Genomic DNA, 121,896 nt, shown 5'->3' with positions numbered 1-121,896 from the left:
GGAGTATGGAGCCTACATGTCACAGTCAGCTTTCTCCTTTCATCAAGCCCTCAAATATTTAACATGTCGGTCGTAGACAGGACACACAAGACCTCTTCGCCTCTCACAACAGTCAGCTAGTGTCCTCAAAGAGCAGAATGAACCAATTCACTCTAACAGAATACATCAGGGGCTTTTGAAGCATTGACCACCTCTTTGACTAAAACATTTGGCTTTCTAGTGTTACATTCTTAAAATACATCCATCGATTTAATTTGACGATTAACCGCAATTAACCTCATGCAGAATAAAAGTATTTTTTAAAGTGTTTGCATGATATATGTCTGTGTACTGGACATATTCATTTTGTATTTATAACACACACACACACACACACAATTTGAATTATTGGTAATACCTCTAAATATTTCTTAAATATAGACTCTGTTTTTGTGTTTATAAATAGAAAATGAATATGCACAGTACACAGATATATAGTGTTGGGTGTAACTAGTTACTGTAATTAAATTACTTTTCCCTTGAAAATGTAAAGTAAGGGATTACTTTTATTTTTTCTGTAATTTAATTAGTTACTTCTGATGTAATTAAACTAAATACTGTGTGTAAAATATGTGTGCGCAATAGTGGAATTGACATCTAAATTCAAAGTCTAACTTTAAAATCCGTGCTTCAATGTATAATTCTCACATTTGTAATACTTTGGTCAGTTAATAATACCACTTAATGTAGTTTTAATATTATTTATTTGAATGAATTAAAAGAGCCGTTTCATGTCTATCCTTGAATCACTTAACTAATCAAGGTTGATGTAGGACATAGAAAGTAATTAGTAATAAGTAATTCAATACTTTTTGGAGAGAGTATTTTGTACAGTATTCTAATTACACCATTGAATATGTAATTAGTAACTAGTAATTCATTACTTTTTCAGAGTAACTTACCCAACACTGGATATATATTATGTTAACACAAACTTGTATTCTGGATGCGATTAATCGTTTGACAGCCCTAACTGAAATACTTTGAAAAATGTTATTCGGGTGATAACAACAGGCCATAAATATTTCTTACTGGCCATGAAACATAATTTTGCATTATAATATATATTTGATAAGCTGTTCTTCCTTGCCTATTTTTTGATAAACTTGCTGTATCAAATAGGAAAGGAGTCCCTCAAAATGCTTTTTTGGTCACCGTAGCTTAAGAAAAAATAAGCAACTGCGTGACACTTCGATGTTAGAAAAAAGTTTATTACAGTACAAAGCAAACTGTATTTTTACATTATAAATAGTACAACAGTCCATGTTTACAAGTGATATGTAATAGTGTTGAAACTGAAAGAACAAAAGCTGACTTACTGAAGTGAGAAAGCAACCCCTCTGAGCAGTTTTACACTGGCCAACTGAAAACTGTCAGTTTACTTACTGAACATAAACAGTACCCACAATGCATTTTACCCAGTTACATTTCCAGCAGCAGGATAAAGTCACAATGATGAAATTCTGACGTTGAAGATTTTGACAGCGTGGTCAGCACCAGCACTGGCTAGCTGGACCCAATCGTGGTCTTGGCTCCAGTCCTCAGCCCGTCCCCGCCTCGGCCTCCAGCGTAGCCTATTTACCACCAGAGTGTGACTCTGACTGTAATTTGATGGAGAGTCAAGGAAAAACAAGCATGGATAACTGTTCATTCAAGTCAACAACAAAGAATACGTTTTAAATTCCATTTCAAGCATGGCTTTGTTCTGCCTCTCTCATGGTAAGATTTGCCTGCTGTCATACATACCAATACCATACATGCCAAATAACAAAAAATAAAATAAAGATAATAAAGTCAGTCATACAAGTTTGGAATGACATGAGGGTGAATAAATGATGACAGAACTATCACTTTAAGACCTCACTACAACCATGGCAAACATTCTGAGGTGACTGAACTTCAGGGAATGAAACACCTATAAGAGCGCCTACACAGATGGTTTATCAATTACACCTACAGAAAGACAGAGTTCACCCAGTCTGGACCGAATCCACTGTGGGGAGAGTGCGAGAGAGAGCTCAGTGCAAGCAGAACACACAACAGGGCCCGGCCTCGTACTGACACCTCATTCTCTCTCTTCACGGATCAATGCGGTGGCTGCCCACGGGATCTCTGTATCAACCTGAAGCGTCTCCCGAGCAGCGTGGGCCAGCAAAGAAACACGCCGCTTTTTTTGTTGTCAATTACGCCAGCACCACTGCTCTCTGGGAGCAGCTAGGACCGTCTTGTTTAACTTGGGAATTTGTCATTTTCAGAGGCGGTTTGAGAAGAGAACTTGGGTTGTTGTTGGCAGTGTGTATAACTATCTTAGCTATTTATAAAATAACTCTGTTGTGAACTCGGTTAACTATTTGATATCGGAAGGCCCATATTGAAGCTGTACACTTAGCAATCACATTTTCTGCACAGGAAATTTACAGAATAGGGATAATTGGCCCAAAAAAACCACTTCATTCCAAACTTGTATGACTTTCTTCTGTGAAACACAAAAAAAGCTATTTGGAGAAATGTCTCAGTGGTTTTGTGTCCATACTATGGAAATCAATGGGGGCCAATGTTGTCCCATTGCCAACGTTCATATAGGTTGGGAATGACATGACATGAATCAGTTCAAGACTTGCAGACAAACCCATGCCCTGTAAAAAAGGATACGATCTGTCTGTTTCTCCACATTTGCTCCAATCTGCTCCAGAAGCCAGATCCTCCATTGGCCTCCATTTATACAGCAAAATCTTTCCATTCTCTAGACCTACAGCCAACAAATAACTGCACAAACAAACACAAGACACATCACTAATCAAATATTCATGGCCATGTCATCACCTTCAGCATTCTGGGTAAGAGTTGTACCTCTGGTCTGAACAGAGATGTGGACAGATTGACATGGCAGTCGCTGAATCTCCAACATCCAACACAGAGGAGCACGGATTCACACCTGCATCATCACGATCACCAACACAGTCTTCAGAATCACGATGACCCCAAACGATCACCTACAAACACGCCAACAAAACACTCATGTTTGATCTGAGGGGGAAAGGGGATTGACGGTTAAACTGAAGATACCTTTTTGTCTCGGCTCGATGTTGCGAAGTACTTGCTGTCTGAGCTCCAGTCACATGACCAAATGATGCGTGTGTGAACCGCTGTGTCCTTACTGGTGTTTGCATATAGTGAAAAACTGGGTTCTGAAACAAAAAAAAAACAGAAATTTGTCAAACGAAAAACATTTTATTACACTAAAACTGTGAAATACACGTGAGGACAAAAATGCTTTTTGTTTCTTTATATAGACCGTTTTATCAGACGTGCGCGTGATTGACCCCCAGTTAACTTCTGGTTTGTGATTGTCTAATAATATAACTATTTATATTTTATTTAATTTATGTTAATATTAATTTGTATTATTATTTTACTGTATAATAATTGTATTACAAAAACGATTTATTGAATTTTGTTGTATAATAATTGTATTAAAAGTGCAGTGAACTAGGACCACAATTTTAACCCGAGCTTTTGTTATATAAGAGGGAATCGTATTCAAGCGAACATCCTGTAAGTGTCAGAATGAAAACGCCCTTGTTACTGAAATAACAACTGTTATTGACACGAGGATCAGCGAACGGCAGGTCCTGGAATGCACCTATCATAGATAGGTTGAACACCGCCTCCACAGAAGAATATCAACGCCTACTTCTCGAGCCCCGCCCACTGGTTCACGCATGACAGTACTGAACACGAGCTGCACGGAACCAGATAGAGCGAGTGTAAGCATCATGCCGTTAAAGATCGCATAATATTGTGCAGTGCCTGGTTGTGGAAGAACACAGTCGCTGCATAACCTTCCTTAGGATTCCCACAGTAGGAATGAGTGGTTGAAATTCATTTTTAAAGACGTTCCAGCTCACGTGGGGTCTTGCTTCATTTCAACGCGGATTCCTTGAACAAGTCTTTGCAGAGAGACTAAAATTAAAAAGCATTGCTGTGCCGTCAATATTGGATCCGATAGGAATGGCGCAGCAATCTTATGTGAGTAAAACATTCTTGTACTATGCGTCACTATTGCTTTGTGAGAGATCGCTTGATATGCCCTGATAGTATTACCTGGGGACCTCTAGTCATTTGTAATAATTGTAATCGGCATCTCTGTGATTTGGCGGGCTCATATATCAGTTTTCAAGGTTTCATCCACCTTCATCTGCGAATAATGCAGGCTGTTTTGAAGTGTTTTGATATTATTTCTGGTGCTGGGTCATATCCATATCTGCCAACACTGTCGTTTTGGCCGGGAGTCTACCGTTTGTTTATTTATCATGAAAACTATAACATTTGAGACCCGCGATCGCAGTGATCTTCTGTCTGATTCACGGGTCTTAAATGCTGACATGTACGGTCATATATCACTAAACACAATACAACTATAGGCTATACAAACTATAAGCAAAGCCTTGCCATCACATCCAGGAAATAAGTCTGTAAATTTGAGTAAAATCAAGTTACGTAACGTTACGTGTCTAACCAAATTCAAAGAAGGCTCCAACTAAGTCAACTACGCAAACTGCTATCCAATCATAGCAGTGGGCGTTTACTTCCAAGTCTTCTGTGCGGCCCGCCCTTAAAAACCGAGCGTTTCTCCAGCCGGCCTCAAAACCAGGGTAGAAAATAGCCTATTAATTATTGATTTTGATGTTTTCGAATGTAAAACCCACGCGAACGTCATAAGTAGACATCAGACAAGAGTATAAAACAATAAAAACGGCCAGTTCACTGCACCTTTAAATAAACAATTTGTTGAATGGGTCCTGAGGTTTGGTCGCATTTAAACAAACCGTATAGTACATTGACATCTAGCGGTTGAGCTTGGTATCGCAGTCTAACTTCAAAATATTGGAGAGACAAATTTAGCCAAGTAACGGTTCTTCTCAGTTTCTTTTGATTGCTATCAGAATTAATACAGGCTCTCTGTTGTTTGTTAATGTGTAGCGGAAGTTAAGGGCAGTCCACGGACGCGCGCATGCTCAATAAAGTTTTTTTATATTGTTAAGATGAAACCGTCTATAGACAGGTATTAGTTACATCATAAAACATGATTTGCTACTTTCCAGTTGCATTTATTATTAAAGGGAAAGCCCATATTACATCCAGAGATATTCGATTCAATTCAAGATGAGTCATTGATATTTTTAGTTCATTTTCCTGGAAGAGAAATACTGTATGTTTCCCAGTTACAAACCCCCACTGCCAAACCGGGTCATCACACCCCGGTGACGGCACCTCAGCCAAAACCCTCTCCGTACATGTGTCACATCCCAACACAAGCGTGACTTCACTAATTAAAGCTCAACTGGTCAAACTCATTAACCAGAAACACAAATAGAGAGAGAGAGCGAGCGAGGCAGACTGAGAGATGGCATAGACGGGTGGCGGGAAAAGCTACACCGCTCAACCGTTGTGCTAGGCTGTTCTCTGATCCGTTCTGACACTGGCTAAACCTTTCACATCTGCACCATATAGACTGTGAGTAATACCGCTATCAACCAGAACAGACTGCGGTGTGAAAAACAGACGCTCCTCTGGTTACTTGATGTCAACAGTAATTTAGCGGTTTGTGCAGGTGGAGACGGTGAGGGCGAATCTCAGGTGACCTTCTGCAATCCCCCAACTCATAAACAAAGTGTTGACAAACAATAGAGGAATGAAGGAAAACATTGTGTATGAGCAAAGAGGTGTGTACTGAAAAAGAAACAAACGGCAGAATACACGGCTGCTTTAAATCCGCAGTCAATAGAGATCGCTCTGTGAGGGGTGAAAAATGAAGGCTGGGTGTTGAACCGACGAGGACAGATGGGGAGTCTGCTAACCTGAATCTGGGCCAGGGTTTTCCCGTTTCCACAGCGACCAGGTGCGGTCTCGAGAAACAGCGAGCAGAAGGCGTCCGATGGGTGAGAAAGCCATCTGAGTGACGGTCAGACTGTGACAGGACAGCGACTGGAGCGGTTTCCAGGAGGTGGAGCTCCACAGCAGGATGACAGCGTGCTCTGCTTTAGAAGCCTGCGACAGAACACACACGAACCGTCACACACGATATTTACCACACAGTCTTTTTTAACAGAATCTGTTTTTTACTACAGTAAAGTGAGACGCTCGCATTTCCATACAAACATAAAATAGAAGCTAAAAGAGTGTAAGATAAAAGTGTTATATTCTACAGTATTGTACAGTATTATATTTTTTCTCTCAGAAATAAGTTTTCTATTGGCATTTGGTTTCATGTGACCATTTCCGTGCTCTCTCTAACCCTTAAATTTAAACAGGTGGTTTTTGCAACTGTACCTTTAAGACTTTTTATATATATACATGGTTGGTTATGACCTGTATGCAAGTTTTCACATGCAGTTGTACATCAAGTCAGAAGTTACTTAACACTGAACTGCCACTGATGTGTTGTGTTGGGTCTAAACTAAGAGCTTTTATTGTAAAGAAATGATGTAGATGAATAACAGAACATGCAAGTTTTCACAATCTGGATGTGTGACAGTCTTTTGCTGCGAATGTGAATGTATATTGGCATACAGCAGTAAATTATAACTATATTAAAAACATATCAATGTGCATTAAATGTATAATCAGTATTAGTACAAAAGAGTGTTATTGGATTTTAACCTAGAATTGGTGGTGGAGGAGATTCCCCTTCGATGTAAAGCGCTTTGAGTACCCAGAAAAGCGCTATATAAATGAATATAATACATTTTAGGAACTTTTTCAACACTAAAGATGAACATTAAATGCATGTTTATAAACTGTTCCCTAACTTTGATCTCCACTATAAGTCAAGCAAAAGGTGGTCAACTTGTTCTGAACCCTGACCATAGAGATTGCGCCCTACATACTGAGTACTTCACTAGTAGTGTCAAAGGATAAAGCTCATGTCCACAGCAAAATCACATGAGCCTGCGATAGCCTACTGAATAAACTTCACCATCTCCACCCGAGCGTGAACAATGGCAGATGACACACAGAATGTGCTTTCATTCAGAAGGGCTTTGTGTGCGATCAGCGTGGGTTTGGCAGAACCACAGGGACAGACCAGGACATGAACCAATGATCTCCCTTCACTGTCTCACAATATGTGTGTCGCAGTGACTTGAGGACACTGTGCCTGCTTACCAACTGGAGTTATAAGAGATCCATGCGTTTTTGATAAGACTGGAGGCTTATTACATGATTAGTCAAAAAGAAAAAAATAGTAGACTCTTGTATGTCTCCGCTAGCAGTTAGTTTACTATATTTTGATTTTAATTAACAAAATCATTTTATTAGTTTTACTTTACTAAACCTAAAACAAACTTCTGTTAACTGGAATCTAAGAAAATAGAGGCCTCAACATCATTTGAAAGAATTAGAAAAACTAAATTAGAAAAAAAAGAAATTTGCCTTAGCAATAAACTGAAATAAGTTTGATGCACATAAATTATTAACTCAAACTAAATAAAAGAATATACTATAAAAAAAAGAATTAAACCTACATAAGAATATTTAAAATAAACAAATAAATAATAAACTGACAACAGCAAAAATAACTAAATAAATAACTTAATAAATAAAACAAAGCAATGAACTAAATTGCTATAAACTAAAAATATAAACAAAGACAGCAAACATTACTAAATTAAATAAAACAAAAAATATGAACATAAAGAAAGCAAACATCACTAAATTAATATATAAATAACTTAAAGCAAATAACCAAATTGCTAAAAAAAAAAAAAACTTGCTACTTATGATGAAAACTAAAAATGTAGACAAAGACAGCAAACATTACTAAATTAATAAATAAAACAAACATTACTAAATTAATAAATAAAACAAATAAAAATAAATTGCTAACAAAACAATTTACATGAACACTAAAAATATAAAAATAAAAGCTAATTCAATATATGAATACAACTAAAATTAAAACTATAATATGCAGACTGCATGAATCTGGCAAATGTAAAACTTAAAAAAGGGTGAAAACACAGAGTAGCAACTAATATGTTCAGTATATTTGTACAGTTGAAATTAGTGCAGTTTCACGCATACATGGTCTTGGTGTGTCCTGTAATGACATTCTGTGGCAACATTTGTGTGACACTAATGACCATCTGGTCACCCGTGTGACTGTACCTTACACGCAGAGGCCACCACGGTCCTCGAAGAATCCGACGCCAGACAAAACATCTCAAAGCCGTGTCCGTACCTGCGGAGACACGGTGAAGAGACGTATGTTAATGAGGGTTCTGTCAATGCCTCTCCAGAAATAAAGGCTGAGCAGCGTGACAGGTTCTGAAAGACGGTGGGGCGGTGATTCAAACGTCACAGATTCATTGTGTGTCAGGACTGCCATACGCTCCCTCTCTCCCTCTCCTGTGCTTATGGGAATGGAAGAAAGCCGTGTGCTCTGGCAGCCATTAGCAGATCTGCTTAGTAATTTCCAGCGCTGGATGAATGGCTCAGGAAGCTGGGCTGTCAGATATTTCAGCTGCGTGTGGAAATTATTCTAGTGTACCTAGTGCTGCATGTGTACTTGCTCATGAGTGAGAGAGGAAAAAATATAATTCAGCACATCACTTAATTATAAATTCATTAAGAAAAATGACTACATGATATCAGAATCATAGTTTCATTAGCCTTTTTTGAAACGCCACTCTTATTATTTCTACAACCAGTGCAAAATGCCACTAAGAGGCCAATTTTGTAATATACTGCCTACAGTTTCTGCAAATGTCAAAGTCATATGTCATTTTGGTTTGCTGGGCAGCTTGGGAACCTCGAGCCAGAAACACACTCTTATGTAAGTATGCAAACACGGACATAAATTCTTGGCCAACATGTGCGCTGTTGTGTTACAGTGATGGCACAGTCAAAAAAATCAGTGCTCAAGGGGGCGATTGAGTTACCTTCGCATGTCTATGCCAATAAACCTGATGCATTATGTAAGTGATAGTGTACATCTGGCCAGGTGTTATCACAAAATAAACCCAAACAGAAGAATCAGGACAGGGTTTATTTTGCGATAACAACTAGCTGGATGTACACTATCCCGCATATTACATGGCTTCGTGCCACAAATGATTGAACACAAAAAATTATTGTTAATTATTGGACAAAATATTCATTGAAATATTTAAATATACCAAACGTGTCCTATGGTTTGACATAGCAAAAATTTCGATAACAAACTGTTATATTATATTATTATGCTATAATAGTATATTCTTTTATATTATTCATATTTATAATCGAAAATAACAACGAAGATAAATATCCTTTCTGCTAGTTTTACTTAAACTTATGCAACTTGGTTTATTATTTTGTAAATGCAATTTCATATCTCAATATGAATTATGCATATTATTATCCAATTTCTTTGTATTTATTAATTAATTTATTAAGTAAATTATTCGTAAAGTCAAAATAACTAGCAGTACTTGGATGACCCTGTGTTATACGTTTTGAGCAGTGGTAAACTGAGAATATCAGTTTTCACGACTGGCCAATCAGAATCAAGTATTCCAATGTGCTGTGTAGTAACAGGGATAGACACACTTTGCAATATCACAACTTAGAACATACATTTCTGCAAATGTCTGCTATATAGGGATGGGCGATATTATATCGTTTGCAATATACCGGTAGAAATTCTCCCCACGATAGGAATTAGTCTTCCCGCGACATAAACGATAAATCCTGGTTGATGACGTATTTCTTTGTGAGACCCATAATTCACAGCTCATATGCGGAGCGAAAACGGGCATAGCGGAGGGCGGACGTGAAGCTGAGAAAGAGTTTTCAGAGTGCACTAAAAGAGGAGCTCTGTAGATGCATCCGAGTTAATGTTTAGTTTCACTTTTGTTTTATTTCATTCGTTTGTCAAGTATTTGTTGATAGTCATAATACATTAAAACACCACAACATTTAGTTTGGCTAAAAGTCTTTATTTAAACATTCGTTAGATGTTTTGAGCGCATGCGCATTGCACAAATTGTTTAATATGATTTCTTGCCTGTTATATACAGGATGCATGAACGGAGCGTCCCGTGCGCAACTCGCACTCACATATGCTTTCATAGCGACACACAGCGCGCACCGCACTGCGTCATTTGTATCATTATCGCAACAAATACCAGAAAATATCGTGATAGAGTTGTAGGGCCATATCGCCCATCCCTACTGCTATAGTGCCCCTTGTGGCAACACTGAAAACACAATAGTACTTATGCTATGAATTGCGGCACGACACGTTACGGAACGCAACGGTGTATTAAATTTTGCTTTTGTGGCTAGAAGGGTTTTCATACACTATGTTTCAGGCCTCTCAAATGTATTAAGTTAAAAAGAGTAAACGGCAGAACTGTTCATTAAAACGTCGTCTTCTGTTTAGCGTCACAGCTCGCAGAATGAATGTGTCTTGTCATAAGCTCTAAATACCTATTATTCTGCATTATTTATGCCACACACGCCGGTTAAGTAATAATGTGGCACAGCATTAGTGCCTGATACACAACAGCCAATGAGAGCAGACAAACTCAAATGAGAATTGATGGGACACTCACAGCTTCTGTACCTCTGGCCACAGCGTGTTCTGCAAGAGATCGTCCTCTGTCGGGGGCTCTGGTGAGAACACAGTCACAAAATACACACATTATTAAGAGAAATGAGCAGATGCCTACATCCTTGTTTCTCAACGTGCATCTTTTACTCCAAGCCGTCTGGTACAACGGTAGCTTTATCTACAATTTTCAACGTCCGTTAGCTTGACAACGTGCTGTAAATCAAATTGAGCTCTTTTCGTGAAAGTCCGCTATAATAATGTCGTCTTTAGATTCACACACAGTTATGCAACACATGCACCAATTGAAACAGAATGGAGACTTCAATTTCTCTCCTTATTCCTCATTCCTGGTTTGTGGTTTTAATTATTCCCCTCTTTGCTCCTCCAAGAGAAAGCGAGGCGAAGGCAGTGGTATTATTCTATTAACATCTCGGCATCTGCCTCATAGCCCACAGTCGTCAATATTTTAACTTTGCAATTATATAAGCTTTCTTTATAATTATGATTCCAGATTAAGGAGCTTTTTCAATCACATTGACAACGTTAGCCACTGTTTGCCTAAAGCAAGAGAGGCATAAACCCCCCCGCTTCAACACACTGCCCCTCCGCCCTTCCCCCTGCGCTGTAATAACATTTGTCTCTGGTATCACTGATTCATGCCCCAGATACATGTAGAAACCAGAGAGCATTGTCTTTTCCAGGAGTAACTCAGAAACTGTAAACTTCTATTCAGGAGATTTTCAAGGTGACATTTGTATCAGAACAGACCTGTAGCCCACTACCAAAGAGATACTGGTGTAAGTCACTGCAAAAATAAGCAAAACGGGTCTTTAAACAACACAAATACCTGTGAGTTTGAGTGGCTTAAAGTAGGACTCTTTGTACTGGTCGGAAACGCTACTGAAACCGTCAGCGTCCTTTGGAGGGCACTTAGATGTAAGGTCACCTTGAAAGACAGCTTTGTTGGACAGGCCAAGAGCAGGTGTGCTGGCTCCTTCCGGCAGGTCGACTGTTTCCTGGACATCCGGGGAACAAAGAAAGCATAAAACATTACTACACGTCTGTTAAAGGGGTCATATTGCGCGAACACGTGTTTTTCTGTGTCTTTGGTGTGTTATAAGTTGCCCATGCATGTATTAGACAGGTAAAATTGCAAAAATTAAAGTGTATGAACAAAAGATGCCTTCTATCTAAAAGCGAATGCTCACCCAGACCTGCCTGAAACGCCTCGTGTAACCACACCCCCACAAATCTACATCAGTTGGTGGTATGATTTGACTAAGAGCGCCCAAATGTATACGCAAGTAAGGTAGGCGTACCTGTCAGCACAATTGCTTTGGAACCTGATGTTCCAAATATGGTAAGAGGCGTCACATTTTCGTTACATGCTTGCAGTATTTGACCAATCACTACGCACTGGTTAACTGGCCAATCATAGCACACCTCGCTTTTCAGAGCGATGAGCTTTGTAAAAGATCTGCGCGTTTCAGAGAGGCGGGGCAAAGAGGAGATACAAACATGCACGGTATGTGGAAAATACAGCGTTTTTGAACCTTAAATCGTGAAATCTGAAACAAAAGATAATATTCGTTTTAGCCGTGTCATATGACCTCTTTAAGACAACATCAATCCAACTTGAGTTTTACCAATGACATCATGTTTTGAACTTTTCTATGCTTATGTGTATAATCATGATGAATAAGATAATGGAAAACTGTGAGACTATGAGATAATAAAATCTCCCCGAGCAGGAGTAATTAAAGCAGGTTTTATTTTACATGGTTAATTAAAGTTTGAAGATTCCAATTACTTACACTGGAGCCCAGCAGTTTCTCCAGAGAGGTGCAGGATATGCTGGCAAAGTTCTCCACGAAATTTCGCGGAGCCCTGAACACACGCAGGACCTTCTCGTCGGCACCAGACACGAACTGAAAACGCCCGACCATGGTCAGACACTGCACGTCGTAGCCGTGAATCTGGGGCCTGGAGATCTCGTGCCAGGTCACCTGCAGAAGAGTGAAAAGTCTTTCATCATTTATTCACCCTCATTTCTTTTCTACTTTCCTATCCCCCCCCAAAAAGGATATTCTTAGCTTCGTATACTGTGGTAGGCTAACTGAGACCAGTTTTACTGCACCTATGCATTGTTGTAATTTTGTTGCACACATTGCTTCTATTGTTTTCCCCTACTTTGTAAGTCGCTTTGGATAAAAGAGTCTGCTTAATGACTAAATGTAAATTTCATTCCAAACCTGTATGACTTTCTTTCTTCTGCAGAACACAAAAGAAGATATTTTGAAGAATGTTGGTAACCAAACAACACTGGACCCCATTGACTTCCATTGTATGGACACCAGACATTTCTCAAAATATCTAATTTTGTGTTTCACAGAAGAAAGACTCATACGTGTGTTTTGAATTAGAGAATTTTTATTTTTGGATGAATTATCCCTTTAATTGACTTACATATAAACAGAAGTCGATACAAATATAAGTCTAAAATGAACCTGTGAGCATTCTTTTCTCTTCCAGGGTGTGAGGAATCTGGTGGTCTGGTCTGATCCGACAGTGATGATAAACTCTCCTTCAGGGTCCCAGCTCAAGTCCTGCACTGCGTTAAAGTGACCAGAAACCACGACTGCAGGCCTCCACTCCCCCTGCGCAACACAAAAGTCCACATTCCTTTCACACGCATTTAGCATAAATCATAATGTGTGCTGTGCCTGTCTCATTAGGGACACCATGGTGTGTATTAACTGAGTTTGATCACTCAGGTGTGACAGACGGCTGTTTAGAGTCTGACCTGGCTGTTGTCATGGTGCCAGAGGTGCAGTGCTCCGTGGAAGGCATGAGCCAGAATCATAGAGCCGTCTGGACTCATCTGGCAGCCGTTGAAGCCCAAAGTGTTTCCTCCAACTTCACCAACACGAACCTTTATTGGAGAGGATGACAGAAATAAAAGGAGAGACAAATTAATATTCAGATTAAAAATGACCCGTATATAAGCCTGTAAAGGAAAAAAACTCCAGTCTTTAAAGAGTAAATATTTTGAGAATTTTAAGGTCCTACTTTGGTTTATGGAGTGTCCAACAACAAGTTTACGTACATACACGGTGTAAAAACGCTTTCATTTTCTAATAATAGGCAGTTATTATTACTTTACTTCTTGACTGACTCTTAAATGATTCGTTCGGCAATTCATCTGTCTAATCCCCTCCTTTCTGTCAGCCCACTCTTATCTGATTGGTCAGATGGTCTAGTCTGCTGTGATTGGTCTACCGCGTGCAGTGTCACAAATGGAACATAGGCGGGCATTACACAGAGTGACGCAAATCTGACCCGGAACTGAAATTAGAACGACAGACGACTAGTTTGCGTGATTCAGAGTCGACTCCCTTTTTTCCCAAGCCAATAACTTTGTTATTCCTTCACTTTTGGCTTAAAACTTGGCAGACTGTTTACATTTACACACAGCAACATTACACACTGCATGAAATGTCATTATAAGGACATTGTAATAGTTACTCTGTAATAGTTTAAATATTGTAACCAAGTAAGCTTCCTGGATATCTATAAACAGTGACTTAAAGGTCCAGTGTATGAAATTTAGCGACATCTAGCGGTGAGGTTGCGAATTGCAACCAACTACTCACTCCACCCTTTCCCCCGGCCTTTCGAAGCACTACGGTGGCTGACAAAGGACAAAGATGTTGTCACGTTTTCACTTCTTTGCAAGAGGAGATAACGTATTTAGGAAACGTGTTCTGTAGAGCAGTTTGTCCGTTTAGGTCAACTGTAGAAACAACATGATGAACTCCATGTAAGGAGACCCGCGGTGTATAGAAATAGCTCATTCTAAGGTAATAAAAACATAACGCTTCATTATGTAAGGTCTTTATACACCTCTGAAGACTGATTTCTGTTGTAGATCCTCCAAAAAATAACACATTGGACCTTTAAAGCTGAATTTCTGTTGATTTGGTAGACGCTTATCTAAAACAATTCCTCTGGAAGCACATGCATTATGTGACTTGCTTAAACAACAGCTTGATTTGTTGGTCTCAACTTTTTGAAAAGTTATCAAAAAGTAAAAAATAAACCAAAAAGTAAAACCAAAAATACTATAGTTAAACCATGGTGACCAAAAATGAACAATGATTTTGCCAGGTTTACCATAGTTCAACCATGGTATTTGTAAAAAAAAACTTGAAAAAACAAAATCATGGTTACAACACATTTACTATAGTAAAACCTTTTTAGATTTCAAAAGAGAAGGTTCGAACCACCACCAGAGACAAGCAAAGTCACTTGGCGAAGATAAGGAAAGTACAAACTAAACTCTACCAAAAGACGACGAATTTGGTGTGGCCGTGAAACAGATCATAGCTGTTTAGGTGTGTTCTGAATGGAAAAAGTTTGGGAACCCCTATTCTAAACGGTCAGTCCCTGAAAACAAGTTTCCCTGTTGTACACTTGACAAAATCTTTATGATTATTTGATTATCTGCTACACAAAGAATGCTGTTATGTTGAGGCAGCTACTTTGCTGTTAATTATCCTAAATGAATCCTCCAGGATAGATTAAATCCCATCCCGAACAGCAACGCTGTACAAAACAAAAAACCTGGGAACCAAACTCCACACACTCGATCACTTTCTAGACAGCGAGTGTTTGATACGAGGTCTTTATGAAAAGTGGCCTCTGATAAACCTGCTGGTCAAGAGGGCCGCTAATTATCAGCCATGAATCCTCGCAATCTGTGTTGAGAGTCTACAGCTGCGCTCCATCATAGTTAAGTAACGGTCTAATGTGCACCCAAGACAGCAATTAATCAAGCAGACAGCGAAAAAGTAGGAGTTATGCAAAGCGGAGGCTATTAAAAGCGAAATAAATCGTGTTTGCTTCCTTCAGATGCATTAATGCCATGTTGAATGTAATCGCAGCGCGCGCATTAAATCAAATACGAGAGAAGCCACGAGACAAAATAGTTACATCAAGAATGAATCAGTTTAAACTCCCCTGACTGAGCTATGAATACCAAAGCGCTGTAATCATTTTCTCAGTAAACTGTAAGGTAAAAAAGGCGGCTTGGCCTCTGTCTGGCCCGTGTCTAACACGTTTAATGTGGTTGGAGTATCTCGCCGTAATGGGGGAAGCGAGTCGTGCAGCGGAGCAAACGGCAACATTGTATAAAACAAGATAATTAGTCATGATTATGCCATCAGCGATAACCTGACTCTGATTTTATTTATGGTAGTGTGCAAAACGCTCTAGTGTCAACATGAGCATTGCCAAAAAACACACACAGAGTAAAATAAAGGACAAAATGAATCTAAATACACATTTGGCTATGAAAAAGGGATATGTTAAAAGCCACTGTGCACACAAAAATGTCACAATGGTGCTTCCTTTTGACCTCCAGCAGATGCTGTTTGATTTAGTCTTGTTAAAGGTATAGTTTACACAAAAATCTTCATTCAATAATTTATTCACCCTAAAGTCATTCCAAACCTGTATGACTTACTTTCTTCTGCAGAACACAAAAGAAGATATTTTGAAGAATGTTGATAACCAAACAACATTGACCCCCTTTGACTTCCCATGTATGGGCACAAATTCGCTCAAACAAAATATCTTCTTTGTGTTCAAAGTAAAATACAGGTATAAACAGCATGTGGGAGAATAAATGTCAGAATTGTTATTTTTGGATGAACTATCCCTTTAAGAGCAGAAGTGATTTGTCTCATTCAGTGATGTCAGCGCTCAATGATTCACAGTCTCTTTTCGTGGCCAGCAGAGCAGGTTTCAGATATTACCAGATCAGGTGGTCGGCTTACGCTCTCCATCAGAATGACAACACTACGCAAACAAATCAGTCATCTAACTCAACCACAAGCATGTTTTACGAAGTTTCAGGTCAGTGTGGACAGACCCATGTTAGATTCCAAACCACATCCACACACCGCAACATAATAAAGGCTATCAATGTTTTTACACTCGCATGTTTGCCAATAGAGACATTTGAGTTGCCCTTCAGTGGCGTATCCTAAGGATCGGGTAAAGCGGAACTAATGGCAGCGATAAAGACGGGCCCTCCCTTTTTGAATGGCACGGACCTCTGAGACATTCTTGTATGAGCGATGCAACATTAAGCGAATTGATTTTGAACTCCGTCCACATGGCTACTCATATATCGTGGCCAGCTCTCTTGGGTATATTGTGCAATCAGTCTTGTTTCTGAACACCAATATGGATCTATGGCATGATGTGTGTAAGAACACTAACCGCAGAGTTTTGGATGGGACTTGACGCATTTGTTTATGCTATGACGGTATAAGTAAAAAAAGTACATGAGTGATTTTTGTAGCTGGGTAACCGATGCAACAGATGTTGACATTCTGAAATTTTATTTAATTAATTAAAATATATATATATATACTGTATATATTTCTATAGCGTTTTTACAATTTTGCATTATTGCAATTGCACAGCAGCTTTACATACATATTAGGCCTGTTCAATTAATTGTGATTAATCGTAATTGTCAGTTTTGGCTTCCAACGATTAATCGTAATTAAACCTGCTTCAAACGATTACAAAAACTAAATAACCAAGGAGAATCTATTCTGGTGTGGCTTTCCATTTTTCAAGGTCCACCTGTTTTACATTCGTCTTTTCTTTTTACAGTTAAATTCAAGTTAAAAAGACAAGTTATTTATTTTTATGACTTTCAGATATCAGCGAGTAATCATGTTAATCGTGATCTCAATTTTGGCCAAAATAATCATGATTATGACTTTTGTCATGATCGAGCAGTCCTAATAGATACAGATAGTAAAAAAGAAGTAGAGAGATGTCATTTTGAAAAATATAAAACACAGAATTTGTGACATTATTGCAACTGCAAAAAAATCATACTGTTCTGCTTGTAACGATACTTTCATGAGCTGTGTATTATGAGTACTAACTGTAAAAATGTATGTCTATAAGATTATAATCAGTTTCCATGTAGAAAGATGACTCGATTGAAGACAAATACATCAAACTTAAACCTTTTCGGCTGTCAGACGATTAATCGTGATTAATCGCTACCGGAATAAACGTTTGTGTTTACATAATATATGTCTGTGTACTGTGCATATTAATTTTGTATTTATAAACAAATAAGCCTACATGTGTGTGTGTATACTGTATATATATATATATATATTTATTTAAGGAATATTTACATGTATTTATTCATATATACCAATCATTTAAATTGTATATAAATGTTTATTATATTTTTCTTAAATATATTCATGTATGTGTATGTGTTTATAAATACAAAATTAATATGCAAAGTACACAGGCATATATAATGAAGACACAAACTTTTATTCTTGATGCGATTAATCGCCATCAATCGTTTGACAGCCCTATCAAAAATCATTTCATGCAAAGGCTCGTAGTTACACCAGTACTTTGAATTTTAGTAAATCACACTCAAAAAACGAGTGTAGACAACTTAATTGAGATCTGTCTGTGGAACAACAAATACAGATAGAAGTACACCCCAAACTCAGTGTATACATGAACTACACCCATTGCGCCCTCAAAAACTATATTGTAAGCCACTCTGGATAAAAGCATTTGCTAAATGACCACTTAGTCTATCTTGAACTTTATCTTCCAAGATAAAAGCAGTCATTACCGGAGCAAATAATGCTCATGCTTTTCTCTGCATGGTTCGGAAGCTCCATTTTCTTCCCTCCACAGACTGTAATGATAGATTCCCATGTCTGAATTCTTAGTGATGCATAAGGTCATGAGGTCTAGAGGTTAAAGATCTGGTCTGGCAACCTTTCCCCGCTGTTCTATGAGGAGAAATAAACCATTAGCACAACAGTAATGGCCTTAAGATCACATGGCTCGAGAACGGTCCCTCGAGTCGCACCATACTGCTAACTGGCAACATGACTTATTAGCAGGGTGTACTTTACCCAGCGGTTTGCCTGGCCACAACATTGCAAGTCAGCTTTCTGCTAAATTTCACCAATTAGTATAATCATTATGGAGGAGTCTTTCCCTTTTTATAAACCTGTTAATTAACCAGTGATATTGGTCATTTGCTGCTTAGTGGGACACTAGCAGTCAATCCATGAGCACTCTGTAGCAAAGCCCGGTTGTAAAAAGCAAGTTTTGGCATTACGCTACAACCTTAGAAATTAGCATTTGTTTAAACACTTAAGCAGTTTTATTAGAAGTGCAGAATAGGGGGCGGTTCACACAGTACGCATTTTTCCATTTTCCATTCCACTGTGCTACTTTTCCATTGTTTTTCTTAGTAAACACGCGCTCGACTGACGCGTGTGATTGAGTCTCGCGCATGAGCACCATGGTTGAAACACTTTAAAATTTTACACGCAGCGCAGCTCAACAATGTCAGTTCCACAGCAGTGGACCAATCAGAAAACCCTTAAGGCAGGGCAAGCGCTGCAAGCTTTCGTTTACAGTGGCACGATGGCATGGCAACTTATGTTTTCGAAATTGCGTCTCGAGACCAGGCATGCCGCACATGTCCTGAAAAGTGTAGCCAAAGCCATTTGATCGCCCTCTTGTGGCTGGCTGCAGTATAGGTCACAAACACCGCCCTCTCTATGCAAACGAGCAGGAATCACGGCAAAGTAAAAATTCAAATTGCACTTCAAATATATTTTTGCCAAATGTGGTTTCTGTCATTTTAGTTAGTTCTTATCATGTGATGTATGTTCAAGTGTTTGCTTTTTAAATCAATTTGGTTTTAGTTAGTTATAAGATGTTATGAAAAGGGGTGTGGTAACATGATTTCTTTGTTAACGATTGAGTCATCCGGGAATATGGGCGGGACCTTGATACCCAACCATCTTTTTTACGGTTTATGCTCAAGACCCTTGCGTTCTGTGCTGTGCTTTTAAAAACCATTCCTGAGCCGCGCGCAGGGGCGCAAAAATGGGGTATGCAGTATATGCGGTGCATAGGGGCGCCGCACAAGTGGGGGCGCCATTGTGCCAAAATATTATTTAACGTTTTTTAAATAAAACGTTATAAAAAAATATAACGAAAAAGTCATTATCTAAAACGTTTTAGTTTCACTTTTGTCTAGCATTTTAAACGAGTTCAATAAATTATTTATTTAATCAAGTTATTATGTCAACCAATCACTCTTTCCCAGTCAAATGACCAAATGGATCAAGCAAAGAAACTTCCCAAAGCGCAGAACATGGAAATGAAAAGTAAATTGACAAGTAAAAACAAGTTATTTAACGTTGCCTGAGAGGTAGTTCATATTATAATACAATATCAGGTCACCTCTAGACCTACATCTTTGGCGCTTATAAAATAAATCTATGTTTGTGAAGGAGCTTTATAATTACATTCGGGAGAGTCTGAGACGGTTGTTAAAGCTGTTAAGTCTCCCACTATCACGCACTATCGGGTTCTTCATTAATCGTCTGACGCGTTTTCTCCATATGACGACGCGAGCTGTGCAGTTTGAACGTCAGGTCCGTGTCCTTCACATAACGCGAGCAGTTGCGTCTTCTGCAAACAGCGCGCAGCACACAGCACCGGAGATATTGCGTGTGGACACTGAAACAGCGCAATGATTGACAGGATGACAGAGACAAGAGCGCAAAAGAACGTTTGTTAATAAAAAATAATTTGAGCGTTCAATGTAAGTGAGTTTGTCTTTGTTTTACTTTAATGATGTTTTCATAAAATGTGAACCACAAACTAAAAATGCTTAAAGCAAGGGGAAAATCCAAAGATTTTTTATTTATTTGCGTTATAATATCTGTTATCCATCTTATTTCGTTTTTTTCAATAATATTTTAATTATAAATGCACAGTAAAGGTATGTTTAACGTAGGCTAATTTTATTGTAGCGTTTTTATTAAATATTAATGAACCACAAACTAAGCATTCGTTTTAAAGTAGGCCTAAGTGGGAAAAGAACAAAAAAAATACAACGCGAGTATATCATGTCATACGTCTTATTCGTCTTATTCTGATAATAATAAATAATGTTAATAATACTTTTTGTTGAAGGAAAGGGAATAATCTAAATGTATAACTTTAAAGATCAAAATAAGTTTATTTCCTCACCAGCACATCTCTAATGGGCTACAACTCGATTGTTACTTATATTTGGGATATTTAAAGAAGTTTTATTGTTTAAAACTTGACAAGTTTTTTTGTTAAAAAAATTTTTTTTTAAATTGTCAAAATTCTAGACTACATAAGTGAAACTCACTTTTCAAAGAATACAATAAATAGCCTTATTTGAAGTCTTATTTAGTTATTATAAGCAAAAGATCAATTTAAAAACTGTTTAGCCTGTTATCCGATTAATCAAAAAAACAATCGTCCAATTATACTGTTATTAAAATAATCGTTAGTTTCTGCCCTAATTTATTGTGTATGTCTGAACATAAACTTTATGTACTTTTACTACTTTTTGCTCCTTTGTTTCATTATTTTTCAGATTGTTATTTATCTTTTCAGAATTGTGTATCTGTTACATTGTGAAGCAGTTGGAAAAGTGTTTCTGTAAAAGGAAACCTTTATGCTTCTGTTATAGATGCAAATCTGATTGTCACCTTCACATGATGTAAAATATAATGACTCCAAAGGTAATATACAACTTGTCTGCAGATTTTTTATTTGTTGTGTGTTTTCTATATTGGGGTGGCCGATGGGGGGCGCCAATACTGATCTCGCATACCCCTCAGAAAATGTGCAGTTGCGCACCTGGCCGCGCGTCTTGCATTTTTAGATCATCTTTTAAGTCGGCGTATAATGTATGCTCTTAAATTGCACTTAAGCTGCAAGTGAAAATGAGGGATCAGAACGCAGAAATCAGAAGTGCGTGATAACAGAAATTCGTTTTCCTTTGTAGGGCGGGAACGTGTCAGTTCAAAGGCTCTCATCCACATCTGATAAGCCGGTTCACACCTACCTCATATCGTATGCCCTTTACGGCTCAACACAGAAGACACATGCAGCGTGGAGAATACAGCCTCTCCCGCTATAATCGTGCACAATACGACCTGGAACGTACCCTTTACCTCTCACCGCCGCACTTCACGACCTTTCATTTTTAATTGGACGTGCTAAAGCACGACAAAACATGCGAGACATCGGCGGCAAGTGTCAGAATCAGGAGGCTTTATGCAGAACAGTGATCTGAGCCCTGAGATCAAAGTTAGTGCTTCTTATTAATCAAGCAGCAAGTCATGCCTGTTATGTGCTGCTGGAACGCCAATCAAAATGTTCTATTATGGCTGAAATAAAATAAAAAAAACATCATCCCGCATTTGAGGTTATCTGAGGCAGAGCCATTCCATTTCCGAGAGGAACTCGCCAATCGTTCACAGTCCCTCCGTGGAAGAGAACAAGCTTATCTGTGAAATTCTGCATATGGGTTAAATTTTATGGAGTTGGCAGGGAATGAGCAGATATTGACCCAGAGAGTGGAATGTAGCTTGTGCTGGATGTGCAGAGCACTTCCTGTCTCCGCTGCGGGTTCTAGAAGTCCATGACTTGCAAACAGAGCTTAAGAAGATGGAGAGACAGAGTACAAAAGATGGCCATGGCCTTGGGACGGGGTTTATGGGTTACCCACAATGCATTCGACTTGACCTTCTGAATGCAGTGTGATGAATAAAAAGCGTAATAACTGTCTCACTACTGATTCTCTTTCTTTTTCTTGATTTTCTTGATAAGATTTGGCTTATCAAGTACACAAAATGAGTTTTAAAAAGCTGAACGGTCATTTTTATTTTCAATGAGAGGTGGATGCCACTCGATAAATAAGCTAAGCAATGTAAGAAAGTCATGTGTAGCCATGTGACGGTATACACTTTTCACATCACGATAAATCCTGGGACTTTAATCACAATATAGACCACTTCACAAGATGTAAACACTGGTCCAGAAGCACTTCTGGTTTGTTTCATTCATTTAATCGCATTTTTTTCTTTAATCTTACACATATAATAAAACCTTAAGGATCAAGTGTGTATTTTTTTTGATGATCTATTGACAGCAATATAATATACATAATTATGTCTTCAGAGGTGAATAAAGACCTTACATAACGAAGCGTAATGTTTTTACTACCTTACAATGAGCTATTTCTATCAACATACACTGGTGGTCTCCAGTGGTTGTATTTTATTAAAACGTTTGTGTAATGGTAAAGAACTGAAACATGACGTTTTTTCTGGACCAGGGTTGTTTGTCCATATTGTATTATCACAATATTACGTAGCATTTTATTGTCAGAAATATTCAATGTTGTCAATAGCAACACTTTCATTTGCAATTGCAACACTGTATATATACTATTTTCTGGTGCATTGTTCCAGACAGCGTTCCGTTCCACATACTACTTCAATGAAAGACTGTAGCGCACAGTATATACAGTGCATGATATTCAAAAAATGAGTTAGTTGACTGACCTGCTCCACCCAGACACCAGAATCCTCCTCTGGCCCCCATAAGATCATCGTCTTGTCCATAGACGCAGACAGCAGTTTCAGAGGCTGTTCCACTATGTCGCCTGCAGGGGGAGATGTGACAACATAAAAAGCATGGTCAAAAAATAACTGCAAAACTCATCAAAGTTATACATTAGTAAATACAATAACTCATTGCTCATGACTCACAGCACAACAGCAACAACTGAGAATGAATCATGCAGGAATACCTTTGATATGTGGAGGTTGCCAGTGAATTCCATAAACCCAATTTTCATGACCAGCTAACACCGTTTCAAGAGTCATGGCAAACACTAGAGGCAGAAATGAACAAAGAACAACATTTGATACAAAAGTTGTTAGAAGACACCAAGTTGCAAAAGATTAGCAGATGGTTTGATTTCACAGGGTCATTGTTAAAATGTTAATAGTAAACATGCGCAAAGCTAAGTTTATTAGCCAAATTAAGATGAACTAACATGTGCCACTTCACTTGGCGACCTCACTCAAAAACAAAGTAGATGAAATTTATTAGTGCAGGACATGGATATAAAGTTAAAGAAAGATCAAATAATGGACTCCACAGTAATCAGCATCTTCAATCATTATTCCTCAGACTATTTAATTACACTGGCAGCCGACCTCACCATCTCCAGACACTTCAAAGACGTTCTCCTTCATTTTGATGACAGTGTCGGTCTGTTGCTCTGGTTCAGCAGCAGTCTTGGCAAACAGCCTCCACACTCTGATCAGACAGTCCTGAGAACAGCTGGCAAGCAGGAGCTCACCATCTAAACATGAATAAAATGACAGTATGTGAGCCTTTCCTGCTTCAACAGTTCCTTTTAGTTGAGTTATAAACAAACAGATGAGCAGAATCAAGCTGGATAGCAGCTCGTCTGGGTGGTGCGTTTTATAAGTGCTGTTAATGTATCATCTTTTAATAGTAACTTCAGCTCGCAAAAAACACATTCACTTCATATTTCATACACAAAAAAGCAATAATTCTGTAATGACTGTTATTCTTGATTGATGATTCTTATTTAATTCTCATTACTGTAATACAGTAATGAAATTAATATTTTCTCATGATTTTTGTAAATGACAATCTGGACAAAATGAAGACAGTAAAACATTTACAACCATGAAATACAATTACCCCACAATTTAAATGAAATGTTTTTACTCTATGATAATACGGGTCAGTCTCCCGAAACCACTGAAACATCATGGCAGGAAAGATTGTAATAATAAAACATATTCTGTAACACAAAAAAATATCATAATAAACATAACTGTGTTCTCTACCTTGCACAAAGCATAAATTTAACATACTGTAGAACATATTATACTTCATTATTATGCATGATTAATAAAAACTTGCTCAGGCATCATGGCTTCGCTTTTTTTTTTAGCAAAACATGCTATGGGATTGACAGTTTTAAATTGTTACGGTAATGAGCATTTTTTAAGGCTTTTTTGTAAAAAAAAAATCTAAATTGTGTCAGTAAAAGTTTTGAAACATATGCTTTTAAACATGTCATACCTTGTTTTTAATTAATTAAAAGGAAATGTGTTGATGTGAGGGTTTTTAAGAAAATCACGTTTGAGTCGACATCTCGAAACCAAGATTATGAGAATCACCCAAAATGAGTTCATAGGTCCTACCTTTAACCGCCCATTCCACACCTCGAACCCAATCCTCATGACCTGTCAGCGTCAGAACCATCTGAAACTAAACACAACATGCCAGACATTTGATTTTAACTAGGTCATTCAAGAAAAGGTAAGTAGTGGTTGTCAGTGAAAAATGTGCCACCACAACAATGGAAAATCCTGTTTTAAGGAAGACAAAGAGACAAAAGAGCACATTCTAATGTCTAAGTGATATTCAGTTCCCTGAATATGCCCTGGGACAAGTGAACCATATTTCCTTAAATTTTGATCCTGAGATATGATGCCTTTATAATTAGATTATTTTAATGGTCAGTCTGATCGCTTAAAAAAGCAACAAAACCCTCTGCATTACAATAATTGAGAGTAAAAAGTGCATTACAGTTAATCAACAACCTTACCTGTTCACTGTTCTGCACATACAGTTGGACTTTGCTATCATCGCCCCCACAGGCGAGTACTGGAACTGCGGGAAGAAAAGATATAATTATCCTCCTGTGCCCCACAAGGACACATGTCTAAATCTGATAAGTAACTAACTCTTTAAACAGCATCAAGAAGCAAAATACAGCTACAGCCCAGCAGTGAATAAAAAGAAACAGGCAGTATAACATCGCCGCAGGACATATTTAAAGCACAGAATGGATGTGATATGGATGGACAATGCAGCAAATCAACACAGAAAAGCGGGCACAGCTTACCCCTGCTGCCTGGCAACAGCGCCAAGGAGACATCCATCACAAACCCGCTCCCAAAAGATATGGTCTGCAGGCATTCAGCTAATGAAGAGAGCAGAAACTCCAGACATGAGACCCAACCTGCCAGCTCATGATGAATTCTGATAAGAATAATAACTTATTCTTTTAAAGGAGGTTATTACCAAACAATCTAACTGTATTACAGCAATTACCCAGAAAACCTGTAGGTGAATATCTTGAGCTAAATTAAAATATAATGATATGCCTAAAATATTTGGGCCAAAAGAAAATCTGCTTCTTCTTCTCGGCAGACAGCTCATTAGATAAATGTCATTTGAATGGTGGAGAAATGATGCAATTCATAATCATCGCATGACCTAAGGAAATGATGCCAAAATATTTTAATACTCGAAACTACAAGCTTAACCAGACTAGAACTTTATGCCCTAAACACAATTACATACTTCATTGACAGTATATGCGATTTCACACACCACAAACACTCCTGTAAAACAAATGAAATTATTTTTGCAATTTAGTAAGCACTGATCAAATTGATTGTCTGACTTTCATACATCTTCCCCACACAGGTTTGTAATGTAGGCCTACTAAAGCTACAGTTTCATATTTTCAGTAATTGATCACTTTTCATGTCAGACGGTGTCACTTCCTTCTTCCTGTATTAACAATTATTAACTGGGGGACCATGGATACCTACTAACACTTAAGTTTAGTTTTAGTATTATGTATACGATGAAGTATAGACGGATTCAAAGCAACAACATAAAAAAAACGTTACTGCTCATGTGCACTTAATTTCCGTTACACGTCTGCAAAGAGTAAAGTCCCTGACTCCCAGCAGATTATCTCTGATAACAAGCAAAGAAATAACAGGCAACTGACGTAAGGTAGTACAGTTGTTTACTGTTTATTTAATACAATTATTATACAATAAAATATTCATATAAAATTCTAAACCTTCTACAACTGCTGCACAGAAGAATTCTAGTCTGACAATTACAATTCTTAAAAAGAATATTTTTACAGAGTGATTTGTAAAATTAATAACCTTAATGTTTTATAGACTATCTATTTCTATTGTCTCTTAAATTGATTCTTATTTATAGACCTTAAACGCTACTATGTAATCATTTACAGTAACCAACCAGCAGATGTCAGGCTTGGAGTACAGATTCCCCCATTCCTCTTTAAACATGCAGTTAATTTACGTTTTTAAAGTAGTAGTTCACGTCAAAATAAGTAAATATTGACTTTCCATAATAAAAATCAAGGACTTATTTTGAAGTGAACTACTCCTTTAAGTCTACACTTTTTTAAGGATGTTTTAAATACCTTTATCATAGATGCATGTCCAGAGTTTAACAGTGGAGTCAGATGATACTGAGGCCAGCAGTATATGTGAGGATAGAGACACAGCATCCACTGCACACACGGGCCCTGAGTGTCCTGAACACACTGCAAGTGCATTGAACTGGGACAGAAGACAGACAAACTGAAGTCAACAACCAGCCACATCTTTAGAGGCATACCTGGGCAATTGTTATTGCTATTATGGAAACTAAAATTATTTCACATTTATTTTGATTATCTTACGTTTCTGACAACAGATCAAAAACTCAGAGGAACCAAATCTAACATCTGTTGTTGCACAAACTATTTTGTAAAGTGTTTATATTCATCATTTGTAAACACGTACATTTCCATCTTGCTTCTCCCAAACAATAAGATTATTATCTGACCCGCCAGACACCAACTGTGTTTCTGGACCTAGAGAAATAGACAGTTCAGGTTTAGTATGTGTGTACTGGGTAGGCTAAATAAAAATAAAGAGCAAGTGTAAATAAACTTAAAACTATAAAAGACTGAATCATAAACTGGTCTCACCCAGGATCCTGGATGAGCATCACCTTCACAAATATTTTAACTACTGTTTATTCCTGATGGTTAAAATTGAAGACTTACTGCAGTCATGTTTATAAACCCACTGGACAGCATTGACCCTTCCTGTGTGTTTGTTCAGGACCTCGACAATCTTAATTTCCTGATGACAATTAATGCAAAACAACAAGAACATTATCTGTTTATTTAAATAGTTGGTCAGACACTAAGTATTTACTAAGAAACTACTTAGTGTGCCTATTCAACACATGGGCTTGAATTTATAGGAAACTTTAAGAAACGTAACTATGAAGCATCCGCAGCAGTTACATCATTATTACCACATCAGAGAGAATAACTGTACAGTCAGTACCTGTGGATTATAAATCACAACTGAATTACATGTCCCAAATGCGATAAGACCTCCTCTTCCCCATGACACAACATTAGGAGTGGGATTGGCACAACAAGATACATGACATGTGTCCATAACAGGCGCTTCCATCGTCAATGCCGCTGCGTGTTACAGTTAAATCGCACCCTTGAAATATTTTCTACACTACAGTAGTTCCGGAGAAAGTTGTTAAGACATAAATTTGTAAACATGAGTTTGAAACGATGAATTTGGTTTACTAACAATTGGTATACAACTATAAGAAAATCATGCACATCATCAAACCACGGATTGCGCCTCTTTAATTGAACCGGATGTGAATTGAGAAAAGACTTTTTCGTGTGTAACGTTATTTGTGGTCCGACTTAAAGCGCCAGTGTTTGGATCCTGTCACGGCATATTGCTCACACATACATTTTTTTCTCGCATAAACGTTGTTTGTAAGCGGTAACGTTAGGTATTATGGAAGACAGAAAAGCTCCTTCAGTAATTGACCGATATTTCACTCGCTGGTACAGAACAGGTGATGTGCAACATTATGTTGTCAGTTCATATTGACGTTAACTTACTCTGTGGATGAAGGTCATTTTCAGATATATTTGGGACACAGCATTTATGTGTGTATATTTTTTAATAAGCATTCTGAATAATGACATTTAACAACTCGTGACTGTGTAATGTTATTTGTACATGTAGATTTAAAAGGAAAAGCACGCGAGGATCACTGCATTCTCCAGCACTCCAACAGGTAAAACGCGTGCCTTAACTCTCCATACACCCAAGTTATATTAATATGTAATCCCTGTACTTTATCATCTCACATTTACAGTAGTTTCAGAACGAATATGGACGTTGAATTAATGATGCATTAAATCTCGCATATCGTAAATGTTTAATGTGAATGTTTGTCCTGGAAGAATTTGCGTCATCACACTAGCCGAGTCTCACCCGATCCTTCAGAACGGACGAAAAATCAAAAACATCAACTATCAGATCAGTGATGGGTGCAGCCGTCTGAAGAACAAAGTTTCTGGAAAGTCAAAGAGAGTGTGTATCTGTTGCCAATGCATATTATTTATTTTCATACAGAAAGATTGTTTTGGTCAAATATATATTGTATTTTTTTCCATAATTGTTTGGCATGTGTGCTGCGTAATTTACTTTGCAGGGTGGTCAGTTCCTCACAGAGTTTGCCCCTCTATGTAGAATAACATGTACAGATGAGGAGGAGTATACCATATTCAGGCGAGTCATATTGGCTTCTGTAAAGTATTTAACCACAGACTGATTTAATATCACTTACGACTTTTATATTTGCTCAATGATACACTTGTAATGAGGTCAGTTCTCCCATATCTCCACAGCTGTATCAGAGGACGCCTCTTAGAAGTAAATGAAGCCATTCTCAACAGGCCAGAACTGTTACTGGAAAAGGTGACCTCCTGTTTCTGTTTTCATCAAAACATGTGGTGAAAATATTTACCCTATTAGCCCTAAGACGAAATGTTTTTACTGTTTTTTCAGCCTTCCACAGAGGGGTACATTGCCGTTATATTGCCAAAATTTGAAGAAAGTAAGAGCATCACGGAAGGCCTTTTGACCAGAGCACAATATGAGGAGGTTCTTTCTAAAAGAACAAACCAACAAGAGCCTTCCTGAGTTCAGCTGGCACTGTAAAAGTTCCTTTGAGGAACCGCTGCTTCAAAAAGGCAAAAGCAAGTGACATCACGGTTGTGTGGCTCTTCAGAACCAAGTTTTCAAAAAAACAAGACTTGAATCTTAAATTTCACTTGATTGCACTGCCAGCGAGCTCTGAGACCCATCTGCATTCTGTTAAATGCTTCTGAAATGTATTCATTAGATACTTGAACAAGCCACTGTCTTGTGTTTATTTTGAGGAATAGGTCTGTATGTTCACGCACATTATTATTTTCCATGTGGTTGCTAATAAAAACTTTTTTTCCAACACTGTTTATCAGAATTTTTTTTATTTTTCAATAAATGCTAAATATAAGGAACAGCTCTATTCTGGGTGTATCACAACTCAATTTAATGTTCCTGTATTCCCACCCCAAATTTCCCTTGTTTGTGTAAATGTATTAATAAATCACACAGTCATTCATATTTTAAGAAAAATAACGTATATTTAGATTTTTTGTGATTTAACAATCATTCAATGGTCATCGATGGTCCACTACTAATAGAACTCATAGCTGCACAATCATATCTAAAGCTTATGGCTGATCAACTGTAGTGTAAACCAGAGAATCATTTTAGCAAAGTATCACTTAGAATTGGTGTGAGTGAATGGAGTCTCAATTCAGAAGTCTTGTAATCTACCATAACAAAAAGTTTCCCCTCCTTACAGTCAAACCAACTGATTCATATACCGCCATTCAAAACTTTTAGGTTAATGTACCACAGCTCTGTATACATTGTTAGATTTGAAGTAAAAATACAAATCACAGTGACCTACAAGGCAGACCATATTACAAAGCTGTCACTCCTACAAAAAATACACGAACAGGAAATGATTCTTTGATCATTACATCCTTCAGATATGCCCCTGAAACTAATGTTCCTCACCTTTAAAGCAGAACACGGAACAGTGTGACACTATATATCCAAAGTCACTGAAATGGGCCTTCCAGCTTTGAACAGATGCCTTATGGCAAGTCCAGTGTAGGAAGATGATAAAAACTGGATATATTTGGCATCAACTTTTGCATGAGGCAGTTATGTTAAATACAGTGTTATGCATTAAAATACGTTCTCGTGTACTATTAAGGTCTAATATTTTGGGGTGTTAAACCGTAGCTTGTTTACCAGCCATTACACTTGAAACAGTTGCATAATGACTTAAACACATGCAATAGAGGGTTTATCTTCAATATGTTTTGGTCTCTGGAATGAGGCTGATAATGCTAATGCTATGGTACACCACAAAGCAAACAGGGCAGGAGCACGAAGCATGGCACGTTGTGAGCGAGCGCATCGACGTGCGCGTGATGGGCAGGACAGCCTTTGGTTTATGCTCTTTGGAACAGCTATTTGCTCTCCAGGAACGTAAGATTGGCCATGTGCTGCTCCAGGGATTTCAGCCCGAAGCCGTTGGAGCCTTTGCCGTTCAGAGTCTCCTCGCTGACGGGTGTGTTCAGCTGTTTGTCCCTCCAGTGCTGCGGGGAACCCAGACCACTGCCATCTGATTTAAACTAGAATTAAGTGAGGAGATCAATGTTGGGTGTGTTGATTTTACCAACAAGCAAGACACTTTAGATCTCAACATATGATTGGTTTTAATACCCACCTTCCTGAGGATCTTTTTACAGGTGGGTAGTAAGAAGACCACCACTGTCAGGATGCCTTTGGTGTTCTGTATGCATGAGTCAACCTGAAAGACAACAAAGATGCATTATTAGCTGAGCAAACTACCCAAATACGTCTTAACGTATTTCTAATCTGTAGATTTCTGACAACTGATTTGTGAAACATACTGCTTTACATATAATTGGTTGTGTGAAATAATGCACTTGGAAACCACGAGAAGTTTCAGGAGACATGCAGAGACGATCAGATTGAGCCTGTTTATCCAGGGATCGTTTTCATCGTTCCACAGCAGAGCCGCTATAAACCTATTTAAAACCGCCTTCGGCTGTGACCTTTGCTTTATCAAAACAGAGAGATGACCCTTGACAGCATCCCATTTTATCAGTTTAAATGGTGTTGGGGAAAAGAGAAAGGTCAGTGTTTTGGAAGGACAAACAGATTAGGTGTAGAGCACTGCATTTATCATCTAATCTCAAGTGGCGGCGACGTATACAGTCTTTTTTCAGTTCACATATAGTCAATGAATCCTTCAATTTATTAAGATAAATTAACATTTTATCTATAATCATTTATTATACATAACCATTTTACAAGACGTCAAAAGCACTTCCTGTTTCCGTTTTAGAACATTTACAGATTTGAGAACTTTTACAAATGAAACTGAATGTTAAATGAACATATTTTAAATGTAATTATATATGTGAAATAAAATAAAAACAGAAACAGGAAGTGCTTCTGGACCAATAGTTTACGTCTAGCACAATGGTCTACAGTATATCATCACTGTTTCTACATATCTACATACCAAATAAATTAATTATTATAAATTATACAAATATACAGTTTGGCAGTTTTCACAACGTCATGACTGACCAATCAGAATCAAGTAGCTCCAAGAGCCATGTAATAACGTGCAATACATACTGTACAATAAAAATGTTATAAGACAAACAGTTCAAACCAACAGATTTCCCAAGTCTATCCTGCACGCAGCTGTCACTATGACAGAGCTTTTCAACTCCAGTCCTGGAGGGCCACTGTCCTACAGAGTTTATCTTCAACTCTAATCAGGTGTGATTTATTAAAGCTGGAACTAAACTGTTCCGGACAAACGGCCCTCAGGAACAGAGCTGAATGGTCCTGCACGAGGCCTCTTGATCTGCATTACCTTCTGAAAGATGGCGCTCTTCCCCTGGACTGGGGTCTTGGCACAGATCTGCAGTTGTTGACATGAGGCTGCCAGCTTCTCTGTCTCAGATATAATGAGCATTTTGTCTTCATCCAACAGCTATAACACAGACACAACATGTGGCCGTAACGATCAGAAAACTTGAGCGACGAACACAAACCTCAAGTGCATCTGAAAACCACTTACAGACATCATTTTACCAAAAGACAGACAAAAAGAAATTGAAAGGAAAATAGAAAAACTGTCATTATTTACTTAACCTCATATATGACTTTCTGTGGAATACAACAGAGGCATTTCACATTATTTCTATAGAGTTACAATAAATGGGTACTAAAGCTTTGAAGTTACTACTATATTATTTCAGAACACCATACTGTATACGTACTATTTGCAGTATACAGACTATTTTTATAATTTTTAATATCATGTTCTAGTATCCTTTTTGAAACTTGAAAGCCCCAGCATTTATTTAATGCACAGCAAAACATGGGTTATGTGGCACAGAATAAAGCCCTAAATCCAAAACTGCATTACAGGTTTGTTATGGAAATGCATTGTGGGTCATTCTTGTTGGATCAAGCTCAATGATTATGGACCGTGACCGGAGCAAGAGTTCTTACGCTGATAGCAATGTCTCTATGGTGCAGATAAGATGGATGGCAGTTCGGTCTTAATTTGCAGACATGCAGTGAAACTCTAGGACAGGATGGGAGTGTTACCTGTTTGGAGAAGGAGCGCAGGATGGAGCAAAGCTTGAGACCCTGATCTGATAACACCTGGAAAACAATCCAAATCATCAGGCCAGACTGTAGCAGACTGAATATTACACAACGTAGATCAACTTATTTAAAGTGTTTAATTAGGATAAGGGTACAGTAATAATGTTTTGAAACAACAAAATAATATACAGCCGTCAAAATAAAGAGACCATTTCAAAGACCATTTTCAGTTTTTCTGAATTTACTATTTATAGGTATGTGTTTAGGTAAAATTGTTATTTTTGTTTTATTCTGTGAACTACTAACAATATTTGTCACAAATTTCAAAATAAAAATATTGTTTCTGTTTGCTTTTATTTGCAGAAAATGAAAAATGGAGAAACAGAAAAGATGCTCTGTATTTTTAAGACATCAAATACTGCAAAGAAAACAAGTTCATATTCACTTTTAAGCAATACAACAGTAATATTGTATGTGATAACCTTGATTTTTATCACAGTCTTCATGTGTCTTGTCATGCTGTCAGTCTTTCACATTGCTATTGGATGACTTTATGTCACTTCTGAGGTTTGACACTGGACTGGAATGGTCTCTTAATTCGTATAAATTATGATAAATAAAAAAAGCATTAAAATATTATCGCCAATTCACATCTTACATAAATTGTACACACATACATTGTGGAGCTGTGAATATAAAAGCCTGATTAAAAATCCACAAACAATTATTCATACAGACAGTGTTGCTAATATACTGTATATACAAAATATATGATATACAATTATATTATATACAATTTAGTTTGTATGAATTATTATTGCTATATCTTTATTTATTGTCTGTCTGCTTAGAAACGTGTTTTCTATACAGCTGCTTTAAAACCATTGTAAAGTTGAACTTATAGAAATAAACTTGAATTGAATAGTACGGCTGATAAATCTGATTATTTATTCATCAGACACCACACAAATAAAATGCTGGGTTGTTTCATCCATGGTTGGGTCGAATATGGACATCTAGGATTATTTAAACTAACGGTTGGGTTTGTTCATAGTTTCCCAACAGTGGGCTTAAAGTGATAGCTCACCCAAAAATCTAAATTCTGTCGTCATCTACTCATCCTCTTGTCATTTTAAACCTGTATGACTTTCTTTCTTCTGCCGAACACTAAAAAATATATTTTGAAGAATGTTGGTAACCGAACATTGCCGGCACCAGTTCACTTCTATTGTATGGACACAAAACCAATGCCGTGCCGGTTACCAACATTCTTCAAAATATCTTCTTTGGTGTTCTGCGGAAGGAAGGAAGTCATACAGGTTTGCAATGACAAGAGGGTGAGTAAATGACAGAATTTTCCCTTTTGGATGAACTATCACTTTAAACAACCCATCATTTTTTTAAAGTGCAGTGGCACATCAACACCAAAACAGATCTTTTGGCTTAGTTAATGACAACAAAATATTTATTCACTATCCATTAATTACGATTAACACTGTACATATGACCATAAACGATGTTAGATAAAAGCCGACAGACATAACCTGGTCTTACAGAGAGACCTTCTCAGTGTTATCAGTGTAAAGCCTTTAACCGTGACATTAAGCCGGTGGGCTTGTTCTGTCAGATAAGAGGCTGTTAAGAGGAAGCTGGTGTGTTAGGGGGCTAAATCAAAGACAGACTGCCCAATCAGCATTTCTTGTCCATTCACATCCCCTCTGAATCCCAATAACTCACAGACAAATGACAGCTGGTGCGTTGAAGATACATTGATCCATCTTTTTCCAGGTACTTCATTGCTCTTAATGAGCCCGAGAACAGTCAATTAAATAACCCATGAAAGAATGTACACAGCGTACCTCAGCTTGGTGGAATAGATCCAGTGTTGTTTTGAGCAGACCTTCCCCTCTGAATCGCAGATGCAAGACGGATAGATGGTGGGGAAAAAGCAAACAGCCGTGAGTTAATGAAACATCCTCTCAAAGATCCATAATATTGATTATATGGTTTGATGGAGAGTCCAGATTACAACGAAATGGCTTTCCTTTCCTGAACAGACATTCTTCATAAAGCTAAACCTGACAGTCTTTTCCAGCTCTCTGTACTTAATTTCCTGTGTGATATAGTGTAACTGATAACCAGTATGATAATGTGATAGATGGTCTATGATGTTTATGAAAAGGTCTGCTGCGGGTACCTGGTGAAGAGATACATCGAATACGCCATGCTGGATATGATTTGGCACAGCCGAACTATTTCGTGGTCCTGTTCGTCCCAGCGTTCCACTTCGGAGTCCAGATCAGAGGTATGCAGACACAGTTCTAGCCCTAGTTTAGCGATGGTGGTTTGCTCCTGAATAGATCAAATCATATTCCTTCTGAAACCTCGTATCTCCATATTTCGTCATTTTTATTTTTGTCATAAATCATTATTATCAGTTACCCTTTATGTTTGTCACTGTGTTTTTTAAATATCTAACCAATAAAACAATTAAAAAGTGCTTTCCAACTTTGACAACGCATTATTTAATCATTAGAAAGCACAGTGTTTTTTCCATTTCCTGAAAAACTGTGAATTTGGACATCTAAGGTTTTGGACGATATATTCAGGCACAATATTCATATATTACAAAATGTGTGATGACAAAAACGAAACAATAATGAATAAGAAAAGACCATGATGCATCATTTACAATAATAAAGTTTATGAAAGGGACAAATAATGATTATCTACCTCAGCATCCAGTTTAGCAGCCTTGATGGTTTTCAGGTTTGCAGAGTGTTTCTAGAAAGGAATGAGACAGTAAATATAGTGAAAGGCGTGATGTGGTAATAAATAAATCATAAGAACATTGTGAGATACTCACCCCTGGTCTCGGTAGTGACAGATATGTTTTTTTATCACCTAAAATGAGAAAAACATGGTGTAATTGCTTCGCTCGTGCGAGCTACAAAACATTATGACAAAATTCCCATTTGCAACATCGTAATTTAAAAAGAGGCCCTGTAAAACACAAAGCTTGCTTAATATGTACTTCCAGCTTGCAAATGGCTTTGGGTAATGATGTGGATCAACAGACACAAAGGCTTGATCTTGGGGGATGACAGTTTGTTGTGGGAAACATCTCCTTTGGCACAGATGATGACTGGAAGTCTCTCATCTAGAACAAAAACATCTCCCCGGGCAACATTTTTCTGTCATGTTACTCGTGCGTTATTTCAAGCTCGGTGACAAATATCCTCGCTTCAGCATGCTGCTGTGAGAAAACCGGTTTTACTTCTGAAGTCGGGCATCCTTGAGCAGCGTGTCCAAATACAGAGCGAAAGTATTTTCACAGAGTCGTACTCTCAGTGGAACTTGCCCTTAACCTTCCCTGCAGAGATTTCTCCAGCCTCTCTTCGAACATCATACGTGAGAGATGTGGATGCAGTGTAAATGTCAAAGCAGCTCATGTTTAGCGGCTGGTGAAGATAGCAATCTGGCCATGAGGAAAGAGACCTTTAAAAACAGTTTTCGTCGCCCTGCCCAAGCGCTTTTTGTGCACCTGAAAAGAACTGTTGCTTATAGAATGAAACCAGCCGTGAAATCGGCATTAACATATTGCGTGTACTGCGGGAACTATTGGAAAGGTGGAGCTCATGAAAGACAGAGATGGATCACATCTCGGGCTACTTGAGTGGCTAAATAAATACATTTGTTCGAATAATGCTAGTTCAGTCATTTAAAGGGATAGTTCGCCCAAAAATGAAAATTCTGTCATCATTTACTCACCCTCAGGTTGTTCCAAGCCTGTATAAATTTCTTAGTTCTGCTAAACACAAAGGAAGATATTTGGAAGAATGTCAGTAACCAAACAGATCTCATCCCCCATTTACTGCCTGAAAATGGAGGTGAGCAAATGATGACAGAATTTTCCTTTTTGGGTGAACTATCCCTTTAAGAACGAGGCATCAGTTGACTGTCATTCTTCGCTTCGTGTCGCGCTACTCGCACAATGTTATGACGGCAGAAAGTGACATACCTCTTCGCCCCTCAAACACATCATTGATCTCCTTAAGTAGAATGGCCATGTCGCACAGCTGGGACTCCCAAGCCTCGCAAAACACGTCCAGATTCTCTTTGGCTATCTTGCTGGTGGGATGCAGAGCCAAAGTCTGTGCCGCTGAGATGATCTGAAAGGGCAAACCCAAACTTCATAAAACACTATGTTGCACCTCACCCCCACTTTTTCCTAAACACTCTTTCCTATCAATAATTCTTGACTCCTGTACAACAGCTGAATATCAATATTCATCACCGGTTTCTCCCAAGTGTACCAAAGTAGACATAGCATCTAACTCTGTGGACAACTGCATAATCCTGATTTACAGCTTACTGTGGGGAAGTTTATAAAACAAACAGAGCGGAGCAGAGATCGTGTCCGCTGACGGTGTGGATTCAGATGCTAATTACCTGCAGCTTTTGGAATTACTGATAAAGTAACTCATTATCATGCACCCCCCTGGAGCTGTCGCTCTCCTGCTGTGCTCTTATTGGCTGCCTGAACTTTAGGCCTCATGACTATTGGCTGATGAGGCGAGGTCACCCTCTCTCAGAATAGAAGCTAAATTGTATTCACTATACCACTGGAATAACAATTAATGGCACATTTTGGCTCAATCTGTATACTGTAACTGTGTTTATTCACGCCTGCTGTGTTTGTCCTTGTGTATTTAGAGCTGCAGTGTCAACAACATGATTTGTTAATTAAAAGTGACCTTTAAAAAACAAACACAGCGGACTGAGATGAAAACAATCTTCCGTATTTTCATTAAGAAACCAATGTGCAACGTTTTAGCACATTATATATAGTGCATATCTGCACAGATAAATGTGTAAATCGATGCGGTTGACATGACTGACAGGCGAAAGTGGCCTGTCTGCGTACCTGTGGGCCAATGACACGAAAAGTTTCCTCGGCGTGAATGCAGGTGATCTCCAACGGCTCACTCCCCGAAATGTGGCAGAGTAAACGACACGTCTGAAACCAGAATAAATGACAGCGCATACTAAATATAACATGCTGCATGGTGCATCCTGTCATTGAAGAAAAAGAGTGTCATCTGTTTCAAATATTTGAATATAAAAATACACAGTTTCACTATATTTCAAAACGATATGTAATTCTTACCAAAATGTAAATGACTCGTGTATTGTAAATTATTTTATATGTAAGTGTGCATCTCTATTCAATGTATTTCAAAATATAAAAAAACATATACAGCCACGGAAAAAAAATAAGAGACCATTACAAAATTATTTTCAGTTTTTATGAATTTACTATTTATAGGTGTGTTTAGGTAAAATAATCATTTTTGTTTAATTCTGTGAACTCCTAAAAAAATTTCTCTCAAATTTCAAATTTAAAAAATGGCTTCTATTTGCATTTATTTGCAGAAAATGAAAACTGGAGATTAGAAACAGGTCAAAATAAAACAAGTTCATATTCACTGTTAAGCAATACAACAGTAATATTTGTAATTTATGTATATATAATATATGTATTTAGGAAAAGTAAAAAAATATGTAATAACCTCGAATTTTATCACAGTTTTCATGTGTCTTGTCACGCTGACAGTCTTTCACATGGCTGTTTTATGACTTTATGTCACTCCTGATGTTTGATTTTGTTGACATTCAACAGACACTGGACTGGAATGGCCACAATACATCTAGAAATGCTGATTAAATGAAAATGTATCTCTTAATTTTTCCAAGGCTGTATATACATTTAAAAAGTAATAGATTTTTTTTAAGGAAGACAGAAAAAGGAAAAAGGGGAGGAGGTATTAATGTGTAATAATTGCATGTTGACCCCTCGAGCCGCTCACCTCTAGCAGTTGTTCTTTGTGTTCGGTCAGTGTGCCGGCATAATCAGCCACGGCCTCCAGGTTTCCATCCCCGCCTGAGGCCTTCAGAGCCTGTAGCACCAGATGATCTGAATGAAGCTTCAGCAAGTCAGAGGCTCTTCTCACTGCCACCTTATGAAGCTAAAGACACACGAATGAGACCGAAGCGTCAAGCTCATGACAGACGAAAAAAAGATGTAAAGTGACGTTTTGGAAAAGTACAATAATGCTGAAAGGATGGGCTTGTGTGTTCTCAAATTGGTCTTAACTACATAACAAGCAAAACAAACCTGTTTTTATTACATTTATGTAATTTACTCACCCTCAGCCATACATTGTACTTTTAGGTTTCTTTTGGGTCTTTTTGAAACAAGAAATCCTCCATATCCATTCATTGTAACTGTGTGAAAAACCACTGCAATTTTCTAATCGAAATCTTCCTTCCGAAGTCATATGGGTTTGGAATCGCATAATGTGTGTTCGTGAGAATAATTCAAACGGATGATGCTACAGATGCAACAGGAACTACAACGTTACAGGAAACACTGAGGACTCAAAAAAAAAACTTCTTTTGTCTTTGATTTATGATTAAATCCCTGTGTGTAGCCTATCACAAGAATCTCACCTCTCGTCTGAGATCACTGACGCTCTGACAAGTCTTCAAAATAGAGAGCTCCATCTCTTCCGTGGCCTCACTGGCTTTAAGCGATTGCTGCTGGAGAGAAAAAGAAAGAGAGAGAGAGAAAGAGAGAGAGAGAGAGAAAAAGAGAGACAGAGATATTTATTTTTAACAAAGACTTTATTTTTATATACACAATTTCTCAACACTTACACATCACTCAAAAAAAAAAAAAAAAACCAAAAAATCTAAAAAAGTTGGAATAATAAAGTTTGTCCTCAATCACAGAGCACAGAGCCTCTCTTTGACACCATGTCTTCAAACATTAATAAACAATTAATTGACTTATAATATAGGAAATATAACAGCTGACATTCCCTCTGTCGTGACTTTGTATATTATAAAAAGTTGCATTGAGAATTCCTCATTAAAACAGCTAAACAAATTTTCCAAAACAGAAAATAAATCTTTAAGTCTATCACACTGTGCAAAAGTGTGGAAAATGGATTCCCTCTGACCACAAAATGGACACTCTTGACCCACATCTGGGTTCAACACAGAAATAAAAGCGTTAACTGCAATAATACCGTGTAAAATCCTCCACTGTAAATCTCCATTCTTTTTGGTTAATGGTGGATTATAAAAAGATCTCCACTGTGGTTTTACATCTTCATCAACATTTAAAAAGGAACGCCATGGTGTATCAACTTTATCATGCAAATTGTTTTTGTTGAAATTTTTGACACAAGCTTTGTACATTTTCTTCCCATTTACCTCTTTCAATTCAAAATTTAGCAAATTTTCTGACTCCATAAAAAAACAGTATGCTCGTCTATTTTTGGAGATAACAAAATCTTTGGAAAATCATCTTTCTCATCACAAAAATTTCTTCAGCACAGTACTTTTTTACCATTTCAATCTCCTCCATTGTAAGAATAGACTTTACAACTTGTAAAACTTTAACCATAACACGTATTGATCTAAAACCCAACAAGGCTGACAAATTTTCTACTTCTGTAAAATTTGGACCTGTTACGTCAACTAGATTCCCAAGCGTTATTACCTTAGTTTTGATAAAAAGCTCAGAAATTGTAACCTCACCATTAGCTAGATTTAATCTAGCACCATTGACCAAAGGCTCTTGAAGAAGCCAATATAAGGATGTTTTGTTGCTTTCTCTTTCTACCTTAAAAGCATACCAAACTTTGAAAAGATTTTGATAAAACATAGGCAATTTTTTAACATTAACATTTGTTGGATCCATTAAAAATAATGTTTTGTCCAGATTCAGTCCACCAGAAGACTTTAAAATGGCAGAAGCCACTGGTCTCCAATTCACAGTTTCAGGTCCAGTTAAAAAACGTTGTAAAAACTGCATTCGAAAATTAGCAGTTCTGCTTTGCAGATTTATGAGTGCTTGGCCACCTTCCTCCTTTGGTAAGTATAAAATACCGTGGGCTATCCAGCGCATTTTATCCCAAAAAATTGTCTACAAACAATGTTTGAATTTTTGCAAGCAGGTATGATGGTGGATCTATGCAGTTTAGATGATGCCATAAAGAGGATGCAACAAGATTGTTAATCACCAGGACACGACCTCTGTAAGATAACGATGGTTTAATCCATTTCCACTTTTCTAGTCGGCCTTTCAGTTTCTCGTAAATCCCCTCCCAATTTTTTGATTGGAAAGTATCATTACCCAGGTATACTCCTAGATACTTGAAGCCCCCTTTTGTCCATGATAATCCATCAGGAAGACTTGGGATACCAACTGTCCATTTTCCCATCAGCAGAGCTTCGCTTTTTGACCAGTTTACTTTTGCAGCTGAAATTAGTTCAAAGTCTTTTAAAGTTTTCCACAAAGTGTCCACATCAGTTTGCCTGTTAATAAAAACAACCACATCATCAGCATACGCTGACAAATTAATATTAACTTCACAGTTTTTCAAAGACACCCCTTCTAAAATTGTTCTTAACCTATGTAAAAGTGGTTCTATTGACAAAGTATACAATATTCCAGACAAAGAACAACCTTGTCGCACACCACGCTCTACCTTAAAAGGAGTACATAAACCACCATTAACCTTCAATAAACTCTAAATGTCACTATATAAAACTTCAATATATTTTATAAAATCCGATTTAAAACCAAAGGCATCAAGTGTTTCCCATAAATAATCATGTTCAATTCGGTCAAAGGCCTTCTCTTGATCAATGGAAATCCAACCAAAATTAAAATTGCTCAACTCCGAGTACTCCATTAAATCTCTAACTAAAAAAATATTATCAGAAATTGATCTGCCAGGCACACAATAGCATTGATCAGAGTGAACAATTTCTTCCAAGACTTTTCCTAAATGAACTGCTAATGCTTTAGATAAAATTTTATAATCTGAGCATAACAACGACACAGGACTCCAGTTTTTAATATCACCTAAATCTCCTTTCTTAGGTAAGAGGGTAAAACTGCTCTACGGCTACTCTGCGGTAGTAGCCCTCCGGCTAGACTATCGCTGAGAACTGCCTGCAGATCCTCTCCAATTAAATGCTCTGGAGAGCTTCATGCAGTTCTGTTATATTGATGCCTTTGCACAGATTCTCATTGTTTTTTTCGGAGATCTTCGGCAAACCTTAAAAAAAACTGGTTTTAACACCTGATTGTGCTTGTACTCACAACTATACAGATGCTTATAAAAATCAATTGCTCTTTTCCGGATTTCAAAAGGATCTGTTAACACAGTTCCATTCTCTGAGCGCAAATTTGGAATATGACGTTTCCGGCCATTCTTTTTTTCCAGGCCAAAGAAAAACTTGGACGGAACATCCTAGAACATGTGTTCTTCACTCTGAAATCGAGATCTGATCAATGCTCCTTGTGCTTTTTTCCTATATAGATCTGATAAGGCAGTTCTCTTTGAATAAAGAAAATCAATTTTGTCTTGATTCCCAGTTGTCTGTATTAACTCTTGTATCTTTAAAATGTCTTTTTCCAACTTTTTAATTGTGTCAGTTAAATCTTTTGTGACATTCCGAGTGTATTGTTGACATAATTGTTGTATTTTTACTTTTCCAATATCCCACCATTCTTGTAAATAAGCATACTGGTCTTTGCCGTCTTTAAATTGTTTCCAAAAAAATTCAAAAACTTCTTTAAAATGCAAATCATTTAACAAAGCTGTGTTAAAATGCCAGTATGCACTCTGAGACTTTACAGAACTTAACGTTAAAACACATATCACCAAACTATTATCAGAGAAACCCACTGGAACAATGGAACTGTTTTTAAAAGAGCTAAAGTGGTGTTTAAAACAATAAAACCTGTCCAACCTTGCTTAGTGATAACGAATTATCATGTTGATGTAACCAAGTGTACTGTTTTACATTGTCATTAAAGTTTCTCCACACATCACATAACTCATTTGATTCTATCATTTGTATTAGCTTCCTCCTGGATACCATATGTGGTTCCACGTGATTCCTATCTATATTTTCCTCTGTACAGTTAAAATCACCCCCCAAAATTAAAAAACATCACCATCGCATTTTCCTATTTCCGTATTTACATATTCTAAAAAAAAACATTCTGTCTATTTGCAAGGTTGGAACATAAACACACACAAAAAAACCCTGATTTTCAAAATCAGCTTTGACCTTTAAGAACCTCCCTTTTATGATCTCTTCTACTGTAAACGAAGACGGGCTAAAAGTCTTATTAAACAAAATTGCAACTCCTCCACTTAAAGTGGTGTTGTGGCTTAAGAAGGAGAGGCCGTCATGCTCTTTAGCCCAATCAATGGCATTGTTCTCATCACTGTGTGTTTCTTGTACGAAAAAAACATAAATGTTATTCAATTTCAATGCTTCATTTATCTCTGCTCTTTTCCTGTGGTCTCTGGCTCCATTCACATTTAAGGTTGCAATGCGAATGTTGGTCATTTTTTGAAAGGAGGAAGAGACCGCAGCACAAAGAAAAAAGCACTCTAAAAAGATTAAACTAAGCCACATCTTCTCCATTATTTAAACGATTTTGAATTTTTGTCACTATTTTCCTTAGTCTAAAGACCTCTTGATCACTGAAGCATCCCTCAGTCATCGAGACTTTTATGCTTTCAACAAGTTGCCTGAGGTTTGGAAAGTACTTGCTCACTTTTACACCTCTTACATTTTTTGTCACTTTTAAGAAATTCTGAATTTCAGCTGCCCCATAATTACCATATGTCCCACTTGCTTGAGAACAACCTGAAATGCTTGAGTCAGAGTAATCACTCTCACTACCATCATCAACTTCACCATTACTTTCCTCTTGTTTTCCTTCTACTTTTTTTACTTGTTTTGAAACAACACTCTTCCTGGTCTTTTTCCTTTTTAAGGGTGCTTTAAAAACAACCTTATCCATGCCCATTGAAGAATTGTCATCCCTGTGCAAACCTTCAACTACTGACTCCATGTCAGAAACCTGACTCATTTTAGCCTGCGTATCGATTGCTTCTTCGCTTTCACCACTACCAACTTTATCCAACTTTATCCACATTCTCAAATTCGATTTCATTCATTTCACTTGATATCGCATCACATTTTAACAACTTTAGATCGTTTGATTTTATCCTTTCATTTACAGTCGTTGTACCCCGATCACTAGTGCTAGGGGTTGCATCATCATTTGTTTAATTTACAACACCACCACCTTCATCATTTTCAGTTTCTGCTGTAGCTTCTTTGTCATTACTTTTTTCTGTAATGTTACGGTCTCTGTGCACAGGACACTTGCTAATCAAATGTCCTGATTTTCCACACCCAAAACACTTCAAAATATCCGTGGTAACAAACACGGTATAGTCAAAACCTTCAACTCTGAGCTTCATATTTAGATCTAGCTCAGTTCTATTACTGTCCAAAATCATAAAAGTAAATCTCCTGAAAGACACCACATGTTTGATCAAATCCGATTTACTTCCTATTATGATGTTTTTCACAGGAGCGAGTTCCTTAATCAATTACTTTTTTTGCGGGGGTGGAGAGGGGGATGCCTTTCTCTACCACCTCGTTGGCTTTTGAAAGTGAAGTGAAAGTGACCTATTAGTCAGATATGGTGACCCATACCTGAAATGTGACCTCTGCATTTAACCCATCCAGAGAGTAGTGAACACACGCACAGCAAGTGGTGAACACACGTACACCCGGAGCAGTGGGCAGCTATCACTGCAGCGCCCGGGGAGCAAGTAGGGGTAAGGTGCCTTGCTCAAGGGCACCTCAGTCGTTACCCGCCGGCCCTGAGAATCGAACCGGCAACCTTCTGGTCACGAGTCCGACTCTCTAACCATTAGGCCACGACTGCACCTTTTTCCACGCTACTTAAAAAAAGAAACACAATCATGTCCTATCACCTCTCCTACTGCTAAAGTGCATTCCTCAACACTCCCCGCACACGTCACTTTGACTCCATGACGCCGCGTGAGTGAATCAAAGCCGCTATCACGCTGTGCCGCCATTACCCCAGCAACCCGCCGAAAAAAAAACTCTACACTTAAGGGACTAAACACCGAAGATAAATCTCAAGATAAAAAGAAAGAAAAGTCGTTATTTGCCACAGCGGGCACACAACAAACACGCACTCACCAGCCGCTCACCTCACTCACTCGACAAACGCATGCGCAGAGAGAGAGAGAGAAAGAGGCAGAGAGAGAAAGAGAGAGTGTGTTGAAGCCTGAAGATGGACTTTGTAAGACATAACAGTCTTTTTCCGCAGTTGTCTCAACAGAAGACAGGCAGACTGGTAGGTGGGATTTCTTTCTGATAGGATTCTGATAGGGTGTCGACACAAACACAGCGTGGACAGAAACGTGCAGGGTTAGAAGCACTCTCAACGCCTGCACTTTACACCGAGACATCACACTGTGTCTTACACAAATTGTTGGACAGGTAAAGAGATACAAGATACCTCAAAATCAACATCGTGTCGTCACAGAAAACACACAAATCCACAAAATATTAAACACTTAGGGACTGATTTACAGCTAAAAACAAATGGCAAAAAGGAAACACGTCAACCACTCCTTTGCTACAGTATGAGCAATGTTTAACTCATCCTGGTTATCTAGAGTCTTTATTGCAGTTCAAACATACCTGACAAAACACACAAACTGATCAAATGTACCCTGGATGCACTTTAAGTCGGGAGGATAAAAGCGACCTGTAAATTCACAAAATTAAAAAAGTAGAAAATAATAATAGCATGGAGTGCTATGCATTTGTGATTCGGTCGGTCACATTTTATATTCTTAGCATATTCCCAGACTTGTATTTTAGCATTTAAACGTTCCATTATAAAAAAAACTTTTAAGAACCATTCTGAAGATCACCTTCAACTGTTATTCATTCATGTCAATGACCATCAACTGTCAAAAGCTTCTTTTAAAACCAATGAAATGTACATGTTTTGTGTTTGTCTTGTCTATTTATCTTTTGAGATAAAGAACCAGGAATAAATAAACACCTACACCTGTCATTTTTTAGTGCATTTTTTTAGCATTGCGATGCTGTGAGATTCAGGAATGCAAAGATCCTTCACACACTGAAGAACAAAGATGTGAAGGACACAGATATACAGTATAAGAGAACTGAAAAGTTACTCATCAAGTTGTCATTCTGTAGGAAATGAATCATCCAGGACAGCAGTCGACTAGATGGTAGCGACATGCTTGAGTTAGATGAATTGCAAAGGGACACAATGTCTCAAAGTGCATTTTTAAGGGTCCACAGTGTCATTTTTTGGAGGATCTATTGACAGAAATGCAATATAATATACATAACTATGTCTTCAGAGGTGCATAAAGACCTTACATAATGAAGCGTTATGTTTTTATTACCTTACAATGAGCTATTTCTATCTACATACACTGCGGGTCCCCTTACATGGAATTCACCATGTTGTTTCTACAGTAGCCCTAAACTGATAAACTGCGCTACAGAACACATAAATACGTTATCTCCTTCGGCAAAAAGCGAAAACGTGACAACACGTTTGTACTGTGTCAGCTACTGTAGTGCTTCGAAAGGGAGGGGTGTGGTGAGCCATTGGTTGCAGTTCGCAACCTCACCACTAGATGCCGCTAAAATCTCCACGTTGATCCTTTAAAAGCTGAACTACTTCAAAATTGACTCGTCATCTTTAAAACACACAATAACAAGACTGTCAACACTACCAATAAACTCAAGGTTTTTCATCATTCAAAATGAGCCTATTTAGGAAAAAAATATTTTACTAGATTTTTGTCTTTTGATCAAGTTGTATTATTTACATTATTCTTTCAGATATTTAGAATAAATACTGTTAAACCTGTTTTGTTAAATGTTCTTTTTTTATTTGTATAATTTAGGTTAGATATGCACCAATTCTCCACCGATACCAATAGCCAATTCTTCAGAGTTATATCTGCCGATATTGATATAGATTCTGAACACTAAATTAATATTTCTTAACTTTCTGAATGTTATTAATTCATATAATGACTATTAATATTAAACATAAAATCGGTGCTGTTTCTAAACATTTTCTATATACAGAGCACAAATGCATTTTCCTGTCATCTTGTGATTGACAGGATATATCGGCCCTGATCATCAGCTGTTTTTAAACTATCACCCAATAGTGTGGAAAATTGCTTTTATCAGTACCCATTATTGTCCGATATATTGCTGCATCTCTAATTTAGATTAACTGAGATTTATTAATTAAATAAATCTCATTGAGAGTGTGTGTTTTAACACAGCTACACTGGGAAACACTTTTCCAGATAAACCGTAAGTAATGTGATCCAAGACTAGTCGGCACAGACTCAATATGTCAGCTAGCAGCAGCACAAGTCAACCCGTCAGCTAGTCATCCCAACACCTGTCTGGACGTGTGTGTCTACCTACCGCCTGTCTCCATGTGTTGATGAGCTGTCTGGTCTCACGTCGTGTGGCCTGGCAGAGCTGAATGATCGTCTCTCTCTGCTCATGACTGGTGTAGGCAGAATCTGTAAAGTCTTCGGTCTTGTCCACCAGAGCCTCCAGCTGAGCCAGCAGAGCCTCACACGACACGCAGAACAGAGAGTCCCGGAGACCTTCTACTTTAACCTAAAACACACATACACAGAGATGATGCTGAGAAAAGATCATGTATTTAAACATATACATAAATAAGCAAAGACCAAGTGACTAAGTGATCTAGATGTTGCATACTGTATGTGTTGCTTTACTGGCGGTACAGTCACGCAATACTTTCAGTCGAAGTTTGACTTTCTAAGAGAAACTTTATCCATTGAGACATTTGTCTGAGAGTCCCAGTCCTACGTCTGCACCTTAAAGTCTTTTATCCCGGCGTTGATGCTGACAGGAGGTATTTTGGCCTCCCCACTGCTCCTCGCGTCAGTCACGATCTCGATGACTTGCTCCAGGGCCAGACGCATACGCTGGAAGACTGCCTCTTTGTTCATCCGTGCCGAATCGCAGTCTGGGTGTCTCAGACAAGTCTGAGAGGCAGATAGGGAGAAAAATTAGCCTCAGAATGACAACAGGGGAACAACAGATGGTAATACGGTGGTGCTTTGGTACAGCATGTTCATACGCTACGGCATTTATATCCTACCAGGGTTTATTATGTACAATGTATGTCTGAAAATAAGTAGTGTAGTGAGGTACAAAAACACAGCATGGTACTTTTTCATAAGTGACTGATCAAGAAATACTTTGGCCTTGAAGCATTCACAAGATTCATGTCTTATATAAATGTTGCTGTTCCTTATGAAAGTACAGACAGCAACCATTTGTGTGGGTTACTCAAATCAAGGCCTTGTTTAACGAAGATTTTACCAGCAGGAACTAAATCTTATTAAAAAATACGTAATATGCAAACTAAAACTAAACTAAAAGCAAAACGGTGTTTACAAAAATGAACCATGGGTTTGTTAGAGGGACAACAGATTGACTATGATATTTGTACAAAAAATATGGTTATACAAATTATTAATTAACCAAAAACTAATCACACAATGGCTAGTTCTCCATGTGAAATGCTAATTTAGAAATTCTTGTCATTTTCTTTTTAATTAAATCAATTAAAGTAATGATTTTATAAATATAATATACCTTAATATGAACAGATAGGAAATGAATGCAAATAAATGCTTTTTCACTAATGTGTATCATACTTCTGGACCCCACAGTATCTAAAGCCATTGTGTTAACTCAAATCTAACTTCCTTATCTCTTAAAACTCATCTTTGATCAACAAAATAGTTTTTTTAATAATTTTTCCTGTGAAAATATTTGCACATTTGCTTCATTTAGTATACGCTTATAGTTTATGAATCTCCTCCATTCATTCACGCCAGTTCAGACGAAGTTCTAGAACCAGTAAAGAGGAATGTCTTTTGCAAAGTTTTCCGTCAGACCATTTTCCCGGTTGCATTCACACCGGCATTAGGGCCCCTGAGCTGACATAAGCCAGTCAACAGCATGGCATTTAAAAGCAAAAAAAACTTAGAATTTTGTTGTCTTTGGAGGGTTTAGCAGGTAATATATGACCCTGGACTACAAAACCAGTCTTAAAGTCCCAGTGAAACTAAAAATTATAATTCTTATTTTATCATGAAATATTGCTGCGTTTATAGTAAATAGCTTATCAATGTGGGTCATTTTCTTTTTAAAATTAATGTACCCTCATAATCTTCAGTTAAAATCTGAAAATGCACTTCCGCCCTGAAATGACTATCCATCTCAAATGACGTTAATTAGACGGCTTGGCCGGAGCATCCGTTAACTCCTCCCCTTCAACTGTCAGTCTGCTGCCAGTTTCATTTCAAAATCAATGCAACAGCTGTTTTACACATCCAATCAATTCGCGGTGAAAAACGCTACCCATGGCCACTAATCTTCTACTTTGAAATTCCTTTTCACTCGGAAATGTGTCAGAATACGGAAGTAAAAACGATCGCAACTTCCGGTTCACAGGGACTTTAAGTAGCACGGGTATGGGCTTGTTAAGCCTGATGTCATGCACCACCATATATGAAAGGTCATATACTGTTTCCGGGTCCAAACACTCAATAAGATGCTATAGGCAAACAACAAAAAATGCTAATACAGTATACGCTCATGGCTCATGAGCATTGAAACAAACCGGTTCTCTTTCTTCTAAGCAACGGCATGCTACAGCGCCTCTGATATGGCTGCTTGATTATGACAAAAATCATAATCACGATTATTTTGGCCAATATTGAGTTTACGATCATTTAACACGATTACTTACTGACCTTTGAAACAACATAGGAAAAAAAAGAAGAAAATATTATTTTAAACTGAATTCAACTGAAAAATAATAGTAAAGAAATAGCACAGCTGAATCGCTGTAAAGGAAAGGGTGCGCTGTGGATTTATACCACAAGAGAGGATTCTTGCAAAATGGAATGCGGCACAATAATCGTTTTACCTCGATTATTTTGTTTTTGTAATTGTTGAAGGGCAAAATCTACGATTACGATTCATTTTCGATTAATTGCAAAGCCCTAGCCTGCAGTGGTTACTTGTCTTGAAACTGTCTTTGGTAAACTTCAGTTTTAAGGAGAAAATAGCAACGGTGTTGACAAATTAACATGAATGATAATAACATCTCTCAGTCAGCAGATGGTACTCTCTTCCACAATCTGCTCTCACCTTAGAGGCCGTGAGGAGCATCATGGTGCATTTCTCCAGAACGGCACGTGCTGCGGCCATTCGTGATCTTTTCTTCTCATCCTTCAGATCCTGTGTGCAAGAGACCAACAGACACGCATAAGAAACATCTAATGCATCGAGTTTGTTTAAAAGTCAAAAACGTTCCTCTTTTATTGAACCTTAATACTTTACAGAGAAACAGAGAAAACATAAATTGCTTGCAACTAACATTAGCCCAAACTTGCGTTGTTATTGCAAGATATGTGATTTCCACAAAGTGCTTGTGAATCAAATCCCACCGAAGTGATAATTTAAGTCAGAAAGAAGGCACTATGTGTGCTCAACAAGAAGAAAAGTGCACTTGCCATGAATCTTAACCAATTGAAGCAGTCTGTCAGGGGATTCAGTGAACTCTGAATTCATTCTACGTGTTCATGTTCCAAGGTCTTGCTGAGCATGAAGGGTAAACGTGGTCCTTGCAAAAGATAGCGCTAACATAATGCTTTTCACCGACACTGACAGAAGCTGGAATATAACTCAATAGAGCCGCCTTGACTCAACGCGCCGAGAGGCATAATGACAGAGAGAATGTGAGGAACCTGATCTCTCTCACCCTGGCCGCGAGCCACGGCTTACAAAAGGAGATGTGATTATCTGTTATTATGCTCTTCTGAATAAAACTGAAAGATGCAGGCCGCAGATTGGCAGGAAAGCTCTGCAGAAAGACGAACGTGATGTGTTTGTGAAACATTATCAAACACATGCAGAAGCTTCCTGTTTGAAATAAGTGAGCCTTTCCTATCATTCATATTCATATTCCTCTATCCCAATTATAACTGTGTCCGGGACGAGGCTTTTGATGGAGAAACTTACAGCAATGTTCTGCTGAGAAATCCAGCTTAAACCAGCACATTTACATTTATGCATCTGACAGATGCTTTCATTCAAAGTGACATAAAATGTATTCTTGCTTTTATTTTATCACTATAAGCATTCCAGGAGAGTCAAACCCATAACCTTGGTGTTGCAAGCACCATGTTTCACCAGTTACAGGGTACTTATAGACTGGTGCAGGGATGACGTATTTTTGTAGGCCAACCCAGAAGTCGACCGAAAGCCTATGCATTTATCCAGTAGACTTTTGGAAGATCGCAAAAATTAAGGTCTGTGATTACCAAAGGTAAATGATATAACTTGCACGTCTTTTCTATCAAGATCATATTTACAAACTAACACAACATTTGCTATTTTTTAAAGCCTAAGTACAATTGTCGGAAGCAAAACACTAACATGAGGCTATAGACAGACTACACTGCCATCGTTCGATATCAACGTCACCACCACCAAGCTTCCTGAAACTTTCAAACTTTATTAAAAACGTGTTCTCTGGTTAGTAAATACTCCGTAAATGAATCTCCATTCACGTTTTTGGAGATTTGTGTCCATTTTGCATTATTTGTGAGATTTCCATGTGTAATGATGTTTAACGTCCCCTCCAAAGTATGTAGTCGCTTTTATCAACTAGTTAGCAACTGCCATTTTTAAGACACAAAGCTTTAAAAATCACAAGCGCCTTCACTGGTGTGTTTTATGTCATAGAATATAAAACGTGAAAATATTTAAATACCTTATTTTAGGCATTTAACCAAAACCCCATTCAAAAAACTTGATTCTGGGTTTTACATACAAAAATAAGTAATTGCTGTGGTACTCTATAGGCATAGTAGGTCAAGCATTCTTCCAATTTGATACATCGGCATTGGTATTTCAAAAATTTGACAGCATTTGTGAATATTTCACAATAATATAACAACGTATTGCATTTCTCTAATATAATACACATTTTTAATTCCAACTCGTATAATCAGCACAACAGAAAAAATGATTTATAGAATTAGTGGTTGACATACATGGGTTGCCGATGCAGATATTGAGAATGCAACTTGGCCGATATGATGCTGATATAACACAAATGTAATATAGATCAGAGACAAAGAGCTTTGCCAAACTAAAGGAACATTTATTGTGCGTTACCAAGTCCAACACTTAAAGGGATATTACACCCAAAATTGAAAATTCTGTCATCATTTACTCCCCCTCAAACCTGTATAAATTCCTGTGTTCTGTTGAAAAAAAAAAGACTGACATTTCTGGGACATCATTGACTACCACAGTAGGAAAAATTACAATGGTAGTCAAAAGCGCCCCCGAACTGTTTGCTTTCCTACATTTTTCAAAGTATCTTCTTTTGTGTTCAACGGAACAAAAAAATTACAATCATTTTTCCTACTTTGACAGTAAATGGGGGATGAGATCTGTTTGGTTACTGACATTCTTCCAAATATCTTTCTTTGTGTTCATCAGAACAAAGAAGTTTATACAGATTTGGAACAACTTGAGGTTGAGTAAATGAAGAATTTTCAGTATCAGTATCCCTTTAATACTAACTGGATTATTCAGCCCTTTTTTAAAGTTGTTTCAAACTGGCCATTTCTGAACACTGGCTTGTCCAAGCTGTTTTCCGTGATCTTGGTTCAGTTGGTTAAAGCAGTTATGACCAGTAACAAACCAGCCACCTTAACCTGATAAGGCCTGTTATCTCCAGCAAGGCATTGATTAGGAAAACAATATTCTAGGCTTAAATCAAATGAACAGTATAATTCCCTGATCCTGCACGTGCTGTGTGCTACCGCACTCCAACATCCACACAGATATGAACCGTAATAAGCATCACATAGCTGCAATTACTCCATCCATCTGTTCTGTGCTGCAGTCGAGTGTCTCTTACCCCAAAGGTTTTTATCAGTGGGGTTTGAGAGCGGAGTGATTGAAACTGCAGTGTGCAGCACTATTCAGTTTATAGAACCAAAATCCCACTATTACCTCCCACCTCTCCCCTCATGAGCTGTGTAAATCTGCACAAGCTCCACGCACCTGCTGTCAGTGTCCCTATCAGGATGAGTCCCTATCTGCTTTGATTATCAGTGAAGTGGGGAAATAAAATGAATGGCGGGTTTGTGCTCTGATATGTGTTAGATCGCTTACATTCTGTCTGTCTCCTGTGAGATGGGCGAATTCCACCATCTCGTTTCCGAACTGGCTGAAGATTTGGACAAATTCCTGAAAAGTGCTGACTCGCTCCAGCTGCTCCAGGGTAACCAGCACCTGCCCAATTATATAAAAGTCACATCTTTACAAATAATAGTACAGCCTTGAGAAATCTCTTTTACTCAGCTGAAGGTTGCTGTTTCAGAGTTTCAAAGTTCTTTTTTGGTATCAGCTTCGTCTCAGATGTTTCCTCTAGAGTTACTTAGAAGTAATAAATATGAAAAACAAACAAATGTAATGCGATTCTTTCCTATGGATGCAACATTACACAATCATTTCTTTTAACAACATGACTTTGTTATCAAAATAGAGTGTAAAACAAAACCGTTACAACCAGATCCGGTTTTTTTTATTCCAAGTGAATAAAATATGCTCATTTATTGAATTCTCTAACCTTATAGAGTAACGCAGAGATGACGTATTTTTAGTAGGCCAACCCGGTTAAAAAAGATCTGTGATTAACAAAGCTTTATGATGTTAACATGTTTTGTCTAAGATAATATTTACAAATTAAAACAACGTTTGTTACTTTTGAAGCATAAATACAATCGTATTTATTTTACAGAAGTAAAAAGCTAATGAGGCAAAAAACAGACTTCGCTACGGTCGTTCGATATCAACGTCACCACAACCAAAGTAACCTCCGACAACTTTTTCAAACTTTATTAAAAACATGTTCCCTGGTAAGTAATTACTCCGTGAATTCATCTCAACCCATGTTTTTAGAGACGTGTGCCCAATCTGCCCATGTTGCATTATTTGTGAGATTTATATGCACAATGATGTCTAACGTCCCTGCCGAAGGTAATCACTTTTAGCAACTTGTTAGCAACCTCTGTTTTTAAGACACAATAAAGCTTAAAAAAAATCACAAGCGGGTTAAAATAATAATGAATAAAACGTGAAAATATTTAGAGGTTTTGTTAACCACAGATCCCATTTCAAGCAATTTACCAAAAACCCATTCAAAAAACCCAAAGACTTTGGGGCGATGAAACCGGAAGTGCGAAAATGCTATTTGCTATATATACGTCATCTCTGCTCTATAGGTGTTACACAACGTTTTGTGAAAGACTAATAAACTTTTAACTATATTGACCAAATTGTCTGATTTTTATTGCCACATTTATTCTATCACCTTTTGCTACATCTGAGGTGAAATCTGAATGTTTTTATTTTTAGGAGAAAATAAGGTTGATCAATAATCCCATCCAAACATGCCCCAAATATTTAAAAAAAAAAACAGTTTTAAATACATCCTGTAAAGAAAAGAGTTTGTTAAAGGGCCTTAAGGGACCTGATGAAACAATATTTTATAAAACCTACACCATGTCCTAATGAGAAGCCATGCAACAACTTTCCCATGACAAGCAATTTGTCTTTTTGTTGTCATATTATTATGCATGCAGCACGGATTCTGTTTTGTGTTTACAAATGACCAGTCAAAGAGTTGTAAACGCATGTAAACAACAGTGGGTTTTATGAGTATTTATAAAAGTAGAATTATAGTATCACAAGGCTTACAAAATGAAAGGTTTATTGTGTTATTTATGCTTATTACACGGCTCGTTGGAATGCTTGATTCTGATTGGCCAGTCGCGACATTTGCAGGTTCCTTATTCCCAGATAACAACCTCTCAAAACTAATAACACACGGTAACCCAGATGCTGCAAATCATTTTGACAGGTTTTTTGACAAATTAAATATAATTATGTCTTTTAATAACATACAGTATATGACATTATATTTACAAATGATTACACCAAATTGCTTGTTCGTGATATATGAACGTAGTTTCTTACTGCCTAATAATGTACAGGCAGCCGGTTTTTGAATGCGCGAAATAAATGACCCTGCGCTTCCTGATCACACTGTCGGGGCTTATTTCTGCGATAAAAACCGGCTGCCTGTACATTATCCCTTACACAATGAAGTCTCAGTGAATTAGCTACACACAAAAGTTAAGTAACTGAGCAAACTTTAGGTTCCCTTTCTGTCGGTCTCTCGACGTTGTGTCGAACCGACAGATGGGGTTCGTCCCTGAGAACCAATCGTTTCCGACTACTTAGAAAAGGCCAATGAAAATTGGCAAATGAAATTTGCATGCCGGACTCCGCCCCGGAAATCCGGGTATAAAATGGAGACGGCGTGCATCATTCATTCACCTTTTGTTCTTCGGAGCCTTCGGTTATGAAGATCTTCTCTTGCTACTTAGCAAAAAACTTCTATTGCCGGTTCTACGACGTGGTGCAGCGGACTGTCCCTTCCTGCAGCAACTTCCCCTGGGCATCTCGGCGGTTCCAGAGGTGTTCGAGCCTGCAGACGGTGACTCACCTTCTAAAAGAGCTAATTTCTCCAGCGCGGCATGTCCCGCTGTTCTCGTGGGTGCGGTGTCCTCATCGAGGAAGGGGACAAGCACGATGTCTGTGTCAGGTGTTTGGGGGTCCAACACGCTGAGGCAGCCTTCGTGGACTCATCAGATGGTCATAGAGACGTTGCGGTCACGGGTGGCTGTCTTCTCCCGAGAACCAGCCACCCCCTCGCAGGCTTCCCGGGCTGTGACGAGGATGGCTAAGGCCATTCCATCCGCCAAGGCGAGCAGCGAGGGTGATATGGGGGTTTCTGCGAGCGCTAATCCGTCAGCCAAGTGCTCGCGGATCGCTCGCACCCCGTCTCGCTCACCTCACCGTTCCCTAGCAGGCGGTGCCACACCGTCAGCGTCCTCCTTCACATATTCGGACACGATGCGTGATGATGATGAGATGTCTATCGCAGCATCGGAGAGCGAATTGCTGGCATCCGATCCCGACGACTCTTTGCAGCTCCCCCCAAGGGGGGGCGAGCTCAGGAGGAGGCGGATGTCGAGATGTCGGCCATGCTTTCCCGGGCCACCGTGTGCATTGGGTTAGAGTGCACTCCGGTGCCTCTCCCCCAGCGCTCACGGTTGGACACATGATTCTTGGGCTCTGAGCGCGACTCCAAGCCGCGCCCAACCCCGGTTCTGTTCTTCCCGGAAGTGCATGAGGAACTGACGAAGATGTGGAACGCCCCTTTCTTGGCACGTACACGTCAAACCGGTTCCGTCGCTCTCTTTTCCCTCGATGGTGGGGCAGCTAAGGGTTACGTCGACGTGACCCTGTGCAAGGTCAGGGAAGAGGAGCAGCAAGTGTTACTCGTTGCGCCACACTGGCCCAACCGGACTTGGTTCTCGGAGCTAATGCTCTTGACGACAGCTCCCCCCTGGCCGATTCCCCTGACGAAGGACCTGCTTTCCCAGGGGAAGGGCACGTTATGGCATCCCAGGCCAGACCCCTGGAACCTCCATGTCTGGCCTCTGGACGGGACGAGGAGATCCTGAGTGGTCTGCCCCAAGCGGTGGTAGCTAACATTTATCAGGCTAGGGCACCTGCCACTAGGCGACTGTACGCCTACAAGTGGCGCCTCTTCTCGACCTGGTGTGCTTCTCGAGGAGAAGACCCACGGAGTTGTGCGATCGGGTCCGTGCTGTCCTTCCTACAGGAGAGACTCGAGACTAACCTCTCCCCCTCCACACTGAAAGTGTATGTAGCCGCCATTGCTGCTCATCACAACTCAGTTGCTGGGAAGTCTCTAGGGCAGCACGACCTGGTCATTAGGTTCCTAAAGGGCACGAGGAGGCGCAACCCGCCTCGTCCGCGCTCCATACCCTCTTGGGACCTGGATGTAGCCCTGTCAGGTCTCACCAGGCCCCCCTTCGAGCCCCTAGGGGATGCCTCTCTTCCTCATCTCACGATGAAGACGGTTCTCCTTATGGCGCTCGCCTCCATCAAGAGGGTAGGGGATCTACAGGCATTCTCCGTGTCCCCTGACTGCCTAGAATTCGGACCCAGGGATTCTCACGTTATCCTGAGACCTCGGCCCGGCTACGTGCCCAAGGTTCCCACCGCTCCCTTTCGGGACCAGGTGGTGAACTTACAGGCGCTCCCCACTGGGGAGGAAGACCCAACCCCGTCCGTGTTGTGTCCAGTATGCGCGCTGCGCCTTTACTTAGACCGCACACAGAGCTTCAGGAGCTCGGATCAGCTCTTTGTCTGTTTCGGAGGTCAGCAGCAGGGGAGAGCTGTCTCCAAGCAGAGGTTGGCCCACTGGATTGTGGACGCTGTCAAGGCAGCTTACCAATCCCTAAATCGCCCGTGCCCCCTAGGAGTGAGGGCCCACTCCACCCGGGGTGTAGCCTCCTCTTGGGCTCTGGCACGGGGGGCCTCTCTCGCAGACATTTGCAGAGCTGCGGGTTGGGCTACACCCAACACCTTCGCGAGGTTTTACTACCTCCGCGTAGAGCCAGTGTCCGTCTGATGTATCCTCATGTTGGTTCCCACCTTGGTAACCCATGACCTCCCCAGGTGGACCTCCACCTCACGGTTTTCTCTTCAGCCGCAATTTCTTCCCATGAGTTCTCCCCCATCGGTGAGACCATGTAGGTATCTCCACTAGTCTCCTCCCTGCGGTAGGAAGTGGTCTCTGTAGCGCATCCCCCACTTGAGGAAGTAGCGCTTACCCAGTGGCCTTACGGTTCCGGGCGGCTTCTCGCTGTTAGAGAAACAAGGCATCCGCCTGTGAGGCCGAAGGTAGGGGCCTTCCACCTTTCAAGAAAGCTCTGGGACCCCCTACCTACCCACTGGTAGGTTACAATTTCGCGGTAGCGCTCACGGCTGACTCGCCCAGGCCAGTTACCGTCGCTTCGTTGAGATTGTGACAGGGCACAGTGCTATGGCATTTTCCATTAGAACCCCATCTGTCGGTTCGACACAACGTCGAGAGACCGACAGAAAGGGAACGTCTCGGTTACGTTTGTAACCTCGGTTCCCTGATGGAGGGAACGAGATGTTGTGTCCTCTTGCCACAACACGTGCTGTCCTCTGCAGCAGTCGTGAGAGGTCTCAGGCTCCTCAGAACTAAGGTGAATGAATGATGCACGCCGTCTCCCTTTTATACCCGTATTTCCGGGGCGGAGTCCGGCATGTAAATTTCATTTGCCAATTTTCATTGGCCTTTTCTAAGTAGTCGGAAACGATTGGTTCTCAGGGACGAACCCCATCTGTCGGTTCGACACAACGTCTCGTTCCCTCCATCAGGGAACCGAGGTTACAAACGTAACCGAGACGTTTTGCACCCTTGAGTGGTCCCTCATACTAAGTGTAAATGACACTTTAAATGCTGGTTAATATACATTTAAAGGGACAGTTCACCCAAAAAAAATTCGGCCAATCGCAGCACACTTCTCTTTTCAGAGAGAGAGAGGCGGGGCAAAGAGGAGATACAAACATGCACGGTATGTGGAAAATACAGCATTTTTTAAACTTAAATCATGTACACACATTACATTACATCTAAAACTAACGATAATATTCGTTTTAGCCATGTCATATGACCCCTTTAATTTACTCGTCCTCATTTCATTTCAAACCTGTATGACTTTATTTCTTCTGCAAAACACAAAAAAGATTATTTAAAGAATGTTGATAATTCAACATTGGACCCCACTGACTTCCACTGTATTGACACAAAACCACAGAGACATTTCTCAAATATCTTCTTTTGTGTTTCACAGAAGAAAGAGTCAAATACATATTTTACATCACATGACGGTAAATAAATGTCTATTCAAATAGCAAAGTTGAAGTGAGCCTTGAAAAGTTCTGGAAATGCAGAAACAGTCTGAGGTGCTTGCATTGCAGAAAATTGATAAGAGGAGTCTGTGTTTGAGGTTAGCTAGCTAGCAGTGGGCATTATCGGGCACGCTCAGACACAAATTCAATTGTGTTTCACTCTAATGGAGAGCTGCTCCGCTGCCTGGCTTTCCAAACATCACTAACTGAACATGATTAGCTCCAGATCCAAGCGTACAGTCACACACACACAAACACACTCATCTCTCCGACACAGAAGTTAAGACCTTCCTACTTTGTCCCATACTCTCTTCAATTATCTCCAAAGTAGCTCTTTTGCAGACGTGCAGTGATAACATCTGGGATCAAGGATTAGCCTGTATAGTACTGTATTTGACAGGCAAATGTCATGTGTCGTTTCGAGCGCATGTAAAAGGTATTTGGACACTGCAGACGGTACGTACTTTGTTGCGTGAGCTTATGATCTGTTTGATGACGATGCAATCTGCCAGCACCAGGACTTTGGTAACAGAAGAGAGCAGCATGCGTGCGGCCTTCACCATACCGGTCCTGTCGCTGAACACGGTGTTGCGGCCGTCACCATCACATTGCTCAGGACCAGACACATTCGTCAGCTGAGCTATGGCAGTGCCTACAAAAGAAAAGCAGTGCTGAGAGGTGTACACACAGCCAAGTTTTCCTGAGTCATCTAAATGAATATTATAGCGAGAGGGGGCAACCATCCAAAACACCTTAGCATTGTGGCTGCAAGTTTTGCACTGGAAAGCATCAATTACTAATCCAAACTTCCATCAAAACTATTTCTTTAAAAGAAAAGTTTTAGTAGTTTAATATTATATATCAATATTATTCATGATTTTTGTGAATGAATTCTGATTTTTCAACAAATCTGTCATAGCTAGGTTAGAAACACACATACTTAATGTAAAACCTCACCAACCATTGAAATTGTAACCCTTTCTGTGAGAAAAAAATGCTTTCTGTGCTTCTGAGATGCGGTCAGATTCAACTAAAAATATACAGATAAGAGCAATTCCGGAGTTATGGATGTAACATATGCAGTCAAAACTTGAAATACAAATTCTGAGAGATTTATTCTCCGACCAAAGTACTTAATCATCTGTTTATGTTTTCCTAAACCCCTGACTATAAAAATATCAGTCTACACGAGGGAACTATATATGTGTTATGTTTCTGTCAATTAAAATGCACAAACCAGGAGCAATAACAACCAACAAATGGAATAGGAATGACTCTTTTGACAGAACATAAAATATTTACTATAGTTTAATTGTCACGTGCACGTTTATGTGAAAGAAAGAATGTTACGGACATGACATTTGTCCGTCGGAAGTGACTGAATTCTGACTACTGAAAGCATTAAAAAATGCTTTAAAAACTTTAACAGAGACCACGCATAGAAACCACCAAATATTTACATCGAAGATATCAGTATAGTAAAAACTTGAAAAATGTGCATTGATTTGCTCATAAGAAATTTCCTCTCACATCAACATGCATTAATAAAACTGACACGGCTGTCAATAATTAAATTACAATAAGATGCACATCAGTGTGCATTAAGGCTTTGTTTACACTGCACACAAATCCGATTTGGTTTTCAAATCCGATCTTCAGGACTGACTGCTTGCACTGTCACTTTGTAATGAATTCTGAGTAGTTTTGTTCAGACAGCATGATTAATGTCTGGTGTATCGGTTGCCATAGTAATGATGCAAGCGTCAGAACATGACATGACACATTCTAACTCAACAACTGAAATAAACTGTGTGACAGGCATGTTGCAGTAAGACATATACATACGGTTTGCAAAACTGATGATTTGTTTTCTCCTCCAATCACCACTACATATTGAATGTCATCTAGTTCACAACATATTCAGCAAAAACTGGCACGGCTACAGACAATATTGTACACTTTGTTTGGCATTATATTTGCATTGTGTGACCCGTACTATAAAACTAAAAAGATTCAAGACGGATTTGACTTTTGATCTGAACAGAAGCACTGGCATTAAGTTGCAGTTCAAAAAGTCACAGCACATCATTTCAATAATAACAAAGTAATCAACTTTTGGAAATATCTAAACATATCTCACTCCTTTCAATAGGCTTCCATATAACAAACACAGCCACAGTCTGACACAGATGCAATATGTTGGCTTATTTTTGTGGGGCTGGTGTGTCCCAGTTGGAACGTGCTTGGAACCCTTGATGAGATCAGTTTCTTGTCATGTGTCTCAATAAAAGCACTGTTATGACGGACACACAGATGAAAATAATTTCTGAAGGGAAACAGCTCAGTTCAATGTTTAGACAGATTTGGCCTTCTGAAGACACTGTTCTGATTGTATTCGACAGTCTTTGCCAGTTGTTTTAACAATCAAGATGTCTTGTGCAGAACATTGCATCGGGGCTATAATTACTTTGCCAATATGTGCACTCTTATCCATATTCATGGGCACAATGGCCATGCAGGGCTGTGGGTCACTTAGAATGAGTCTGTGAATGCCTTTTAAATTGAACTCAATTCTTGAATTTGAACCAGCAATGTGATTTAAAAGTGTAATTCAGCACCTTTAAAACTTTTTTATATAAAAAAAATTCAAATACTTCTCATTTTACGGATTATAGGGGACGTATACAGGTACTTGCTTTTTCAAAATGATCTACCAAAAATCAACATGTTCTCATGGGTTTCGTTTTTATGAAAATATTTATTTATTTATGAAAAGTTAGTTTTTGGTGCTATGATGGCTATGTCTGGATGGCTTTATCAAAACTAATTTTATAGAAATATGCAATTTCAGAAAGAATGTTTTTGCATATTCATAAATAAATAGGGATAATATGTCAAAATCAGTGCTGTTTTGTTGTGACAGACTAATGAGGCAGCTTTTTTGTTTGATTGTTCCTTTAAATTGCAATTCAGGAAATTCTTATTCTTGTCGCTCCAATTCAGCATCCTGTGGGGCGTGCAAATTCAATTCAGCTTCCAACTCTAACTGAAAAGGACCCAAATCTTAAATTCAGAATTTTGTTCAACACTGTACAGCCTAGACACATTACCAGCTTTGTAGGATTTTAGCAACAGCCAGAATAAAATGTTTCTAGTGTTCTATACCTCTGAGCTTTGAAGGGAAGTCTTTGAGGAAGCTTATAGCTACATTTCTTGAGCAGCACAAGAGAAGGGCCTGCGGCTCTACTGAACGACTGGCATTTCCAGGCAGCTCCTTTCAGACCTTTCTGCTTTAAAGAGACTCAGCCTGAGGCGTTCAGCTTGCATAGAGGTCAAAACCCAGAGACCGCTGCACCGACGGCCTTAGAAAACATTGTGCTGGAATGCATCTGTTCATTATTCTGAAATACTATAGTTCAGAGATGAAGTACTATAGAATAGACCATCTCAAAAAGAGTGGTTTTATCAGTCTACATAAGGCCATGCTGTCCCTGAGCGGCAAAATGAAGAGAACATATGCATTATCAGCAAAAGGTGTAATAAAAAAGTCATAAAAAGGTTTTTATTATTAATTTAATCCTAAAGATGTTAAATCTTATTTATGTTATTACACAAGGTTTTTATTAATTTAATTTTAAAGATGTTTAATCTTATTTGTTAGTACACAAAAAGACACATTTGAAAATCACATTTGTTGATTCATGAAAAAAATAAAATTACAGTATTTTCCTGTGATGCACATACAGTATAATTCATATTGATGGTAAAGAAATCGAATAAACTAGTGGGAGTCCTTTAAAAGCGTTTATTCTATGCTTATTTTCCACAAGGTCAAAAGCTCCCATAGGTTTAATATGCATTAAAACCCTACAGACTCATTCTCAGAACACACCCACCTCTATCCTTCCATCTACTGCAAAGATAAAAGCAGATCACAGTAATGTAATCTCAACATCTTTCAAAAGAATCTGCATTTAAAGAAGCGGAGGTCCACTTCGGTTGCACACAGTCATGGGTCATTTGTCAGATCGGAGCTTCCCCTTTTCAACAAAAAGCTCTTTCATCTCATTCAGGCGATGAGCACAGTTCTTATATACAGTATAAGCTAAACAAGTTTCGTTATCCTACACAGGTGAACAAAAGAAAGAGTCTCAGTTATGTTTTCCCACCTGCTTTAATGTGTTAAACTGTTGTCTGTCACACATGGACACCTTGTGTAATAATCAAGAGGATTAAATGCGTGGGTGAGCATTCAGACACTGTGGGAAGTCTGACAACTAACTTGAAGTCAGTCTAATTCCAGTGTTGTTGCTGATCTTCTGCCCTGGGAGGTATGGGAGGGAGGGGAGACCACCAACTATCTGTATATATAGATACAGAACACAGCTCCTATTATTTCAGACAGGAGGGACAAATTTAAACCGCAAATCACTTCGAGTGCTAGATAGTAGGATTTGACTGACACTGTGGTTGTTTACTGCTAAACAAACTCAGAGTCTCTCAATTTTACCCGTGTATCACTAAATATCATTACATTGGTAATATTGTTGTACTACGGTAGGCTGAGGTATATTTAATGGCATAAATTATTCTCCAAGGATTTAGGAAACAACGAGCTTCAATAGAACATTGCTTTAAATGTAGTTACAAATGTAGTTTTAACAAGAAAACTTACAATTTTCATCTCATTTACTTTATAAAACCAGCTGCTTGACTTAGTCAACATCTTGAAAACAGTCGGGGCAGATCAAACCTCTTCAGGCTTGTGTTGGATATTCTAAGAGCGAGCGCAGCGACACTTCTTCAGGAGAGAGATATGGAAACTCACATTTTTGGGGTATTTTTAGGCAAACCCTTTAGAGACAGATGGGGCATAGAGAGCTTACACAATAGGAGACCAACTGCACCACTCTTCCTTTCACAGAAATACACGCAAGCAAGCACAAAGATCACACAAGACGACATGTGGGTTAGGAAATTAAGCATTTGGCTTTCGAGCCTTTCAACACAGCTGCATCTACAGTATATAGATGTAATGGACTCAATCTAAACAGATTATAGAGACTAAATGTATGAAATTGCACATTATATTACTTCAAACCATGCATATCAATTATATTATTGCGATATTAGTTGAAAAGCTCTTACAGCACGCACGGGAGACTATTTGGGGCATAAAAAGAAAATCTGGCCCCCATTTAAAAATTTTGGGGGAAAATATTGCAAGTAATGGTCTATTTATTTGGGTGTATATGATGAGATGTTTTTAAATAATGAAATATAAAATATATTCTTTAAAATATCAGAATATCTTTTATTCATTTTTAATTCTATAGTTCCTTAAATTCAAATCTGACTGACTTCTGCTATTTAAATTCACTTGTGAATGGTGTACAGTCCTGTCAGGCACTCTTGTCATTGTTGTCCGATATATAGACAAGTTACACTATGTTTAACCCAGATCCCAATTTCCTGTTGCTGGTTGCCTGGTAACTGTACACCGAAAGCTCCTCTGTCATTACTCTTCTAGCTGAGTAGTGACAGACTGACCTGCTCTCCTGGCCTCAAAGCAAGCCAGTCCCATCTCATCCTTGAGGTCTTCGTTCTCTGCAGCGATGGCTTCACCCACGGCCACAAAGCGGCTAACTGCCACACTGACCGCCTGCCCCACTCTCTGGATGGCTCGTAAGGTCTTCTCCGTCTTTTTGAGCTTGTCCTTGTGATTGATCAGTGTTGTAATCTGGAAGGAGACAAATAAGGTATTGTTTAGTACAAAAATGTTGAATGCAAGTCAGAGACCTCAAAGAATCTACCACGAATTACCATAATTGTTTATTCACACCACACTCGTTTAGTGTCAGTGGGGTCAATGAAGTTGACTGAAATGTTTCTTGTGATCTCAACGAAACAAATATAATTGTCAACTTATTTTTGCACGACAAAACCAAATATAGCAATATATTTATACTTGGAACAAATAGTAAAGAAAAACAGCTAATAAGCATAGAAGGGAACGCCAATACTATTCAAAAGCATCAGGGTAAAACCTCAAAAGATTGGTTAATAAAGTTCCAAGAGTCCTTTTTTTGCAAATTATTTGCAAAACTAAACAGTTTTGATTAGTTTTGGATTTTGAGTTACAACATTCAATATATCTGATAAGTTAATAAATATTAATAATGATTGAGTAAATGACACTAAACTTTTGGGCTAAACATATCATAATGTCGTTTAAAATGTTATGTTAATCTATTTCTATTTTGGCTAATAATTGGGCTGTACGACGATTAATCGTGATGAATCGCATCAAGATAATGTGAAAAAGAAGTTTGTGTTTACATAATATATGTCTGTACACTGTGCATATTTATTTTGTATTTATAAACACATACACATACATGTATATATTTTATAAAAATATAAAAAGGAATAAATGTTTATATATAATTTAAATTATATATAAATGTATACATGCAAATATTTCCTACATACATGTATGTGTATGTGTTTATACAAAGTAAATACAAAATAAATATGCACAGTGTACAGACATATATTATGTAAACACAGACTTCTTTTTCACATATTCTGGATGCAATTAATCACAATTAATCGCTGAACAGCCCTAGCTAATAATAAACTAAATGCTCCTACTGGTTTGTAAGAAGACACTTATTGTATAGACTGTTTCATTGGACATGCGCGCACCTGTGGCCTATCTCATGAAGCGAGGTGAACAAACACTGAGTTGCAGAGTAAGTTCTGAGTTGACAAAACCAGACAAACCCAACCTGGTTTAGATCAGGGTCAGCTGTAGCACAACGCTTGGTATAAACTTTCTCTGTCAACTCCGGGTTGATCCAGAGTTTGTGAGGCGCGTGCACCTGAAAGTGTGACACATGCGGCTAACAGCAAATCACACAGAACATGGAAAGCATCATCAATTTGACTGACATCTCGCGAGTATCAGCGCAATTCACTTTTCTGTTGAAGATGACGAGATCATTATGAAAAAATGTCATGAATTGAAACACATTTACAAGGCAGGAATAAACACTGCTGCAGTGAAAGTTTGAGAAGGCACCTACTGACTATATCAACACAGAATCAACTGAATTTAAATCATTTATATAGGTTTACACTAAGATCAAAAGATAATATGTATACTTCATTACTTTAAAATGCTTTATATACTTAAGTTTGCTTTTATACGAATATAGTTATATTAATTTAAATGCTATGTTTAATATTAATTAATAAATATTCATTATCAACTGTTTTGAATTATACTCAATAAATGCAAATATACAATACAAAAAAAACACTTAGCAGCAAAAGATTTACCCTCTAACATCAGCGAGATATACGAGGGGAGTGGCTTCACTGCGTCAGATATACGTCACTTTCTCACAGCTGATTGGTCCAGTTTTTGTTTGCGATCTTTAACCCAGAATAACACCTCCTCCGGAGCAGGTTAGCCGTGTAGCCTAAATTACCATGGCGACGAAACCCACTCAAAACCAATCCACTTTCTTGAGCCCGAAAACTCTTGAGTATGCTCAAACTAAATGCGAACTTACCTGGGTAAAAACCCAAACCAGCTTTGTGATACAGACCACTGGACTGCAGTTAACCACCGGTCTCCTGTGTTTATTTATGGTCTGGCGTTCAATTATTTATGGTCTGGCGAGTGTCTAATAATGTAACTTTTTATATTTTATTTAATTTATATTAGAATAGAATGAGCTTTATTGGCCAAGTATGTTTCCACATACGAGGAATTTGTTATAGTGACAGAAGCTCCACAGTGCAACAGAAAGACAGCAACAGGACACAACACAGATGATAAAAAAATAATAATAATATACAATAATATAGAATTAGGCAATGTACAAAACAGCAAAAACACAATATACAATATAGACTATTATTATTTTAATTTATTATTAATTTATTATTTAATATTAAAATAATTGAATATTATTATTTTGTATAATAATTGTATTAAATACACGATTTGTTGAATATTGTTGTATGTAAATTTTTATTAAATAAACAATTTGTTGAACGGGTCCTGTAGTTTAGTCGCATTTAAAGAAACCGTATCGACATCTAGCGGTTGAGCTTGGTATTGCAGTCTAAATTCAAAATATTGGAGGCAAGTTTAGCAAAGTAACGGTTCTTCTCGCTTTCTTTTGCTTGTTAAACCGTAAAACCGTGTGCAAACAGTGACAGACCGTTTACTGGTAATTGCTGCCACTAGAAGTGTGAACCAGAAACATATTTTAACCTCAAGCTTGATGCAAACCAATTTATTAAAAGCGAACCTGTACCTGTTAGAAACTCAAAAAAAATTGAGAATATGCACTGCATCATGGGAAATGTGAAGCTAAAATGAAGAATTTAAGCAGCAAAGAGAGGTGAGAAAGACTCCCTCCCCCTAGTCTTCCTCATCTGCATACATTTAGCGTCGTATTCCCTGATACCCTACGGCCTCCTGTCTGCGTGAGGATTGAGTTCATCAATCATTTACTCAGAGCCCTTTACAATTTCCGTCCCGAAGAGCACAAATCCCTCACCTCCCGCTGACAGGTAATGGCAGGTGGCCTGCTAAAGGAAACATTTAATTGGAGTATAACAGCAGGGTTCATAGACAACATAAGAGTCTAGAAAGAATCAGACATAGGGGTGTAACGATACTTCGTACTACGATATTTCGCGAAGCAAAAATGTCTCGATGCGCATCGAAGAGAGATGGGGATATTTTACGATATTCGTCGAGAGGTCAAGACGCTACCTACTCTGCGCCAGCGCGTCACGTGTGCTTATCTCACATACGCGGTAGAGAGAGAACACAGAAGTCTCTGTGAGAAGGGGAAGCACAAGACACAATCTGTGTCTCCAAGTGGTTTACAAAGCGTCTTATTTCCATCACAATCGCCGTTAAAACACAGCAAACTTGAAGCGTGACTGCCGAGTCACCCCGAAACAAAGGCAGCACAAACGTTTTTATATGCCAATGTTAGTTTATCCACTAACGTGAGCTGCTGCATAACGTGATGTGCAACAAAAGCCAAAAGAAACCAGCGCAGAAACCAGAGAAGCGATGAAGTGAGTCGTACTGTATATTAAAAGATTAAAAGACATAAAAGCTAAAAATCGAACCAAGTATGTGATTTGCATGATTGAAGAAATGTAATACAGTTTATGTAATATGTCTTTTTGAAAGATTTTTCTCATTCATTACTGTCTCAAGCAAAGACCGCGCAGCTTCAAAGAGACACGAGCCAATAGCGCTTGAGCGTGAGCTCTGTCAGAGCGTTTCATTGGTTGAATGTACTGAATGAACACGCCCTTCACTGAACGAACGAGTCAATTGAGTCAAAATGAGACTGAATGAACTGCTACATGTCGTTCATGGTCTAATATTCTCTGTTACAACAATGCATATCCAGTAGTTACTCAACTTTTCTGAAAAATAAAGGTAATGACCAGGTTTAATTGAATTCTAAGGTAAAGTAAATTATGTCAAAACAGTTCAATCTTGGTATGGAACATTTAATTACACCATTTAAACGAGTTAATCCAGATAGATTTTAGTAGACTAAATATAATGTAGATTTTGTCGACTAAAACTAAAATGATGGGGATGACTAAAATATGACTAAAACTAAATTGCATTTTAGTCAAAAGACTACGACTAAACCTAAATCAAAATTTGCTTTCAAAATTGACACTCAGTGACTAACCTGCAGTACAGAAGGTTCAGTTTAGCCTTAAAATGTTAAAATTCTTTATTAAGTTGTATGTGCAACAAAAAAAGTTACTGAAATTGTTAATATTTTGAAAATAAATGTTATTTGAATTTCAGTTTCATTTTTTTATTTTGTTCAAAATATTGAGATGTGTTGCGTATCGTGAACCCAGCATTGAGATATGTACCGAATCGTGAGCTGAGTGTATCGTTACACCCCTAATCAGACATAAAGCAAGCGGTACCTACAAATGCTGCAGCCTACCGGAAAAATAGCAACAAGACAAGTTTAAAATCACTTTTACTAAGCAACACGTTTTAGGAATGGGAAGAAAATAATATATTATGCTTTTGTATTTCTAAAAGTAAGAAGAGTGAGGAAATACTAAATACAATGTTTTTGGTGCAAACCTTCACAAACATCCCATGTGGACTTGAGAAAAAAATATATTGCTGTGAAAGGTTCACAACCTTTGTTTTGTTTCGTGCTGAATTTGTTATTCCGAGTTCATTTCCGTGCAGTGTCTTTTGTCGACACCTACAGCGAGAGTGATCAATCGAGGAAGTGGTGTTTTCTACGTCATACTGTGGTCCAGCGCTCGATTTGTCTCTGACGCATCTCCCTGAAGATGGCTGTAATCAGATGGTTGGGTGAAAGATAAAGGGCCCCGTCCCTGCCTCACCGCTCCTGTGCAGATATCGGACACCCATGAGTCGTCCTGCCAACATACCGAGGGCCATCTATGACTCATAAATGGAGAAAAATTGAACATTCCCTCAGGAGGAAAAGAATCCTGTTTAAGGATGTGGGTGTGAGGGATGCTCTGAACAATGGAAGGTTGACTGGTTCGACGTCGAGATTACATCAACGGTTCTGGAGGAGCACTGTATGAGAAATGTTTATTCAGAGTGTAAGATGTTTATCGCCTAATCGTTTGGCTGATGGGAAATGTTGTGTGCGTCAGAGTGTGTGATTCCAGCGTGAAAGGTAATGTTGCGGTAACGCTTCAGAGTTCTAGTCTTAGTCACAAGAAACATGAGAAAGGTCTTTGGATCTGAGCACAATACAGCTGTTTATAAAGTATCTGCGAGAGAGAGAGAGAGAGAGAGAGAGAGAGAAACATGTGTGTGTTTTTATATGTCAGAGCGAGAGGGCGGTGGCACTCATGACTTCCTGTTGCTGGATTAACACATGCAGGGCCCTAGACTCATTTTTCCCACTGGTCACACTGGTGCGACCCACTTTCTCAATTGGTCGCACCAACTTACAATTTGGTCGCACCCTTTTTTATAGTACTCATAAAGACCTTGTCACTCTGTCTTTTAAAATTGTCGGCTATAGACCACATCATATTTGCGCTTTAACACTTGCGAGCCCAATAAATCTGGATAGAATTTTTCCTTTATGTCAGCTTGCATGTGCAGAACACTTGTCAGGGAAGAAAAGGCAACATGTTTTTGAGCACATTAACACCCAGTTGTAATTCAGGTAAAAATATTCTCCGAATGCGCCACGTGAAACATTGATTCTGACTTCCGGCCTTGCTTTTGATTAAAATGGAGGCAGAGAGACAGTTCAGAAACCAACTTGTTCGACTTCATTAAGTGCTGCGCAGAACAATCGGAATATGACATCAATGCTCCGTGAGAGCGTTTTAAAGCGCTCTGTCCCGCAATGCTTTTATGCTGTTCGGTCTACGCAACACCGAATGAAGTCAAACACACACTTTAGTTTGGAGACTAAGTCTGCTTGCTCTTTCCTGCACTAATCACAAGCGCGTCATTCTCTACTTTATTAAATGTTAAAATAAATCTTTGGCTGGGCAAAAATTCGTTTTACACACTGTGAAATTTTACCTCGCACATTATAAAAAAACGATCGCATTTGCGAGCATTTTGGTCGCGAAGTCTACAGCTCTGACATGGCCCGCTCACACTATGTCAACAGAAAATGAAACGCATTGATTCAAAGCTGTGACACAACACAGCCGATCGCTTCTGTCTGAAGACCACAGTGAGTGCCTGACTGAGCCGGAGGGCTATTTTTGTCTCCTGTAAAGATAAAGCCTGAACCTTGCTCATTTAAATAAGACGCTGTAGAATACTGTGTTAGAAAGTACATTTCTAAAATGTGTTTCAATCTGTGTTATGAATTGAACAAACACAGTCTATACGTTTCTGTTTACATATAGTGACGTCACTTCTGCCCTTCAATGAAATGATTCTGTCCAGTGCTTCCTTGAGAGAAAATTAATCTAAACAGCCAGCTGAAACACATTTTTGGAACACGCTTTGGCAACTACGTAAAGCCAGAAAGACTTTTTCGGTTAAAAAATAAACATGAATAATAAATTAATTATTGAGCAAGAACATAAAAAAACAAGTGTCAAAACGATCTCCGTACACCTGATGATTCACAAATGTAAGCTTATAATAATACATTTATTTCTTAAGATGTCATTTCTCTTCAACACACATACAAATAAGTATGCACACGCGTTAAAAGGTTTTTCATAGCGATGCCACAGAAGAACCATTTCTGGTTCCCCACGAACTGTTTCTTCAAAGGTTTTTAAAAGAATCATGTCTTTCTTCTTTTATACTCTAAAGAACCTTTTTCCCCTGCTGAAAAAAAACTATAGAAACCTGCCCAAAACGCAACAGAAAATATATTGGATTTAATGGTTATACTGGGAATTCTATGTTTTAATGGAAACTATAATGGTGTCTACTGGTATGAGTCCATCAATCTATCTTTTATGAAACAGAAAGGTTCTGTGAATGTTAAAGGGGAAGAAGTGCTCTCGTGAACGCGCGCCATACACTGACAAGACAGAGGAGTATATATCGATTAAAGTCGGTATTTTGGTTGGTTTTTCGCGCACAAAGCATTCTCGTCGCTTCAAAAAAATTCAACTGAGCCACTATGCGCGATGGACCAATTTAACGACGTCTTTAGTACTTTTCTAGACCTTGGCAAAAAATGACACCATGATGTCTATGAGGAGGCCTGGAAATCTCTCGGATGTCACCTAAATATATCTATTTGTGCTCCGAAGACGGTGGAAGTTGATTTTTGGGTGAACTTCCACTTTAAAGCTTCTTTGTGGAACCGTTCCGTCAAAAATAATTCTTCTTTGGCATTGTCAAGTACCAATAATCTATAGGTTTTAAACAGACAGCAATAAAGAGGCAAAAGTTACAGGCTGCAGCTTTAAGCAGCTACCATTAAAAAAAACAGCTGGTTTGACCAGCTGGTAGCCTTTTGATCCAAGATAGTCCTCTGGACCAGGTGATAACCATCGAGGACCATCTTGAAACCCAGTACAATGGAAACAGTAAATCAAACAAATCCAGTGTGATTTTTATCACTACCATGCCAAACAAATGATAACAGAGAACTGAAACAGTCCTTCATTATATGAACAGTGTTGCAGTCTGTTTCTGCACCACATACATCAAGAAGTATAATAAAGCAACAAAGAAACATATTCATCCAGAGACCAATGTTTGACAACAGATCAGACTGCTGGACAAAAGCTGGAAATACCCACAAGAACTTTCCATGGTTCATTCATACTAAAAGAAAACAGAACAATGAAGTGTTTCACTGCAAGAATAAACGTTAGGTCTAAAGTTGGAATATAATAAAAGGAGATGTGAAAGACGATCAGACTTTATTAATAGTGACATCATACGCACATCACAGCTATTCTCAAGCAACTTATTCATTTAATTTCTTCACGAGACAGGTAATGTTTTGCTAGGTAATGTTATATATCTTGTAATCCTTTTAGAAACAAATCACGACGGCGAGGAACGCACAAAGACATCTTTAGAAAACAAGATTTAGTTATTATGAAAAGCATTTGCATTGAGAAGTTTATTGAGACGAATGAGAATCAGTTATGATAATTGATTTCTCTATATGAATTGTAGTAATTGAGGCAGATGAATTGCAGGATATTTTAGCAATATATTAAATTACTTTTTAGAAACACAGACAATTAAAACAAACAAAGCAACTTCTGTTATTCTATAAGTGTGATTCTAAAATAATATATGACGTATTCACAATGCCGTAATAGTTTAATCGTGAAAAGCATACTGTGAGCATATTAAATATTGAAGTTTTCTTTAGAAAAACAATCATTATATTGCTTAACACACCACAAAGTTTGATCGTTATCAAGTTCTGCACAAACAAGTCAATAATTGTGCAAATGCCAGCTGTGATATATCATTATGCGTATAGGAATCTAGTCAGGGACCTCAATCTGAATGCGGGAGCAGACATGCGAAACAAGAGAAGAGATGAGGTCATGCTGAATAGGCCAATAGTCTCTCTGCTTGCCATTGGTCAGACGAAGGTACATTAGGTTTTCTGGTTGAAGGCCAACGAGACGGATAATAATGATCAGTAGAACAGGTAGAAGGTGCCAGGTCTGGAGAAAAAGCTGGCAAATAGGCACACTCCTGCCGAGCCATAGTCAATGGCCGGTAAAGTACATCTCTCCCTGCTCTCATTATATGTGGCTGAAGGTGAAGTGGACGAGTCCATCTTCCAAGGCGACTATAACAAAGAGGTTAACGCTCAACACTATGCATTACACAGAAGCAAAAAGGTGGAGTATTATTACAGGGCTTTATCTAATGAGGGGAAATCTGAAGTAGAAAGTGGTATTCTGAGGCATAAATTATATATATAAAGTTACTGTATCCATGTCATTTCAAAATTACTGTAATTAAAAACAAATTCAAGACTCCTCTATGAGCTGCTCAAGTCAGTGGAGTTGGCAATGATGTTTCTATGGAAACACTCATAATGCCAAATGGATTCCGTTTTGGCTTTGCTATTGACAATAGAACATTTTATTGTCAAACAAATAAACAAATAAAAAACAAAGCACACCAGGTAACATGTGTAGAGGTTTCTCTGCAACTACATTTAAGAGTTGATTAAAACTCTTTTATGAAATTCAAGGTTCAATTACGAGTTTAACAAAGATGTGAATGGTTGTCAGGAGCTCATAATAACAATAATTTCATAATGTAAATGCAGCATTTTTCTGAGGATGATAGTATGTTGCTACAGAAGCAAACTGACATCACTCTGCAAACATCAACACAAATCAAGTACACTGTTGCACCTTGGATCGGTTATGTGTTTTGTGACTCAATTATGAAATTTGACACAACAGATTAATTGTGAAAAAAACGTAAAATATTAGTTTGCCGAGAAATAACAATTCTGATACATTTACTTGCCCTTGTTTTGTTCATTTTTTAAATATTTATAACGACATAAGGGTTGACTAAATTCTAAAGGTTAATTCATATTTATTAACTTTCGGAATGTTTTTAATTCATATAACGCGTCTAAACATTTTATATAAACCGAGCACAAATCCATTGCATTTTCCTGTCCACTTTTTATTGACAGGATATATCAGCCCTGATTATCGGCTGTTTTTAAACTATCGGCCGATAGTGTGTGAAAAATAGCTTTTATCGACCGATACCGATTATAAGCCGATTTATCAGTGCATCAAATATTTATAATGTTAAAAGTTAAGAGAGGCTCTGTTCTTTATTTTTGATATATTCAAATTATACATTTTCATAATTTATATACAGCAAAATATGCGGGACCATGTGTGTTTTGCTAGTATAAAAATGCTTACGTTGGCTGCCATCTTTTTTTTTTTAATGCTGTCCTGGAAAGAGAATAGGAGCTTTACATTTTTGAGTACCATACAAGATTACAGCATTTTAATATCAAATTATTAATTTGTAAAAAAAATTGGATCAAATTAAAAAAAATACTTCAATTGGTAACACCTAAAAAAATTACATTTGTCCAACTTAAAACATTATGTCATCTAAAGTAAATTTAAGTTGGACAAACTTAGGTGATCCAACTTTTCATTTTTTCCAGTGAAGTAAGTTATTTACATCTGGAATTAGGGCTGGACAATAATTCGATAACAATATCTGTCGTGATAGATTTAATTTCGATAATGGTGATATGATTTTAAATACATTTTCGATATTTCAATATAAATTTCACGTCCGGGTCTGAGCCCTCGCTCAGCTCCGAGGCAGTGGCTACTGGTGTTATGGAGTGGCACTCCGTCGTGCCCCAGTATAAATCTCTAGTTTAAGTTTAAAGGGGTCATATGACATGGCTAAAACTAATATTATCGTTTGTTTTAGATGGAATGCAATGTGTATACACCATTTAAAGTTCAAAAACGCTGTATTTTCCACATACCGTGCATGTTTGTATCTCCTCTTTGTCCCGCCTCTCTGAAACGTGCTGATTTTTTACAAAGCTCATCGCTCTGAAAAGCGTGTGCTATGTGCTATGATTGGCCAGTTAACCAGTGCGTAGTGATTGGTCGAATACTGCAAGCGTTTCACAGAAATGTAACGCCTCTTACCATATTCGGAACATCATGTTCCCATGCAATTGTACTGACAGGTGATAAAATGTCATCGGTACTTCCTTATATCAATTCGAGCCCGAATCTGATACGGAAAATGAAGATGATCAAGCCGATACATCAACTTTGCCAGAGCAACTTTGAGCAGGATGTTAAATAGTTAAAAACTATAGCTAACTGTTTTACCTTTTATATACGACGTTATAAAGACTATAAACAAACAACCATATACATCATACAGAGTTTGTGTGAGATAGAAACAAGCTCACATTACAGCAGGGAATGGTAAAAATAAAAAAAACGCGAGCGCTTTGGCCCTTCTTGATCAACCAGTGTATCGTCGTGACTCAACAAAGACAATAAACCACATTATAAACACGACATTTGTTGCCTCTAGTGGGAACATTATTACTGATTATTAGGACTTATGTTGTCTTTTTTCACGTTGCGTGTGTCTGCATTTGCAGATCACAAACACATGACAAACTCAACTCGCGTTAGTCCGTAACAAAGTCTTTTACAATAAAAATATACTTACAGGTTGCGAATCTGAAGCGCCAGCAAAGTTTTAATGGTTGGAATGGCCCCACTTTTTAACCAAAGCTTTCGTGCACTGCCGGCCTTGATCTCTCCCAGGTTCATGAAGCAATCATCTGTGAAATGCGCTGCACAAACTTGAACATTCGGATTGTACTTTTCTGGAACAGTGTTGTAAATAACATGTAACCATTCGTTTTTAGTTGTCTCATCTTTTGGCAAGGCAAACAAAGAGTCTTTCTTTTCGCAACGAAACACACAGTGTCTCCGCGACAGGGCTGGGGCGGTGACGATACAATGAGATTTACAAGTACGCCCACCTCACTTGCGTTTAGATTTGGGGGGTCTTAAGTCAAATCATGTTACGAAGTGACGTACATTCCTCGGGGTGTGGTTACACAAGGCGTTTCAGGCAGGTCTGGGTTCGCAATCGCTTTTAGATAGAATGCATCTTTTGTTCCCACACTTTCATTTTAGCAATTTTACGTGTCTAATACATGCATGGGCAACTTACAACACACCAAAGACACAGAAAAACACGTATTTCTGCCATATGACCCCTTTAACATTGATCATTTTTGTCCGTATATTCACTAATGCTTGTAAAAGCGACGTAGCCGGAAATCAACTGAATGCGCGAAGAAATCCACGTCTGCGCGAGTCTGTTTCCTTTCTGCAGCAACCAGCCGCGCACTACCAATTCATTGATTAACGATTAAGAGTGGGGCACAAGTTTTTAACTCAAACAGAATAAAAAAAAAGTTAAATGTTGCCCATCCTGCGTCGAGAGTAAACTTGGAACCTGATCGAACACAGGCATGCATAATGTACGCGTTCAACGCATGTTGTAGACATAATGTGCGGTGCTGTGCTTCTCGTCCGGTGGACACGGTGGATTAAATGCCGTTGTGTTCATGGTGTGTGTGACAGCCATGATGCACAAGTTATAAAGGATCATCTCATTTCATCATAATACACGGTTTGACAGAAAATGAATAAGTTTAAACAGTTCTCAATGTCAATTTCGAGGACCAATTGGAAAATTTCGTACAGTTTTTTTTATAGCTAAGAAACTGAAGCATACTGTAGGGCCTATGAAAGACACTGAAAGTAATTTAAATGGTTTTTAATGTCAACTTGCAGGAGAGCATGGCAAATCTTGTATTTAAAAGTTCAAGTTTTGAAAAAAAACCTGGCATACATAAAATTGACGATTATTAATTTAGATGAATATGTCAAAAGCAGGCTTTCAAGAAAAAAAGTGTCAAGTAAAGGGAGGCCTGTGCCGCAGTAGAGCTTTGAAGATACGCCCATGCTTTAAAGAACATTTTGAAGTTATGGAATTATGCTTTGAAGCACATTTAGAGAAGTTAGCCCATTCTCTCTTTTATTGGTAACATGATTCTAATATTTGATACTTACACAAGGTAAGGGCAATCCAATACAAAAATATTTTATCATATATCATATATTTTTATCAATATCTCATCATATGCTGGCATCTAGAATGATTTTGATCAGCATTTTATTGTTCATATCGGAGGGCACTCTCAACTTAAATCTTACATTTTGCTTTTTATATATTGTTCATATCGTTAATCAGAATTATATCGTATCGACCGAAATGAAGAAATATATTTCAATATCGATTTTGGCCATATCGTCAAGCACTATCTGGAATGAGGGTGTGTGAATGATGAGAATATTCATTTTTGGGTGAACTATTCCTATTCCTTTAACAAGTTTGTTCTGCTTCCAGTAAAGCTCCCCCCTCTTATTGCCAATAAGACTCAGTCGTCCTGTTACAATAACACACAGCTGAGTAATTGAACTCCCACACAGAGACTCTCTTGATTACTACACTGACTGCGGCTAGTAAAACCAGAGGGCTTGTGCTAAGGTCTTCACTCAACAAGGGGTCACTGAGCCGTACCCATATGCTCATTACAGTACAAAATGTGGCTAAAAAGGCAGAGTGCCAAACACAAAGCCAAAGCACATAGGGATGGATGGCATTAAGTGGAAAACTACAGTCCCAGTCACTGAATTAATGACACAAAAGATAAAGAGAATCACAAACGCAGCTACTTAGAAAAAGATGACTTGTGTACATTGGCAGGCAGGAATAAGCATACTGTATCATGCAGGGCATTGTGGGATATCTTCATGAAGCACATATGGGTAGGTGTGGGGGCATAGCTTTGCATGCATTCTTGCAATTTTATCCTTTAATAGCTGACAGGTTATACGATGATGGCCTTACTGTAGATTAGGAGGATTAGGTGGGACAACCATTTCCCAGGCCTGGAAAATGTGATCATTGTGTGCAGAAAGACATCAAAAAGCATGAAAACGTATTTGCAGATGTAGCAGATCTGCAGATCTCGGAAGCTTTTCAAGTGAAGCAGAAACAAATCAAAGTTTCCCTTTATACCCTAAGGCCGTGTGGTAAGATTAAGAGTTTAATCCAGTTCAGCAAACTGATGATACAGCCACAGAAATGTTTTATTTGAAAGAGCAGGGCATGATGGGAACAGTTCTTTCATCTGTTTGCACACTCCATCTGAGCTGATTCGACAGAGGTGGAAGAAAAGTTTCTCGTACCTCAACACAGCGGACGTTCGGTGCTGCTTTTCATTGTGATTTAACGCAGATGTGTTTAGTGGGGAGATGAATGGCTGGACGTGGAGGGAAATGGGAAGACCAACTACATAGTGCTCTTGGAATGTCGGGGCTAATAATACCCAATGATTGGTGTGCTTTGTGCCCTGCCAAGAATCATTGGCTGCACAAGAGCACGAATGTCAAACGGCCTGGGCATTGAATCACTCTGTATACGACCAACGTTTAACTCACACTTGATGTGCACCAACACTGTCTATTAAAGCAAGATGTATGGTTTTGTATTCTGTATGGATCAATTCACTAATTCTATAACTTGTTCTGCTTCCAAAACTACTTTCTATTTCAGGTCTATCATCCATCTCTATCATCCAACTTTATTTTATTTGTTACATTTATGCATTTGGAAGACGCTTATATCTAAAGAGGTGGTGCATTTACAGGAACAACTATACCACCAAGGTAGTGGTCTAGCTTTTGTTGAAACCAGTAACTTTGTATTGGCACCTATTGCATTATTGCTCCTGTATGACATATTGCTTATTGCTCCTTAAACTCTTTGACTCTCTAAATGACTCTAAATGTAAATGTAAACAACGGTCCTTTGTCAGTCTTGGTGACAGGCAATTTTTTAAGATGCTTTTTCTAATGTGTTGCAATGTCCCGTTGCATCTGTCGAATGAAACGACTATAGGTAAACGTGCCATTATACAATCAATTCCACAATACATTTTTCCATTTATAATTTCTTATTTCAATAGGAAATGAGTAAAATGGGATTTTTCACTTGTTGACCATTTTTTCCAACTACACAGTTTGAAATTGAAAACTAATAAATCATGCACAATAAGAGCAGACACTGAATAAGAAATGCTGCTTCCATATTGAATTTAACCACTCATGTCAAGACATTCCTCTATGGATCCGTCCTATCACAGGTTCAAATCTAAAGTCATTTATAAAGCATGCATGTCCCAGAGCGGAGTAACTCATTGCCTGCTGATAAAGACTGTCGCATTTACGTTGCACATCGTCTTCGCTTCTCATCGCTCATTCAGCAGAATAAGCAGGGCACAATAAAGCCTTTCATGCACTCCGATGTAAGCGAGATTACGGACTCGAGAGGGATGGAGGGCGGGATCTGGCAACGTGACTGCTTGCTGGAGCATCTCTCACAAAGACCAAAAGCACACAGCGACTCTGACCTTGTCGTAACTAAGCGTACGCTATTAAATAGAGGGCAGAGGTGAGGTAAGTTAAGGTGGAAGGTGCACAGAACAAGTATACTGAGGTGCATTGTGGGTATGGAGAATTGAGTAAACATTGTGCAGTCATCTGATGGGTTGGAGTTGGCTTATTGAGGAAAACAACTAAACGACTGAACTTATATTTAGCAAAATAAAGAAAAAAACAGACTTACATTGGTTGTCTAACCAATCAAAAACAAGCAAAACAGACCCAGCAAAAGCCAGCGATCACCCTGGTTATTACTCATACGCCCTACCATCATGGAACCAGGTTTACTTTTTCTTCTCAAAATATAAAGATCAACTAGAAATATTTTGCCATTATATACCAGATCATCATGTCTTTCCACATACTCAAACAGCAAATCCTCCTTGGTGTTATTCTCATGAGAAATCTCATTCTCACCCTCTAATGGCTTGGCTGAAAGTGAGAGGTCATATACGGTACACATGAAACCATTTTCACCCCCAGCTTTGACAAAGATGATAGGCGAGTCCTCACAGTTCATGCACCAGGTTTCCCGGCGGAGAGTGAAAATAAGCATACATTTTCAGTTCAGCGCACACCAGCCTTGCAACCTTGCAACAAAATGTTGTGAGTGTAAATTATGAATGAATCTCCATCCTTGAAGTTGACCACATGCCGGTAATACAGTGATTCTGGGGTTGTCAGTAAAGAGAAACAGAAACTGTACAAAATAGGTTAACATTAAGGGGGCGTTTACATTTTACCGTTTCAACTAAAAACTAAAAAATGTTTTATATGTTTTGGCTGTTCATTTACATGAGAAAGATTTTGTGGCCTGAAAATGCAAATGTTTGAAAATGGGTTTCAAAGTCCAGATTTTTTAAATAATCATGTTATTTTCTCTGTGTAAACTACAAAAAAGAATTTGTGAAAACTGTGATGTCATGTGCATCTAAAGAAACTGAGTTTATTAAAGTCTCTCTAGCATAGTGTAGATTTACTGCGACACTTCTACAACCTGCGAAGACACATTTTTTGGATTATCTATGGTAAAAGGCACTTTTGGATGTGCAGATGCATATTTCTTTACAAAGTGGAATCGTCAACTACTGGCCTAGCATGCACAATACACAATTTTAGCGAATCCATGAGAACAGGGAACATTTTGACAACGTTGTTATCTGTAAGCAAAACTGTGTAAATGTGCCGTAAGACTGCCACAGGATACATAGTTGGGTAACAATATTATTCATCTCAAATCAAGAGACTGAAAAATATAAGGGCGGTCAATTAAAAATATATTTTTTTAAATACAAAATATACAAAGAAAAAACAATATTTTTTGTGCCAGACACAACATTGAAAGTTGTAGCTTTTAAAATAATTATGTTTGTTTATTTAATCAAGTTGCTTGCAGACTGGTCTCTACTGTACATTACAGCCCTAGGAATTATGTGACAGAAAAACGTCTCACTTGGTTATTTAATCTACCTGTATCTGTTCCTCCCACAAAGTTATTATATGGGTTCAGAAGAACATGGATCATTTTCATGGTACCTTTATTGTGATTTTTCGAAGCTTAAAGGCCTCAGTGCCTATTGACTGAAACTGCATCACAAACATCCACCAGCAAGTCTTTCAAAATATCGGAATATGTTCAAAAAAATTGTAACGGTTAAAAACATCAATCTAACTTGACCCTTTTTAAGCGACCTAGTCCCGCAGCCTGTTCCTGCATTAGGCGTACTGTAAGTCTATTGGATACAATTCCGAAGATATCCTAATAACAAAGATAACAAGAGTCAATTGAGGCTTTGGCATACTACATGGAGAACGATGGCTGATCTCTTCCTGTGGAGAGATAGCACAATGTCGCACCAGCAGTGACTCACTGCAGAGTGGGAAGAGGACAGGCTATTTCTGTTTAAAGACTATTAACAAAGGAGGGGGGACCTTGAGGACTCGTGCTTTGTCCATTCTGCTGTCATATTTCATCATTTGCCTGGACGGATAAGTCGTGAAGAGAGAAAGCAACCTCTCGTTCAACTTTTGATTGAATGAAAGGGGGAAGCCTCAACCAACCCCATCTGCTTAAGGAAATGAGGACAAACCACATCATTCTGGGATTCATTTAAAGTTTAGTGGAGACAAACTCTGTAAAAGTTGAATGAATTGCTGTGGGGATCTTTCTGGCCTTATCTTTGACACAGACGAAGTCTGACTGTGTAAAAAGCGTATCTGCACAGCTTCTCGGTTATTGACAGGTGAATGTTTATATAGCGAACATCACATTCATCTTTAATGGCAGCAATTAATTATTGAGAAGAGCTTAACTTGTGCCCACAAGTCAGGTGGGTGCAACAAAACTGGCAGGCGCTAAGTGGAAAATGAATCAACAGCACTTTAGCTGTGTAAATGAGCTATTTAGGAGATGTTCAGTAAGTAACTGTAGCCACCACAAATCCAGAAAAAACTGAACTGATCAAATTTATAAAACAAAGAAAGGATTACAATTGTTTTAGACATAGACTATGGTTCCAAAGTCCGTTTACGGAAAATCCATGTTTGTCATAGCAAGTCCACCGTCCTATCTACTTGAATGGGGGAAGGCATACATTATTATTTTTAAAATCACTAACAAAAATCACAATTAAACAGCATATTTCCGATCAATAATTAAACATTGTCATATCATAACATTTGTTTGCAAAGCTTAAATTGTGCTAAAAATCACCATTTTAAGGTCGCCTCATCTAATGCGCCTGCGCACAGGCTGGCAAGCGCCTCACGAGAGCCCCGCCCCAGAGAATCATCAGTCTTTCTCTTTAATGATTGACAATTGGCTCATTTTGCTGGATGGTGGGACTTCCTTCACAAGAGTGGCCATATTGAGTGTTGCATTCCTCATCATTCACTGTAATGGCAGTGGCGCATCTTGTTAATATTAATACCTTTGATGGTTCTTAAAAGTTTCTATAGTTTTTCAAAGTTCCTGTAGTACAGTACTTTTAAATGCGACGGAACAGGTCTCATCGGAGTTACCTAACAAAATCCAATTACTGTGGTCTTCCTGGAATCATCTTACAGATTTCTACAAACAATAAGCCCCCTTATTCTCTCATGTCCCTCTCCTGCAGCTATAAACACTGTGTAAAAACATTTATTCAAAGCGTGTGTGCATACTGTCTCAATGCAACACTATGCTACTCCTACCACAACATTCATATGGGTTGGAGCACATCCATGCAATGAAATACACAGACTTTGTTTTTCATAAGAGGCTGTGGGGTTTGTTTTATTATAAGGTGTGTCTTGACTATAGATTGCACTTTCTTTCTGGCATACTGTTACCTAGGACATGCTGTATGCCTGGTTTTAATGCATCCTGGTTTACAAAAAAAGACTTAGAGCCATAATAGAAAAGGGAAAGCTGATCGCATTGCTGTGTGTGTGTGTGTGGTTTCTGAGGTACTTCAGTGAATGGGGGGGAAGTTTTGAAGAAATATGCCTGCAGTATATCTCATGGAAAAGAAAATATGCTGGTATCATTTCAAATCTGGCAATGTAACTTCATATAAATAAAAATAAAAACGGCGACCCTGATGTTGCAAGTAGGATGTGCTCTTGGATCTTTTGCTACTGTAGTTTATTGTTGCTGTCAAATAAACACATTTACAAACCCTAATTGCTCTAAAACCAGAGGGAAATAGCTAATAATTTGATAGGAACTCAAGTCCTAAAACTAATCTTAAAATCTGATTGGCTGACAGAAATGTTGTTCCAGGATCAGGACTAGTAAGGATGTCGATTCCAAAAAATATATATATTTGGCAAAATCGTGGATATCTAATTTCATCTACAAATTCTTGCCGACTTCTTTCAGGTTTTTCTGCTAAGAGTGCAAATCAATACTGAACTCTTTTAGTTTCATTCATTATCACCCAGAGAGTCGAAATGAAGACGACACCAATTTGCAATTAACACCTTGTGTTTTTAATCGTCACTGGAACACGACAGCAGAAGCCTCTTTGGTGAATGAGGTGTCTGTTTTTCTCCCTGATCTTTAAGCTCCATAAAAAAGACAGCTTTGGTTCTTGATGAGAAAAAGGCAGTGTTTCAGAAAAGCTGCCCACAATCAATTAATTTCAATTCAATGCTGTGTTCTATCTGTTAATCTCCTAGGAAATCAATTATGGTAGGTCTGAGCAAGATATGTAAAATTGATAAAATGTCAGTGCTAAACATGTGCTAAAAGGGAGTGGGAAAGTGGGTAATTTCTGAACCTCCGGCATTATTTAAATAGACAGTTCACCCCCCAAAAAAATTCTGTCATCATTTACTCACCCTAAAGTTGTTCCAAATCTGTATAGATTTCTTTGTTCTGATGAACACAGTTTTTGGCCACCAGTGACTATATGGTAAGAAAAATGACAATTTTAGTCAAAAGTGCCACAGAACTGTTTGCTGTCCTACATTCTTCAAAATATCTTCTTTTGAGTTCAACCGAACAAAGAAAAATATAAAGCAAATTTTCCTGCTATGGTAGTCATTGGTTGCCAAGAACTGTTTGGTTATAAGCATTCTTCCAAATATCTTTCTCCCTGTTCATCAGAACAAATTTATCCAGATTTGGAAAAACTCGAGGCTGAGTAAATGATGACAGAATTTTCATTTTTTGATCAAGCGTTGCATTAGCGAACTGCAAAATGATAGTTTTCAACCAATTCGTATCTCACTACCATTGGTTAGACAAATAGACAGTATGCTTATAGTTTTCACATAATCTTACACTGCACAAAAAGACAAGTCTATCAGTACATCTATGTTAACAAGCTAATGTTCTGGTATTACGAAACCAGACTTTAGAAAAACAGTATGATTCATGGTCCATGTAGTAAGGGTCATTGTCGGTAGAACAGCAGAGAGAGAGGGGGCCCAACCACAAAGAATTTTGTTCTGGGCACCACAAAATTTAAAGACAGCCCCTCCACAGCGCCTTCCAGTGGGCCTTCAGCATAAGTGTGTTTATAGGTCTCAGTTATGGAGAGCATGACCTATGGTCCTTTTTTTCCTTGCCAACACCAAGCGAGGCCAAGCATGATGCTGTGCAGTCTCATTCATCCAGTAAGAGTAATGAAACAAACCTCAGTGAGGAATGTAGTGACCATGCTAGTAATGTTTGACTCAAATTTTGAGTGAGAACAATCAGAACATCAATACAATTAAGCTTTGTGGACACTAGCATCATAACATGATCCAGATTTTGATTTGACCTGTCCACCTCATTCATAACATTTTCAAGAAACAAGGTCGTAGGACACAGATTTCCCTCAAGAGCAATTGGTGTTGACCTGCATCATAAAACAGTATGTAGTGAAAACTGTCTCTGCTGAAGGGCCACCTGGCACCACTTGTGGACAGGCTATAAAGATACAAAAGCAGTCCTTCCTGGACCAATCAGATTTCAGTATTTATGTGTGCCCTCTGACAGCAGACAGACCCTCTGGAAAACCACCAGATCCTGGTTGCTAATGTGACGAGCTGAAAAACTATCCAGATACATTCGACTTTTTGGATACAACAAACACTGTCGAACACCAGCCCGGAGCGCAGTCAGGAGAAGGCTGGGTTAACGGCAGCATTATCACCATTAGCATTATCAGGATTTATCTGGGCAACACAAGAGGTGTGCGGAGTGAATCCCATCAGCTCGACGCTGACATGATTGATGAAAGCAATTACCTCAAAGAGCTGCATTTAGGTCTTCCTAATGGAGGGAGTGTTGAGCGATCCACCGTCTGTGAGAATCAAGAGGAGGAGCGCTCTCCTCCACACTTTCACATGTTCTCTTCCGTGTTTCCTCTCCGCCTTTATGTCAGCCGTGCACAAAAGCTGAACTTTAATTTGTGAGATTTGATAACAGTCAGCGTGCCAGAGGCGCGCAACATCAAATTTCAAAGACATTCATTCGTGCCGCATTCCTCATTTTGACCAGGTGACATATCCGCGCTTTTAACCACTTTAAAGTCAACTTACCCATGACATGGTGCGATCAAGGGCGCCAGACTAATAAGGTCTTCTGAAAAAACACTCGAGATAACCTAATGATTGAATGACTTAAACTTCTTTCTGTAGTTTCGAAAGATTACGGTTTGGTGAAAAGCTTTAACAATGTTTTTATAATGGTGGTTTAACTAAACCTGTCTGCAGCGGCCCTGCAGACAAAGGAATGGTAAATGCTTTCACAAAAGGATCTGGCATGGTGTTCTGGTGTCAGGTGATTTACTTAAGCGGAGCTCTGAGATCATTAGACTCCTGGAGGGACAAAGAGTTTAACAGGTAAGAGAAATCAGTGTTTAGACAGGTTTCCAAGAAAACTCTGTTCTGGGATATAAACTGAGAATAAATGTGTGAATCTCACAAAACAAAAATGTCTTTCTTGTGACTTTGGGGTGAAATATGACAGAGATTCTCAACAGTTTTCATAAAGTTCACCCAAATGGTCCTTCCCCTGAAGCACCTTGTTTAAGATATAACCCACTCTTGACATCTCTGTGTCACAGGTCAGAGGATGGATGGCTACAAAGAAGATGCCTCATAACATTTGGCCTCCCTCAGGCTGAAACTTTAGATTTATCCAATACGACTTGTGAAATCCTTTAAGGGTCCTGTGTGTATTTTTTGGAGGATCTATTGACACACTAAAAAAAATCAGTAAAAATAGGGCACAATGTACTGTATTAATATGAAGGAATTTTCCGTATTCATTTTTAAGAGTTGTTTTACTTGTATTTTACATTTTGCACTGCATTAAATTACATTTGATCATTAACGGAAATGTCTGTAAAATAAAGGGAAAATGTACTGGTAATTTTCTGCTAGTACTTTTATCCGTTTTTTACGGGATGTTTTTTACAGTGCAGAAATGCACACCACAGGTCCCCTTGCATGGAATTCGCCATGTTGTTTCTACAGTAGCCCTAAATAAACAAACTGCTCACCACTAGATGCCGCTAAATGTCATACCTTGGACCTTTAAAGCATTAAAATCTGTCGAAAGTGATTGAGGGGCTACTTATATGAGAAAGAGAATCAACTCTGTTAATTCAGCTGTGAATTATTATAAGAAATATTATAAGAATTATATATAAGAAAATTATTTGTTAAGAAAATCATTACACAATCCTGCTGCAAGAGAAGCGTTGCTCACTGTTGATGTTGTTGTTATGTAGGAAATTTGAGTGCTTTTTTTTTTAGTCTACTTTTGTTGTCGTCCAGGGAGTGAATAAACAAGCCACTGTACTGTACAGAAGAATAATGTCCCTTTTGTAATTACTGTTAAGGTAAGTGGGTATTTGTCACAAGCCCCTCACATTCCACAAGCACAGCAACTTGAGCCAACCACTATCTCTGTGCCAACGTAGAGGGTGAAAAGTTACAAATGAATGACCAGTCTCACAAACAGAGACTGATGATCTCTGAGTGTTGCCCAGTGTTATTTAAAGGTGCACTCCATAATTGCTTTTGTTTATGTTGCTATGACCAACACATCAGTTGTGTTGGACAATCTGGCACCCAATAGTGTGTAAAACGTTTGCATTTACACACTACATTACAGTCAGTAGGGCTGCACAATATATTTAAGTTACTGGAATATTGCAAAGGGTGCCTATCACTATATGCATACCTGAAAATGATTTGTAATAACTAAATGATTGAATTCTTTAAAACGTTTTGTACAGGAGCTTTCCTGTAGTGGTTAGAGCATGGCGTTAACAACGCCAAAGTCGTGGGTTTGATCCCAGGGGATTGTGTAACGGAGGCCAGCTAGTGAAGAGCTGTGCAGTGTGTAAACCTCACTCCCCGACCAACAGAGACGCTCTAGCGACAGACGCTAGAGACTGCGGTCTTTAGCCTCCTCGTTAGAGCGCCCGTCTCCCATCCGGACCGACGCCGGTTCGAGGCCCGCGCAGAGCGGGGCGAGTAGGACCGGTTACAATTGCACATACTTAGAAACAAAAATGTATAGGATAATGCAATGTAAGTCGCTTTGGATAAAAGCGTCTGCCAAATGCATAAATGTAAATGTAATGTATTACTGAGCGCAGCTTCAGACCAAAGGCTACACTGAAAGAATTGCGATTCAGCAACACAGCTAGAACAGAAAAACAACGGGAAACACTAAACGTAACTGACTTGTTCTTCAAGCTGACAGCTTCTTTGTCTGCGAGTATTACCCTTGAGCCCTAAGATCAGTGATGACAGCGAGAGTTAAAGACCGAGGGAGTCCACCTCTATCCCGGTTTGTTTCCTAGACCTAGCGTGAGCTTAGGAAGAAGGAAAGTCATCAAACTACTGCAGTGATTAAGATCTCTTCCTGTTTAATGACAGGTCCCATAGCCTTGTAATATAAATACAGCTCGGAACAGGGCCAAGCTGTCACTGATGCAGAAACTAAGGGGTATGCTGCACCCCGGATCAGATGGGCAACTTCTGAAAGCCGACCTTGAAAATGTTATGCCTGCAGGCTACGAATTACTAAATGCTGTTAAAATCAGAGAAACCACAGAATGATTATAAAGGGAATAGAGTCACACTTCCACAACAAAGCTCAGGAACCCCCTTAGATATTGGCTTTCACTCATTTGATCAGAAATTACCAAATACTTTCAATAATTACATTTAATTTTAGTTAGTTTATCCGTGACACTTTACAATAAGGTTGTATTTGTTAAAGATGAAGTTACTCACGCAGTTTACAGTAGTATTACATACTTTGTTTCTTCAAACAGTATTTAGTTAGATCAAACTTATAAAAGAGAGATACAGCTGTACGATTATTTACGGGAAAAGACGAGCTGCTGGAGGCGGGCAGAGGGGAAGAAACTACAGCACGAGCACACAATACATCATCGCATTATCCCATCGTGTTGTTTACATTATGCACGTATGATTGCCAACAAAACACAGACATATGACTTAGTTTGACTTACCGCGTGCAGTTCATGTCTGGCATCTTCTAGCGCTGGGACCGCGCCATCTATCAGTTTCAAACGATCTCCAAATCCAGCGTTATATCCACCGTTTATATAACATTCATCACCGAAATGCAGTGACCAAACAAACACAGCTAAACTTCCGTCAGCCGAGTGAAGCGGCAATGATGGGCGTGCTCTTTCTCACGCTGGCTGGTTGACACGTGGGCATGCTCTATCTCTCGATGGATGACGCGTGGGCATGCTTTTCCGGGAGAATTGTCCAATAAGAGACTAAGAACCCTTGTTACGAAACATGAATCAATGTTCGAAAAAAACTCCCTGGCGGAGTGAATTGGGCACAGAAATAATACGTTCAACTCGTTTTTGACAAGTTGGCCTTGTAAAGCTTGAGAAGCCAGCATGTTTAACAGTGTAAAGAAGTCAGAATGCATGAAATAGCTTGTTACCCCACCTTTTAGTAAATGCATTAGCTAACATTAACTATCAATGAGCAATATAGTTTTTCAGCATTTGCGTAGTTGACAAATATACCATACATGTGTCCTATGGTGTGACTGTGACATAGCATAAATATAGAAAAAAAATGTTAATAATATGTTATTTTAAATTAATATTTATATTTGTAATATTACAATATATTTGTAATTACGCTAAATCTCTCTTATCCTACTTTTTTCTATGTTTGCTGTCACACCAGGACACATTTACACATTTTGTCAACTACCCATTTTTTTTATGTTAGTTAATGCAACTTTAATTGTTCATGTATACAAATTTTGATTTTAAAAATGTATTGCTAAAATTACGATGAACTTAGACTTATAAATGCTGTGAAAGTATACTGTTCAATTTTAGTTCATGTTAGCTAATGCATTAACGCATATTGACGAATACAACCTTTTTATAAAGTGTAAACAGTTTGTACAGTATAATACATAATACAAGTAACAAAAACATGTGAAATGCTTAACTTGAATTGCGTGCTTGTGCTATATTAAAAAAATCAACTTGGTTTATATTTTGTTATCTAATACAGTGACATTCATACATTTTAAAGCGTGGCTTAGGTGCCCAAAATACTTTCTGCAGTCACTGTATGTGGCATATCTATGCCTTTAAAAATGAAAGATTTAAGGTGTAAAGGGAAAATCCATAGTTACTTTCATTTGCCAAAGTATGAAAGCTATGCTAGATCAGCCTACAGAGGATTCTGGCTGGTTGGGGGATGTACTCCACAATACAGCTCTTATCAGTTCCAGTTTCCTTCTTTTACACCTCCACTGGTTAAGCAAACACAATGGAACAACACTACACAGCCAAGCAAACGCAGAGAACATGTTTTCACACATATATAGGTTTTCACATACTGAACATGTAGCCTGCTTTGTTCTGGCACTGGAAGGTATTTGGCCCTGTAATCCTATGCAGTTAACACAGAGCACACATTAATCCATCTCTCTTGACATCTTCTCTACAGGAGGCACCAGGTCTACCCTCCTCGCTTTTAGCTGAAATATTATCTTTACGGTGATCTCTGTGATGTAATTTCCTCCTACAGAATTTTTTCTGTGATTACATCAAGTAGGGGAAATGTAAAATTATGGATTGTTTGACTCGTTGGAACTGATATTCATAACAAAAATGTCTCCAAGCAGAGCACATACGATATGTTTCCAAAGTCCCAGCCCTATAGCTCCATAAAATCCCTTTTCTAGGTCACGAAGGGTTGGAGAGGCTTTGCATATCGAATGAAAGTTTGCTTAACTGAATGTGCAAAAAAAATCTCACACCTTCACAACCTTTATAATTTACAAAAGCATGAGGGCTCGCTCAACCTAATAAACAGGCAGAGAAAGAATTTCCAGCCAATTATAGCTAAAATCTTTTCCTGGGAAACAAAAGCTTAGTCCTGCAGAAAAAGGACACCGCTAGCAGAAATATGTAATAATAACCCTTACTTGTCACAGGAGTTTAAAAGCAATCTGATCAGATCAAAGACGTGGTAATTTTATAAATCCTGTACTGGCTTTGGCTCAAGAGACCATGGTACATACCGATAAAGAAATTCTAAACTCTTCTAATGTACTGTGTGTCTTTTTCTTTTGCCAAGTGTCAAGATGTTTCGAAGCAAGTCCGGGCTTAAATCCTAAACGTCCACAAATAGATGATGGCATTATACGTCAAACATTTCCACCACACATATTTTTCAATGCATTATAATAATGGAAATATAGACGTTACGCTTAAATAAAGAGTGCAAACAATGGTTGTCAGGTACAGAGTCTCACAAGAAGCTGATAGGCACAAGCAAACACACTGATCTGGATGTGAGAACAACAACAGAGTAATTACACAATTGTGAAAGTAAGAGATAATAACAGATAACTAGTGGAGATGAGCATGCACATGCACAATATTGCATTTGTGAAAATGAGCTACTGAATAAGCTTTGAAAAATCTTTCTCGCCAATAAGCTTTCATTTCCTCTCCATTATAATCCTCAGCCCCCCACAGAGGGCGCACAGAATCTGACCTCTACACCCAACCCCTGTCCTTCATAGTTTAAGTTTAACTGGCAATGGCAAGCTTGGACTTTTAAGTCACTTTAAAATTTTAACATCATTCTACTTTCATATCACTTTTACATTTCAGAGGTCCGATCCAATGAAATCGCTTCCGTTTTGTGGCCTTAGAATGGGCAAAACCTATCCAAACACAATATATCTATACATTGGTTATACAGTAGTTTTTTGTATTCAACCAAATTCCTCAGAGAACAATCAAAGACTGCGTGAGTCTTGCATTAGTATCCACCAGGGCTGGTAGCTACCGGGGCTCAGAACAAGCTTGCATTTCCCCGAATCCACTACGTCTACGTCATTAACAATTTCAGAATCACGTGTTGCCCCTTGTGAAAATTACACAACAAACATGGCACTGTATGCAGCAAATGTCCAATCTCTGTTTTTAGTTTTACATACGAAAAGTTTCACCTGATGTCACAGGTTTCCTTGTTCGAGAACACTATTCGGCGGGCCATTCGGAACCAGGATCTGTTTTTTTGTGTGGAAAAGTGTAACTTTGTAGCCCAAAACGAATTCTTGTCAGTACATTTGTATCTGTGCATTACAGTTTACAGAGCGAATACAAACATGTCCAACTTGTTGTAGTTGGGGGAAGGGTTGTGACCAAGGCTACTTTGACAATCTATTGTCCAGACTCCAGAAAGCTTTGAAAGAGGTCCTATTACCCAAAGGTCCAGTGAATAGCTTATTAGCATGTCTTCTAATACTGACCTTTTAGCCTCATTACCATCAGTGGCCCTAGTGAGCACCACTAACTAACTTAAAAGGAGAATGGACAGAGAAGACATTTCACACATTGGAATTCACACACATAGGCTGTCACACAAAACCCAGCATTTTTGGGGAATCACAAGCATGTGCAGCCTAGATTGGCAGGTCGCTTGGTTTTCCCTAATATGAACCTCGTTCAAGTCAAACCTCACAGCAAAAAGTGATGGAGAGTTAAAACGCTATTTCTTCAAAAACAGACAACATGTTAGGGTCTTTTAAACAATCTCCAACAAAAAAAAAAACGTTTACTTGGTTTGTTTGTTACCTGAGTTGTGCTTGTTTATTAGCACGTGATCCTACGGAATAAAAACAACAACAAACTAAACTAGCAAAAATTACCAGAGCAACCATAGTTTCCGCCAAAATACCACAGTTAAATTAGTTGCCCTTGCACTTTAATATTTGCCACCGCTGTCATGAAAATAAATAAACAACGTGACAGAAATACACCAAAGAGTCTTTGCACTGTTAACTTGATTATTTCACTGTGGTGGTCATGGTAATCTGGCGAGATGAACTACGATTTCCTGAGTGGCTATCTGTAAAGGTTTCCAGAAATTGGTTCTGTTAATCTTTACACACGACACGGAAAAGTAAAGTTTGTCTTTCCAAATCACGCTCGCGTTCTTTAAGTGGTCGTGTTTTCCGCGACACGCTTTCCAGTCCTGTGGGGGTTTTAACCAGCCGTGAAGTTTGTTTGATCCGGACTCACCTGAGACACGAGCGGGATGAGTGTTTGTTCCACCGAGCGAGTTTGGATCTCAAGCCCGCAATCAAAGTTCCCACCGCCGCCGCTGCCGCACGGAGAAGAAGCCATTCCCGCCGATCAGACCCTAAAGCTCACGACAACACCGAGTTTAATATGAGTCTCTAAACACTGCAAGCTAGTGTTTGGTTAAGTTTAGAAGCACGCTATAAACAGCAGTCGTTCACGCGTGCACGTTTCCCCTCTACGCTATGCACTATAATGCACGCGCCGCCTCTGATTGACAGACTATTCGTGCTACATGCAATAAACCTAACTACAACCACAGCTCTGCTGCAGCCACCGGCGAGCCAGCCTGAGAGAGAGAGGGAGAGAGAGAGGGAGAGAGAGAGAGAGAGAGAGAGAGAGAGAGAGAGAGAGAGATTTTGAAATGTTTATATTTATTTCAAAATGTATTGTTAATATTTATAATAACTATTAATATGATTAATATTGATAATATTCTAATAGTTTTATTATTAATTATATTTATTTATACTGTTTTTGTTTAGCCTATTGCTTTCTTTGTTTATTAAAATCTATTGTTTTTTGGCTTTTCAAGGCCATTTCTTATTATTTTGACATCATGCTAAAGTAACGTTTAGCATTTAAAAACGTTCCCTTAAGGGAGTAATGGAATCAGATTAATTTAAATGACTCATTTTGTACTCCAAATATTAAACATAAAAAATATTCCAAAAATATTTGTCAAATAAAATTTAAGAACAATGCCTCTACCTGCTGCTGAGTAGCAAAAATCACGTCAATGTCAGAAATCAAGTTCAAAAACCAAACTTACTTCCTGTTTCTGTATATGCTAAAACTGCATGATGTCGACATTTTATTCCTAAATGCACAGTGTCTTAACAAATGCTCTGGATGCTGTATATTTCCATGGTGCTGCTGAAGTAACAATAGTCCATATATTAAATGCTAATCGAAGTTACTAATCCCATCACAAATGCAGACTGTATTCCAAACGTCTCAGCCTTAGGTTTTCTCAGTCTGTTGGCTATTTAGAAAGAAATTAAACAAATCGGTGATGGTCATCTTTATTTCCTAATGGTTATGCTTAGCATGGATGTCTCATTTGAAATGGGTTCATAAAAGCTGTAATAACCTATAGTTTCATTTAGGATGTTTAGTAAGTGATTTCCCCTGAGATTTTCATGAGTTGGTTTAGAATCAACACTACATCTCATGAGATAAGCTATAATATTCCAATGGGTATTTTTAATATCACAGCAATACTTTATCTAACTGAATTTTAAAACATATAAATGAAATAAGCCATTTTGTAGATTAAATTCCCCAAAAAGTGGTTTGCTTGAGCGTCCTGACCAGCCACACACAACAAAAGAAAGACTATAGGGTGGCGTCTGGGAAATCAGTTTGAATATGTGCAATTTTACAAAAGGCTTAAAAAAGTAACCATGGAAGGTTTCTGAAATGTGTGAACAGAATTCTGTCTGACGGTTTACAGAAGTAACCAGCTTTGCTTAAGTCACATGTATTACAGTAATACAAGACTTCAGGGATGTTAGTCATGAGTATTAGGTGACATGAGAACACTTCCTCAAACCACAGCAGCTGGAACAGAGGCCAAACAAACTCTACTCTACAACCACACACAGACTTTGAGCCTCAAAAGTGGTTTGTACTTCGCCAACACAAGAACAGAGGTCTACCACTCTGCAAACTTGTTGCCAAACATTTGACAGCAATGTCAAAAGTCATTTCCTTCAATTGTAGCCTATATGGAGCAGCATCAATGCAGCCAAAATGTGATCTGATCATGTTTCTTTTCCCCATAAATCCACTGCAATGTATCTAATGAAGAAGTGATTGCTATTGCTTTAATAATGGCCAGTTCACTTTCAGTCTAGCGATTTGTATCCCTCCTCCTCACAATCTTAAATTTCAACTTTATTTAGCAAAGAGAACATATTTCTTCGTGGCTGCGTGTATTTGAGCATGCATCTTCAGTAGAATAACTTGCCAACAGATTGCTCTTTTCCATGCTTTTTAGAAATGCTGACAGCATTTCTACCTTGAGAGCACCCTGTGTTGCTCAGTTCCACAAGGCAATGTACAGAATATTGAGATTATAAATGAAGGGGTTTAGAGCGAATAGTGCAAAGTGAGCACATCCATCACCCTGGAAACACAAATCTGCATTCTAGCAGGATGTTAAATCCAAAGTAAATCTCTAAAACATGTCACATGTGGGTCATTGATGGGAAACAATCTGATGTTAAAAAATGTAAGTGAATGTAAAGTGCTGACTTAGCACTTGATAAAATCTTTATTTTTGAGAAATCTTGTGATTCAAGTGCCTTAAACTCTTTGTGTGGACTGTATCCTCAGCGGCGCCCTCTGTAGTTTATTAATTGCGGCTGCAGAGAAAGTGGAGTATGTCACCTTGACCTCACTTACTTGCTCATCCACATGCATGCATTTTACACTATTGTCTCTGAGGCAGGAAATATGAGGTAGATTTGTTACACAGAAGGAAAACACATAAGAATGTGAGGGATCAGTTAGCTGATGCCTTTGGTTACAATAGAGCTGGTGGTATCTTTTTAAGTCCAGAATGTTCTGGAACACAGACAGCATTTATAACATCCTATTATTAAAAGTCCTCACACCCAAGCTTGTAACCCTTGTGAAGTATGTCAGTCATGTCCAGAAGTAAATATATGAATATATTTAAAAACCATTTGCATTTACATAAGCAAATAGATAAGCTGGGTGTCGTGATTCTGCCTCTCCTAGTCTTGGTTTTCTCAGTCTTGTGGCAGGATCATGACAGACCCACGATTCGATGAACAAAAATAACACCGTGCACAAATTTTTGTTTTGCCCGACCTTTTTATAGTTCTCGTACAATTCTGCGGTGCTAATTATGTTTTAGTGTATATTTAGCTCAAGTAAATTGAGCTTATATAATGAATTATGATAAATCGGTATATTGCAAATAAACAAACTGTACAAATGTTCACATTTTAAAATGTATCTTCCAATTGTCACTGTCAGAAGATTCTAGAAATTTCTGTAGCATAGGGGAGGTGGGATGAAGCGATGATGGGTGACTACATCTGGAACATGGTTCGTGAGGACGGTATAGTCATAAAAGGCAAAAACGATCAAATGTACACTTCTGAAGTTGTGGACGACTCATTTTTAGTAACTGTTATGTTCAGCTGTTGTTTTGAGCTCAGTGTTCTGCCAGTACCTTGTAATTTCTGCGTACGAGTAATAATACCAAAATGTGTGACTTTTTTACTTTTTTTTGTGGGTTCCATCAATGGTAAAAAAAAAAACTGTGATTTTCATATTCAGCATGTTAAACTTCATGAAGAAACAGTAAAACTTAAAGCGAAACAACTTTTGTTTTTAACAAAAATTGTTACATTTGTGTAATTTAAAAACTGCAAGAATGTGTGAATGGTCTCTTTGAAGGTTTTCTTCCAAATCATGTATAAATCTCTACATTCTCACAAGGATTATGATTATTTTCATAATCCTTATTTAGTTGAAACAAATTCTTGATGAGTTCCATGATTACAGTGCAAGAATTGTCTGTGACATGAAGCAGAGTCTGGTTTTCACGAGGTGTTTTCTAATGAAGAGTCAGATAGACAGCTAATTCGTCATCTCATCCTCTTGTCTGGCCTGCTGTCATTAATCGTATCATCTCAAAAGTTCAAAAGCAACCACAGATTTTGTTCGCAATCTCATCAAGCACTCAGCGGAAAACCATTTCTGACAAAACTGTCACAGGGCCTTTGTAATCGATGCCTGGCAGCCATTTTTGGATTAGCCCAACTTTGACAGCCGAGCTGAGTTTAGGCACAGATGGGAAAAGAATGCCAAGATGCCCTGTTATGGTGCTTTACCTTGAATAAATAAGTCTATGTAGTCCATCCAAACCAATTATTTTATGAAGCTTTGCCCGTTTATAAAACATGGTAATTTATTACACACATTTGAAAAGGTTGAACGTAATGTTCTTTTGTAAAATGGGATATGACAGGTTTATTGCACAGCTGTATGATCTTCATAACCAGAAGGTTCAATGTAAATCCTCCCTCACTTTCAAGTGTTTAAAGCACATCTGCACCAAAGAGAAATTCAGGACTGAAAGACAGACCGAGACACTCATAGCATGAAAACTTCATATCAAAGATTCAAAGGATAACAATTTATAGTGTTTCTTATAGGCTTTGTAGGACTGTACTTGTTTTATGTAAGGATATATGTATGAACGGAGAAATGTAGTCATTTGCTGTTTTAGACAATACCACAGAAAGCTCTTTAATAACTACAGCTCAAATTCAGTCATTTTTGCTACTGTAATGTCTTTGTAAACATATTGGAATTTTGTAGATTTGAGGTTCACTTTAACACTTTAACTACTCGCATATCTAGCGCCATCTACTGATGCCCTTACGGTGTTGCAGTCGACGTCATCCTTCCTGTTGACTTAAAGTGAAAGTATTAAATACAATCATTTAATAACATTCATGAAACCATTTCACAAAACATTTAAGTTCCACTCTTGTGCTCCAGTTTCTTAACCACTATTCCATTCTATGGCGACTGTAATGAGTCCTGAATTATTTACATATATATATATATATATATATAAATTCACAATGGCACCATTTTTGTAATAGGGTCACATTTTGTTAGAAAATAAAATTCTGTAAACTTTATTTAATTTGGATATTGATATTGATGATGGAACTAATGACTAAACCTTACAGTGTTGCGGCCAGAACTTCTAGCACCATTTATATTATAATAATGATAAGAGTATACAAGTTATATAAATGTATACATGAGTCTAATTCAGGTGAAAATGATGAGATAAAATATTAGTCTCTGACATTTGCCAGTAATTGGGTGGAGTGAAGACCCCCTTAATATCAACACTGATCTTACATAGCTACAGGCTTAATGGCCGTTCACATAACAATAACTATAAAGATAACTATAAATATATTTGCGTCCACACCAGCGGACGATAACAATAACGTTATGTTTATTTTATATCAAGATTTACAGTATTGTTTAAAAAAACAACACACAAATGTTTCAAAGACCATTTTTAGTTTTTCTGAATGTACTATTTATATCATATTCACAATCACAACAGTCATATTTGTATTACGTATTTAGAAAAAGTTCAAAAATTATTTTTTATTTAATAACCTCGAAGTTTTCATGTACAGTATCTTGTCATGCTGTTGGTCTTTCACATTGCATTAAACTATTTTCCTTATATGCCCAGGAATACTTGACTTCTGGCTGGCAAATAAACATTTGTTTTATGTCCAGATTGCCAAATTACAGAAGATTTCAAATTTATGCTTTTCTTAGCACCACTGGAAATTCTTAAATGTCAAGTGAACTACTGGAACACAATGAACCAGTTTCTCTGCAATCTACAGATTCCATCTAGTTGACATGCCAGTTAACTGAAAGTAAACTGAAAACATTTGCTGTTTGGTATTAGGAAGATGATGCAGTGAAAGACTTCTGCACTCAGGTTTGACATTATTGCTTTTAATTGTATAATGCTTTTGGAGTGTGTACATTTTTATAAATGCATTTACAAAATTTTCAAGACATTTATAGGACTGTTACAGACCAAAGGGCAAAAAAGAACGAAAGAAAGAAAGGTTTTTAAAAACTTTTTCTGAATATACGTAGACCTTTCATTGGACACACGCACTTGGCCCAAAGTTAAATTCCGGTCTGGTTATAATATAACATTTGATTTTATATTTAATTTATATTAACATTTTATTGTATATCAATTGTATTAAATTCAATTAAAACTACTCTAAAGTTGTTGATAATTGCGGAGGTTAAGTTTGGGAGATTTTGTTTATGTTGTTGTCGCTGAAACTGTCTATAGTTAACGTGAAATGTGCTTTAAGCCTACAAACATCAACAAACTGAAAAAGTATGGCAGGGAGTAGTATGTCAAAATTCCCCTACAGCACTTTGAAACAAAAACTAAAGGAAACAAACTGTACGGCGCCCCGCGAAAAATATATATATATTGTGCGCATTATTTAGTAATATGTGAGCATAATATGTGTTGCTAATTCATTCACTCAATTTAAATAAACTGTGCTCAAGTTTTATAAACCCCATTCCCTTGATTTAGGTAAATCACATACTGTCACGATCACTAGTTGGAGTGTCCTGCATATACACCTGAGGGCACTCCTTCCAGGACCATTGTCATTGTATCAGAACTGCATTTCTTAAAATCTTTTGCCCAGACCCATGTGTTATTGCTTTTTACTGTGTCTCATTATCTTTTTTGTTCTCTGTCTATTCAAACCCCAGTGTTTCAGGGTCCTGTGTCATTTGTTGTTCCTATGTTGTACAGTATTTGCAGTATTTAAGAGCTGCAGTCTTAGCTCCACTGACTATACCATGACTATTTCTGAATAACAATATTTTAATTCATATCTCATAAATACACAGAGGAACTATCAGATGAAACTTCAAACTTAATGTTCATGCAGGCAAGAGTAAAACATCTGAACAATCAGACATGGGTAAGAAAACACAACCATACCTCGTGATTAAAACCATTAACTAAACACACCTCTGGTTCTTGGTGAATTAGAAGCAATTCCTTTGTTGCTTTATTCTAGATCAGAATCTGACCGTTGTACTATTTGGAAACTCTGCTGCAGTCCAGTATGGGGATGATAATATACTACTTGGGAAAGAAGTGCACTTTGGAAATGCAGAAACACCCAAGATTGATACTGTACAGGTGAAGATATCAACACGCCGTGTCTCAGTGACCAACATAATTGGCTTACATGAGACTGAACATCACAGTTACTCTTTGGATCATCTCTTTGGTCAACTAGCACATGAAAATGAAATCCATGCCTTCATATTTGTTGTGCAACTGGGCCATTTAACAGATGCTGATAAGATGGGCATTGAATGGCTCCAGGAAGTTTTTGGTGACAGAGTTACTGAGTTTGCAATAATTCTCTTCACCTATGAGCAACAGGAAGAGAGTGAGTCTATAATAGATGACCTGAAGAACAACATTGTTCTGGAGCAGCTGTATGAGAAATGTGGAAGCAGATATTATACCTGCAACAAAATCATGAACAACCAATCAGAGTTGAGCAAACTGATGATTGGCATTGAACACCTGTTGTTTGACAATAAACAGCAAGGCTACACTAGAGAGATGTACAACACGGTTAAGAAAGAGATAAGAAAGAGAGGAGGTCAGAAAACCAGAAAGCTTAAAAAGAGTAAGTACACAGATTTGGTTTTCTGCATCAAGAAACATGACACATATTACAAAATGTAATTATTTTCTTTCTAGCACAAGATCAACCCACAAACAGTAATGAAGAATGTCATGGCGTATTCCATGCTATAACAGGAGAAGTCCCTAGGGTAAGTGTTAAAGTGTGGGAATACAGGTAGGAAGCTTGAATGAAATCATTTTGACAAACCCCTTACCTGGCACCGTCCCGTATACGGGACAGCTGATTTACTTCAAGATTTGGCATGGGAATTCTTATCTTATTGTGACAAGCCTTATATCGTTGGAAAGGTCTAAATCTCTAGAAAACATATTTCATCACAGTTTTATAGAATAATGTATGTAGAAAGAGTAATTGTATCTATTTTTAAAAGAGGGGGATGTATAAAAACAGCCGTTGCATTTTGAAATGGAACTGGCAGCAGACTGACAGTTGAAGGGGAGGAGTTAATGGATGCTCCGCCCAAGCTGTATAACACGTCATTTAAGATGGACAGTCATTACAGGACAGAAGTGCATTTTCAGATTTTAACTGAAGATTATTGGGGCGCATGATTTTTAAAAAGAGAATGACCCATATTTATAAACTATTTATAATAAATGCTTCACCTGGCCTTTAAAGTCCCCCTGTGGTCAATAATTGTATCCCTTAAAACTAATTTTTGACAATCCAAATTACATTTTAAAACGTTTTTTCCTGTGGAAATAATTTCTCCTGCCTTAAACTAGTTTGAATGTAACTCTACATCTCAGCTTCATTAAGTATACGCAGATACATGAATTAGCAAATTAGCCACCACGCCACTCACTCACACTCGTCAGTTCCAGACGCTGCTAAAACTGAAAGTGAAACTGAGAGCTGGCATGGCAGTGCAGTGACCGATTCAGCCCGAATCTATGCGCCATCTTTGCATATTCTTTGCCTCAAATTGCTGATCCAAAGGGGTCAAATGAGTGGATGTGATTTGTTATAGGTTAATGATGTCATTAACCGGAGCGGTTTCAAAGTGCATTTTTTTAAACTGTCTTTGGTAAACTGCAGTTTTATGGCGAAAATGCTCAGCAATGGTTTAAAATGATAAATTTGCACATGGTTTGTCTTAAAGCACATTAAAAACACCACATAACCATATAAACAACATTAAAAACTTGATTTTCACCACAGGGGGTCTTTAAGGTTTATAAACAGGTGTGATTTAATGCATGCTTTAGACACCAAAGTGTACCGGAAACACTCCCATAGAGTCAACACCATGATACAGCATCTTGTTCCCTTCTTAAAAGACATTTCTTCTATTGTGTTTATTTCTCAGAGAATGGTTGAGAAGTGTTCAACAGACGGTGCAGGAATGAATCAAAACAAAGAAAATGTAGCCTGGGTAAAAATAGAACACCTATTTCAAAGACTTCATCTTAATAACAGGCAGGACTGTAAACTGAGAGCTGCAGATGTTCTTCAACTAACTGCACATTCATTACAGTCACACGAGTCTTGTACTGAGGAGGAGCTGGTTCAGACTTACATACAAAAACTACTGATGATGAACTACCGAGCAAGAAACATTAAAATGAAAGATACCAACAACCAACAAAAAGACAATGACTCTCTTGAAGATAAGGGTAACGTAGATGTTCTTGAGGAACTTTTTATGTCTACAGAAAGTATAAACAAGACAGGTGCTATTCACCCAATGGATGTTCAGATGGCCGTGTTTCATTGTGCTGAGAATTTCCTAAAGCAGTTGATGGTCACTAAACTCTCACAGTGTCAGTATGCTCTTCCTCTGCTTGTACCTGATCCATTTACAAAACAGATTCAGTTTCCTCTCTGGACATTTAGACAAATCAGCAAGGGTCTGAAGATGACAAATAAAAACAATGAGATAATAAGGAAAATCCAGTCAGTCTATAAGGCAGAAACTCCAATGGTGTTTTTCTTCAGGTTTGACACTTTGTCCTCATCCAAGTCTCAACTGATAAACAGTCTAATCAATGAGAAACACAACACGTTTTTCCACAGGCACTGCTCAGGAAGCAGCAAAACCAGACTACTGTTGGATGGAGTGGTGGAGATCGCCTGGTACTCTCCTTCTGGAAAAAACACAGACACATTCACAGACTGTGTAGCGTTCTGTAACCTCCACGGTGATGCAGAAGACAACGAGAAACAGCTGGGAATCCTGACTCAAATGGCTTCGGTGAACGTTGTTTTTTTACCGAAGCTTGACAAAAATGTCAAAGGTGTAACAAGGATCCCAAACCTGTCCCGAAAGCCACTCATTTGCCTTTTTGCTGAGGATGAATCTACTAAGAGTAAAACAAGAACAGGCATTTACAAAATTGGATTAAAAGGCAGAAATAAGGCAGATGTATCAGAAGAACTGAGAGAGGCTATAAATGATTTTCTCTCAATGTCACCATCAGAATCAACTTCCCTTTTCAAACTCGAAGATGTGTCCAAACACATAGATAGAGTAGATGAAGATGAGGATGAAAGCTGCAAGAAAGGAAAAGCAGCAGCAGAGAACATCATGAGATTACTAAGGGGAGAGAGTCTGACCAAAATCAAAGAAAATGTACTGCCCTGTCAAGGAACTCTGTGGCATAATTGGTGTCAGAAGATAAAAGAACTACATCAGGGATATGTGATAGAAACAGATATACCCAGAAAACAAGTCGAGTTAAAAACAATACGTGCACAGCAGCATGAACGTGATATTAGTCCGTTTGTCAAGCTTTTCATTCAAGAAATGATTTCAAAAACTCCAGATGAAAAGTGTTTTTTTCTTAAATGGCTCCCGATCCTCCTGGATGAGTATACTTCAACTGAACTTTCGGAGCTACATTACAAGTATGATAAAAAGTGGTCAGAAGTCTTAAAAAGGAAAGATAATGCTAAAAGAGATGGGCAACCAACGTCAGCAAGTGTAAGTGATGAAGAAACAGAACTCGATGAGATAGCAGAGGAACTTCAAGCTGCAACCTTTGGTTTAGAACACATCGTGAGAGAGATCGGTCAGATCTATGAATCATGTTCATCAGTCAATAAAGAAAAAAAAGGCCTTCCGTGCAGATACTCTGTTCTCCCGAGTCTTGCAGCAGAGATGATGGTCTCTGGATTTCCTCTGGAGCTGATGGATGGGGATGCCGCTCATGTTCCTTTTCTTTGGATTACTGCTGTTCTAGATGAACTCACCAAGGTACTAGGAGACCAGAGAGTCTTTGTTCTGTCAGTTTTAGGGGTTCAGAGCTCTGGGAAATCCACAATGCTGAATGCCATGTTTGGTTTGCAGTTTGCTGTCAGTGCTGGCCGGTGCACTAGAGGAGCGTTTATGCAGCTGGTCAAAGTGGCGGAGTAGATGAGAAAAGAGCTGAAGTTTGACTATATTCTGGTTGTTGATACTGAAGGACTCCGTGCTCCAGAACTGGCGGGAAGGTCTACGAGACATCATGACAATGTAATGGCAACATTTGTTGTTGGTCTTGGAAATCTGACCTTGATTAATATCTTTGGAGAAAATCCATCTGAGATGCAGGATACCCTTCAGATCATTGTTCAGGCGTTTCTGAGGATGAAGCAGGTCAAACAGACTCCTAGCTGCATGTTTGTGCATCAGAATGTTTCAGACAACACAGCTGGAGAAAAAAACAAGGAAGGAGACGGCTACAAGAGACACTGGATAAGATGACAAAACTTGCTGCTAAAGATGAAGTCTGTAATGTTGAATGTTTCAGTGAAGTCATCACTTTTGATGTACAGAAGGACGTGAAATATTTTGCACAGCTCTGGGAGGGAAGCCCACCCATGGCTCCACCAAACCCATCATATTGTGAAAACATCAAAGAACTTAAGAAAGCTTTTCTTTGTAATGCCTCAACATCAGATGGAATAATGCTGACATGCATTAAAGATCGTATTAAAGATCTTTGGGAGGCTTTGCTGAATGAACGATTCGTGTTCAGTTTCAGAAATTATCTGGAAATTGCTGCATATAGAAAACTGGAGACAGCATACGGCAAGTGGTCCTGGAGCCTTCGCAGTACCATGCTGGAAATAGAAAGTAAACTACACAACAGAATAGAAAATGAAGCCATCGATGAAGTTGAAGCAACTGATCTTCAAGGCCAACTACAAGAGAAAAGTACTAAAGTAAAACAATCAATGTCAGAGTTCTTTGAAAAAGACAAGGACAGAGAGATCTTGATACAGTGGCAAGTATCATTTGAAATAAAAATCAAAGAGCTTGAAGAAAACATTGTGAGAGAAACAAAGAGGAAGTTGAATGATATTATTCAGCAGCGAGACCTGAAGAAAAAGATTGATTCCCATAAGACAAATCATGAAAACACTCTCTTTGAAAAGAGCAAAGAACTTGCGATAAAACTCAAAGATAAAGCAAATGATAAAGCAATCCTAAAACGAGAGTTTGATTCCTTTTGGAAAGAGTGTCTCAAGACGATTACCACAAATACTCCATCAATTAAAGACATTAACATATGGCGAGACATGAAACAAATCTACACCGACATCTATAAAAGTAGCCCTGTAGATGCCTGGAAAGAGGATAGTAGAAACAAGAATATTTTCTATGTGCTGGGTTATGCAAAATATGTCCAGTTAAAGAAATCTACTGGAATTACAGGACATGTCGTGAACGCTTATAAAGCCACTAAAGAAAAATTGGGCTACACTTTATCTAAAGAAGATGAAACCCAAATGAGAAACTTAGTCAATGACATTGCACATCAGACAGAAAAAAAGATCATGTCATATAACATACCAAAGATGGGATACAACAAAGGCTACATTCAAGAACTCGCAGGTTACATCAAGTCAAGAGTAATACAGTATGAGGAATCTTGTGTGAAATATGCGTTCAAAAATGAATTTTACTTGGATTTACTTCAGTCCATCTTCAAGAGACAAAACAAGACATTCAGGGAGCAGCACAAAATGTTCAGGGAATCCCATGATCCAGTTTTCTATTTTGAAAAAAAGAGACAAGAATACTACAGTATTTTCCAGAAATACTGTCAAGGCGCAACATCAGCTGCTATTTTTGGTGTGTTCATCTGTCAGAAACTGAAAGAGCCCATTGAGAACAGTGTCTACAAAAACACTGCCAGATATCTGGCTAATGAAATGAAAACAAACTGTGAACCACTGAATGGAAACAGATCTAAAGTAGAAAAACACATCCTGAAGAGGCTGGCAGAAAACGAGGACTTTGACAAATACATGGAGTACATTTATGAACCCAAAAAACACTTTAAGAATTTCATCAATGAAATAGTCGAGGAGTACATCGGTGCCAAGTTCAGGACCAGTGTTTTGCCCATGATGAAAGAGAACGCTGAACTCCTGCAGCAGAACATCATGAAAGCAGCTCATAAAGCCACTGAAATCGGTAAGGATATAGATGAGTGGTTAAAGCATTTCACACAGGACCTCTCGGATGTGCTGATATTCTCCGTAAAGGACCTCAGTGGAGTGAGTCAGGATGGCATTGACGATTTCAACATCCTTGAAGATGTGATACGAAAAGAACTTCCTTCAATAACGGCCATAATCAGCAACTGCAGTAGAGAAACATTCCCGGCAAAGCTGGAAAATAAGGACAGACCGTATGAGATTTTGATTGAGCACCTCTGTCAGTGCTGTTGGGTTCAGTGCCCTTTCTGTGCTGCTATCTGCACCAACTCGATAGAAAACCATGATGAAGATCACAGCGTTCCTTTCCATCGGGTGGATGGACTTAATGGGTGCTATTATGATTTTACAGAAGGTCTGGGCGCAGATTTTTGCACAACTTTAGTGACAACTAATAAGAAGTTTTATGTGGGACAGTGGACACCATGTAAAGAATACAGAATTGCAGGAGGTGTTTATGCAGAGTGGAGCATCACCCCTGACTTGTCAGAGCTGCCTTACTGGAAGTGGTTTGTGTGCAATTTTCAGGAACAGCTGGAAAATTATTATGAAAGAAAGTTCCACAGTTGGGAGATTTCATATGAATGGAAACAATACACAAAAGTAGATGCTATTAAGAGTTTAGATAAATACATCTAATGAAATACATTCAAACAAACTCAGACACCATATACCAACTTTGTGTCATACAATTGCTTTGATATTGCTCTAAAATCATACATTTTCAAACCTAAAAAGTGCAGCAATACAACAAAAATAGAAAAGCAGGATGTAGTGATGCAGAACAACAGTAGCGGACAGAGGCTAAGAAGTGAAGCATCTGTATACTGAACTGTATATCAGCTCAAAGTAATATTAAATGTGTCTTATTTTACAGAAGTCATCACAATATTTGAGTTGTGATTTAAATAAAGCCTCTGAAGTTATTTTATGTATTTGAATAGCAAAAATCTGAGAGGCTGGTAAAATTCTGCAGCAATACCCGGGCTAGTGGGCACTCAACTATGATTTCAAAAACAGCTGGGTTGGTTTTATTTCTCTTCAATCTTCAATCATTCTTCTCACATAATAAATAATTTTGACTCAAACCAAAACTTCATCTCCATGTATTTTTTACAGTGCTGTCAATCAATTAAAAAACTAACAAATGAATCACACATTTTTGTAATCGCAAATATTCGCACTTAACATCAGAAGCGAACCCACAAATGAGAAAACCTAAACTACTGGAAAAATTTATATTTAAACATTTTCAAATATTTATTAAAAGTGGTTGCTTTGCCCTTTTAGCTAAGAATTGCACGCAATTGATTGCATTGATTTTGTGTCCATATGATAGATGTGAATACTGCTGTTGTTTGGTAAAATAACTCATCTGACTAACTAAAGTCAGTGAAGAAGACTGTAAAAAAAGCTTATGGTTGTCTAAATCAGACTAAATCAAAGCTTTGTGAAAAAAGACACTGAACGACTTCACACAAAATGGCCGCCAGTAGGCTCTTAACCCAGCTTTTCTTTGCTGCAGATATTTACATATTAGAGTAAAACAATGCTTCCAAGTCCATTTAAATGAACAAAGTTAGCGATTACAATGCAAACCATAATAAAAACAAGGCTTGGACTACAGTAACTGAGAAAATGAATAGTGTAAATCGGTCAGTTCCACAAACCTTCAAAGATGTAAACAAAAGAAGAGTCAAAGAAGAAAACCTTTGCTCCAACATTTCTTTTTCATAAAATTTTTTATTGGTCCTTGTAAACATTTCCTCTGATTATTGCCCTGTTATAAAAATAATTTGCTATAGCACAATACAAAGGGCAGGCAGCTTTTTGTATAGAGCAGTTAACAGCTTATTGGTTTCCATGACAACGTAAATCCAAACAAACAATTTTAGCTAATATTCTTATGAGAAATGACTGCTGTAGATCAATAACACATGAATAACAATAAATCACACTTTTTGGGGACAAAAAACACAGAAGATCTCTTTCTTGTGCTCAGGGACTTTTTTCTTATGCGCAGGGTATGGCGTTATTTTAATGACAAATGTCACGAGCGCATTATTACAAGGTGAGAGTGCATTCTTGTAATACGAGCGCGCGAATCTCTCCGCTCGCACGCCGGTTTCCTTTGCTCATGTCATGGTTCTGATTCATTTTGTCATGTTTTTCTTGGTCCTGTAGCAGAGTCATGACAAAGCCTTTGGTTATGTGTGGAGAGAAACATATTGTTGTCCTTTTGACAATAATATAAGTTCTCTCAAGTGTCTCGTCTCTGTTCCCGCCATCTCGTTTCCTCGTTATCTTTCCCTGAGTGTTTAATTACCCACACCTGCCCCGTGTCGTTATCCTTTGTCTGTCTTCCCTATATAATACCCTCATGTTTCATTGTCCTGTGTCGGTCATTGCATGTGTATGTACTCGTGTCATGTCCAGCTGTGTCACCTGTTCCTGTTTCGTCCTTTGTAGTAAGTGTTAGTTTAGTTTAATCCTTGTCTAAGTTTATGTGAGTCTAGTGTTTAGTCAGTTTACGTCCCTGTTACTTGTGTGATTTTCTTGTTCCTGTGTTTTGCCCCCATCGTGGGTTTTTGTTTTGTGTTCTGTTATTATTTTGTAAAAATAAACTTCTGTTAACCCCTTCATCCCCGCCTGCCTGCGATTGGGTTCTTTTCCCCCACTGTTCATGACAGAATGACCGACCCCTATCGAACCCAGCAGGCGGCTCCCAAGGACGGCAAGGCGTCGTCTCCCCGATCCGGCCTGGCCCACTTGCTACTGGGGTTCCACCAGGGGAGTTATGGGGACCGGGAGTTCGCCAGAGCATTCTCGGCGGTGGCAGAGGCGACCGGGTTCAGTGATGCGGAGTTGAAGACAATCTTCAACTGCTGCCTCACCCGGCGCCTCACACCGTCGGAGAAGAGGCTGCTGGCTCCTCTCGAGTTCGCGGATATGGTCAGGTACGTGGCCAACCGGGATGATCCTGGGAGTGGAGTTCCATTTGGAACTTCCGCTCCACGGTCGAGCGTCCCGGGGGGTCTCGTCCTGGCTGCCGCTGCCCGGGGGGACTCAGAACCCTCTGGCTGGAGCTCCACGGTTCCCGGTTCTCCTGGTGGAGACCGTGGCGAGTGGGGAGGGAAGGACTCGGGGACGACGTCTGGGGGTTCCCCCAACGCTGAACTACCTCCGGTCCCCACGGGTCCGCCAAAGATGGCTGCAGACCCGGCGGTGCGGAAAAGGAGGAAGGAGCGTCACGGGGGAACGTGCTGTCCAGTGCAGCTGGCTACCACTCCGGTGATCCAGCCGGCGTCCAGTCCGGTGCAGCCGGCATCCAGTCCGGTGCAGCCGGCGTCCAGTCCGGTGGTGCTGCCGATGTCCTGTCCAGTGTCCAGTCCGGTGCAGCCGGCATCCAGTCCGGTGCAGCCGGCATCCAGTCCGGTGCAGCCGGCGTCCAGTGCGGTGGTGCTGCCGATGTCCAGTCCGGTGCAGACGGTGTCCAGTCCTGTGTCCAGTCATTTGTCTAGTCATGTGTCCAGGCCAATGATCCAGCCGGCGTCCAGTCCGGTGATCCAGCCGGCGTCCAGTCCGGTGATCCAGCCGGCGTCCAGTCCGGTGCAGCCGGCGTCCAGTCCTGTGTCCAGTCCTGTGTCCAGTCTTTTGTCTAGTCATGTGTCCAGGCCGATGATCCAGCCGGCGTCCAGTCCGGTGATCCAGCCGACGTCCAGTCCAGTGGTCCAGCCGGCATCCAGTCCGGTGGTCCAGCCGGCATCCAGTCCGGTGGTCCAGCCGGCGTCCAGTCCGGTGTTCCAGCCGGCGTCAAGTCCGGTGCAGCCAGCGTCAAGCCCTGTCCAGCCGGCTATCCAGCCGGCGTCAAGCCCTGTCCAGCCGGCCTTCCAGCCGGCGTCAAGCCCTGTCCAGCCGGCCTTCCAGCCGGCGTCAAGCCCTGTCCAGCCGGCCTTCCAGCCAGTCCCTAGTCCGGCAGCCAAGCAAGCCCCGGGGAGACCTCCAGGGTCAAAGACTGTTCCCCCCAGGCTCCTCCTAAGTCCCCCAGGACTCCGCGCCCTCGAGCGCAGCCGGGGACTGGGACTATTCCCCACCCCCATTGGACTGCCCCCTATGGGCTCTGTTTTGCCCCACCCCCCTCCCATGTTTGTTATTTTTATTGTCTCACCCAAGTCCTTGTTATTTGTTGTCTTGTCTGCCTTGATTTTGTTTTCTTTGTTTTGCTTGTCCTGTCTGTCTCCCAGTCGTCTTGTCTCAGTCCGTCTACCCCTTGGTGAGCACCTGGAGGTGCTCATTAAAGGGGGGGCTTCTGTCATGGTCTGTTCATTTTGTCATGTTTTTCTTGGTCCTGTAGCAGAGTCATGACAAAGCCTTTGGTTATGTGTGGAGAGAAACATATTGTTGTCCTTTTGACAATAATATAAGTTCTCTCAGTGTCTCGTCTCTGTTCCCGCCATCTCGTTTCCTCGTTATTTTTCCCTGAGTGTTTAATTACCCACACCTGCCCCGTGTCGTTATCCTTTGTCTGTCTTCCCTATATAATACCCTCATGTTTCATTGTCCTGTGTCGGTCATTGCATGTGTATGTACTCGTGTCATGTCCAGCTGTGTCACCTGTTCCTGTTTCGTCCTTTGTAGTAAGTGTTAGTTTAGTTTAATCCTTGTCTAAGTTTATGTGAGTCTAGTGTTTAGTCAGTTTACGTCCCTGTTACTTGTGTGATTTTCTTGTTCCTGTGTTTTGCCCCCATCGTGGGTTTTTGTTTTGTGTTCTGTTATTATTTTGTAAAATAAACTTCTGTTAACCCCTTCATCCCCGCCTGCCTGCGATTGGGTTCTTTTCCCCCACATGTTCAGTGACAGCTTCATTTATGCACAAAACTGGACGCGCGCTTTCAATTATACGCTGCTCTCTTATGAATTTGTCTCTCCTCTCGCTCAGCTGAGCGTGTGCGCACTCAAAATGCGTGCCGTGCTCCACGAATCCTTTGGTACTCTTGCTCTCGAAGAGGTCCTCCTGCTGTGTTCCAGGCATTATAGGCTGTCAAAATGTAGTCAACCAATCAGGGATAGGCTTCCACGGCGGGCCAATGAAAACGCGACCTCTTACATGGCATCTTATTGGTTGAAAGTGACTCGACGTATTCAACGAAGCAAGATGGATCCACCACGTTCTCAGGTAACAATATTAATATATTTGATGCAACATTATTAATCAAATGTGTATTAGAAATGAACGGGGCATTAGGATGCTTTGTAGGCTACATATAAACATCAGTTTAACTACCATGTTATTCAGACAAAACAGGCCAACACCCTCAAGTTCATGTGGTCCTCATGCATATCATACACTAAACATAGTATTGTCAAAATAGTACTAAATTGATTACCGAACAATTTAGATTGGTGTCTTAAGTTAGCTTTATTCTAAAATAGTATTTACTACAAGTAACGGTACATATCAAAACAATAATAGCAGTGGAGTATGATCCTCCCAAGATGGCAGCGCAACATGCAACATAGGGCATGACGTCAGCTTCACACTCTTTAATTATCATGGTGACGATTTTAGATTATTTTATCATTTTATTTTATAGTAACAGATTTGGAATGCATTTGGAAATAACATATAATATTCTATACCTATTTGGTTCTGCATTCAGTGTTCCAGAAGTTCAGGGCATAAAACTGAACTTCTATGCAATATACCAAAAGCTCCCTTACCGTTCATTTCTAATATACATTTGATTAATAATGTTGCATCAAACATATTAAAATTGTTACCTGAGAACGTGGTGGATCCAGAGGCGTATTAAGACCTCATGGTGCCCCCCATCCACCCACCTACCCACACGCAAGAATCCACTCATTAAAAGATTTATATATTAAAAGATTTTATAAGAATGAAACTCAGCAATTTACAATATACTATTTTACAAGAATTACACATTAACATGACACTTTTGTAGAAAAGAACACAAAAAACAACTCTTTTCATCAAGCATTTTTAACAATTAGGCCTACTGTAGTTAAGAGGTCGCATTTTCATTGGCCCACCGTGGAAGCCTATCCCTGATTGGTTGACTACTTTTGACAGCCTATAATGCCTGGAACACACAGGAGGACCTTTTGAGAGCAAGAGTACCAAAGGATTCGTGGACGCACGGCATGCATTTTGAGTGCGCACATGCTCACTGAGCGAGAGGAGAGAAAATTCATAAGAGAGCAGCGTATAATTGAAAGTGCACGTCCAGTTTTGTGCATGAGCAAAGGAAATTGGCGTGCGAGCGGAGAGATTCGCGCGCTCGTATTACAAGAATGCGCTCTCGCCTTGTAATAATGCGCTCGTGACATTTGTCATTAAAATAACGCCATACAGGGGACCTTTTTCTGTTGCTCAGGGAGGTTTTTGATGCTCACTGGACGTTTTTCTCGTGCTCAGAGGTGCTCAAAGGTGGACGTGTGTCTCAGGCTTTAACAAAAAAACTGTGCTTGCCTTATCAGTGGCCTTGATGTTGACTGGATAAACTGTTGTTACTGGACACCAGTCCATCAGCTCTTCATCACTTGGTGATGGCAACACAGGACTCCAGTCCATGAAACAGTCCTCCATCACCACCTAGTCGACTTCCATGGGATCCTCACCTTGAAGATGCATGGGAGCCATGAACCAGGCATTAAAGGCTGCAGCTCTGTCCCTCAGTTTGGGCCTCTTACTGTATAGGCTTCATTACACAAGCGAGCCTTGTTCCACGCGCAGGTGAGCGGCGAGCTTTCGTTTGTCGCAGAGAGAGTAAGACTGTCCCTCTCAAACATCGGACAAACACTAAAGGAGTAGATGATGCTACAGATTATCACCATGGCAACTTATTTTTTTTAATTGGTAGCTGGTTTGAGCTGGTTAGAACTGGTTTGAGCTGGTTTAATCTTATCAAGTGCTGGTCCTTAGATGGACATGGCCAGTCACATAAATGTGTTTAGACTAGTTTTACAAGCTTGTTATGATCTATGTTGTCATGGAAAACAATAAACTGTCAACTGCCCTTAAAAGGTCTGACTTTGTATAGTGCTATAGCATAAGAAGAGGAAGAGTTTTTAAAGACCTATAAAATCCTTTGTGAAAAATAAATGTTGGAGAAATTTTTTGTCTCTTCGTTTGTGTACATCTTTGATGGTCTGTTAAATGGACTGATTTACACTATTCATTTTCTCAGTTACTGAAGCCCAAGCCTTGTTTTTGTTAGTCACACTGTAATCTCTAACCTATCAGCACATTGACAGTTTCAATGACATATTGCGCTGATTGGAACGGTCACTGGAAAACTGCGTAGGGTTTCTACACTGCTGAGTACAAGGAAAGTATGAGCATGAGCCATTAGCTCAATGCAAGGAGTCGAGAATAAAAATAAATGCTTTCAAGCATTTCATGGGGTTCTCTAGAAAGAACAAGTGCTCATTGAGAACCTATAAAATGTTCTAACTGTAGCATACTAACTTGTTTTCAAAATTCAGTAAACAAAAGCTGAGGATGAAAAGCATTATAAATAAAAGTATTTCATATGTGCATGAATTATTAATATTATTACTCTAAAATTTCCCATGCGGGCTCACGGCAAGCTTGCTTTAAATTAAATAATCATTTTAAACAGATATTTGCCCAGAGCTATAACCATAAGTATCTAGCCGAGAAATAAAAGTAAAATAAATAAATAAAGTTTTCTTTGAACATCACATTTACAACTGACAGAAGGCCCATAGAGTTGATGTGAGATTGCAATGTCAGGAAAAGTATTACATTTTCAAGGATGAATTACTCATCATTTCAGAAATGTTTAAAGCGAAATTAATGTTAAAAAATCAGTCAGTTTTTGACACTCCTCTTCTTATCTTCAGGTCACGCCACTGGTCTACAGCGCCACTCTGTGGTGATTATGAAGAATACACAGACATTCATGTTCATGGTATTAAATGACTTATGGAGGACTAAACCTGCAAAAATTATAAATAAATGAATGTATAAATAAATAAATATATAAATGTAATAATATGAAAATAAATACAGGAATGAATGGTTTGATAAAACAAAATAATTCGTTTTAGCTATTATTGATCTTAGCTTTAACTTTTCTTTTCATTTTTTAAATTGATTTATTATTTTTTGTGTCCATTTTTAATTATTTTTAATTATTATTATTTTTTATTTTTAGATTATTTTATTTATCCTTTCCTTTTATTTTTACATTTATTTATTTATACGTTTATTTATTTTTATATTTATTTATTATCGCATGTATTTATTTCCACTTTTATTTATTTATTCTTGTATTTATTCTTACTTTTCTGTGTCTTGTATGATAATTAGATGGGTTGGTCTTGCCTACTATTGGTTCAGCGTAGATTGAAGCGTTTGATCGATTACTCTTGACTTGTTTTGGACTAACGTCACGTCACTCACTGATCGTTTGCTTCGTGTATAACGTTTATGGCGTGCGCACAATTAGCTAGAGAGTTACAGCATTTAGCCAATGAAGTCGATAACCATGCATCAAATGACTATGTGTCATTCAGATTAGATGCACTTATTGAGGATTTATTACAGATTGACGGAGAGATAAATGACAAAGTTCTTCAAAATCTGTGCGAGTCAGGGGGTGCTAAGGTGGTGACCAAGTTCCGGTTACAGGTCCTCTGCCAAAGAGGTGCATGAACGACCTCAGCAGATTCGTCGATTCTGAAAGCACAAGACGACTTGATATTAAGATGTCTAATAAACACAGACTTTCTTGTTACATGATTTTGACATTCTTGTTAAGATTGCAAATTATTGGTATGATCGCCCGTAACGGCTGAAGCGAGGTGAAAAAATAAATAAAGCGATTTGACACGGGATTCGTACCCATACAATAAAGTGAGGCAGCGTGTCACTACGGTAACAATCACACTAAGCTATTTCGCAATGCTAGCTGCTGCGGATCTTTGCAATAATATCAAGATGTCACACAACAATATGCAGCTGGATGAATCAAGGGAATATGCCCGTTTTAACTTGTGACCTCTGTGTTATTTATCTCTTATGGAATGTAGTTTACGAGTACCGTTTAGTAACCACGTCTTTTTAGAAGGAATGGTTTCCATTTGATGGCCCCTGTAGTGAAAGAACGATGCTCATTACTACCGTGTTAACTTGTGACTTAAGTTCACTATGTCTCAATTCATTTACATTATGTTACATCATGTTACATTAAATCTTTACGCTTTTTCTAACCGAAAGGCTGCTTATAACTATCACTTTGACAAAGCGTTAGCTTGCGACTTCGGTTTACAAGCTCATCTGTGTAGTTAAACCTTATTACATTTTGTGCTTTATGATTTTCACCAGTTGAACTGTAACGCCACCATAGCATAGCACCCTCTGACTCGCACAGACTTTGAATGTGCTGCAAAGAGGCTAACAACCGAGGGAGAACTTTGTCATTTATCTCGCCGTCAATCTGTAATAAATCATCAATAAGTGCATCTAATCTGAATGACACATAGTCATTTGATGCATGGTTATCGACTTCATTGGCTAAATGCTGTAACTCTCTAGCTAATTGTGCGCCCGCCATAGTTACTTAACGTTATACACGAAGCAAACGATCAGTGAGTGACGTGACGTTAGTCCAAAACAAGTCAAGAGTAATCGATCAAACGCTTCAATCTACGCTGAACCAATAGTAGGCAAGACCAACCCATCTAATTATCATACAAGACACAGAAAAGTAAGAATAAATTCAAGAATAAATAAATAAAAGTGGAAATAAATACATGCGATAATAAATAAATATAAAAATAAATAAACGTATAAATAAATAAATGTAAAAATAAAAGGAAATGATAAATAAAATAATCTAAAAATAAAAAATAATAATAATTAAAAATAATTAAAAATGGACACAAAAAATAATAAATCAATTTAAAAAATGAAAAGAAAAGTTAAAGCTAAGATCAATAATAGCTAAAACGAATTATTTTGTTTTATCAAACCATTCATTCCTGTATTTATTTTCATATTATTACATTTATTCGTTTATATATTTATTTATTTATACATTCATTTATTTATAATTTTTGCAGGTTTAGTCCTCCATAATGACTTGCCATCTACACTGAAATTAAATTGAGTTCCCATATCAGCATATATGATTGAGATTTGCCAGGAAACAAGAGCTAAGCGAGTTTGTCAATTATTCGAAAACCAACAAAAAAATATTTTTAGGCTCTATTTAGCTTAATCATGCATTACTGTAATGCATGTACGTCCTAATCATCAAACTGAATCTCAAGACGAGAGAATAGCGTTGTCTGCTTAAACGCAGTTTTAAAGTTTGAAATTAATCAAAAATTAAAATTCTTCACAATATCAAAAATTATCACAAAAATACAAATCGCTTTAATAAACTTGATCGCTCAGCAGCCTTTAAAACAATGATCTGTTCCACGCAACGAAGCTCGGGTTTCTCTGCAGACACCCGCTTTACTATTAACAGGCTTCACTTGACCGAGCATTTACTGATTTTTTCCTCAACAAAACATTATGAACAACATGAATATTATGATGATACACCGACCTAAGTGTCTATATTGTCTTTGTAATATTAAATGCAGTCTGCTTTATAAGCGGTTTTTCGTTCGGTCTGCGTAAGCTTGTTCAAAAAAATCTAAATGACAAAAAACTTTCTCAGACTTTAAAAAACATTAACGATTAAGTCATTTTTGAGTTCACATTTTTGTGTACGTCATATAAATGAAAAAATGCGCTGCTGTAATATCTTGTGCCTTTTATATTGCAGTTGCAAAAATGCCAGCTCATTTTTACTTTAAGACTCCACTGCGTTCCGTTATAGTTTGTATTGAGGCTCAGTAAAATTTCATTTGACAGTTCCTATTTATCTTCGTAAACTGGCTGAGCTTAATCTTTCTCTCAGAACCTTTCATTCTTTTCGTTCTTATTGTCATTGTTCTGCATTTACCAATAAATATATAAGTAAAAGGTATTTAAGTAAAATAAAAAAGAACAATATATGCTACATAATAATAACCCAAACAATATATCTTAGCCCTATTTGGCTAAATATAAAAGGAAGCGGCAATAAAAGCAAACCGCGATTGAGCCACCTAAAAACACAGCCAGGGAAATTCCGTCACCTTGACAGCCCTACATTCACGATTACAAAATCTGCACATGACATGACATTAGGCTACAGTACATTATCAAGTGTCTTTATGTGTGAAGCCGCACTGGGAGACAAATCTTGGGACACATTATGCGTTCATTTTCCGAGATCTCTGTATGAAAAGGCTATTAAATAAGCGGCAGTGGCGAATGACGTTTTCACTTTTTTTGGTCAGTACGTCCACCTCGGGTTGTGTCACTTTTAAAAGATGTAAACGGGTCGTCAAAAAATCGGATATAATCACAAAAACGGAATTGAGCATCAAGAACTGCAGTGTAAATGCGGCCACTAGTTTTATCAATATTACCTGCTGACGGCTTCAGCGGGACTCTTTCAGTCACTGACAGGACGAACTCTCTGGCGCGCTGCCAACTCTGAAGATGACGCGGTTGTCGGAGGCGGGGCTGCGGGAAATATTGTGAATTTTTTAAAGAAATTCACTAACTGAATGAAAGAATCGCGTGTTTAAAAACAAAATAAGATAAAGACGATAAAGTTAAAGGGAAAGCAACCACAAAGGCTGCTTGAGACGTTTTTAAGCGGCAAAACAAGTGGGCATACGCTATTATAAAACGGTTCGTTCTGGTCCTTCTGATTGACTGAGCCGAGTTCTAAGCCGTTGTAAAATACCCCGATTTATACCCCGACTTGGGGCTTTATTGCTTTAATATACACCACTGTTTGATATGTAGGCTATATTGTGTTATGTCTTGTATTTTTTCTCTGTTAGTTGTGTTTATGTTGTTATTTGTAACGCGCTTTGAGCTCTGGAAAAGCGCTACATAAATTAATCTTATTATTATTATTATTAAGTAATCCACTCCCTGACATAGATGGCGCGTAAGGAAAAACAGAAATACACAAGGCCTTTTTTGATGGTACCACAAGGTGTCGCTCTCTCACCGACTGTAGTGTCCTGGATGGGCCGTACCTCCCAGTACTTCATTGCTGATGCATTCACGCTTGTTTTGCTATTTGACTTCTATTGTAAAATTGCATGAAAAAAGAATATGTAATCAATACAATGTACAGTCGATTTAAAAGTTCTACATGGCAGACCAATGCTAAAGCATCCTGCTCATGCAGCTCATTTCAATGCATGTATTTTGAGAGACACACGTAGAGTATATTATCAGTTCTTAGTTCTTAGATATTACTTTTGGAATGGATCAACGAATCGATGGACAATATCTGATAATAGAGATTTATTCAGCCCGGGAAACAATATGGGATTATATTAACATTATACGCCAGCACAGTAATATTTGATTCTTTTTATTTTAGGGCAGTGGCAGGCAGTTCAACTTATTTTTTTCTCTGTTTCCAGCATGGCCAGCTTGCAAAAGTTGAATGTGGAAAGATGTCTTCCAAAGCAAAGATTTGACATGCCTCACTTACTACCTTAAGGTTGTTCTTAGAAATTTAATCTGAACATTTCTTGAAAACGGTATAGTGCTGCTTTCTTTTTGTTGCAGAACCAACTTCCCAGCTCAGTCTGTAGAAATCCAAGTCATTTTTTACTGAAACTTTCTCATGTCAACCTAAAAGGCTGTAAATCTTGTCACAGCTTGTTTGTGTCATTTGTGCAGGCCAATCAACATTTTTAGACTCATTTAAAAAGGTTACAGGACATCTACTTTTACATCTTCTTCCTGTCTCATAATTACTGACCAAGGATGTCACAGGCTATGGACCTATGTTTCAACAATGACAAACACTGGCACAAAGAAAACAGAAAACAATGTTATCATCAGCACTGACATTTAAGATCTTTGCAGACATTTATTTTTATGTTCCTACCACACCAATCTACAAAACTGTCCCACAACAGGAAGTTGAGCTCACAGTCCATCTTCTGTTCTATATAAAACATGCACAGTATCAAAACAGAGACATAGAAACAGGAATTTGCCTTAAACTGAAGCTTAATAATGATGTTTCGCAAGTCACAAAGTTTCTGTTCTTTTAAAATGCTGTTGATAAAAAAACATTCATATTATTCTCAGTTATTACCAATACTATCAATATTATCCCAATTATATTACATTATATTTCATACTGTATAAAACCCTAGAAAGTTTCCATTTATTAGTAATTACTGTATCAACATGGTTTTTAGATCTATCATAAAATTACCAGTGTCATATTTTGGCAAAATGTAAAGTATTATTTAAAAAAAAGTCCTTGTCTGAATTTTTGATCCCACCAAGACAAAAAAAAAACACTGTTGATAAATTAAACAGATTGACACAGGTCAAATCTCACACGATGAAGAGAAAACAGATTGCTCGCTTGAACTAATTCCTACCTGCCTGCCATAAACCACTAACTGACCCTTAAGTTACCACACATACGTGGCTTCAGTGACAAACTCTTCATTCAGGCTTATCTTTGTGCTTTAATTGTAAGGTAAGAATTCACTCAAAATTATTGTTTGAGTTTTTACAATCATGCAAAAAGAAAAGTTTTACTATTGTGCATCTTGAGGCAAAACATGGACACTTATGTATTTTTAGATAAGTCACTTCAAGCTATTTTCGGTTTAGACAGCTCTAACATTTATTTTAGTCTTTAGTTATGACTAGTCTTAAACCCTGTCCAGGATACTGCCCCAAAATGTATTAAAAACGTGGTTCTTCTATCTATCTATTACATAGGCTATATTCCAAGTTTGGGCAGCCAATAGCTTCATGTAGTAAAAAATTCACTAATAATCTTGTTGTTTCCTAAACACAGGTTTTTCCTAAACACATAAATGAGAATAAATGTTTAAAAGACAACAGATGAGCCTTGAAATAACCTTGATTTGAATAAATACACTGAATAGTTTGAGTATCTTGTGAAAACTTTGGAAAAAACCTCACTTTGGTGAAGCAATGTAAATGGGAAGTCTGTCTCTTCGATGGCCTCATTTTTTTATTTTAATACTTAACCAAAATAGACTCTTAATATACTGAAAATGTCCCTCTGATTAAACAATAACTAATTCTTTAGAAACAGCATATTATAATTCTACCAAAATAGTTAACATTTTATTTTTATTTAAACCAAAGAGATGAATGACTTATTCGACATATGGGGGGGGGGGTTGCTTCTTTTTAATGCAAGAGATGCAATAGTAAGAGGAAAACACGGCAATGTAACCATTTTCTTTTTCAAACTATTTTATTTTTATTTTGTTGGACAGAGACACATCTGGAACACATCTGCTTCCTCAAACAGCAGGAGAAGTGTTTAAATGTGCCATGTCAAAGCATACTCCTCCTTGTCCTTCCTTTGTACAAAGACGTATAAAGCCACGACTCTCACCTATACTGTGTAACTGACACAATACGTAATCTACAAGAAAGATTTTCATTTACACAATTTCAAAGTTCTCAAAAAGGTACATATGTTCACAGAAATATATTTGCAAAGGCAACACATTTAAACACAATAATGAAAATTCTGTCATCATTTACTCACCCTGTTGTCATTTCAAACCTGACTTTTTTCTCTACAGAACACAAAAGAAGATATTTTGAAGAATGTTGGTAACTGAGCGGTACCCGCATTGACTTGTGTGGCTGTACAGAATAAGTGAATAGGTACCGCCTTCATTTTTGGGTGAACTATCAGCATATTGTGTTTTTGTAATGTTCAAAAATCCTAAAATGCGTTGCTTTGCATTAAGCAAATGGCACCTGCAAGCACTTAGCGTATAATGGAAATGTCAGGACAGTTAGATCATACCACAGTTGAGTTTAATTGCGACACTATATAGAAGCATGTAAACTAAACATCTTGACAATGCTTACTCTGACCACAGAAAAAAGCTTATACGGACATTTATTAGGCAACCATTTATTTAAGCAGATTTAATTTATTTAACCATTTAAAGGACACATCAATGATGTGTTCCTTTTATAGACGTGACTTTTCTACAGTACTGTTTTCTGTTTCTGCAGTCTTTTTCTAAATGCTGCACGATGGATCGATGTGGCTTTCAGTAGGGTGTGAAAACTAACATTTGTGTTGCTATCATGGGCAAATCTGCTTTGTGAACTAAACTCTTCTTGTATCACTTATCTGTAAACAATGCAATAAATGGAAACCATGCGGGTAATAGCCTAATTATGAAAATACCTTCACTAGCATTGCTTCTCTCTGTTTTGCTCTGCTTGCTTGTATTACTGTAAATGGTTGACTGTATCCAATTTCTTTTCTAATCTTAACTGCAAAAACCTTAAAACAACTGTTTTAAAAACAACTTGTATAATCAGTTTGTGCCACTGAATGGAATTTGGAAGTATGATGAAAGTAGTTCTCTTACCATATTTCATGGTATTCCAGGGCACGCACTAAGGTTTAGACAGCTGTGCATGAGACTAAATTACATTAAACACATTATGTTCAATCACACAAAGTTCAACACAGCCTCTATTCTTATTCGCAGAGACTTTGTGGGTTTTTCGAATCTCATTGTGCAAAGGCCTAAAGCAACACCACATACTGCTTCTGGTGTTTTTCTTGATCCTGGAGCCTGTTAGATCATTACATGGATGTTAGAGATGTTATCACAACAGAGAAATAGAGGTCTTCACCACATCTTTACCACATATATCTGATCTGATGGAAACCAGCACTTGGGGTCCAGCTCTATAGTAACGGACTGTTTAGGAACAAAGATCAGAGGCAGGTCTACCAGATTATATATATATATATATATATATTACTCTTCCATCTGTAACACAAAATAAGATATTTTGAGAAATGTGTCAGTGGTTTTGTGTCCATACAATGGAAGTCAAGATCAATGTTGGCCAATCGGGTCACATTATGATGATCTGATAACCGTAAATGACACTGTCTATGAGATCAACAGGGCTCCAGAGTCAGAAGAAGGAGAAAGTGCCTGTAGTGCTCTTCATTGGAGGACTACATTCATCTCGACATGTGTGCACCACTAGCTGTGAGCCTTTATTAAACGCCTGTCTCAAGCCACAGAAAATGCTAAGTCATATCTCACCCAATCAAGAGCAAACTGATAAAACAGCGTGAGGTTATTTTTAAATGCAGCCTTTTCCAACTAGTTTGGGGAGAAGGTTTTTCATAAAGCAAGCTTCGGCAGTATAACACAAGGGTAAAGCATTGGGTGGAAGGTTGGAGATCTGTCGATGTTATGGGAAACCAACACAATCTCACGCCAATGGTGGTTAATTCGTATGATTAATTGTGGTGGTTAATTTGTAATTCGAGAAAGTTTTATACGATTGG

The 121,896-nt window shown here is 38.4% G+C and overlaps 3 protein-coding genes and 1 pseudogene across 6 annotated transcripts; 2 read left to right on the top strand and 2 right to left on the bottom strand.

The window, feature by feature from the left end:
* Positions 1–899: 899 nt before the first annotated feature.
* On the bottom strand, positions 900–27,947 carry elp2 (elongator acetyltransferase complex subunit 2). The gene is made up of 21 exons (XM_057354049.1): positions 27,781–27,947; positions 27,492–27,570; positions 27,226–27,296; positions 26,862–27,000; positions 25,512–25,589; positions 25,212–25,276; positions 24,805–24,871; positions 23,784–23,927; positions 23,367–23,450; positions 23,119–23,219; positions 13,440–13,568; positions 13,144–13,293; positions 12,451–12,642; positions 11,484–11,652; positions 10,638–10,695; positions 8,209–8,281; positions 5,901–6,090; positions 3,106–3,227; positions 2,890–3,032; positions 2,692–2,805; positions 900–1,640 (listed from the first exon to the last, which is right to left on the bottom strand). Exons 1-21 carry the CDS (start codon positions 27,910–27,912, stop codon positions 1,487–1,489), a joined length of 2,454 nt encoding a protein of 817 aa, XP_057210032.1. The 5' UTR covers positions 27,913–27,947; the 3' UTR covers positions 900–1,486.
* A 194-nt stretch (positions 27,948–28,141) lies between these two features.
* abitram (actin binding transcription modulator) lies at positions 28,142–29,769 on the top strand. 2 transcript variants are annotated; one of them, XM_057354053.1, is made up of 6 exons: positions 28,142–28,324; positions 28,498–28,549; positions 28,719–28,848; positions 28,970–29,046; positions 29,166–29,235; positions 29,326–29,769. In XM_057354053.1, the coding sequence occupies exons 1-6, from the start codon at positions 28,264–28,266 to the stop codon at positions 29,458–29,460; spliced, it is 525 nt and encodes a 174-aa protein (XP_057210036.1). In that variant the 5' UTR covers positions 28,142–28,263; the 3' UTR covers positions 29,461–29,769. The 2 variants fall into 2 exon arrangements, with proteins under 2 accessions (XP_057210036.1, XP_057210037.1); XM_057354054.1 differs by having other exon boundaries at positions 28,312–28,418; positions 28,498–28,848.
* Positions 29,770–29,868: 99 nt separating this feature from the next.
* ctnnal1 (catenin (cadherin-associated protein), alpha-like 1) lies at positions 29,869–92,950 on the bottom strand. Of its 3 annotated transcripts, none has more exons than XM_057354050.1 (19): positions 92,640–92,950; positions 64,549–64,738; positions 59,463–59,650; positions 53,287–53,406; positions 50,242–50,331; positions 47,889–48,059; positions 47,464–47,664; positions 39,553–39,642; positions 38,910–39,068; positions 37,967–38,059; positions 37,061–37,211; positions 35,906–35,943; positions 35,773–35,823; positions 35,237–35,391; positions 34,899–34,947; positions 33,040–33,096; positions 32,297–32,416; positions 31,109–31,192; positions 29,869–31,013 (listed from the first exon to the last, which is right to left on the bottom strand). In XM_057354050.1, the coding sequence occupies exons 1-19, from the start codon at positions 92,742–92,744 to the stop codon at positions 30,849–30,851; spliced, it is 2,277 nt and encodes a 758-aa protein (XP_057210033.1). In that variant the 5' UTR covers positions 92,745–92,950; the 3' UTR covers positions 29,869–30,848. The 3 variants fall into 3 exon arrangements, with proteins under 3 accessions (XP_057210033.1, XP_057210034.1, XP_057210035.1); XM_057354051.1 differs by having other exon boundaries at positions 39,553–39,639; XM_057354052.1 differs by lacking the exon at positions 64,549–64,738 and having other exon boundaries at positions 92,640–92,750.
* A 5,231-nt stretch (positions 92,951–98,181) lies between these two features.
* On the top strand, positions 98,182–106,628 carry LOC130566522 (interferon-induced very large GTPase 1-like; annotated as a pseudogene).
* The last annotated feature ends 15,268 nt before the right edge of the window (positions 106,629–121,896 follow it).

The sequence above is a fragment of the Triplophysa rosa genome, linkage group LG16 (genome assembly GCF_024868665.1).
Source record: "Triplophysa rosa linkage group LG16, Trosa_1v2, whole genome shotgun sequence".
In the NCBI taxonomy this organism is placed as follows: domain Eukaryota; kingdom Metazoa; phylum Chordata; class Actinopteri; order Cypriniformes; family Nemacheilidae; genus Triplophysa; species Triplophysa rosa.
The sequence above is the reverse complement of the archived record's forward strand: the minus strand, read 5'-3'. Positions and strand labels throughout refer to the sequence as shown.

Coding starts and splice junctions, on each gene's coding strand:
- elp2 (XM_057354049.1), bottom strand. CDS start 27,912: ATGGAAGCGCCTGTTATGGACACATGTCATGTATCTTGTTGTGCCAAT. Junction 3,033..3,105: donor CATCGAGCCGAGACAAAAAG/GTATCTTCAGTT, acceptor GCGTGTTTGTAG/GTGATCGTTTGGGGTCATCG. Junction 2,806..2,889: donor CATCTCTGTTCAGACCAGAG/GTACAACTCTTA, acceptor TTGTTTGTGCAG/TTATTTGTTGGCTGTAGGTC.
- abitram (XM_057354053.1), top strand. CDS start 28,264: ATGGAAGACAGAAAAGCTCCTTCAGTAATTGACCGATATTTCACTCGC. Junction 28,550..28,718: donor ATTCTCCAGCACTCCAACAG/GTAAAACGCGTG, acceptor TTGTCCTGGAAG/AATTTGCGTCATCACACTAG. Junction 29,047..29,165: donor GAGGAGTATACCATATTCAG/GCGAGTCATATT, acceptor ATATCTCCACAG/CTGTATCAGAGGACGCCTCT.
- ctnnal1 (XM_057354050.1), bottom strand. CDS start 92,744: ATGGCTTCTTCTCCGTGCGGCAGCGGCGGCGGTGGGAACTTTGATTGC. Junction 47,665..47,888: donor CCGGGATAAAAGACTTTAAG/GTGCAGACGTAG, acceptor TGTGTGTTTTAG/GTTAAAGTAGAAGGTCTCCG. Junction 38,060..38,909: donor ACAAAGAACAACTGCTAGAG/GTGAGCGGCTCG, acceptor TTCTGGTTTCAG/ACGTGTCGTTTACTCTGCCA.